We start from the raw sequence: 144,179 nt of genomic DNA, 5'->3' as shown, positions 1-144,179 counted from the left end.
GTATATGGTTTACTCTCATGTATATGGTTTGCTATCCTGTATATGGTTTACTCTCCTGTATATGGTTTTATCTCCTGTATATGGTTTTATCTCCTGTATATGGTTTACTCTCCTGTATATGGTTTTACTCTCCTGTACATGGTTTACTCTCCTGTATATGGTTTTATCTCCTGTATATGGTTTACTCTCTTGTATATGGTTTTGATATCCTGTATATGGTTATATCTCCTGTATATGGTTTACTCTCATGTATATGGTTTACTCTCCTGTATATGATTTTACTCTCATGTATATGGTTTTACTTTCTTGTATATGGTTTACTCTCCTGTATATGGTTTACTCTTCTGTATATGGTTTACTCTTCTGTAAATGGTTTTATCTCCTGTATCTGGTTTACCCTCCTGTATATGGTTTTACTCTCCTGTATATGGTATATATGGTTTACTCTCCTGTATATGGTTTTATGGTTTACTCTGTATATGGTTTACCTGTATATGGTTTACTCTCCTGTATATGGTTTTACTCTCCTGTATATGGTTTTACTCTCTGTATATATGGTTTTACTCTACTGTATATGGTTTTACTCTCCTGTATATGGTTTACTCTCCTGTAAATGGTTTTATCTCCTGTATATGGTTTACCCTCCTGTATATGGTTTTATCCCCGGTATATGGTTTACTCTCCTGTATATGATTTTACTCTCCTGTATATGGTTTACTCTCTTGTATATGGTTAAATCTCCTGTATATGGTTTACTCTCCTGTATATGGTTTACTCTCCTGTAAATGGTTTTATCTCCTGTATATGGTTTACTATATGGGTTTACTCTCTTGTATATGGTTTGCTATCCTGTATATGGTTTACTCTCCTGTATATGGTTTAATCTACTGTATATGGTTTTACCTTCCTGTATATGGTTTAATCTACTGTATATGGTTTTACTCTCCTGTATATGGTTTACTCTCCTGTATATGGTTTTATCTCCTGTATATGGTTTACTCTCTTGTATATGGTTTGCTATCCTGTATATGATTTACTCTCCTGTATATGGTTTAATCTACTGTATATGGTTTTACTCTCCTGTACATGGTTTACTCTCCTGTATATGGTTTACTCTCCTGTATATGGTTTTATCTCCTGTATATGGTTTTACTCTCTTGTATATGGTTAAATCTCCTGTATATGGTTTACTCTCCTGTAAATGGTTTTATCTCCTGTATATGGTTTACCCTCCTGTATATGATTTTACTCTCCTGTATATAGTTTACTCTCCTGTATATGGTTTACTCTCCTGTATATGGTTTTATCTCCTGTATATGGTTTTAATATCCTACATATGGTTTTACTTTCCTGTATATGGTTTACTCTCCTGTATATGGTTTACTCTCCTGTAAATGGTTTTATCTCCTGTATATGGTTTACCCTCCTGTATATGGTTTTACTTTCCTGTATATGGTTTACTCTCCTGTATATGGTTTTACTTTCCTGTATATGGTTTACTCTCCTGTATATGATTTTACTCTCCTGTATATGGTTTACTCTCCTGTATATGGTTTACTCTCCTGTATATGGTTTTATCTCCTGTATATGGTTTACCCTCCTGTATATGGTTTTACTCTCCTGTATATGGTTTTACTTTCTTGTATATGGTTTACTCTCCTGTATATGGTTTTACTTTCCTGTATATGGTTTACTCTCCTGTATATGGTTTTACTTTCCTGTATATGGTTTACTCTCCTGTATATGGTTTACTCTCCTGTAAATGGTTTTATCTCCTGTATATGGTTTACCCTCCTGTATATGGTTTACTCTCCTGTATATGGTTTTACTTTCCTGTATATGGTTTACTCTCCTGTATATGGTTTACTCTCCTGTAAATGGTTTTATCTCCTGTACATGGTTTACCCTCCTGTATATGGTTTTACTCTCCTGTATATGGTTTGTATCTCCTGTATATGATTTTATCTCCTGTATATGGTTTTGATATCCTATATATGGTTTTATCTTCTCCGGTTTATTCTGTATACATCCTGTATTATTTTACACCTCCCTGTTTCTTCAGTCGCCTCCTAGTTGTTTAAATCATTGGTCCGTAGCATTACTGACAAGTCCTAGATAGACAAAACAACAGTATGGTGCAGTTTAATTCTTTGTTTGGCTCTCACTGTATCTAACTCCAAAGATGTATTAATAGATGCTATTCATTTGCGTGTATCTTGCACAGTCTTCCATATTACAAACGGAAGACGCTGCTGGTGGACTTTTAGCTCCCAATGGCCTATAGCCCATTATATCCTTGTTGTCAGTGTAAGATGGCCTATAGCCCATTAGATCACTGTTGTCAGTGTAAGATGGCCTATTACCCATTAGATCACTGTTGTCGGTATAAGATGGCCTATTGCCCATTAGATCACTGTGTTGTCAGTGTAAGATGGCCTATTGCCCATTAGATCACTGTTGTCTGTGTATGGTGGCCTATTGCCCATTAGATCACTGTTGTCAGTGTAAGATGGCCTATTGCCCATTAGATCATTGTTGTCAGTATAAGATGGCCTATTGCCCATTAGGTTACTGTTGTCAGTGTAAGATGGCCTATTGCCCATTAGATCATTGTTGTCAGTATAAGATGGCCTATTGCCCATTAGATCACTGTTGTCTGTGTAAGGTGGCCTATTGCCCATTAGATCACTGTTGTCTGTGTACGGTGGTCTATTGCCCATTAGATCACTGTTGTCTGTGTACGGTGGTCTATTGCCCATTAGATTACTGTTGTCGGTGTAAGATGACCTATTACCCATTAGTCGAGATACTTCCACTCCACATGGTCATTTACCGGACTTTTCATGATGTGTTACGCTTGCACAATATATCATATATCCAAATTGTTCCTGAAAGTAGCAGCACGTTACTATTGTTGGTTTAAACTAACAAGTAACATAATGAGTAAAGCATTACACATATCGTATGAAATCTTTCCCGTACTTAATGGTGTTCGATAGCTAGTTTGATATCTAAAAACAACAATTAGACGACATCATAAATCTTACACATATGTCGGTGTTGAAACTATTTCGAATGAGATTTCCTTCATGTCTTCAAACTTAACTATGAAATACTCGTTATAGTGTTATAACCATATCTTTACCCACACTGTCCTTTTGATATAAATCTTTGGGGGAACAAAGTACTTAAAGAGGTATGTGATTATCAATCCATTAGGAAAGAGTACAAACTGTTAATAACTTCCGCCGTCTATTAGACAAAATGTGGTCGTCTTTTACTGAGAACGAATAATAACTACCCTGAACATCATGGTTTATTGTCATAGATTTTAGACGTTCGCTTATTAGCGAGATTCAATGTCGAAGTTTTAAATGAAATACAGAGATTCGCCATTATTCTAGTGACAAAATCTCATTACCATTATTATTTCAGGAAACGAACAAGATTCGGTCGCCAAATTTAAAACAGAAAAACATTTTTGCTAAAATGAAAAGACAAATTTAATGAGAAACAGAATGACTATTGAAGCAGCATTTTAGAGCGGTGTAATATTGTTTGTAAGAAATTCGTATATATCCTTAAAATTAAACGTAATCGTATATAGATGTCATAATCAGTTCGTACTTAGGTCAATTCTAAGAAGGAGATTTTTTTCTGATGGCAAATTCGGTTCTAATTCTAAAAATTTCGTCGCGACTGTAACAACGCCACATAGTTTCTGTCTTCATATGAGATTTTGTACCATTATTTCTGCCGGAATTGAAGTCGCCATTTGAGTATTGAAAGGAATGGCACGAAATAACGAAACGAAACGAAAAACTGATAGTTACAAGCAAATATAGTTCTTATAGCACCTATGTAAAGTTTGTTTCTTTAACATATACAACTTTAACAAAATATCCGCTTTGTAGAACTGACTTTATTTTGTTTTCTTTCATATTGAGAGTTCTTGTTTCTACTTGAGTCTCTAAAAATCGTAACAATAGGTTTACCATCTGAAAAGACGCTTTTTGTATCGATTTCAAGTACATTGTTACATTTAAGCTCATTACAAGACATATTTACGTAACATGTCTCACATTATGTTTATTATTTCATATTTCGGCTACAGATTTCAAATAGTATAGAGCCGTTTTATACCACATTCTTTACTTTAACATGTAAATTTCAATAGAACAAGCATTTCTAACTAGAGACCTTAATACATCGGTTAAGCATACTGATGTTAAAGCTACTGATAATACACTCGTTTATCATAGTCTTACAACATCATCTAGGCTTAATAATTGCTGGCTTCGTCGGAACTAATGATCTGTGGGGATTTTTGATGGCCTTTCGGCGATGATCGAGTTATTTTTGTATCTTTTTGATATGTTATATTGGGTCCCTTTGTTTCTCTATCAGGTGTTTTTTTTTTCCGCGGATACAAAAGACACGGGACTGACAGGAACGTAATAGTTTGTCGTTCACATCTAAATGTCAAGATAGGATATGGTTATAGAAGTTCCGGAATATTCAGCATTTCACTGATTAGCGAGAGCGTGTGACCCAGTATCATTATTTTTAAAGAGATATCCTAGAGGGATCTTGGCACAAACAACTGTTCAATCTTCATTTGTGCTTTAAATGTTGAATCATCCCCCTCCCTCTTTTAATTATTTGCTCTTAGTTGTTTGTAATTTCAGAAATCCTTTGAAGAAATAACAATAAAAAAACTACAACTGTTAAATGAAATATGCTCGCCTGTTAGTATATTGTTTTCTCTGCTCAGTAAGGCATCGCCACTACTGTATGATATAGTTCCGGATGTAATTCCCGATTCCGTGTTCTATGTCATAATATTAGTTTGTGTTCAGGCCATGCAAAGCCGTGTGTCAACTACATCAAGTGCGTTTATGGATAGCTTTAATCACAACTAGACACCATCGGAATCTACATTTGAAATTTGAGAAAGATCCATCTAGTCTTTCTCAAGAAATAGAGATGATAAATTTTCATTGTCACATTTCAAGACGGCTGCCATTTTGCTTTTTTCTGATCGGTTTAAAAACAGATATAACTAGTGATCAAAAATCATTTTTTATTTGATTTGATTTTTTACAGCGGGGGTCATTGAAAACCTTTATGATATATCTTACTTTTATATCTAACAGAAGAGAAAACTCAGAGGTCGTACCATTGTTTTCCTCCTCTTTCTCCTTGTGCCAAGGGGAATTTCCTGACTATGATGGATTCTTGGGTCTTTGTGACTTTTCTCTGCATCATTCCCAAGACACCTATGCATCAAGCCATCAAGTCATATGTGTCTGAGGTTGATACAGAAGCATTATATACACGTTATATAACGTGGTGACAGAGGAGTATGAGACAACTTCCACACGTATATCACATGGTCTGGTCACCTTTAGAGTCATGTCTATAACTAGGATCTAGTGGCGCTGACGTCATTACAGATTGGATTCTCGTTTGAAACCATAAAATGGCTTTTAGCAATGATTCGTCCCATCCTGCAGTGTCGAAATAATACGGATCCTTGACATATGTTTTTATTCAAACCAGTTTTATTGCTCAATTTTCGAAGTTGATTGCTCGCCCAAGGCTTTCAATTACGACGGTTTCCAGATACGTCAGACCAAGTCTTAAAATCTCCCTCATGGACAATGGAGAACTGAATTTATTGAAGTGAAGGGGATGTAAGACGAACTCGGAGTGATACTCCTCTGAGATTTACGCGATACCTACTGACAAATATGGCAGTGTATTTAAACACCAGTAATAGACATAGCAGAGTAAATGTGACAAATATTTGGATTTCTATTTCACGTTGATTTTTTTATGAGGAAAAGTATGGTGGCTGATTCGTTTAATGGGAAGTGAGATTGCGATATTACGATAGCACGATGCGATGCTACGATAGCATCGCGCTATCGTGGTATCGTATCGTGATATCGTGGTATCGCATTATGGTATCGTGATATCGCAATATCGCTTCCCATTAAACGAAGCGATATTAGCCACCCACCATAGAAAAGTGATGAATGGTTATATATATATATATATATATATATAAATGATTTTTGACAAAAGAAGAAAGATGTTACATTTTGCACTAGCGCTTTCACTGTATTAGATCTTCAGGTGCATAGTAACTGTACATAATGGTGTGGCGTCACAACATGTTATCTGTTGTATATATATATATATATATATCATTGAAAGATTACTGTAGCTGCGCCAGAGGACATTACGTTTTTTTTCTTTAACAAACATAGCATATTGAAAAAGATTCAAAATATTATACTTCAAATGTAATTACTTAATCAGGTGCCGGTTGGTAGACGTTGGATTGCAAAATCTGTAGTAAAGTCGGCGCTGAAATACGCAGCATCTGCCGTTAGAAGAAGTGCTAAATGTAGACGTCTTATAATGTTAATTTCGACATAGTGTTGGATGACTACCTCAGATTTCTGACCCAGGTTGTTCAAAGGTTAGTGGAGTTAACGAGTGGTTAGTGGATTTAATGATTGGTTAGTGGAGTTAACTTGTGGTTAGTGGAGTTTACCAGTTGTTAGTGGAGTTAACGAGTGGTTAGTGGAGTTAACGAGTGGTTAGTGGAGTTAACGAGTGGTTAGTGGAGTTTACCAGTTGTTAGTGGAGTTAAAAAGTGGTTAGTGGAGTTAACCAGCGATTAGTTGAGTTAACCAATGGTTAGTGGAGATAACCAATGGTTAATGGAGTTTACTAGTTGTTAGTGGAGTTAACGAGTGGTTAGTGGAGTTAACCAGCAGTTAGTGGAGTTCAATTATGGTTAGTTGATTTAACCAATGGTTAGTGGAGTTAAACAATGGTTAGTGGAGTTAACTAGTGGTTAGTGAAGTTAACCAGTGGTTAGTGATAATTTACATTTTTACAACTTGAAAACAGGAGTGTTGAAGAAAAAATTAAAACACACAAATAAATCAATCAAACCGATGCCGACGAATCTGATATGAAATGATAAACAATGATTCAAACTTCGTTTAAATCATGATTGAAATTTTTCACCAGCCTCTAGTTATACCTTACATCTCCATCTCTAATGAAACAATCAGGTACGTTGTCTCGGTATATAGGAAGGTGAGTTGGCAGATTGATGGGTGGGTAGGTCGCTATGGTGATCACAACACAGACTTTAATAATCATGGTACTTAAAATAACCAATGGAAGGTGTCGAAACATTAACCTTCTACTCCGTCCTGTACAGATAAAACCTCTAACCGAATTAGCAGGCCATGTTGTTCACCGTAGTATGAATATTTCAGGAAAGAGGACACACTGTCCCATCACATCACCAAGTCGTCAAATGTCAATTATCTGTGACACCCAGCAGAGCGGAAGTAGAACATAAAACTGTTTCCTGAACTGAAACACATCTTATCGACAGATCCAAATATATGTAAATCCTGTTGGTGAGGTCAGTGTTGGAAGAAGACACATACATATTTGAAAACTTGCCCATTACATATAATGATTCTGATAATGTTTGTGAACTATAACTTTCACACACAGCGATCGTGATCACTGCCTTAAACAGTATTATACACGATAATGATAGAAACCTTATTGTAATACCGAAGTAAAAAAAAACGTCTGATTGTGGTTCAGATTCCTGAATAGGAAATTTGTTCGTTTCCAAGAAGTTTAAGAACAGATCGTCACCGCCGCTAATTTGACATTACTAGAGTTGTCATGTAAAAGTGGTTTAACTATCTGTAACAGGTAGGAAATAAGAACAACTACGACACTTCCCGCCGGACACTCTACCGCTTGACCATAGGGGAATTCCCACTAGCCGAGGTTAGAAAGGCGACCTGTACTCTTCATGGAAGTTTTTCTCTCGTTTATGTTTTGCCCTAGTTTTATGGAAATTTGATTTTAGATAATGATTATGTTGCCATTTTGGTATTTTCTAGATGTTTTTTCTTCACTTCTCCTTCCTTTAAAAAGTCTTCGACACCGCAAGGAAGACACCATAGATTAAACGTCTCCAAGGAAACATCTCGATCTTCTATAGCTTCTATCCATGGAGTGGTCAACGGTATTAAACCTGTAACAGAAAGGAGAAATGGAAAATGTTCTGCCACCGCTGGGGTCGGAACTAGCGACACTTCGGTCTTTTGCCTGTACAACATTAAAAATTGAGTTTGGTAGGATTTTGTGAGGCGTCCAAGGTGTGCTGGAATGATGTAGAGTGTCCACAGTTTGGTAGGATTTTGTGACGCGTCCAAGGTGTGCTAGAATGATGTAGAGTGTCCACAGTTTGGTAGGATTTTGTGACGCGTCCAAGGTGTGCTGGAATGATGTAGAACGTCAATAGTTTGGTAGGATTTTGTGACGCGTCCAAGGTGTGCTAGAATGATGTAGAGCGTCCACAGTTTGGTAGGATTTTGTGACGCGTCCAAGGTGTGCTGGAATGATGTAGAACGTCAATAGTTTGGTAGGATTTTGTGACGCGTCCAAAGTGTGCTGGAATAATGTAGAGTGTCTATAGTTTTGTGGTTCCATAGTGTGGTGGGGATTCATTGCCTCTGAATATGAACTAATTTAAGCTCTATCACCATCCTCATAGTAAATAACCCATTTTGAAATAAAAGCTACGTTTATCTCACTATTTCTACGAAAATAATCGCTCGCTGTTATGATTTGACTTTTATGTAATTAATTCACCAAAAGGTATGTAATGGAAAATGTGCCACAGAACATAATATATATATTATATATATATATATAACTGTGTAGTTTACACCCGAAACAAAGGCAAGCTGACAAGTCTTGTTATTTACATGCCTTTATGAGCAACGCCGACGGTTTTTCAGTTCAATAAACGAATATCAAATCGAGAAAATGGAAACTTGGTAAGAAAATCGGCTATGGAGCAGCACTTGGTGGTCCCTCAGAGCCAAAACATTGGGAAGCTTTTAGCTTATTAACCGCGAGCATAGTTACTGATACATGATATGTGTGAATATGAATTACACGCTGACCGGAAAGGTCAATGTAAATAACGGCATAGATCTTTTTACAATCCGGACTATTGCGCCACTTGTTGGCTACAGAATGCAGCTTAACTCATTCGATGATCTTCTGCCCGTTACAGAGTTTTGCTTAATTGGCTAGGGAATATGAAAGTAAATACGGGCTGTGCCAGTAAACGGTCAGATGTGTGGTCAGCGAGCACCACACATGTCACCATTATCCTATATACTCAGATCACGTGCTCGTCGACTACGCTCGCGTCTGGGAGCTTCATTATGATAACCAGGCCGGATACACTTCCGACATTTTACTCTCTAATTCCGTCATAAATCATTTGATGTAATGGCGTATTTTTAATTGATGCTGCATGGCTCCATGTCCCTTACCACTGAATGACATGTCCACTTCCGGTTTCCCGTTCATTTTTTCGAAACCTTGTTGTAATGCAGAGATCGAGTGAGATTAAGTGCTCAGCAGAACTTGTGTCGTGGCGATATGTCCTTCGGAAGTGAGCGGGATGTGGTCTTTAGTTGGCCATATAGGAAAATGTGAAATGCGCCTGATTCAAAATGGTCGCCACTTCAACCATATAACAACTCAAAAAGTGACACCGGTAGTTACTTTGTGAGGCTTCATTCTTTTCCCATTTTAATTCAGTTTCGCCACAAGTTTTTTCGTACTGTTATACACCTAGGTAAATGTCTCAAGAATATGAACATGTAAGAAAATTGCAGCGGCGGTACATAATCCGATAATGATCATTTCTCAAAAAATCTCTGACCATTATATATATACAAGGACTCGCCTTCGTTACTTGTTACAATGTGGTAAGCATTCTGCTATCTTGAAGTGTAAACTGCTCATCTCGTGACGTTATATGTCACAGTCTGACGGCACACCCATAATGTATAAATAAACAATTTTATGTAAAATTACGACAATATCCATAAGTAAATTGAATCCAAAAATAACTTTACGGTGGTAACCATGGTTATTTAGGATTGCATTTTAGCATTACCTCTGTCTTCATACGTAGACGTTGATCTAAATCCATTATTCGATTTCAATCATTAAAGTTATCCTCACGTTCCATAAAACGTTGCTATTTTTGTATAATTACTACATTACCATGTCGAATATCAAACGTGTCGATGTAATATGAAATCTATTTAACGCGTTCATTAACTTAATTAGAAAGGCGAGTGCATATCAAATTATTGAACGACTATAAGAAATTCCATATTACATTGTCACGAGTATAAGATTCTTTTTTTTTACTTGTGCTTTACCACAAATTACCACAAGAGAACGAACTGATGATTATGCTCTCTACGTATTTTCTTATACGTCCAAACTAAATACACATTTACACATGGACAACAACATTTTGACCGATGGTAGCGTAATAATGACTGGAATCGCAGTGATCAGAGCATTATTCTCTAGATTTCGCCTTCACATTCATCATTATCAGACACAAGACTTAAAACATTGAAAAAAAAGTCAAGACTTGACTAAAAACATTGAAAAAAAATAAAGGCTCGACTGAAAACAATGAAAAAAGTCAAGGCTTGACTAAAAACGTTGAAAAAAATGAAGGCTTGACTAAAATACATTGAAAAAAAATAAAGGCTCGACTGAAAACAATGAAAAAAGTCAAGACTTGACTAAAAACGTTGAAAAAAATGTAGGCTTGGATAAAACCTTGAAAAAGATCAAGGCTTATAGAACATAATTTATTGCTTCGTGTTAGCAAGTGCTTTCTCAATAATTCTTGTGTTTACTGTTTAAAACACAGTCAGCGAAAAAGACGGTAATCGGAGCGATGCCAAATATAAACGTGCATTACAGTTATTTTTTTCTTGCTGGTTTAAGAAAGTGCCATGATGTAATTTTCGAATAGGGACCAAAAATTAGTTTTCTCTGAGTAGTAATAATAGCGATACAAATTGCATTTTACCAATTGTTGAAAATATTTCAGTTCTATTTCTGATTTTTATATTAGATTAACTAAATAATTGTATCTTCTAAATTTGATTGTATTGTGACAATACTGTGAAAGAAGAAATAACGACAACAGACATTCAGATAACGATAGTGCCACAGGCGCCGGAACTGCTAAACGGAGCCTATACCACTTACCCATCATGTAGATGTGTAATGCCTGTTTATAACCATCCAATATCATTTTGCCATTTGGAATGAAAGTCACCATTGTGGTTTTGATTTATTTTAGAAAATGTTTACCTTCAAAACTAACAGCGATAAGAAACTATGTTTTGTGTGTTTTCGTGTTTCCTTTATCAAACAAAGAGTCTTATCGACAGTTCGCTATTCAGAAAATGGACGAAAGTGTAAAATCAGGTGTCAAATTGTCACGACACATTTTCGTCCAAACAGCGCTCTCATGCTGCAGGCAGTCATATACACAGTTGATGCTTCGTCTGAAAATACGGGAGGCAAGAATACAGTGTTGTGAAGTCAAATAATTCACATCGCAAATAATTCTCTAATACTTGACAGAAGTGTAACTAACGATACATATCTCTAATACTTTACTGAAGTGTAACTAACGATACATATCTCTAATACTTGACAGAAGTTTAACTAACGGTACATATCTCTAATACTTGACAGAAGTGTAACTAACGATACATATCTCTAATACTTGACAGAAGTGTAACTAACGATACATATCTCTAATACTTGACAGAAGTGTAACTAACGATACATATCTCTAATACTTGACAGAAGTTTAACTAACGATACATATCTCTAATACTCGACAGAAGTGTAACTAACGATACATATCTCTAATACTTTACTGAAGTGTAACTAACGGTACATATCTCTAATACTCGACAGAAGTGTAACTAACGGTACATATCTCTAATACTGTAACTAACGACATATCTCTAATACTTGACAGTGTAACTAACGGTACATATCTCTAATACTTGACTGAAGTGTAACTAACGGTACATATCTCTAATACTTGACTGAAGTGTAACTAACGGTACATATCTCTAATACTTGACTGAAGTGTAACTAACGGTACATATCTCTAATACTTGACAGAAGTGTAACTAACGGTACATATCTCTAATACTTGACTGAAGTGTAACTAACGATACATATCTCTAATACTCGACTGACGTGTAACTAACGGTACATATCTCTAATATATAACAGAAGTGTAACTAACGGTATATATCTCTAATACTTGACAGAAGTGTAACTAACGATACATATCTCTAATACTTGACAGAAGTGTAACTAACGATACATATCTCTAATACTTGACAGAAGTGTAACTAACGGTACATATCTCTAATACTTGACTGTAACTAACGGTACATATCTCTAATACTAGACAGAAGTGTAACTAACGGTACATATCTCTAATACTCTCTAATACTTGACAGAAGTGTAACTAACGATACATATCTCTAATACTTTACTGAAGTGTAACTAACGGTACATATCTCTAATACTTGACTGAAGTGTAACTAACGGTACATATCTCTAATACTTGACAGAAGTGTAACTAACGATACATATCTCTAATACTTTACAGAAGTGTAACTAACGGTACATATCTCTAATACTCGACTGAAGTGTAACTAACGGTACATATCTCTAATACTTGACAGAAGTGTAACTAACGGTACATATCTCTAATACTTGACAGAAGTGTAACTAACGATACATATCTCTAATACTTGACAGAAGTGTAACTAACGGTACATATCTCTAATACTTGACAGAAGTGTAACTAACGGTACATATCTCTAATACTTGACAGAAGTGTAACTAACGGTACATATCTCTAATACTTGACAGAAGTGTAACTAACGATACATATCTCTAATACTTGACTGAAGTGTAACTAACGATACATATCTCTAATACTTGACAGAAGTGTAACTAACGGTACATATCTCTAATACTTGACAGAAGTTTAACTAACGGTACATATCTCTAATACTTGACTGACGTGTAACTAACGGTACATATCTCTAATACTTGACAGAAGTGTAACTAACGATACATATCTCTAATACATGACAGAAGTGTAACTAACGGTACATACATATCTCTAATACTTTACTTTACTGAAGTGTAACTAACGATACATATCTCTAATACTTGACAGAAGTGTAACTAACGCATACATACATATAACTAACGGTACTTGACAGAAGTGTAACTAACGGTAATACTTGACAGAAGTGTAACTAACGATACATATCTCTAATACTTTACTGAAGTGTAACTAACGGTACATATATCTCTAATACTTGACTAACGACATATCTCTAATACTTGTGTAACTAACGGTACATATCTCTAATACTTGACAGTGTAACTAACGTGTAACTAACGATACATATCTCTAATACTTTACTGAAGTGTAACTAACGGTACATATCTCTAATACTTTACTGAAGTGTAACTAACGATACATATCTCTAATACTTTACTGAAGTGTAACTAACGGTACATATCTCTAATACTTTACTGAAGTGTAACTAACGATACATATCTCTAATACTTGACAGAAGTGTAACTAACGATACATACTTGACAGAAGTGTAACTAACGTTACATATCTCTAATACTTTACTGAAGTGTAACTAACGGTACATATCTCTAATACTTGACAGAAGTGTAACTAACGGTACATATCTCTAATACTTGACAGAAGTGTAACTAACGGTACATATCTCTAATACTCGACAGAAGTGTAACTAACGGTACATATCTCTAATACTTGAACTAACGATACATATCTCTAATACTCTAACGGTACATATCTCTAATACTTGACAGAAGTGTAACTAACGATACATATCTCTAATACTCGACTGACGTGTAACTAACGGTACATATCTCTAATACTTGACAGTGTAACTAACGAACATATCTCTAATACTTTACTGTAACTAACGGTACATATCTCTAATACTTGTGTAACTAACGAAGTGTAACTAACGGTACATATCTCTAATACTCTACTAACGATACATATCTCTAATACTTGTAACTAATGGTACATATCTCTAAGTACATATCTCTAATACTTGACAGAAGTGTAACTAACGATACATATCTCTAATACTTGACAGAAGTGTAACTAACGATACATATCTCTAATACTTGACAGAAGTGTAACTAACGATACATATCTCTAATACTCGACTGAAGTGTAACTAACGGTACATATCTCTAATACTTGACAGAAGTGTAACTAACGATACATATCTCTCTAATACTATCTCTAATACTTGACAGAAGTGTAACTAACGATACATATCTCTAATACTTGACAGAAGTGTAACTAACGGTACATATCTCTAATACTTTACAGAAGTGTAACTAACGGTACATATCTCTAATACTTGACAGAAGTGTAACTAACGGTACATATCTCTAATACTTGACAGAAGTGTAACTAACGATACATATCTCTAATACTTTACTGAAGTGTAACTAACGGTACATATCTCTAATACTTGACAGAAGTGTAACTAACGGTACATATCTCTAATACTTTACTGAAGTGTAACTAACGGTACATATCTCTAATACTTACATATCTCTAATACTAGAAGTGTAACTAACGGTACATATCTCTAATACTTGACAGAAGTGTAACTAACGGTACATATCTCTAATACTTGACAGAAGTGTAACTAACGGTACATATCTCTAATACTTGACAGAAGTGTAACTAACGGTACATATCTCTAATACTTGACAGAAGTGTAACTAACGATACATATCTCTAATACTTGACAGAAGTGTAACTAACGATACATATCTCTAATACTTTACTCTAATACTTGACAGAAGTGTAACTAACGGTACATATCTCTAATACTTGACAGAAGTGTAACTAACGGTACATATCTCTAATACTTGACTGAAGTGTAACTAACGATACATATCTCTAATACTTTACAGAAGTGTAACTAACGATACATATCTCTAATACTTGACAGAAGTGTAACTAACGATACATATCTCTAATACTTGACAGAAGTGTAACTAACGATACATATCTCTAATACTTGACAGAAGTGTAACTAACGATACATATCTCTAATACTTGACAGAAGTGTAACTAACGATACATATCTCTAATACTTGACTGAAGTGTAACTAACGATACATATCTCTAATACTTTACTGAAGTGTAACTAACGATACATATCTCTAATACTTGACAGAAGTGTAACTAACGATACATATCTCTAATACTGTAACTAACGGTACATATCTCTAATACTCGACAGAAGTGTAACTAACGGTACATATCTCTAATACTTGACAGAAGTGTAACTAACGATACATATCTCTAATACTTGACAGAAGTGTAACTAACGATACATATCTCTAATACTTGACAGAAGTGTAACTAACGATACATATCTCTAATACTTGACAGAAGTGTAACTAACGATACATATCTCTAATACTTTACTGAAGTGTAACTAACGATACATATCTCTAATACTTTACTGAAGTGTAACTAACGATACATATCTCTAATACTTTACAGAAGTGTAACTAACGGTACATATCTCTAATACTTTACTGAAGTGTAACTAACGGTACATATCTCTAATACTTTACTGAAGTGTAACTAACGGTACATATCTCTAATACTTTACTGACGTGTAACTAACGATACATATCTCTAATACTTGACTGAAGTGTAACTAACGATACATATCTCTAATACTTGACTGACGTGTAACTAACGGTACATATCTCTAATACTTGGCTGACGTGTAACTAACGGTACATATCTCTAATACTTGACTGAAGTTTAACTAACGGTACATGTCTCTTATTCTGATTCTTATTTTTATATTGATTGATAGAAATGAAATATTATTGACTTTTTATATCATTAAAAACGAAATGTACATATTTTGATTTTGACATTTAGAATTTCTCACTATATAATGTGCACACAAAGAGGAGTCACAAGGTAATTGCCACCAAAAATTATCTGATGAGGATTGCACATTCTCTTGAATCACAACCGGATTCAGAAAGCGGTTAATATTAAAAATAAGATATTTACCAGCAACAAAGAAACACTGTGTTTTTGTATTTCAACACTGTTTTAGAGGGAGAATAAAGTTCTAGCAATATTTCTTAATCATTTGTGTATTTGTTCGAATGACCCGACTTGAAACAGCTAACAGGTCAGGGTCACAATGTCTTAATCTGCTAAGTTAGGTCAAGGTCAAAATAACTATTTACCATTAAGTAATGTCATCATGTCACAGATCTACAGCTAAGTAGGTCAAGGTCATGATGTCTTTTTATGATTTTTGTTTATTTTTCCAATGTATCTCGTACATTACATAAAGATTAGACACCATACACACTCGCTTTCACAATATGATATACATACATAAGGATATGTAACATACATCATCATCATCATCATCATCATCATCATCATCATCATCATCATCATCATCATCATCATCATCTTATTCTTCTTCTTCATTGTCGTCATTACATGAATACAAAAATTCCTGTCATAATGTCTTAATCTACCAACAGAGGCAGGCGATTTCCTATTGTAAAATTCCTCTTAAAACATTGCGGGGCCAAAAATAAAATTAATATCTTAAATGAACTCGGAATCTATCAATGGCAACATAATGATAATGTACTCTGTCTAAATACCTGGTTTATTTAATCAAAATAAATTTTAAATTGCCAATTTCCAAATAAACTTTTCGTCTTAAAGCACTAGATGGACAAAAAAAGTGTGTGTGTTTTTTTAACTCTGATTGTGTATAATTTTTTTTGACGGACAAAACAGCTATTTCATTATGAGTATCAACTTTCTATAATTTTAAATCGTTTTGTATATGATACAGTTGTTTTGAGATGAAGTGGCGTCTCTATAAGACGATCTTGTGGGAATGAGGTGTACTTGTATAACATAAACATAAGCTGGAGTTTATATAGATTCCGATGGTAGCTATGTTCCACTACTTCTTGAGGCATGTTTCGATAAATTGCATAAAAAACATCAACTTACTTACCAACAATTAAGCATATTGATAATTATCATATCTGGTCAGTATTTGATATTTGAAAACAATTTTCTTCTGAATTAGCAATTCTACCGTCGCCGGTAGTTTTTGATTATGTGTATGAAGGGAAGCAACTTCTGAAATGTTAGCTGCAATCACGTATTCTTTCGGCAAGTAATGTTTTCCTTACTCGGCCATTTTTATTCTGGCGTAAACCATCCCAGTGAGGCTCGTAGTGGATAATTCATATTGTGCTTACAGGGACTTGACACGGATTCCCCACCCACGGACCATATATATGTATTATATACTGACATGAGACTTGACACGGATTCCCCACCCACGGACCATATATATGTATTATATAGTGACATGAGACTTGACACGGATTCCCCACCCACGGACCATATATATGTATTATATAGTGACATGAGACTTGACACGGATTCCCCACCCACGGACCATACATATGTATTATATAATGACATGAGACTTGACACGAATTCCCCACCCACGGACCATATATATGTATTATATAGTGACATGAGACTTGACACGGATTCCCCTCCCTCGGACCATATATATGTATTATATAGTGACATTTGACTTGACACGGATTCCCCACCCACGGACCATACATATGTATTATATAATGACATGAGACTTGACACGAATTCCCCATCCACGGACCATATATATGTATTATACAGGGACATGAGACTTGACACGAATTCCCCACCCACGGACCATATATATGTATTATATAGTGACATGAGACTTGACACGAATTCCCCTCCCTCGGACCATATATATGTATTGTATAGTGACATGAGACTTGACACGAATTCCCCACCCACGGACTATATATATGTATTATACAGGGACATGAGACTTGACACGAATTCCCCACCCACGGACCATAGATATGTATTGTATAGTGACATGAGACTTGACACGAATTCCCCACCCACGGACCATACACATGTATTATATAATGACATGAGACTTGACACGAATTCCCCATCCACGGACCATATATATGTATTATATAGTGACATGAGACTTGACACGGATTCCCCACCCACGGACCATATATATGTATTATATAGTGACATGAGACTTGACACGAATTCCCCACCCACGGACCATACATATGTATTATATAATGACATGAGACTTGACACGAATTCCCCATCCACGGACCATATACATGTATTATATAGTGACATGGGACTTGACACGAATTCCCCACCCACAGACCATATATATGTATTGTATAGTGACATGGGACTTGACACGGATTCCCCACCCACGGACCATATATATGTATTATATAGTGACATGAGACTTGACACGGATTCCCCACCCACGGACCATATATATGTATTATACATGGACATGAGACTTGACACGAATTCCCCACCCACGGACCATATATATGTATTATACAAGGACATGAGACTTGACACGAATTCCCCACCCACGGACTATATATATGTATTATATAGTGACATGAGACTTGACACGAATTCCCCTCCCTCGGACCATATGTATGTATTGTATAGTGACACGAGACTTGACACGAATTCCCCACCCACGGACCATATATATGTTTTGTATAGTGTCATGAGACTTGACACGAATTCCCCACCCACGGACCATATATATGTATTGTATAATGACATGGGACTTGACACGACTTCCCCACCCACGGACCATATATATGTATTATATAGTGACATGGGACTTGACACGAATTCCCCACCCACAGACCATATATATGTATTATATAGTGACATGAGACTTGACACGGATTCCCCACCCACGGACCATATATATGTATTATATAGTGACATGAGACTTGACACGGATTCCCCACCCACGGACCATATATATGTATTATACAGGGACATGAGACTTGACACGAATTCCCCACCCACGGACCATATATATGTTTTGTATAGTGACATGAGACTTGACACGAATTCCCTACCCATGGACCATATATATGTATTATATAGTGACATGGGACTTGACATGGATTCCCCACCCACGGACCATATATATGTATTATATAGTGACATGAGACTTGACACGGATTCCCCACCCACGGACCATATATATGTATTATATAGTGACATGGGACTTGACATGGATTCCCCACCCACGGACCATATATATGTATTATACAGGGACATGAGACTTGACACGGATTCCCCACCCACGGACCATATATATGTATTATATAGTGACATGAGACTTGACACGGATTCCCCACCCACGGACCATATATATGTATTATATAGTGACATGGGTCTTGACACGGATTCCCCACCCACGGACCATATATATGTATTATACAGGGACATGAGACTTGACACGGATTCCCCACCCACGGACCATATATATGTATTATATAGTGACATGGGACTTGACACGGATTCCCCACCCACGGACCATATATATGTATTATATAGTGACATGAGACTTGACACGGATTCCCCACCCACGGACCATATATATGTATTATACAGGGACATGAGACTTGACACGGATTCCCCACCCACGGACCATATATATGTATTGTATAGTGACATGGGACTTGACACGAATTCCCCACCCACGGACCATATATATGTATTATATAGTGACATGGGACTTGACACGAATTCCCCACCCACGGACCATATATATGTATTGTATAGCGACAGGGGACTTGACACGAATTCCCCACCCCACGGACCATATATATGTATTATATAGTGACATGGGACTTGACACGAATTCCCCACCCACAGACCATATATATGTATTGTATAGTGACATGAGACTTGACACGAATTCCCCACCCACGGACCATATATATGTATTATACAGGGACATGAGACTTGACACGAATTCCCCACCCACGGACCATATATATGTATTGTATAGCGACAGGGGACTTGACACGAATTCCCCACGCACGGACCGTATATATGTATCAAACACTCACTGGAAAGATGTCCTACACTGTTAAGTTAGGTCAAGGTCAAGATAACTATTTACCATTAATTAAGGTCATCGTGTCACAGATCTACAGCTAAGTAGGTCAAGGTCGTGATGTCTTTTTTATGTGATAAAACATTTCTGTTAAAGGTAATGTAAGCGTTATTAAGAAATATGGCCCCTAGAATTAAAAATAAATAAATAAAATATGTTCAGTTTTCACTTCTCGTGAGTTGCTATCCTTGTCACAATACAATACATATATATAGACCATGGGTTGGAACCCGGGCCAAATCCGTGTGTTACTATATAATACATATATATGGTCCGTGCCACGTCCATGTGTTATTATACAATGATATTAGGAATTCTTGTCAAGACCCTGTGATTGTACTCACTGAAAAAGGAGTGTGAATGACAAATCTTCCCCATTTTATTCACGACACATTGTCATTCAGAAGAAAAAATAAGTATTGCTTTTACACGTGCTCATGTCATCTTCCTAGATCAGAGACGTGAACTTGGCCTTCTATCTTTATTAATTTATATAGAAAATGGGTAGATCCAGGGACGTATAATACAGATATATTGTTACATACGTCCCTGGTACATCAAACCGTCGATAGTATGGCGATATATCATTGTTATGATACATTTCTCAACTTCTTTTTATGAATTGGTTGATTTTGGTAGGTATCATATAAAATTACAAGTCCGTGGTTTTGGGAGGGGTATAGTGAATAGAGTAATCCCTTAATGGTACGTGTGCGTGTGTGTGTTCGTGTGTAAAGATCTCGTGAAACCCACGACTATTACACCAAGTTCTAGACCTAATTGCATATTGGCGCTCATTGATCAAGGGGGCAAGGTCAGAGGCAAAAAAGAAGGTCATGTTTGCGTGCATGACATTCTCTCCCCACGATGACCATCCAGCTATTTTTGGTCTCACGGCTTTCTGAAATGGTTATTGTTCATCACGGGTCGTACGAAGAGAGACAACTCCCTTTAAATTGATGTCCTGCCAAACGCTGCGAAAGAGCCGAGTTTGGTAAAAATAACAATAAATAAATAAGGGTGTTGTAATATTAGTGTGTGTTTTCCACTCAATCCTATGTTGAAATCATGACCAAATATAGATAGAGATAGAGAGCTACATATGTTTATTTCCTTAAGCATGAAGATTACAAACGTGTAAAATGCCACAAAAGTGGTGAACAATTTCCGTCGAAATATGGTGGTGGTTGGACAGGTTTATGCAAAGTACATTTAGTTGGGTAGGACGTGACGGAATGACATTTCAGTGAGATAGCACTATAAATGCGTATATTTATTGAGTATTCCTTCATCTGTGAACAACGTACGTCGTAAAACATTACTACGACATGACATCCACACTGATCTGCATAAATGATGCTTTCCCGAGTTAGCTTATAATCCGATTTGAATGATGTTTATCCTCTCTACAAATTTATCATTTCTCTCGAGTCACATCCACAAATCATCGATAACCTTCACGATTCGTCTCCCCTTAACACTTTTATTATCCTTTATTCCGAGTGCAGAGAGATACAAAAGAATACCTTTGATATATGTAGTAACCTATCTAATTGCTTCATAAACGCACTAGTTTGTTGCTCCGCTTAATTACGAGTCTGTTTTTCCGCGAAGACCTACATATCTTTTCTACGAAGCAATTAACAAGGTGCTCGTGCGAAATGTCACCACCAGGCGTCGCTGCGACTGTTTAATGGAGGAAGTATATTTCGTAGACGATCACCTGTGGAGTTTACATCATCATAACACAATCAGGCAAGTCTCTGAGTCTATGGTCGCTTTATGGCATGTGACTCCAATATTTAGTAAGCGACCTCGCTTGTTGTCAAAGACAGTAGCACACGCAAAATGCCAAAACTTATCTGTTCCTAATGTGGGTCAGACGTTCAGCATTTGTATACTACTGAACCAGTAATGCTTGCTACTATGTATGGAAGCATACTTCTGTGACGTTACTGTCTTCTTGTTTTTTACCCAGTGGTTTGAATCACGCGTTAATACATCTACTCAGGGGACCTACATCTGCTTTCAAGAGAACAAAATGTAATTTAGAGAGGTATAGTTGTCAAGGCTAATATTGTTCTGTTTTAATGGTCATGAATAACAAATATTGTACATTGCCCAGCACCTGTTTGACATGTTTTTGATGTTAAAAAACAGCCTCACAGTGAAATTGTTTAGTAATTTCAAAAGTAGTGCTAAATGTGTATTTATATATTCACAGTGGATGTTTTAGATGAAATCAGCTATTATACAACTGAAATAGCAGGAGTTACATGTAAGAAATGAGGATGTTAACAACATGAGAGGATCAGGCCAGGTAAGGAACCTCCTCTTTCTCATCCTGTTTTTATTTTTTTGGTAATCATTGCATCTTGGTAAATCTACATCACACATGTCAATCTCTTCAATCGAAACATGACATGTTTTACTTGCCTGTATATCACCTGTAATGTAGTCTCATGACACAGACACAAGGACTTGGCACTTTAAATTCCCAACCCACGGTCCATATCGGTACCTCAATGACTATACCAATATTACGAAATCTATGCATGTGGCGGTAAATGCTGGACTTATGACCAAGTCCATAAAGGATGTCCTTTGACCGTGTTATGTCTCGAACGCTGTAGAAATTCTATATTAACATCAAGGTTAACACTTTCTTCTTAAACAAGATGCCCATATTGCTCACTTGGCTTTGCTTGGCTGAAATTACTTCATGAAAACTATTGGAAAAGGCATTCTAGAGACAAGCACACGACATACACCATATCTCTTTTCCCATCGGGCCACTACCCTCTGTGCCTAGGTGTTCAGCCAGACCATTGATCCTTCAGATCAAATTGAGACAGAATCTTGCTTTTCCTAAAGAAGAGTTATTTTAAAGATTTTGTTCTATTTTCCCTATAATGGTTCCAGTACTATGGAGCCAATGCCAACTGTTTATACAAAATTGATTCCCCTGTACACAGGAATGCCTCAGCTGAACTTTGGGCAAAATTTAACCTTCTCTACAAAAGGGGTAGGGTTTTATTGAATTTGCTCTGTTTCCACTATTGGTCATGCCCCTCCTACTCCAGGGCAGGGCAGGAAGGGCAGGCCCCAATATGGGAAAAAGTCTTTAAAAGCCTTCTTTCGTGTGAATGCCAGGATTTTGTCCCAATTTGGTCTTAAGCATTCTTGGGTGAAGGAGAATCAATGGGGTATACAAGAGGAGTGAAGTCCAATATGGAATATAAAAATTCTTCTGCTGTAAAAATTAAATTATTTTTGCCCTATGAGCATCTAATTAGTATTAATGAGGAAAATGTATTTACCTGTAAATTGTGTGATGTCTGAAGATGGTGAGAAATAGCAAATGACAGTGTCATGCAAATTGCAATACATGTGCTATGTTTGCCAGTGAAAGACATTGTCATCATAAGTTTTAATGTTGCAAAAAATAATGCTAGCTGAACATGTATGTTGTACTTTTACTGAAATACAATTATTGATTCACAAAAAACAGACAAGTAAAGGTGGTATCCTGCTCCTCTGACATTTATAAAATTCCTGCTGTTTTAGAAAATAAAGATTCCTGTAATCATTTCAATAAAGATTTTAACTTACTTTGAAATCAATTTTAAAAAGCATATATTAGTATCTGCATGGCATTTTAAAATTGATCTAGTGAAGACATACAATAGATTAATGTTTGAAGTATGTTAATTTGAGCCTCAGAGCTGTGCTTCTGAAACTTTAAAGAGAATACATCTTAGTGTAAGTGTACTCTCTAAAACCACATTGTGAGCAACAAAATCCTGTAATTTTTATTTGTCAGTTTTTAACCAGGTGTATATATACATCACATGTTAACGATGCTTAAAATGTGATGACATATGAATATTTATAACAAACACCTGATTTAAACTTGGTAAGTTTACACGCACTTGTTTCTGGTATTAACATGTGAAAATACATTATCAATGAAAAGTTTCTACATTGAGTACATTATGGACTTATCAGATACAAGTACCTTATAGTCTGTCCTATGTACATTTTGAATTTTACATCAATGATTTTATGATCAAAATATACTTATTTTCATGTTGACATAGTGAATCAATTCCTCAAATTCTTCAAACATGATTTTTATTAAATCTGAGATATTGGAATACAATTCAGTATTTTTGGTACCCAGATATTTCAGTCCTGGACTCTTTTTTTTTGAGAGTCGCCCAAAATTTTTGAGAATCCTCTCTATTAATAATGGGACTCATAAAGATTCGGAAATGGCGCTTTGGATTCATACGGATAAATCTTACAAAAATTACATCATCATCATCATGACACAATGCATCATAATTTCCTCTTCATTCTCAAACTAAATGCGCCTGATATAACTGTACAGTGTGCAGTCAAACCTGTAGGCATTATATTTCATTGAAAACCACATACTGTATAATTTAATTTTTGGGTCACAGTTATTAAATTTTATGCATGTCTGTGAATTTGTGTCTTTGTATACAGGCATAACAGATAATTTCAAAGATTTTCATTCACTGATGAAATGTTCGCTGGTTATATTTAACTCATGCTATCTTTATTGTAAGTATATATATTGAAATTAGATTCCCCTGAATTACTACCAACTATCCAGTAGTCAATTTGATGCCCTTGAACAATTCAGAGTTTTCCTGTCTTTTATAAGGTTGTTCATATTTGTATACTTTCCTTAGTTAGTATCAATCCAGTAGAGATATAATTGCTGTAAAATATAAGGTTAAATCTCCTACAAAACTCATGGAATTATCTCCCTTTGCGAATTATGCTGAAATATATGTTAATATCATAATTATGATGCAAGGCATCAAATTCTTTATGAGAAATTTTAATTTTGAACTCTCTTCCATTGAAAAATTTTAAACAATGATACATTATGCTTATAGATTCCACGATCGATTTGAAATAACTATAGATTGAGATAAACATACATGTATCAGTGCTTTTTGGGACTCTGATATTTGAGTCTAGGCCTACCTCTGAGTTTGAGGACCCAATGTATCTGAGTGATTGGATGAGAAAGGGAACTTGTCAAAATTTTGGAAATGGTGTTTGGGACTCACCTAAAAAACATACACAGTATTACTGACATATGCAGTCAGAGAGTCCCATACCACTTAAATATTACCCTGGTACCAGGTATGTAAAAGTTATGTTCTTATTTAATAAAGAAATGTCATAACACCACTGGAAGTCCAGATTGGATAAAAAATGTAAGAAAGTGTAGCAGATAGATAAACATTATGAGCTCACCTGGATGGTATGGCTAAATGAGCTTATACTGTGGTGTGACGTCCTTCGTCTGTCTGTTGTACCGCATCATCTTTTTCCTTTAAACAACTTCTTAAATAACTAATCAACCAAATGTTTTGATATTTGTCTGGTATGTTCATAGGATGAAGCTCGACAAAGTTTACTAAAAGAAATGACCTTGACAGATATTCAAGGTCATAGGGGTCAACATATTTAATCAACTTCTTCTCATGAACTAAAAGGCTGAGAGGCATGATATTTGACTGGTATGTTTCTATGATGAAGCTGGACCAAGTTTATGAAAAGGAATTACCTTGAAGAATGTTCAAGGTCACAGGAGTCAAACTTGATAAAACCTTTAAACAACTTTTTTCTCATGAACTAAAAGGTTTAGAGGCATGATATTTGACTGGTATGTTCTTATGAAATGTCTTGCGTGTTGAAGCATACATTGTGATGACAATATGCCAATACAATGTACACAGTATTTGACATTAAGTTGCCAGGTGGGGAATCCATCCTACTCACTCCTGGTGTCCATGTTCTGATTCATACTGAGTTAACCCATCTTATCAGCAGTTTGTCAGTGTGTAAACATTAGAAAAAGCTTGTCTGCTGAAAGATCAAACGGCTGTAATTATGAACATTGAGCTGTTCAGTAGGTAAGAAAATAGAATGTCCATAAGGATGACTAATCATTGATCTCAATCCAGAGATCAACCAAAAGTAAAAACTTTTTTATCTAAGTAAAGTGAAGTCTTTATGATACTGTCTCTTAACTACAATGATAAATAAACACTGAACTCAATTAAAATGTACTAGATTTACTACCAACTTCCACCCACAGTGTTGACTGTTATCAGTACCAACTTCCACAAAACTCTGAAGGCTTACACCCACAGTGTTGACTGTTATCAGTACCAACTTCCACAAAACTCTGAAGGCTTACACCCACAGTGTTGACTGTTATCAGTACCAACTTCCACAAAACTCTGAAGGCTTACACCCACAGTGTTGACTGTTATCAGTACCAACTTCCACAAAACTCAGAAGGCTTACACCCACAGTGTTGACTGTTAAGGCTTACACCCACAGTGTTGACTGTTATCAGTACCAACTTCCACAAAACTCTGAAGGCTTACACCTACAGTGTTGACTGTTACCATTACCAACTTCCACAAAACTCTGAAGGCTTACACCCACAGTGTTGACTGTTATCATTACCAACTTCCACAAAACTCTGAAGGCTTACACCCACAGTGTTGACTGTTATCATTACCAACTTCCACAAAACTCTGAAGGCTTACACCCACAGTGTTGACTATTATCAGTACCAACTTCCACAAAACTCTGAAGGCTTACACCCACAGTGTTGACTGTTATCAGTACCAACTTCCACAAAACTCTGAAGGCTTACACCCACAGTGTTGACTGTTATCAGTACCAACTTCCACAAAACTCTGAAGGCTTACACCCACAGTGTTGACTGTTATCATTACCAACTTCCACAAAACTCTGAAGGCTTACACCCACAGTGTTGACTGTTATCAGTACCAACTTCCACAAAACTCTGAAGGCTTACACCCACAGTGTTGACTGTTACCATTACCAACTTCCACAAAACTCTGAAGGCTTACACCCACAGTGTTGACTGTTACCATTACCAACTTCCACAATACTCTGAAGGCTTACACCCACAGTGTTGACTGTTATCAGTACCAACTTCCACAAAACTCTGAAGGCTTACACCCACAGTGTTGACTGTTATCATTACCAACTTCCACAAAACTCTGAAGGCTTACACCCACAGTGTTGACTGTTATCAGTACCAACTTCCACAAAACTCTGAAGGCTTACACCCACAGTGTTGACTATTATCATTACCAACTTCCACAAAACTCTGAAGGCTTACACCCACAGTGTTGACTGTTATCAGTACCAACTTCCACAAAACTCTGAAGGCTTACACCCACAGTGTTGACTATTATCAGTACCAACTTCCACAAAACTCTGAAGGCTTACACCCACAGTGTTGACTGTTATCAGTACCAACTTCCACAAAACTCTGAAGGCTTACACCCACAGTGTTGACTGTTATCAGTACCAACTTCCACAAAACTCTGAAGGCTTACACCCACAGTGTTGACTGTTACCATTACCAACTTCCACAAAACTCTGAAGGCTTACACCCACAGTGTTGACTATTATCAGTACCAACTTCCACAAAACTCTGAAGGCTTACACCCACAGTGTTGACTATTATCAGTACCAACTTCCACAAAACTCTGAAGGCTTACACCCACAGTGTTGACTGTTATCAGTACCAACTTCCACAAAACTCTGAAGGCTTACACCCACAGTGTTGACTATTATCAGTACCAACTTCCACAAAACTCTGAAGGCTTACACCCACAGTGTTGACTATTATCAGTACCAACTTCCACAAAACTCTGAAGGCTTACACTAACAGTGTTGACTGTTATCAGTACCAACTTCTACAAAACTCTGAAGGCTTACACCCACAGTGTTGACTATTATCATTACCAACTTCCACAAAACTCTGAAGGCTAACACCCACAGTGTTGACTATTATCAGTACCAACTTCCACAAACCTCTGAAGGCTTACACCCACAGTGTTGACTATTATTCAAGTTATCATTCTATGTAAGAAAATAATTATCTTAGCACCAATCCTTAGGTTATATTTGGAATTCCAATTTTACAATTTGCTTAATATTTACCAAACACCAAACTGTGAAAACAGGATGAGTGAGATACACCTTTGTGTGAAATCTGACTTCTGACAATTAGCACATTTTGATAGGTAGAAACAATATGTACACACATTGTTAATGCCATTTGCATCCATTAGTAACAATTTAATTGAGGGATATCAAAGAATTTTGGATATTTGTTTGGTTGGTTGGTATAAGAAAAATGATACCTCAATATTCATGTTAGATATTAACCTGTGGAAGATCATGAAATTCATTTGTTCTGGCTGGACAGATAGTCTTAATTTTGTTCAGATTAGTATTTTTTCAACTGAAGCATCAAGATGTGTTGAAATGTTTTTTGCCTACACATCATGACACAAATTAGTCTACCACCACAAGGCCTGCAGTCACCTTTATCCATGTCGGTTTCATGCCTCATTTATGTGAAATAACAAAAATCAAAGCTGAACTGGTAACATTATCTGAACTTTGGTCTTCTATAGTTACAGCATTGTCATTGTCCTGAACTTTAATCAACGTTTGATGAGGTTGTTTTTGTGGAATGTTTATGGACAGTAATTATAAAGTACAGGCGATATAAATATCTGAAGGTATCTACCTGCAGACCTTTTAAATCAGTTTTATTTCACATTTTTCTGGGCCTTATTCATGTAGCACAGTCTATCATTGTATCAGATGTGGATTTAGCATTTAGTGATATAAATATACAACAATATTGAAGCAATTTATTATTTTATTAAAAAAGTATCTATACATTTCAATACCATTTCTGTTTTTCCAAGTTTTGAAATCCTCACATCTTATACAATTTCCAGTGACATATTTTCTTGATATTTTTAAAAGCAAGTTCATAACTTCAGACAATTAGGCTTAGAAATTGATCTTATCAATTACATATCTTTTGCAGTTGAACTAATTAGGAGCTGCATGCATCAAATTGAAAAAAAAATGTTCTGTATTGGTAGAACAAGTGTAACCTAATGACTGTCCTTTGAAAGGGATTGTTGCATACCAAATGAAATTGACATGAGTACAAATATTCAAATGTAAAATTTCCTTGTCTGTCAGCAAAATGTAGTTGTCTTGAGGAGCAAATGAGATGATCCATCTGTGTACTCCACAGTTATCTCCCTTGAGTGTCAAAAATTTACTTTTTGATAAATGATTATTTTCTCACAATAAAATTATGGTGCTGCAAAACAAATATCAATATTAGACTGTTAGATGTGACATATGAATGCATGTAGTATTTAATACAAATGTAAAATAAAGAATAAACAAGTCAATGTAGTTAAAAGTTGTTACCAGCTTCAAATTTTTTCTCACTTCGAAATCATTTGTAAATGTAATTTTTTTCAATGTTCATATTTTCATAGTTATGTTGAATGTTTAAAGCCCATAAACAGGATGTATTTTTAGCATAAATCATGAAACAGACTATGGTTCTCTCTATTAACTTTTAGCATAAATCATGAAACAGACCATGGTTCTCTCTATCTTTTGTAAATCATGAAACAGACTATGGTTCTCTCTATTAACTTTTAGCATAAATCATCAAACAGACCATGGTTCTCTCTACTCTCTATTAACTTTTAGCATAAATCATCAAACAGACTATGGTTCTCTCTATTAACTTTTAGCATAAATCATAAACAGGATGGTTCTCTCTATTTTTTAGCATAAATCATGAAACAGACTGGTTCTCTCTATTAACTTTTAGCATAAATCATGAAACAGACCATGGTTCTCTCTATTAACTTTTAGCATAAATCATGAAACAGACTATGGTTCTCTCTATTAACTTTTAGCATAAATTTTAGCATAAATCATGAAACAGACTATGGTTCTCTCTATTAACTTTTAGCATAAATCATGAAACAGACTATGGTTCTCTCTATTAACTTTTAGCATAAATCATGAAACAGACCATGGTTCTCTCTATTAACTTTTAGCATAAATCATGAAACAGACTATGGTTCTCTCTATTAACTTTTAGCATAAATCATGAAACAGACTATGGTTCTCTCTATTAACTTTTAGCATAAATAATGAAACAGACTATGGTTCTCTCTATTAACTTTTAGCATAAATAATGAAACAGACCATGGTTCTCTCTATTAACTTTTAGCATAAATAATGAAACAGACCATGGTTCTCTCTATTAACTTTTAGCATAAATAATGAAACAGACTATGGTTCTCTCTATTAACTTTTAGCATTGAAACTTTTGCATAAATCATGAAACAGACTGTTCTCTCTATTAACTTTTAGCATAAATAATGATATGGTTCTCTCTATTAACTTTTAGCATAAATCATGAAACAGACTATGGTTCTCTCTATTAACTTTTAGCATAAATAATGAAACAGACTATGGTTTTCTTTATCATTTTCAGGTTATGATGATCTGCTTTCCTTGCTTTTGTATAAGTGTAGAAGATAAAATGACTGATTGAAGAAAGATCATATTTCTGATTACCTACCAGTACCTTACACTGTCTTCTCAGGGCTTTTTCTGAGAGTTTCTGTAGCACTGAATATGAGCCCCATTTCCTGAGAGCTCTGTGAACTGAATATAAGCCCCATTTTCTGAGAGCTCTGTGAACCGAATACAAGCCCTATTTCCTGAGAGCGCTGTGAACCGAATATAAGCCCCATTTTCTGAGAACTGAATATGAGCCATCAACCCCCACCCCCCCAAAAAAAATAAAAGATTAACAAACAAAAACAGCTTCTTAAAATGCATAACATTTACAAGATGATTGATTCCTAATTTCAATAATCTTTAGCAAAAATTTAACAAAAATGTTGAGAATATTCTTGTTGATTTCCAGATTTGTTAAGCACAACTGCTTTGTCAGTATCAAACTTAGAGTGATAATAAAATAAGTGATATCGTAAGATGACCTAATGTCTTATAAGAATTAGATAAAACTGATAAGTGTTATGCCTTTACTGTATAACTGAAGGTGTACAGGCTAGAGGCAGTTTCTATATATAGACTTCATTAATAATCCTAATATACTTATTTACTCTTTTTCCCATTGTGACCTCAGGTGATAAAATAATGATGTACACCTGACAGGATCGTGGAACAGTGACTTGATATTCGTGACATACAATGAATTTATCACCTATCATGTATTAATACTATCAGTGTGACTTACAAAAGAGTCATGATAAACCTTTGGAAGGATGGGAAAGTTTTATCATGCTTGATCCATTTCATTTTTATTTTAACATAGAACAATAGCAACAGATCTACAAATTCTTAGGAATGAAAAAAGCTAATGTTCTAACATGCATTTTGTTGAAATGTTTTCTTTTTGATATAATTATGTATGAAAGAGAGGTGTACATTGTGTATTAAAGACCTGATTTGTGTTCAGGTTTTTGTTCAAAAGGCAAGTGAGTTTATGCTATGTGCTATAGTACTTTATCTATCATCCATCTAGCATCAACTGTTTCCATAAACAACTTCTTCTCTAAAACCAAGAGGCTGAGAGTATTCATACTTTACCTATATCATGCTGTAGTGAAGTGTTTCCAAGTTTGTTCATATGAAAGACTTTGACCCATTCAGATGTGTTAAGAAAACAACTGCTTAGTATTAAAGAGTCTGAGGCTATACATATTGATATTGAGTCTATAGTATGTTTAGATAAAGAGCAGTTAAGTATACTCAAATGAATGACCTTGACCCACTTGAAGATCACAGGGATCAATGAGATCAAATTCTTCAACATCCTCTTCTCAGTCACTAATCGGCTCACTTAGGTCTGCATGAAGGCCTACCAATTTTGACCAAGAATGACCTTGACCTATGTTAATGTCACAGACATTGATTACTAAACATTTTCTACATATCAGAACAGACTTAACAATATAGTGACAGATTTCCTTGGAAGAAGTCCAGTAATCAAAGAAAAATAAATCTATTTCTGAAACATAGTTGTTATATTGATTTGCATTTTCGCCTCAGAAAAAGATATCAGGTATGTGCTTTGATGGTGATTTGTGTTCCTCTGGAAACTCAGAAATGGACCGGTCTGTGTTGTTGTATCCTTGGGCAAAACATTTTACCCCCAATTACTCATAATGGCGTGCAATTGGCCTCCTGTATACTCTTCATTAAGGTAGCCACCATCTACTTCAAGGAGACCTGCCCTAAAAATGGCCATACAGTGTTCCCCAAAACGAGGGTAGGTCTATCCATTTCTGTACATCTGACCTTCATGTCCTTCCATTACTGTACATCTGACCTTCATGTCCTTCCATTTCTGTACATCTGACCTTCATGTCCTTCCATTTCTGTACATCTGACCTTCCTATCTATTATTTTCTGTACATTTGACCTTCCTATCTATTATTTTCTGTACATCTGACCTTCCTATCTATTATTTTCTGTACATCTGACCTTCCTATCTATTATTTTATGTACATCTGACCTTCCTATCTATTGATTTATCTATCTTTTCCTCCAACCATCTTGTTTTTGAAGTAGACAATTTAGTAGACATTTAAATGATGTTTACTATAATAAGCTTAGACAATGTAATATGTTGTTTCATATTTCAATGAAAAAATAATCTAGTTTTTGAAATATTAAATAACAAAGGTGAGTCAACAGCTGTATATGTTAGACTAGACTCTGTTGAAAGAATTCACTGTAATCTTCAGTTGGTTCAAATACTGCCCATCATTTATCAAATTTCTTCTTTTTTTTCAGAAAATGGAGATGAGAGAAATAATTGTGCTGTTTTGCCACCATCATCAGTGGGCATAAGAGCAACCTTGGTCAAATTAGATACTGATCTAGACTTTTAGAAGATTGAAATTGTCAGGGATTCTGCTTTAAATTCGGTAGAATTGAGTACCAGAGGTTTGGTGATTAGAGGGTCAACTGATCAGAAGTTTGGAGCCATCAAGGCTAGTTTACAAAAGTAGTTGACCATTTTGTATTAGACCAAATTTTATCACCATGATGGAAGGAATCCCCTTCAAGTATGTCAGCCAGGACACCTGGATACAGCTGGCTAACAAACTTGACTTTGATACAATGATGGGCAACAACTGGAAGATGCTGGCAGAGAAACTGGGATATGAAGTGGAAGACATCTTGGTAAATTTGCATTTAGTTACTTGTTTGATACTGATAAAGAAACATTATACACATGATGTTATGAGAAACCTAATTTCAAAATGTGTCTTTTATGAGTTGTCCCAGCCCCTTTAACAAATTATTAAAGTTTAGTGTACAATGTATACAGTGTATGAAATAGATATGGTATGTAAATATGACATTAACTGATTGATCTTATTATTATGGATAGTACATCATTAAAAGTGATTTTGGATTAGCACAGACAAAAAGCAATTTCAATATGATTTTTGTTTTACCCGCCTGCTAAAGGCGACATATAGGTATTACTATGTCAGCAGCGATGCTGTCATCTGCACAAACGTTGTTTTGTGATAACTTAAGTTCCCTTTGGCCGATCAACACCAAACTTTTTACAATGCTTCCTTACCAAAAGTGCTTGCTCAGATTAGATTTTCAGGTTTGGAGGTCAAGGTCATTGTTTCTATAAAACTACTGCATTTAGACCCATGCAAAACCTGGTTTTTACTGTTGCTCTGTATGCTTGTTGTTACAGATATGGCGACACTATCACTTATGATAAATAAGACACAGTCCATAATTGGTCGTAAAGTAAATTCCAAATGCTGTCACTTTCAAAATAGTTGTCATAGTAACATCATCATGAAAATCTTCAACCTCATACTCTTCTCACGAACAGGATATTGTATTAAGATCAGAATTTTTATAAATAAAAACCACTTTGATGTGTTTTAAATATATATTACACTTATTTTGATAATTAATATGATATTTAACCTACGATTCAGTATAGGATGAATCTTATTGTCTGGTTTTTCTCATTTTATAATCAAGATAATACCCAAACTTAATTGAAAATGATTGACAATTTAACAGAATTATTTAAAGCAGTTCTTTCCTGTTTAATCAGAACATTTGAGTGCCTTTTAGCTGAAGAGCAAGCAAGCTTATAATGTAGCGCAGCACCAGTCATCATTTCCCTTCAAACAACTTCTCAATAACCTAGGGTCAGGATGTTGGGATAATGAGAAAAATATTTGTTGTATGTTCATAAGAATGATCTTGACCCAATTTCAAGTTCATAGGGATCAAATTAGTTCAAAGATTTTGAAAAATTTTTCACAATTACAAGTTAAAGAAGGTCAAGGTTCATGACATTGGGAAAGTTGCATACTTTAAAGGTCACAGGAGTCAGATATTTGGGAAATTAGCTTACTTAACCCACAAAATCTTTGATTCCCTCCTTTTGCTGAACAGATGAGAAACACATGCCCATTGGGCCTCTTGCTTGCCCAGTTTGTCCAGGCTAATATGTGCATTATTTTTCGAAATGAAGAAACAAAAATCAAGAAACACCAATATATAAAGGCACTTGTCATTTGAAAATTGTAGTAAAAAACACATTAGATTAATAAGTGTCACACATTTTATCATTGTATCTATTGTAAAGTTGCCTGAAGTAATAATTCAGTGGGATCTTCAGAAATAAGTCCTTTGATGCCTGTATGGTATTGCCTCAGGCTAAGGTACATTACCTGGACATGTTCAGTGGAAACTGTTTCAGGCAATCAACAGGTAAATATTTAAATCAGATAAAAAAAAGGACAGCCCGAGGTTAATTTTCTCTATATCATATCTAAGACTTAATGTCAGATTTAATGGATTATTATATGGAAGGTTGTTGTTGTGACACGTAGTTCTTTGGATGTGTTTAGTATATTGTGGAGAATAGAGGGGGTAAACATTCTGTCTCTGGATTAACAGTGGTAAGTAAAATCTATTCTGACAGAAAATGGAAGATATCTGTTAACATTAAGATAACAGTATGCATATTTCAGTATAACACATTGTGATATAATCAACTTGAATAATCCTAAACAAACTGTGTATTGAGAGTGAATGACAGCTGTGTCAGAAATCTATACTGCAAATTCATTGTCTTTCCTTAATATAGAATTTTCCTGTAACGCCATTGGCTAAAATTACCATTTAAAGGGAACTGAATACTTCTGATCACTGGACAAATTTGATGCTGTTTGATTAATCATATTTGATTTTTGAAGTATAATATTTGAATGATCAGAATTGTGTTTGAAAGAAATAAATTTTAAAAATTGGGGTATTTTTTAATGACATTCAGCCTTGACTTATAACAAGTGTTTGAGTGTTAGCTTATTTAAATTCATGTCTTCGTTTTCGGAGTACATTGTACATATATACTCTATACAAGGACAAACAACTGGAATATTGAATAAAAAATATTGTTAAAACTAAGCAACTGACAATTCTACAGGCCAAAAGTTAAATTTTTTATGTGATTATGTTACAACAGATTAAGTCCAATGATTTCTGAAAAAAAATTCATAGTGTTGATTATAATATGATTACAGCAATACATGTCAGTACATTGACTGTTAAAAAGTTCACTCTTAAAGTAATTTTCATCTTCCATAGATCAAAGATATTGACTCTGGATATGCCTCATAAAGGAAATAAGTTTTTGTAGACAAGATATTTCAAATTTCATTGTCAGAATTGCAGTTTAGATTAATTTAATTACAAACATTTTTACCCATATATCTGAATACAGAGATGAAGTGATATAAACTAGGCTATTCAAAGCAGACATTCCTTTATACTGATGAATTGTTCCAACTACATGAATTTCCATTTCATATAAGCTTTATGAAAGTTGAAAGCCTTACTAATTCTCTGCCATAATTAAATGTGAAGTTTCAATATATGTGTATTGATTGTTGCAGTAAAAACATATCTTATAGCCAATCTCGGCTCTGCTGGTTGTTGATCCAAGTATGTATAACCAAAACAATTTACTGTATCTACACTGGACTAAGCCTAGGAGGACAACACAAAACTTCTTATACTCAAGTTGTTGTTGTTTGGGGATGAGGCCCAAGCTTTTTTCATACAGAAGTTGGTGTTATTGAGGGGAGAGGGTTGATGGAGGGGGGGGGATGGAAGGCAGGGGAGGGGACTTGGCTGGTAAATATACTCAACAACACTAGTGTATATATGGGTGAGCTGATATATCTATCCATCATAGTTTTTTTGTTATTACTTTACTTTTACATTCTAGGATTCTTGTCTTAAGAGGAAAAGTCTTATTTCTCACTTTTGAAATTCATAGTTGATATATAACTTAGACATTTTATAAAGTAAGGAACATATCCCCACTCCCTTTCTACCCCAACCCTTCTTCTCCCTTTCCTAGCTATCAACTCTTATCACAACATTCCAGCAGTGACCAGTGGCTGATGCAGACAGGAAACCACCACTTTTTATTTCAACCCACAAGACTAACACATGTATCTGTATCCAGACCAGGAAGTGTCTGCAGATGGGGATTCCCCAACATCGTTGTAGCCAATCACAAGTCCTGATGTTAATTAATTGTGTGGGAGTGTTTTATCATTAGGACCTACTTGTGAATCACCCATCACTCAGCCTTTGATTTAGTTTACAAACTACACAAAATTGTACTGGTGATATCAACATATCCCTCCAGTGGCAAAAAAAGTGAGAATGAAAAACTTAAGAAACTGGATCCTAGTTGCTATAGCAAAAGAAAAAATCAATAAATTAATTGTTTTTACCACACACGGATATTCTTTAATCTTGTTGTTGAGTTTTATTCTGCATTGAGGGTTATAACAGTGGCAGCAAACAAAAAGATTGTCAAGGCTTTCTTGGTCATAACAAGTGATGAAGGAGTGTCAGTATAATTAAGAATATCTTTTTTATAAATTTGAATACCAGATTATTAGTATGAAATGAACCAATTAAGATTAAGTACTTCTCTATTACCTGTGTTTAGCTCTCAGCTATGGTGCAACTCCAGACCAATACAGGCCCAATGTAAAATCAAAGTACTGAAAGGCTAAACGTATTGAAAAATGTTCACAAATAACCGCTAAGCTATATTACTTTCCCCATACTCTTACACTTTGGAATGCAAAATTACTAAAATAAGAGAACCATGGGCTATTTTTCTTAATTTTAAGCGATTTTATATCTTCTTTAATTCTTATTTCAAATTTGACGACAATAATGTGAACAAATCAAAATAGGTAAAGAAAAAAAAAATAACAAAATACACACAACCATATATTTATCGCCAACAAGCCAAATGATAAATAGCTCTATGATGAAGTTGACTAAATAAAACGTTTGAAATACCCAAGATGTTGCAATTACTATCCTATCAATATGAGGATTTAGACAAATCGAAAGGACTTTATACCTACTTCTTTATTTTGAATGTATTGCAAAGTAATAGTCCTTACTTATTATAACTATATTTGTAGTTGAGGAAAGTAGATAGGTGTACAGAGCATTTCAGATAGATAAAAGTGTAAGTAATTACATTAAATGTATTTACATGCCTATCTTCCTTGAAGTATCATGGTTAGACTTTTCTTCCAGCAATTATGACTATAAAGACATGGTTCTTTGAGATTAAACCTGACTTTCGTATATATACAAAATTTACAATATTTTCACTATAGCTACTACTATTTCTGGTCTCCAATGAATTAGATAATGTCACCATGACACGCTAAATTAATAAATATGTTATGGAAATATTTCGTTCTAGTTAATTGATAATTATAAACATGAATATTTTGGGGGTTTTTTTTATACGTGCTTTGTTTGAAGGAATATTTTCATTTCAAGGAACTTTGATACACATAAACCTTGAGAAATCAGCACAATCAACCTTCATCAAATAAAACTAAAAGACAAAAAATGTAAGTTATAACAGAGTCAACATCATGATCAGTACAGTATTAAAAATATATTATTCATAAATCATGAGCACCAAATGTACCTTGCCTACGAAGTGCAAACTTTTTATCTTCAAAAACTTTAAAAAGTGTCATGGCAATAGGTGTGAAAAACTTGAAAAAGTGTCATATCGGCGGGTGTGCGCGCGGGACGAACAGTCCAATTTTGTGACATCTAATCAGGTAAAGTGATGTTATATATTAAGATGATCTTGCCACAACGACAAGGATTAAAGCAAAATTGATGTTCTGTTTGTAAGTTTTGTTTGTTTATAAGTGCTGTTAGTTGATAATTCAAACCAAGCCCCAAGCCTAGCTTTTTATCATGGCGCCAACTCGCACGTACAGTATTCATGTCTTGAATTCCGTAAAATATATTGTTCAAAATTTATCAATAGTTCAACCACACTGAAATATATAGTAATCGTATTGTTATTAAAAAAAATAAACTAATTTTGGATGTTTTTAAAATAGCGATTTGAAAGATCGCTGCATTATTTATGCAGAAAATTGCCACTAGAGGGCGCTAACAGTTTTCGATATTTTAGCCAATGAGAAGGCCAGGATCGGTAAATTTTGTCTGAATGGCCGTCACAATAGGCTATGCGTACTGAGTATGTTTAGCCTAAAAAGAAAAGAGAACACAATACTTTATTTATTTCTAATTATTACTATTGACTACTTAGTGGCATGAGTGTATAATACTGATATTCATGTTTCTGGGTGTGTTGAGTGACCCTAGTGTTTCTCTACCCTTTTTTGATATTTCGATCTTATAAAATAATTTTGTTTTCACTAAATTCTCCAGCCTTACTTTAGGCTTCGTCTTGTTATTGAAGAAAAATACATCCCAAAATGTAAATTTGAAAACCAGATGAAGACAGCACATTCTGTAAAACAAACAGATAACCAGACTCATTGCAGAAGGGTAGAACAATATTAATTTGAACATAATTCTTTAGATTTTGTTGAACCAGTTTGATGATGGGAAATTTTGTCACCTAAATAATGTAAGTGTGTTTCAATATAAGCTCTACAAAGATTATTTCATTTCAGTTATAATTACCAGAATTTTAGTATGAATATCTTCCACTAAGAAGGACATATTTCTGGTCATGAGTTGGTACGATGGGTAGGTAAGAGGGGCTCCCTACAAGGGGTTTATTCGGTTTTCTAACGTTTATATTATATACTAATGAATGGGAATTAGTGGAAGATATGCATACTAAAGTTATGGTAATTATTACATCATAAAAATTTGATTTTACAAACTTGTTGTGAAGGCTTGTGTACTTGAATGATTGATCTATTTTTGACTGTCAGTAGACTAGAAGTTGTTATGGTACCAATGGTAGACAATTTAAGTGTGACAAAATGGTAAGGAATCAACCACTGTACTATACTATGATGTACTGTAATATTTTGACACTTAGGTAGGAAATAGTGTGACAAGATCATAAACAGATTAGGTATAGAGATAAAGTAAACAAAATAGTAACAATGCATGGAAGTCAATTTGGCTCCTGTTTGTATGATACTTCGTTATACATGTAGATGTGTGACTATTCTATTGACATTACCAACCTTAAGAAAATGTTTTGAAATGAAAAGATTCACTGTCTGTCCATGTTCAAATTGTATCACTATATTCCTTCTGTAAAATCTGCTTTGCCAGCTCACCTTTTAGGTACCAATTGTGATTGTGATCATATTAAGTCTTGGACTTAATGTGACTTCAGATTTTATTTAAAATATGTGCAATTTTTCACATTTTTCTTATGGAGGCTAAAAGTTCTTCACACCTTTTGTGTCCACAAAATTTGTTAAGGAAAGGTATTTTGCTTGTAGAAAGGATGGTGTTCTTAATTTAATTATGACAACAGGAATATGGAAAAATTAAAGTTATAAATTGGCTTCAAAATACAAATATTGTATGGTGTATCGATATTCAACAATCGTGTACAATTATCAATAATGGCCTAGCCATCCAAAACATGTCAACTTCTAAAATGTACAAAGTCCCAGAATCCTGGTGCTCCATCATTTATCTAATTGGCAGTAATGTTATCAGGTAGACAGCTTAGAGGACATATGATTGGCTATACCCTGACTATTGTGTTCTCACATGATTATGTTTCAAGCAGATAACATAGAAATTACAAAATGTTGAAGATTTTCTTTGGATTCTGATAAACTTTTTCAGTATTCATGGAATTCCATGGGAAATTAACAAACAATCAGATTATTTTTTGGAATCTAGATCAACAGCTGAATGTATGTTATTTTGATAAAATCTGTTATGATGCACTGTTTGCCTATGCATCTTTTGATGATATATAGCATACCAAAACAGTGCCCATTCATCATCATTTTCAGAGTTATTGCCCTTGATCAGGTTGGTCCAATCACCTCAGAGAAATAGATGTGACTGCTGACTGATGTTAAATGCAGGAAAGAATTTTTTTGTTACCTGAATAATTCAAAGTAATCAGTTTTAGGTCAGTTAAAAAGTGTCCTTATTTACATGGACAATGACATGTTTACATCACCGATCATGATCAGGAAGATGCTTCATCACATATGTATTATAATTGTTTGAATGCTTGGATGGGTTCAGATGTTCTTTGCTGCTTAAATTGCTTATTAAGCATTTAGTATTTTAAACTTATATTTACCTAGAGAGTCATGATTTGTGCAACATATCTACCGTTTGAACAGATTTGATTGTTGCGATTTCCTTGAGCACTTAGACAGGCATATTTATACATCTCAAAGCTGCTGTTTTTATGGTAATACAAAATATCCAGATTTATTATGATTAACATGACAATTGTCACAAGGAAGCTTTGTTGTATAATTAATCAGTTCTATTCTTGTCCATTTGAATCTTGGAGAGAAAAGTGGTTAGCTGACATAACCACAGCTGCATTCTCTTACACAGGAACATGTACATGGTTTAGGTAAAAACAATGGAGTGCCTTAGGCTACTACACAGTGATCAAGATATAATACTCACTGGACATACTGTACTGACGTCATTGTTCTAATGGACCGGATATACAAACTGTAGGATTGTATACATGAACAGTGGAATGATTAACAACAGCTATAGGTTTTCTAGCTAAAACTTGGGTTAATATTCTAATAAGGACTTTACGTTTTATAACTAGAATTAAGGTAAGGATTGTGATGTCTACAAATGTTATCTAGCTAGAACTTAGGTAAAGATTGTGATGTCTACATAAGTTATCTAGCTAGAACTTAGGTAAAGATTGTGATGTCTACATAAGTTATCTAGCTATTACTTAGATAAAGATTGTGATGTCTATAAGTTATCTAGCAAGAACTTAGATAAAGATTGTGATGTCTATAAGTTATCTAGCAAGAACTTCGATAAAGATTGTGATGTCTATAAGTTATCTAGCAAGAACTTAGATAAAGATTGTGATGTCTATAAGTTATCTAGCAAGAACTTAGATAAAGATTGTGATGTCTATAAGTTATCTAGCAAGAACTTAGATAAAGATTGTGATGTCTATAAGTTATGTAGCTAGAACTAAGTTAAGGATTGTGATGTCTACATAAATTTTCAAGCTAGAACTTAGGTAAAGGTTGTGATGTCTACAGAAGTTTTCTAGGTAAGAACGTACGTAAGAATTGTGATGTCTATAAGTTATCTAGCTAAAACTTAGTTTTAGGACGACGTCAGTTTGTTGGAACATTTGTGTTATTGTGTGTAATTGTTTCTGTATATGGAAACAAAATTTTCTGTTTCATGCCTGTTAAGATTCATCGCTCAGTAATTATGACACTTAATTGTTTTAAGGTTTTCTTTTTAAAGCTGTTCCTTTGAAGATTCTTGTCTCAGTTGGTGACATTTTATCTACTGTGGCTTGTTATTTAGCATTTATCTTTGTCATTTTGTGGGTTTTTTCTGAGGGCTCTATGGGCCTGAATTTTGGCTCCATTCCCATCTAAATTTTTTTTTGTAAGATAGTTGAATTCTCAGAAGATAAAATTTATTCCTTAAAATTTCATTCCCAAAATAAGATAAAGTCTTTAAAATAAGTGGAAAAATTCCGGGATTGTCTTCATTACTCTGTCCCTTTGTTTGGGTCATGTCACATCCTGTCTTCATTAGTTTGTCCCTTTGTTTGGGTCATGTCACATCCTGTCGTATTCGGGATCCATGTAATTGATATCTTGAGAATCTCTCAAGAGATTGGTTCATATTTACCCCATAGTGTCATAACATTATGTTCTACACCTTATTTATTAAGGTGATCATCAGTCACTGTTTGGCTGTCATTAATCTAATTCATAACTTATATTGAAAGGTACTATTCATTTATGTGTCTTTAGTACAATTATGTACATGAATGACTTGAGAAATTCATATGCAGGTGTATATATAGCTTCACAAAATCTGATGACTAACACATAGAACTGCATCATGCAGGTGATTTTTTTATCCTTCAGTTCATGTGACTTGGAGTAGAAGTGTTGATATGGAAAAGGATGAACATTGAATGGTCATCGTATTGAATTTACTGTTAAGTGTGAATTCAATCTGAATGATAGTTAAACAGTCAAACAGATGACAACCGTTCAGTGTAGCAATATATACATTAGATATAATTGCAAATATAATCTTGTCTGTTTTATCAAAAATCTTAAGAATTTTCCCTGTATGTTCATTTACCTGAAGAGCTTCCTGGCATTCATAGATTTCTAAATTACAAATCTTTAAGTCTCTAATGTACACATGTATGTTATAGAGGCAATGTGCAATGCTTTCACATAACGTTGGTCAATGTGGTGTCAGTGACATCATATAAAGGTCTGATGATCTATACTCCTTTAAATACATTCCTGATCGCCACAGAATGAATGGGAGACTGTTATAAAAAAATGTATATAAAATTAAACTCAAATAACAGTTAAATTATCCATGCATACTCACTTTAATTGGACAAGTGTAACACAAACTGACATTGTTGTCTCAAAACACTTTCCCCGAAAACTGTGATGAAACCTGTTGTGCTTGGAATGGATATTGTCAAAGATGAATACTATAGAAAACAGCTTTAAAAACAAAAATTTTGTGTGGAAAAAAAAAATGGCCAATACAGCTATATTTAATGATAAATCATCTTTTTAAAATTGATCATGATTCTGAAATTCCCAAAATGTCAGGATTTATAGATACAGCACTGACAGCTGAAAAATAGCACAATGTTTATATGTTGGGGAGCACTTCCTTGTCTTTGTTATGCAGTGGTCTGTTTGAAAAAGTTGTATCATAAGAGGCATCGTAGAAAGAGTTTACAGTCAACAAAGTGGATTTAACAGGTCATCTTGATATAGAACATTATGAATTATCATAGCCTGCTCATTCTGAATTCATCTGGTATTTTACTATTTATAGATAGCATAGAATAAGTTTTAGGGAGAATGACATATTACAGGCTTTCAAGGATTCTGTAAAACATTCTCTAGCATTAAATAGGAAGACTGATGATAAGTTCATAATGCTTGTAAGTCACATGAAAAGTCACCAACAGAACAGGTTATGGAGTTGGGTTTTTTGAAAGTAATATATTTGTATAAAAGTCACCAGGTCTTGTTTGACTCTGTGTAAGTAATACATTTGTATTAAAAGTCTTTAGTTCTTGTTTGACTCTGTGTAAGTAATACATTTGTATTAAAAGTCACTAGGTCTTGTTTGACTCTGTGTAAGTAATACATTTGTATTAAAAGTCACCAGGTCTTGTTTGACTCTGTAAGTAATACATTTGTATTAAAAGTCACTAGGTCTTGTTTGACTCTGTGTAAGTAATACATTTGTATTAAAAGTCACCAGGTCTTGTTTGACTCTGTGTAAGTAATACATTTGTATTAAAAGTCTTTAGTTCTTGTTTGACTCTGTGTAAGTAATACATTTGTATTAAAAGTCACTAGGTCTTGTTTGACTCTGTGTAAGTAATACATTTGTATTAAAAGTCACCAGGTCTTGTTTGACTCTGTGTAAGTAATACATTTGTATTAAAAGTCACTAGGTCTTGTTTGACTCTGTGTAAGTAAAACATTTGTTTTAAAAGTCACTAGGTCTTGTTTGATTCTGTGGAAGTATAACATTTGTATTAAAAGTCACTAGGTCTTGTTTGACTCTGTAAGTAAAACATTTGTATTAAAAGTCACTAGGTCTTGTTTGACTCTGTAAGTAAAACATTTGTATTAAAAGTCACTAGGTCTTGTTTGACTCTGTGTAAGTAATACATTTGTATTAAAAGTCACCAGGTCTTGTTTGACTCTGTGTAAGTAATACATTTGTATTAAAAGTCACCAGGTCTTGTTTGATTCTGTGGAAGTATAACATTTGTATTAAAAGTCACCAGGTCTTGTTTGACTCTGTAAGTAAAACATTTGTATTAAAAGTCACCAGGTCTTGTTTGACTCTGTGTAAGTAAAACATTTGTATTAAAAGTCACTAGGTCTTGTTTGACTCTGTAAGTAAAACATTTGTATTAAAAGTCACTAGGTCTTGTTTGACTCTGTGGAAGTAGAACATTTGTATTAAAAGTCACTAGGTCTTGTTTGACTCTGTGTAAGTAATACATTTGTATTAAAAGTCACTAGGTCTTGTTTGACTCTGTGTAAGTAAAACATTTGTATTAAAAGTCACCAGGTCTTGTTTGACTCTGTGTAAGTAAAACATTTGTATTAAAAGTCACTAGGTCTTGTTTGATTCTGTGGAAGTATAACATTTGTATTAAAAGTCACTAGGTCTTGTTTGACTCTGTGTAAGTAAAACATTTGTTTTAAAAGTCACCAGGTCTTGTTTGACTCTGTGTAAGTAATACATTTGTATTAAAAGTCACCAGGTCTTGTTTGATTCTGTGGAAGTATAACATTTGTATTAAAAGTCACCAGGTCTTGTTTGACTCTGTGTAAGTAATACATTTGTATTAAAAGTCACTAGGTCTTGTTTGATTCTGTGGAAGTATAACATTTGTATTAAAAGTCACCAGGTCTTGTTTGACTCTGTAAGTAAAACATTTGTATTAAAAGTCTCTAGGTCTTGTTTGACTCTGTAAGTAAGACATTTGTATTAAAAGTCACTAGGTCTTGTTTAATAACTTCCTAAAATAAAAAGACAATTTGTTGGGTTATGGCCAGATGTTTAGGAACTGCAGGTTGATAATACATTGTACTTGGTTATTCAAAAACATTATCTGTTTTTTAGGTTAGTAAGATTTGATTTCCTTGATTTTTATCACAGAAATTTTTTCAGTTTTTTTAGTGAAGCTGCTGGCTTCAATTATGAAAGACATACAGAAATTACCACTGTAATTTTTTTCTCTTTTGCAGAATATTGAGTGTCGCCAAACACGGCATGGTCGCAACACTGTGAAACTGTTTGAGGACTATGTTAAGAGATCTGGAAATTCTGTAACAAAGTTAAGGAAGGCCCTAGAAAGCATGGATCGTCCTGATGCATTGGATGTTCTGCTGGACGCAATACCAGGTAAAATGGGATTTTGTTTTGTGGGTTTTTTATTGTTGAAATATAGTACTGCCATGGTAATATATTTACTACTGTAGAAATAAGTGCTATTCGCAAAAAGAAAATCAACAAAAGATGTAGATACATGATTTTGTAAAGAAAGATACTTATTTGTTTGTCTTTCCTATGCATTAAAGAACATAATTTGTGTAAAGAATCATTAACGATAGTAAGAGTATTTCAAGGCAGCAGTAATAGTTTTATTATCATTCACCAGAAATTGAACGGAAATACACCGCTGCTATGAGAAACAACAACAGGAGGGTGAAGATTGAACCTGGTGAGAATTCCTACAACTTTCCCTCAGGTTGCTGCTCTGGAAGTTGTGTCAGCTCTTCGGTGGCTAATTCTGGGATATCCCAACACCACAACATGAATGTATGTCCCAATCAGTTCAGTGTCTATAATCTGCAGCATTGTCCAGACATGTCTTCACACTCATTGCATGTCACCAAGGAACTGAACACTATGCCCCACAACTATCAGTCATACAGCTCACCGGCCAGCGTACAACACACCGGGGTCCACACACCTCGTAACTCCTCTCAATATATGTCTACTTACACAAGTTCAAGTATGAATGATGAGAGTATGGAGGTAAACATTGATGTAGCTGACCACTACCTCCAAGAAAATATCCAAATGGACAATGAATCTGAATCGGTTTCGAGGCTTTGGCCCAAAGATGAAAAGGCTGCCTTGCCTAGAACCATATTCAAGGCCACAAACTACCTACCGTCCCTTAATCGAGTGCCACCTTTGATCAATTATAATGACATGCAAGTTGGGAATGAGGAGGTGGTGGAGACCACAGAACGCATGTCTGGACATGCTACAGCTCAATTCGGTCGACAATTGTCAGAAGAAATGAATGCTAATCAGCCTTTAGTAGATCCACAGGGAATGCCAGCAGCTTCTAATGCCAACTTAGGACTGAATTTACAAGTACGACCAAAGAAAGGGCAACAAACTCCAGTCGACAAAAAGAAATTCTGTAGTCCAAGTCCAACAACACCTGGTAATCCTTTGGCTAAACTACAACAGTTCACAAACTCTGAATCTTACATGCCTAATGAGGAATATAATTCTATTATGGCTGCTAAAAACCGTGAAGAGATGCTGTATAATCGTAGTAATTTAGAGGATGTGCAATGTCGCTTACGTGGTGGAGGTGATCAGGGTATCGTTCATAGGGAACCACAGACAGAGGAGGATTTCCAAATGATATTTAATTTTAATGCAGGATTCAGAAATCATCGAGGTGTACATGAACAACAGCTGCAGATTCAAAATCAACGCGTTATGAAAGATAAAGGTCCCGCAAATAAAGAACCTCCAAAAACATTTCCCCGAGCCAAATCTATGATGCATTGTACGTCGACTGTTGGAGGAGCACAGGGAAACCAATCAGCAGAATGTATGTCAGGACTCACCAAGTCGAAGTCCATGCCAGATGATATGAAACCTGTGGAGTACCAGAGAAAAAGTAGGTCGCTGTAATATTAAGTATTCATTACCAGGGAGAAGATGTATCATAAGCTACATGTCGTGAGGCATTAATATTCACCATAAAGTTAAAATAAAGGTTACTTTCAAGTTAAGTTAAGGGTTACCATCTCATTAAGTTTAAGGATACCATAACATTAAGGTAAAGGTCACCATACCATTAAGGTAAAGGTCACCATATCATTAAGGGAAAGGTCACCATCTCATTGAGGGAAAGGTTACCTGATCAAGTTAAGGTTAAGTTTATCATCTCCTGTAGACAAAGGTTTCCAATTTCAGATAAAAGTTACCAACATGTTAAGGTTAAAAGAAAGATAATGTTACCAAAAAGTTATGATCAAATTAACCATCAAGTTAAGATTAGTAAAAAGTTAAGATAAAGGTTACCATCAAGTTAAGGTTACCAAAAATAAAGATTAGATTTGCCATCAAGTTAAGATTTGTAAAAAGTTAAGATAAAGGTTACCATCAAGTTAAGGTTACCAAAAATAAAGATTAGATTTGCCATCAAGTTAAGATTTGTAAAAAGTTAAGATAAAGGTTACCATCAAGTTAAGGTTACCAAAAATAAAGATTAGATTTGCCATCAAGTTAAGATTAGTAAAAAGCTAAAGTAAAGGTTACTCGAAAGTTAAGGTTAGTAAAAAGTTAAGATATAGGTTACCATCACATTAAGGTTACCAGCAAGTTAAGATAAAGGTGTACTTTATATAATTGAAGTAAATGATGAGGTGCAGTTAGGTTGAGGTACATAATATCAAGCTTGTGTAAAGGGTACAATATATCTAAAGTAAAGATGAAATCTCTGTCTTCATTCTCCCTTAAAACTTGATCATCCATCTCTCCCGTATTCTCAGCTGATTTTTCTTCCAAATGTGATCTCCATGCTCTATTTTGCAGACTTCTGGCATATCAAAGTTTTTGTAACGTATTCCAACGACTGCAAGCGCCACATCCAAAGAGTGCTCAACCTGTGTCGCTGTCTGGAGAAGAATGGCTTCACTTGTTGTATGGATGTTAATGATCGCAAGATGGTGGACAGCCATAATAAATTAGAATGGTGTAACCAGCGTTTTTCTGAGGTCAGTACCAGTATCTGTTTAAATCTCTTAGTAATGCATTGTGACACCTGTCTATACGGACCATTTTAATCAATATTGTATTATAACAACTATGATAAGTATAAATTGTGAGACGTGTCTATACTGACCATTCTGTAGTAATCACTATTCAACAGTTGACACCTGTCTGTACTGACCATGCTCTCTGCTAGTAATCAGTATCCAACAGTTTAACTAATTAACTGTTAATATACAGACTGACACCTGTCTACAGACCATGCTACCTACCTGTAATCAATACTCAACAGTTTAACTAACTAACTGTTAATATACAGACTGACACCTGTCTACAGACCATGCTACCTACCTGTAATCAATACTCAACAGTTTAACTAACTAACTGTTAATATACAGACTGACACCTGTCTACAGACCATGCTACCTACCTGTAATCAATACTCAACAGTTTAACTAACTAACTGTTAATATACAGACTGACACCTGTCTACAGACCATGCTACCTACCTGTAATCAATAATCAGCAGTTTAACTAACTGTTAATATACAGACTGACACCTGTCTACAGACCATGCTACCTACCTGTAATCAATACTCAACAGTTTAACTAACTAACTGTTAATATACAGACTGACACCTGTCTACAGACCATGCTACCTACCTGTAATCAATAATCAACAGTTTAACTAACTGTTAATATACAGACTGACACCTGTCTACAGACCATGCTACCTACCTGTAATCAATACTCAACAGTTTAACTAATTAACTGTTAATATACAGACTGACACCTGTCTACAGACCATGCTACCTACCTGTAATCAATACTCAACAGTTTAACTAATTAACTGTTAATATACAGACTGACACCTGTCTACAGACCATGCTACCTACCTGTAATCAATAATCAACAGTTTAACTAATTAACTGTTAATATACAGACTGACACCTGTCTACAGACCATGCTACCTACCTGTAATCAATACTCAACAGTTTAACTAACTGTTAATATACAGTGTGACACCTGTCTACAGACCATGCTACCTACCTGTAATCAATAATCAACAGTTTAACTAACTAACTGTTAATATACAGACTGACACCTGTCTACAGACCATGCTACCTACCTGTAATCAATAATCAACAATTTAACTAACTGTTAATATACAGTGTGACACCTGTCTACAGACCATGCTACCTACCTGTAATCAATACTCAACAGTTTAACTAACTAACTGTTAATATACAGACTGACACCTGTCTACAGACCATGCTACCTACCTGTAATCAATAATCAACAATTTAACTAACTGTTAATATACAGACTGACACCTGTCTACAGACCATGCTACCTACCTGTAATCAATACTCAACAGTTTAACTAATTAACTGTTAATATACAGTGTGACACCTGTCTACAGACCATGCTACCTACCTGTAATCAATAATCAACAGTTTAACTAATTAACTGTTAATGTACAGTGTGACACCTGTCTACAGACCATGCTACCTACCTGTAATCAATAATCAACAGTTTAACTAATTAACTGTTAATGTACAGACTGACACCTGTCTACAGACCATGCTACCTACCTGTAATCAATACTCAACAGTTTAACTAACTGTTAATATACAGTGTGACACCTGTCTACAGACCATGCTACCTACCTGTAATCAATACTCAACAGTTTAACTAACTAACTGTTAATATACAGACTGACACCTGTCTACAGACCATGCTACCTACCTGTAATCAATAATCAACAATTTAACTAACTGTTAATATACAGTGTGACACCTGTCTACAGACCATGCTACCTACCTGTAATCAATACTCAACAGTTTAACTAACTAACTGTTAATATACAGACTGACACCTGTCTACAGACCATGCTACCTACCTGTAATCAATAATCAACAATTTAACTAACTGTTAATATACAGACTGACACCTGTCTACAGACCATGCTACCTACCTGTGATCAATAATCAACAATTTAACTAACTGTTAATATACAGACTGACACCTGTCTACAGACCATGCTACCTACCTGTGATCAATAATCAACAATTTAACTAACTGTTAATATACAGACTGACACCTGTCTACAGACCATGCTACCTACCTGTGATCAATAATCAACAATTTAACTAACTGTTAATATACAGACTGACACCTGTCTACAGACCATGCTACCTACCTGTGATCAATAATCAACAATTTAACTAACTGTTAATATACAGACTGACACCTGTCTACAGACCATGCTACCTACCTGTGATCAATAATCAACAATTTAACTAACTGTTAATATACAGACTGACACCTGTCTACAGACCATGCTACCTACCTGTGATCAATAATCAACAATTTAACTAACTGTTAATATACAGACTGACACCTGTCTACAGACCATGCTACCTACCTGTGATCAATAATCAACAATTTAACTAACTGTTAATATACAGACTGACACCTGTCTACAGACCATGCTACCTACCTGTGATCAATAATCAACAATTTAACTAACTGTTAATATACAGACTGACACCTGTCTACAGACCATGCTACCTACCTGTGATCAATAATCAACAATTTAACTAACTGTTAATATACAGACTGACACCTGTCTACAGACCATGCTACCTACCTGTAATCAATACTCAACAGTTTAACTAATTAACTGTTAATATACAGACTGACACCTGTCTACAGACCATGCTACCTACCTGTAATCAATACTCAACAGTTTAACTAATTAACTGTTAATATACAGACTGACACCTGTCTACAGACCATGCTACCTACCTGTAATCAATACTCAACAGTTTAACTAATTAACTGTTAATATACAGACTGACACCTGTCTACAGACCATGCTACCTACCTGTAATCAATACTCAACAGTTTAACTAATTAACTGTTAATATACAGACTGACACCTGTCTACAGACCATGCTACCTACCTGTAATCAATACTCAACAGTTTAACTAATTAACTGTTAATATACAGACTGACACCTGTCTACAGACCATGCTACCTACCTGTAATCAATAATCAACAGTTTAACTAATTAACTGTTAATATACAGACTGACACCTGTCTACAGACCATGCTACCTACCTGTAATCAATACTCAACAGTTTAACTAACTGTTAATATACAGTGTGACACCTGTCTACAGACCATGCTACCTACCTGTAATCAATAATCAACAGTTTAACTAACTAACTGTTAATATACAGACTGACACCTGTCTACAGACCATGCTACCTACCTGTAATCAATAATCAACAATTTAACTAACTGTTAATATACAGTGTGACACCTGTCTACAGACCATGCTACCTACCTGTAATCAATACTCAACAGTTTAACTAACTAACTGTTAATATACAGACTGACACCTGTCTACAGACCATGCTACCTACCTGTAATCAATACTCAACAGTTTAACTAACTAACTGTTAATATACAGACTGACACCTGTCTACAGACCATGCTACCTACCTGTAATCAATACTCAACAGTTTAACTAACTAACTGTTAATATACAGACTGACACCTGTCTACAGACCATGCTACCTACCTGTAATCAATACTCAACAGTTTAACTAACTAACTGTTAATATACAGACTGACACCTGTCTACAGACCATGCTACCTACCTGTAATCAATACTCAACAGTTTAACTAATTAAATGTTAATATACAGACTGACACCTGTCTACAGACCATGCTACCTACCTGTAATCAATAATCAACAGTTTAACTAACTGTTAATATACAGACAGACCATGCTACCTACCTGTAATCAATACTCAACAGTTTAACTAATTAACTGTTAATGTACAGTGTGACACCTGTCTACAGACCATGCTACCTACCTGTAATCAATAATCAACAGTTTAACTAACTGTAAATGTACAGTGTGACACCTGTCTACAGACCATGCTACCTACCTGTAATCAATAATCAACAATTTAACTAACTGTTAATATACAGACTGACACCTGTTAATAATCAACAATTTAACTAACTGTGACACCTGTCTACAGACCATGCTACCTACCTGTGATCAATAATCAACAATTTAACTAACTGTTAATATACAGACTGACACCTGTCTACAGACCATGCTACCTACCTGTGATCAATAATCAACAATTTAACTAACTGTTAATATACAGACTGACACCTGTCTACAGACCATGCTACCTACCTGTGATCAATAATCAACAATTTAACTAACTGTTAATATACAGATACACCTCAACATGCTACCTACCTGTTAATCAACAATTTAACTAACTGTTAATATACAGACTGACACCTGTCTACAGACCATGCTACCTACCTGTGATCAATAATCAACAATTTAACTAACTGTTAATATACAGACTGACACCTGTCTACAGACCATGCTACCTACCTGTGATCAATAATCAACAATTTAACTAACTGTTAATATACAGACTGACACCTGTCTACAGACCATGCTACCTACCTGTATCATCAACAATTTAACTAACTGTTAATATACAGTTTAACTAACCTGTGATCAATAATCAACAATTTAACTAACTGTTAATATACAGACTGACACCTGTCTACAGACCATGCTACCTACCTGTAATCAATACTCAACAGTTTAACTAATTAACTGTTAATATACAGACTGACACCTGTCTACAGACCATGCTACCTACCTGTAATCAATACTCAACAGTTTAACTAATTAACTGTTAATATACAGACTGACACCTGTCTACAGACCATGCTACCTACCTGTAATCAATACTCAACAGTTTAACTAATTAACTGTTAATATACAGACTGACACCTGTCTACAGACCATGCTACCTACCTGTAATCAATACTCAACAGTTTAACTAATTAACTGTTAATATACAGACTGACACCTGTCTACAGACCATGCTACCTACCTGTAATCAATACTCAACAGTTTAACTAATTAACTGTTAATATACAGACTGACACCTGTCTACAGACCATGCTACCTACAACAGTTTAACTAATTAACTGTTAATATACAGACTGACACCTGTCTACAGACCATGCTACCTACCTGTAATCAATACTCAACAGTTTAACTAACTGTTAATATACAGTGTGACACCTGTCTACAGACCATGCTACCTACCTGTAATCAATAATCAACAGTTTAACTAACTAACTGTTAATATACAGACTGACACCTGTCTACAGACCATGCTACCTACCTGTAATCAATAATCAACAATTTAACTAACTGTTAATATACAGTGTGACACCTGTCTACAGACCATGCTACCTACCTGTAATCAATACTCAACAGTTTAACTAACTAACTGTTAATATACAGACTGACACCTGTCTACAGACCATGCTACCTACCTGTAATCAATACTCAACAGTTTAACTAACTAACTGTTAATATACAGACTGACACCTGTCTACAGACCATGCTACCTACCTGTAATCAATACTCAACAGTTTAACTAACTAACTGTTAATATACAGACTGACACCTGTCTACAGACCATGCTACCTACCTGTGATCAATAATCAACAATTTAACTAACTGTTAATATACAGACTGACACCTGTCTACAGACCATGCTACCTACCTGTGATCAATAATCAACAATTTAACTAACTGTTAATATACAGACTGACACCTGTCTACAGACCATGCTACCTACCTGTGATCAATAATCAACAATTTAACTAACTGTTAATATACAGACTGACACCTGTCTACAGACCATGCTACCTACCTGTGATCAATAATCAACAATTTAACTAACTGTTAATATACAGACTGACACCTGTCTACAGACCATGCTACCTACCTGTGATCAATAATCAACAATTTAACTAACTGTTAATATACAGACTGACACCTGTCTACAGACCATGCTACCTACCTGTTAATCAATAATCAACAATTTAACTAATCAACAATTTAACTGTTAATATACAGACTGACACCTGTCTACAGACCATGCTACCTACCTGTAATCAATACTCAACAGTTTAACTAATTAACTGTTAATATACAGACTGACACCTGTCTACAGACCATGCTACCTACCTGTAATCAATACTCAACAGTTTAACTAATTAACTGTTAATATACAGACTGACACCTGTCTACAGACCATGCTACCTACCTGTAATCAATACTCAACAGTTTAACTAATTAACTGTTAATATACAGACTGACACCTGTCTACAGACCATGCTACCTACCTGTAATCAATACTCAACTGTTTAACTAATTAACTGTTAATATACAGACTGACACCTGTCTACAGACCATGCTACCTACCTGTAATCAATACTCAACAGTTCAACTAATTAACTGTAAATATACAGACTGACACCTGTCTACAGACCATGCTACCTACCTGTAATCAATACTCAACAGTTTAACTAATTAACTGTTAATGTACAGTGTGACACCTGTCTACAGACCATGCTACCTACCTGTGATCAATAATCAACAGTGTAACTAACTGTAAGTTATAATGTATTTTCATATTTCAGGCTGACTTTGTACTGGTGTGTGTGTCTCCTAATTATCTGACCGAGGCAACTTGTATTGTGGAAAACAATGACAGTGCACTTCATACTGCATATATCTACCAGTTGATGGAGAGTGAGATTCAAAGTGGTGGTGGGGACCTAGAAACAAGGTTTATTCCGATCATGTTTGACGAGTCACGGCCAGAAGACATTCCAAAGATAATGCAACATAGACTTAGCTATCAATGGCCTAAACAGTACAGAGACCTACTATGGTACCTAACTAAGCCTGAAACTCGCACCAAGACCAAAGCCAGTAATTATGTGGAGCAGTGTCCTAGATCTCCCAAGTCTCCGAACATCCCCACGTAATCCTTACATCAGATCTGATCTGACACTTTGTGTGGATTCAATGCCATTACTCTTGAGACAATATTTGCATTGTGTGGAAAACACACTTGATATCGTGAACACGGGACTCTTACAAGAAACAGTGCCATAATGTATGGGACATTATATTTTTAACTGAAATATGTAAACAGAAGTAGGTGGGATTGTGGTTTTAATACTAGATAGTGTGTGACAGTATGAAGGTACATTCTAGAACAGTACTGATATAGTCTTCATGTGGAACTGAAACAGTCCACAACTGAAAGTCTACATCGTCACATATCACACTCGATGATCTAATATTTAGATTCATACGTGTTACACACCATAATAAGGAATCTGTTTTTGAACATTTTAGTACACATCGAGACAAACAGTGGATGTGAGGTGGAAGATACAAAGTTATTGGAGATATGTATTAATTGGTGAGAGTGTATTTTTAACTGGGCAAACATTTTTCAGCATACAGGATGTTGTGCAGTACCATGTGCAATGAGATAGAAGTATAATTAGGGTGTAGTCATATGAAACAATGATGTCATTATGATACAGAGTGACTTTAAACAGTTTTAGTGTGAGGAGCAAATTGAAATCAGTGTGTAGAATGATGGCCAAAGAATGAATGGAGGAAATCATGTTACTGTAAAGAGTTATATGAAGGGTTATGAACACCTGCAAGATCAAATTGTGGTAATCAATTTTGCTATAACAGTATATAGAGTCAAGTTGTTCACAAACTTCTGGCATTCTGAAAATGGGGTCATTGAATGTCCAAGGTGCATATACTTGTGTTACTCAGTGATCAATCTACAATTTATTTTCATGAGTCCTTTTTAACTTTATTGTTAAAAACAATTGGTCCTGCAGTGTAAAATTTAAGAATTTCCAAAAACTTGATGAGTAAAAGACTTGTATGTAGATGTATCACTGCGGTTACTTTCAGACACAGTATCATTTCACAGAAGTTCTGCAGTACGAAATTTTTTTCTTTGTTACATTCTATGTCCATAATGAATATATATAAACGATGCTCAATCATTATGTATTGAAATGTAGTGTTTTATTATTTTTGGCTCGAGCCAGTTGTTGGTGACCCTGCTGATGTGGTTCAGTGAGACTGGACGCTTCAGGAAGGTCAAGAATATTTAATTCTTCTTATGGTGTTATTGTTTTCTTAAATATCTCATGTACAGAAGAAACATGTTTGTCAGTCAGCATGGTATACAATACCTTTGAAGATCAAATCGTCAAAGTGACTGAAAGAGAATACACGTGTAAGAAATAGATGTTTTACGATACACAGATTGTTGATATTTTAAGTGGATCTATGTTGTTATATTGATGATGTAGTCTGTATAGTAGAATAGTTTTATTATTGTTGATATTTTAATGGATTTTATTGTTATATTATGTGATATGTCAGTGACATTGTCATACAGGGCAACATTGCGATGAATCATTGATTAAACATCACCAAGTGATGTATCTTAGATTTGTGTATTTTCTGTTACCTGTATTCATTTTGGATAGTGTATGTTTCTTACTTCTTAACTTATTTCATTGTTAATGACGGTAAATCAGTTAAGGAGATTGTTACTGACGGTAAATCAGTTAAGGAGATTGTTACTGACGGTAAATCAGTTAAGGAGATTGTTACTGACGGTAAATCAGTTAAGGAGATTGTTACTGACGGTAAATCAGTTAAGGAGATTGTTACTGACGGTAAATCAGTTAAGGAGATTGTTACTGATGGTAAATCAGTTAAGGAGATTGTTACTGACGGTAAATCAGTTAAGGAGATTGTTACTGACGGTAAATCAGTTACAAGATTGTTACTGACGGTAAATCAGTTAAGGACATTGTTACTGACGGTAAATCAGTTTACGAGATTGTTACTGACGGTAAATCAGTTAAGGACATTGTTACTGATGGTAAATCAGTTAAGGACAGTAGTTCATTTCTGTAAGCACAATGACGTAAAAATCTGACAAAGACAGATCAACGTTTGTTTTAGGGTTTATTACTGTGTGAACAGACAAGGTCATTAAGAAGCATGATCTTCATGTAGAATGTGGTGGGTACCTAACTGAGCATCATACAGAAGGCCCATCACACAATGTCCAGAGTAATAGGGGTAAACTATCTTTCTTCCAGAAATAACCATGAATTTCAAGACAGCCGTGATCTTCCTAAAAACATTCTTGGGAAGGAATCAAACTGCACAACTCAGATTTTGACCAGTAAATAGTTGTTAATGGTTTGAGAGTTCAGATATGTAATTTCAGACCAAACTTAACACCTGAGATTTTGACCAGTAAATAGTTGTAAATGGTATGAGATTTCAGATAAGTAACTAAAGATAAAACTAAACACCTGAGATTTTGACCAGTAAATAGTTGTAAATGGTATGAGATTTCAGATAAGTAACTTAAGATGAAACTAAACACCTGAGATTTTGACCAGTATATAGTTGTAAATGGTATGAGATTTCAGATAAGTAACTTAAGATAAAACTAAATACATGAGATTTTAACAGGTATATAATAGGAAATGGTACCTCTATTTGGTGCCTATGTAACTTTAAACAGTACACCTGTTCTAGTGTTTTCACTTCATACCCCACCCATCAGATTTATTGTTTCAAGCAGTATAGTGTGTCAAAATAGAATTTTACAAATAGTTGTACATATATAAAGTGGAGACCATTTCAAATTACATTAGTTAATTCACTATAAACTAGAGTAGATTTTATAGATAAATTCAAATTTGTGGACCTTAACAATTTTAACTTGCCACTGTCTTCACTTAAAGAAGGAACTAAAAATACTTTTGAATGAGTGAAAATAAGAATAGCATGGAGAAGGGGTATTATGTGCAATGTAATTAAATATACACAAGTGCCATCGATAAACCTATGTAGACTATCGGTCTCGCCATCGATAAACCTATGTAGGCCATCGGTCTTGCCATCGATAAACCTATGTAGACTATCGGTCTCGCCATCGATAAACCTATGTAGGCCATCGGTCTTGCCATCGATAAACCTATGTAGGCTATCGGTCTCTATCAATAAACCTATGTAGGCTATCGGTCTCGCCATCGATAAACCTATGTAGGCTATCGGTCTCTATCAATAAACCTATGTAGGCTATCGGTCTCGCCATCGATAAACCTATGTAGGCTATCGGTCTCTATCAATAAACCTATGTAGGCTATCGGTCTCGCCATCGATAAACCTATGTAGGCTATCGGTATCAATAAACCTATGTAGGCTATCGGTCTCGCCATCGATAAACCTATTAAGACTATCTGTCTCACCATCGATAAACTTATGTAGACTATCGGTCTTGCCATCGATAAACCTATGTAGACTATCGGTCTCGCCATCGATAAACCTATGTAGGCCATCGGTCTTGCCATCGATAAACCTATGTAGGCTATCGGTCTCTATCAATAAACCTATGTAGGCTATCGGTCTCGCCATCGATAAACCTATGTAGGCTATCGGTCTCTATCAATAAACCTATGTAGGCTATCGGTCTCGCCATCGATAAACCTATGTAGGCTATCGGTCTCTATCAATAAACCTATGTAGGCTATCGGTCTCGCCATCGATAAACCTATGTAGGCTATCGGTCTCTATCAATAAACCTATGTAGGCTATCGGTCTCGCCATCGATAAACCTATTAAGACTATCTGTCTCACCATCGATAAACTTATGTAGACTATCGGTCTCGCCGTCGATAAACCTATGTAAACTTTCGGTCTCGCCATCGATAAAACTATGTAGACTATCGGTCTCACCATCAATAAACCTATGTAGACTATCGGTCTCGCCATCGATAAACCTATGTAGACTTTCGGTCTCTAACCTTAAAGTGATATCAATAGTATATATATCATATTTCCTGAAAATGAAGGGTTTTTTTTGTCTTCAATGGAAAAGTTATGTTGAACATACATAATGCAGTCTTACAACAATAATAAAAATGGTTTACAATATAGAAAAGTGACTATTTATTCTTTAAGGAAACACCATTCCACTTACATGATGTTGACACCTGTTAACATTTGTAACTTATTTAAAACGTTTCTTCAACACTCACAGAAATAACTTGTACAAAAATAAACTTGTTGTGGAATCAGGATGTACTTGTTTTTCTTAAGTCTACATGTAATTCATTGTTTTAACCATCCATCATCAAATCACTTTCCATCTGTCCTTAAGCAATTCTTCTTTCTGTTATTTCTGGAGAAGTACAGAGGGATTCTTTTTAAATTTCATGTGAAGGTTTCCGTTGGTCCCTAGTTGTGCCATTTTGATTTTGATATCTAAAAAACAATATTGCTGACAAGCGACTGCCTTTGATTTGACAATTAAAGATCTTAAAAGGAATTCTCAAATTTCATCTAATGAGGAGGAAATATGTAGATATTTAAGAACAAATGGAGATTAGACAACGGTGGGTGCCATGGTGCCCTTGGGATCTTTGGTTCTGACTATATGGTGGTACGTGTTTTTGTTGATGTTTTATGTTACTTTGTTAGTACTCAGCACTCCCTATGGAATGTTTGTTGTTGCCTGTATATGTAGTATTTAATGTGAATTTAAGCTGAACACTTATTTCTTAAGCATGTTAACGTTTCTATACAAGAAATTTGATGGAGATGTTTGTTGTAAAGTGACAGATCTAGTCTTTATAATAGTTATGTGTGAGGAATTATTTGAAAGTTTCATATTTTTGCTGCACTAGTAATTTTTATTACATTCTAAGTGTATTGAAAAGGAATGATTGTTTTTAATTTCATAATAACTTGTCATTTCTATTCAAATAAAAGTGATGTTTTACATCATTTAATTTACAGTGATCGAATGAATGTAATGATGTAAATGATGTCCCAAAGAAAATACCGACTTAGATGAAAAAAATGATTAAAAAAACAATCATTTAGACAATGACCCAATGAAAAAGATTATTTAAATGATACGAAATTAATTATGTAAATGATGACCCAACAAAAATAATGATTTTGATGATCACCCACAAAAATTAATGATTTTGATGATCGCCCACAAAAATTAATGATTTTGATGATCGCCCACAAAAATTAATGATTTTGATGATCGCCCACAAAAATTAATGATTTTGATGATCGCCCACAAAAATTAATGATTTAGATGATAAAAAATAATGATTTAGATGATAAAAAATAATGATTTAGATGATAAAAAATAATGATTTAGATAGATGATAAAAAATGATGATTTAAATGATGGTCCACAAAAAATAATGATTAAGCTGATGGTCAACAGAAATAGTTATTTAGATGATATAAAAATAATGATGGCCCAAGGAAAATAATAATTTAGATGATGGCCTAATGAAAATTAAAGCTAAAGGTAGCTAAAAGAAAAGAAGATATAAATGACATATTGGTGTTATTTGATAAATGGAATTGTTCAGATATATCGTACCCATTGCAGATGAAGTGAAAATGACCATTTCTAATCAGGGACCATAAAGCACTTATCTAAGTGCTCATTTTATGTTCTTTGTTGAATGGAAATGTTATTCAACATATTTTGACCATCAATGTTTTACATATTTTTGTACAGCAATAAATAAGAAATACATACTTCTGAAGTAAAATTGCTCAAGGAAAGAAAATGTATACCGTGCTGATTTCATTTCTAATGTAGCCTACGATTGTGGGAAGATTAAGCCTAGCTTACATATCCTGTAAAAGTTACAATAACATAAATATACAGAAGAAATAGCTATGTAACAATTTTTTACTTCTTTGGAATTGTATGTATAAATATCATTACAATTTACTTGTATCATAAAATCATATTTTTCACACTGGAAAAAATGCAATGTGATTCCAGTAACCACTGTGCAAATATGCTGGTTAAAAAGCTAATTGACTGGTCATTTCTAGATATAGATGGATTCTAAGTGACAGGGTTATAATCCTGACAACGCCTGACAACAACAGTGAAAAATGAAGTCCTCATGTTGGCTTTGGTTACAGAGAGGAATCTTCATATGGTACTTCAGAAAGATCCATCCAGTACTTTTCAGAAATGGCAGTAACAAGGATAAGACTGGTGTATGCAGAGCCCGTTATTGGATAATAGTGAGCTAGAAAATGAACAAAACTGAATAGCTTGATGTCAAACAATGCCAAGCACAACACCATGCCTGCTGTGAAAAGTTATAGTGGATACATCAAATACAAAAATCCCAGATTTTAAGAACTTAGAAAATGTTAGACGAGTCAATATTTTAATTTTCATATGCGATTTAGATTCAAAAATATCTTTTTGAAATAAAACTGTCAATAATTTTTGACATTTTAGAAAGAATTTGACTAATTCAAAAAGGCTATATGGTAATTTGTATATCATTTGTTGTATTTTGAATTTTAAAATTGTTTTGAATATATGTGGTGATGCGACCGATTGTTGTAACTATACTACCAGAAGGGTGCATACAGCTCTTTGAAAGATGAAGGGAACAAAGTACAAATATTTACTGGTTGTTGTGAATAGTTCACTGAGCAATTGTTACAGGGTATGTTTTAGTGGCTGGTTGTTGTTGCTACATATGGTTCACTGACAAGTTGCCATGCAATATTGTTGTTGCTATGTACATGTATGGTTCACTGAACAGTTGTCATTTCAGTAGCTGGTTTAGTTGACTGTTATCTGGTCCAGTGGCTGATTGTTATGTTATATGGTAGAGGATATTAATAGTTCCTTGTTTGGGCTCTTTATATTAATACAATCAGAGCCTTGTGTTTTGTCCTATGTTTGATGCATTACAATGATGTTTAAACAACAACCATTAAAGGCTATATGGAGCATGTTTTTCTTTTGTCATTTATGATCATGATGCAGACAGCTTTCTAAATACATTTACACATTTATGCCACTATATTACCTCATTAGAAATGAGGTCCAATTGGCCTGCATCACTCACCTGCTATTCTGTGTTCATCAAAAACAGAATCAGTGTTTATTACAAATACATAACACATACACTATTGGCATTCAATGCTGGCACATCCAATCAATTTTAACTAATTTTTGCAACAAACAGCTAATACTCAACTCCGAACAGTTATGACCTCGATTATTAGAAATGTTATTTCTTTTTATTTTCTCAAAATTAGTTGGACTTTGACCTTGAAACCGTGTATCCTGCTTCTCAAACTTTTGGTTTACCCGAGAAAGTTGTTTAAAACGTTTCAAAAATTTGACTCCTGTGACTTTGAATAAGGGACTAAGGTCTTTTCTTTTCAAAAATTTTGTCAGGATTCATCCTAGGAAACTGTCAGCCAAATACTATGCTTCTGTGCTTTTCGTTTGTAATCAGAAGTTGTTTTAAGGTTTGAACCAATTTGAATCCTGTGACCTTGAATGAGAGTCAATGTCATTTCTGTTGCAAACTTTGTCAGGCTTTGCCAGGTGAGTTAACAAGAGGCCTAGTGGCCTTGATAGTCACCTTAGATATCAAATATAAAGGTTAAAGGATAGCTATCAAATGTCGTGAAACAGAAATTGTGACTCTGAATATAGTGAGCTAGTGTCAATACATGCATACCATCAAAACTGTCATCCTATACTAATAATTCTTATAAAGTTTATTTCCAGTGGGAAATAACCAATGTTGTGCTGAAAATGCAATTTTTCTTTGAAAATTACAGTAAAGTTCAAAAACAATTTCCTCATTAGGAAGAAATGTGAGACTCATTTTGGTAATTAAAGCACCCTTCCATGCTTCTATTCATCAGAGCATTTGATTCTACCATATCTTGATGTTGAGAGATATTTGAAATTTAATTCAATTTGACCCCTTTTGCCCCGCCCATCAGCCCCAGGGGGTCAGTCAGGATCAATATGGGTATACCATCAAGCCGTCATCCTTCACCTATAACCCTAACAAAGTTTAAAATATTTCTAGCCGAAATTAAAGAAATTTTGCTTTAAATTCTTTTTATCCAATAAAAACTAGAGTAAACTTTACCCCCTCACCACAGGGAAATGTGACAACTTGGGGCCATGAAATTCACAACTTTGATTAAGCAACTTCAGATGCTTCCATCCATGAAAAACATTTGATTCTACTATATCTGGGTATCGAGAAGATTTTTGAAATCTGAGTCAATTTGACCCCTTTTGGCCTCGCCTCTCAGGCCCCTGTGAGGTGGGGGACTTAATAATTCACAATTTTGGTTCATCTTAGGCCAAGGAAGTTTTCTGCAAAATTTCATTCAAATCGTATCAGGAGTTTTTCAGAAGTTTGAAATGTTAAATTGTTTACAGACGCATGACGCCAGATGAAGGTGATGGCAATAGGTCACCTTGAGACTGTCTCAGGCGACTTAAACAGTGTAATGTTAAGAACTGTACATGGCATCCATGCAGTGTTCATGAATAAAACATTTCAGTTAATATTGATTTAGATTGGCATAAGCAGGGAATAGATATAGGATATGCAAATAGGAGTATTGAATTGTGTCGCTATTGTATTCATGATCAATTCAGAAAAAAAATTCTTTACAAGCTAACTAAATATAACCCCAACATTACGTCCAATGTTATGTGTGCCTGGAAACCTTATATTGAATGTAATTACTCAAAGAAGACAGTTCAGTATTTAAATTCAACCATATACACATATAAATAACAAAAGCCACAATGTAGGTTTTTTTTGTGCTTTATTAAATTTCAATATCAGGGATACATTTCCTGCTGATAAATATCAAAAAGCCCATAGGGCCTGTATCGCACATCAGGTTTTGCTATATCCAAACTAAAGGAAAATTTTGAAGATTTTCTATTTTTCCGTCTTTGGGCATTGCCCTTACCGTCCTCCCAAATTAGGACAAAATATCGCCATTTCTACAACATACCACCTATCAAGCCCCACGTCCCCCACCCCAGGGAAATGAAACCTACCATTTATACAAAATCAATACCCCTTCACTGAATGATGCATCAGGCTAAATTTGGACAGAATCCAAGCGTTCCTGCAAAGGAAGGATTTGAAAGGATCTGCCCTTTTTTCCCATTACTGGGCCCTGCCCCTCCTGCATTGTGGGTTTGAGACTCACCATTTATATAAAATTGAGTCCTTTCACACCAATTTGGACAAAATCAAATCCTTCCTACAGAAGAAGGATGTGAAAGTTCTCATTTTCCCGTTCTTCTTTCCCAAGTTTGCTTCTGATCAAATTTTGTCCATTCAGTCATTTATGCATGACCAGTTGCGATTTTTAATGAAAAGTTGACAAATGGCAGATGACTTAGGATGTGGCATGGCATCAGTTCATCGGTCCTTCCAACCAGGTGACATAAAATAATTAGGCTATCAGCTTTGGTGTTATCAGTATTCATATACTGTTTCCATAAGAAATATCTTTCCTGTTGCCATAGTGATAATGGTAAGTTCAGAACTTGACAAATTTTGTATATAGATACAAATAGATTAGTATAATAGATTATATTTGCTAATCATCCTTTGTTTTTTTTATTTATTTTTCTATTTCCTTGATATAATTTAATATATTTCCAACACTTTATAAAGAAATGAATACATAATTGATTGAGTCTTAAACTCTAAAACAACAATATATTTGGGTTTCATTTGGAGTTTTTCTGGACGTGATAAAAAGTGAAGTTACCTCCCTTACACTGCAAACTTTAGACAACAGCTTAATACAGAACGTCACATGGTAAATGGAATGTATCGCAGCTATCCTTACATTATCTTGTAACTTTTACAAACTTAACTTTGCAGTGTGAAGGACACCCAGACAAATGATGAATGATCTGCAGGTAAATGATACACAAAAAACATGTTCAAACACAAAATTTCTTCTAATAAGTATATAGCCATTTTTGTATGGATGGTTTCAAAATTCAGGGTTTGGCGTATTTTTTGTGAAATGGACTGTTGGTTCCATCATAAATTTTATTTTCAAAGTAAATGTATCTTTTTCCAGATATCTATTTTTAGGTGTCTATTTTTTGCAATTTTATTCCATCCATGAGAATCGTGCAAACCAGGATCACTCCAGAAAATAACAACCTTCCCAGTAAACAATAAGATAAAGGTGTATATCGTCTGTACGTTATCATACAGTGAAATGAAGATATCCAATCTCTCTATACAATTTCACAGTATATTGGATTAAATGGGATCCACATACAAAACATAAGTTAACATGCATACTTTCTATCAAAATTAGCACTTTCGTAATCTTTCTTTTTTGACACAAATCTTCAACTTATGTCAAACTGTTCCAGAGCACCTTAAATGTAACATTCACAATTCCGGATGGACCTGTAAACAGGAATACAGGCCTTGATGGACTTATACTTAAAATAAGGTTAGTAGGTCCATCCTTATTTTCTAAACAAATACTAGTCCAACTGGTCACACCAATAAATAGAGTTAGCCATGGATAGTTACTAGTCCATTGGCAAATAACGACAAGGCTGTGTCACCGTTTAGCCACTGACGACAATTGGTCACGGATTTTTGATAGTCCATCCAACATGGTGTCCAAAGTTTCCTTGGAGAGTTCCACATTAACATGTTCTACGTCGGGGGTTTGATCCACTTCTGTAGCATTTTCTTGAACCTAGTAGAAGAAACAATGAAGTACAATCAAATGAAATAAAGAAATGATTTCTGGGTCAAAAATATTTTCAGGAAGCAATGGATTTCTGCCAACTTGAACTAACTGTCCACAGAAAAATGAAAAACTTTAGACAAGCTTGTCATTTGAAGTAACCCTACATATTTTATGATACCAAGAACATAAGACCAACATATCTGTTCTTATTTCATAAACGAACAACTCTCAAAAGAATTAACAAAAACAGTTGGTGTTTCGAAAATGGCAGTAACTCACATGAAAACTACAGATGATGATTATATTTTGATGTGATTGTATCTATATTATATGTAGGATATTTTTATAAATGACTTTGACAGGTATTCTTAAGTGGTAAGTAGTTAAGATCTAAACAAATAATACAGAAAAGTCAAGCCTTTCTTTCAATGCTGAGTTCCAATTAACAACTAGACACAATCTGACCATAGGTTTATTTCCACATTTGGAAAATTCTTCACATTTTAGTTCACAACCTTAAACTTCATAACAAGATCCAATGTCAAATGAACCATTAGGTCAACACAAAACTCAGAAATACTTTTCTTTTCAATCAATATGTATGTGCATTTCTTCTATTCTATTTCTATTCTTATTTTATACAAACCAGAAACTGATTTTGTTTAAATTGTTCTGTATATTTATGAATAACCCTTAGTTATATCTTTGCCTGTTGCAGATGCTATCTGAAGACATCCTAGAATAAGTTTCAAATGACATTTAACCTTTATCTACATAAAGTCCTGTTACCTGGGATAGGCTGTCCGATTTATGAACAGAACGACATTCGCCCAAAAACTTCCGGACTCATTGAATTCCAGAGATTCAGACACTACTATAGCCCCGACCAATAGTAAGACAGTGACTATTCGGACAACGGGAAACGAAAAAAAAATTAGATTCACCGTAATGCCAGCATGTAGGGCCAATGATTGAAACATTCAAATTTTATTTATTTATTTGTTGTTTTTATCTCCAAACTATCATACATGAACGACAACTATTACATATAACTATGTGAAGGGAGGTAATCCAATATGGCGGACGCAGAACTTGGGAATGATAACCCAAAGAATGGCATGTTCCTGCGTATAATGCGTATCCCCTTTTTGACACGATAGTTTTAGCTTGAAAAAGTGTGCACTATACGCAGAAATTTACGGTAATTAAGTATGAGGACACTATTGTGGCTGAATTTCATGGGACTAAAATTTCACAGATGTCCTTGTCCAGGTATTAAATTTCATAAAAGCCTATAACATTGGTATCCATGTATATAGGCATGACATACACTCCTCAGATTAACTGTAGATCTAATTTCACACTGAAACTAGACCAATGTCGAGGAAGGGCCCCGCATAATACCTACCCCTTATGATTGAGTTTCTTAATATTAAGAAATATTGAAAAATGGTAATAGCAGTATGTAAATAATTGAAAATGGTATGAATTTCATGGCAAGAATTGAAAACAAAAAACATCGAACTTGAGCGAGGGACTTATGTACCAAGTATCATAAGCATGTTTCATCGAAATCCCATCATTCCTTCTCAAGATATCACGCGGAAAGCGAAACCGACAGACATGTAAAACATTCAGCCAATCAGATTGCAGCAGCCTCATTAAATATGCGCGGAATTTGGCGAACATCGAACTTGAGCGAGGGACTTATGTACCAAGTATCATAAGCAAGTTTCATCGAAATCTCATCATTCCTTCTCAAGATATCGTGCGGAAAGCGAAACGGACAGACAGACAGACGGACGGACAGACGGACAGACGGACAGACGGACAAGGTGATTACTATAGGGCACCCGCATCGCGATGCGGGGCCCTAATGACTGTGGATAGAGTGCTATTAAAGAGTTTTTTAAATATTACCAAATTTACAATACCTTCCTCTGTAGAACACAGGTAGGGACAGACATTCTAGTAATCCTGTCTGACAGCTTACCTTCATCTGTAGAATACAGGTAGGGACATACATTCTAGTAACCCTGCCTGAGAGTTATCCTCCTCTGTAGAACACAAGTAGGGACAGACATTCTAGTAATCCTGTCTGAGAGCTTACCTTTATCTGTAGAATACAGGTAGAGACATACATTCTAGTAACCCTGTCTGTGTCTGATAGCTTACCTTCATCTGTAGAACACAGATAGAGACAGACATTCTAGTAACCCTGTCTGAGAGTTATCCTCCTCTGTAGAACACTGGTAGGGACAGACATTCTAGTAATCCTGTCTGATAGCTTACCTTTATCTGTAGAACACTGGTAGGGACAGACATTCTAGTAATCCTGTCTGATAGCTTACCTTCATCTGTAGAACACAGGTAGGGACAGACATTCTAGTAATCCTGTCTGATAGCTTACCTTCATCTGTAGAACACAGGTAGGGACAGACATTCTAGTAATCCTGTCTGACAGCTTACCTTCATCTGTAGAACACAGGTAGGGACAGACATTCTAGTAATCCTGTCTGATAGCTTACCTTCATCTGTAGAACACAGGTAGAGACATACATTCTAGTAACCCTGTCTGTGTCTGATAGCTTACCTTCATCTGTAGAACACAGATAGAGACAGACATTCTAGTAATCCTGTCTGATAGCTTACCTTCATCTGTAGAACACAGGTAGGGACAGTAATTCTGTCTGATAGCTTACCTTCATCTGTAGTCTGATAGCTTACCTTCATCTGTAGAACACAGGTAGGGACAGACATTCTAGTAACCCTGTCTGATAGCTTACCTTCATCTGTAGAACACAGGTAGGGACAGACATTCTAGTAATCCTGTCTGATAGCTTACCTTCATCTGTAGAACACAGGTAGGGACAGACATTCTAGTAACCCTGTCTGATAGCTTACCTTCATCTGTAGAACACAGGTAGGGACAGACATTCTAGTAATCCTGTCTGATAGCTTACCTTCATCTGTAGAACACAGGTAGGGACAGACATTCTAGTAATCCTGTCTGATAGCTTACCTTCATCTGTAGAACACAGGTAGGGACAGACATTCTAGTAATCCTGTCTGATAGCTTACCTTCATCTGTAGAACACAGGTAGGGACAGACATTCTAGTAATCCTGTCTGATAGCTTACCTTCATCTGTAGAACACAGGTAGGGACAGACATTCTAGTAATCCTGTCTGATAGCTTACCTTCATCTGTAGAACACAGGTAGGGACAGACATTCTAGTAATCCTGTCTGATAGCTTACCTTCATCTGTAGAACACAGGTAGGGACAGACATTCTAGTAATCCTGTCTGATAGCTTACCTTCATCTGTAGAACACAGGTAGGGACAGACATTCTAGTAATCCTGTCTGATAGCTTACCTTCATCTGTAGAACACAGGTAGGGACAGACATTCTAGTAATCCTGTCTGATAGCTTACCTTCATCTGTAGAACACAGGTAGGGACATACATTCTAGTAATCCTGTCTGATAGCTTACCTTCATCTGTAGAACACAGGTAGGGACAGACATTCTAGTAATCCTGTCTGATAGCTTACCTTCATCTGTAGAACACAGGTAGGGACATACATTCTAGTAATCCTGTCTGATAGCTTACCTTCATCTGTAGAACACAGGTAGGGACAGACATTCTAGTAATCCTGTCTGATAGCTTACCTTCATCTGTAGAACACAGGTAGGGACAGACATTCTAGTAATCCTGTCTGATAGCTTACCTTCATCTGTAGAACACAGGTAGGGACAGACATTCTAGTAATCCTGTCTGATAGCTTACCTTCATCTGTAGAACACAGGTAGGGACAGACATTCTAGTAATCCTGTCTGATAGCTTACCTTCATCTGTAGAACACAGGTAGGGACAGACATTCTAGTAATCCTGTCTGATAGCTTACCTTCATCTGTAGAACACAGGTAGGGACAGACATTCTAGTAATCCTGTCTGATAGCTTACCTTCATCTGTAGAACACAGGTAGGGACAGACATTCTAGTAATCCTGTCTGATAGCTTACCTTCATCTGTAGAACACAGGTAGGGACAGACATTCTAGTAATCCTGTCTGATAGCTTACCTTCATCTGTAGAACACAGGTAGGGACAGACATTCTAGTAATCCTGTCTGATAGCTTACCTTCATCTGTAGAACACAGGTAACACATTCTAGTAATCCTGTCTGATAGCTTACCTTCATCTGTAGAACACAGGTAGGGACAGACATTCTAGTAACCCTGTCTGTGTCTGATAGCTTACCTTCATCTGTAGAACACAGGTAGGGACAGACATTCTAGTAATCCTGTCTGATAGCTTACCTTCATCTGTAGAACACAGGTAGGGACAGACATTCTAGTAATCCTGTCTGATAGCTTACCTTCATCTGTAGAACACAGGTAGGGACAGACATTCTAGTAATCCTGTCTGATAGCTTACCTTCATCTGTAGAACACAGGTAGGGACAGACATTCTAGTAATCCTGTCTGATAGCTTACCTTCATCTGTAGAACACAGGTAGGGACAGACATTCTAGTAATCCTGTCTGATAGCTTACCTTCATCTGTAGAACACAGGTAGGGACAGACATTCTAGTAATCCTGTCTGATAGCTTACCTTCATCTGTAGAACACAGGTAGGGACAGACATTCTAGTAATCCTGTCTGATAGCTTACCTTCATCTGTAGAACACAGGTAGGGACAGACATTCTAGTAATCCTGTCTGATAGCTTACCTTCATCTGTAGAACACAGGTAGGGACAGACATTCTAGTAATCCTGTCTGATAGCTTACCTTCATCTGTAGAACACAGGTAGGGACAGACATTCTAGTAATCCTGTCTGATAGCTTACCTTCATCTGTAGAACACAGGTAGGGACATACATTCTAGTAACCCTGTCTGTGTCTGATAGCTTACCTTCATCTGTAGAATACAGGTAGGGACAGACATTCTAGTAACCCTGTCTGATAGCTTACCTTCATCTGTAGAACACAGGTAGGGACAGACATTCTAGTAATCCTGTCTGATAGCTTACCTTCATCTGTAGAACACAGGTAGGGACAGACATTCTAGTAACCCTGTCTGATAGCTTACCTTCATCTGTAGAATACAGGTAGGGACAGACATTCTAGTAATTGTGTCAGAAGATGTCTTGATATCTACCCTCCAATCAAAGTCTACTAGGCGAGGCAAGGACACTAAAACAAACAAATATACTTTCTTATACATTTGTATAAACAGAATGAAGCAATTCACACCATCTGTAATTAAATATGAGGCATAGCTATAGTCAGTTTCAATATTTGACATAATGATATTTAGTTTCAATATCAGACATGATTTAGTTAAGAATCAATGTAAGAAAAATAGATGTGTTGTAGTGAATTACTACTGGCAACCAAGGAAAAAAAGGTATTTTAGGGTTTTTTTAGTGTTAATTGCATTGTTTTACTCATGACTTCTGATATAAAATGGAAGTTCTGTCCGCAGAGTTCATGATTAAGAATCTGGAATAAAACTGAATTTCTGTCCATATATCTTTCTTTTATTCTTATTCCCAATTGAGTAAGGTTCTTCATAATTGGTCTGACTGTCAGAGAACCATAACTTAAATTAATGAATTGATAACACAGGAAACTCAGTCTGACCTGCATATCATTATCAAACTACATAATAAATTACAGTTCTATACAACTACATGTTTATATCCAAGTAATGGTGTGGAAACGAAGTTATGACAGATTGACGTTCAAGGGTTACACTCAAAGGTGTAATTAAAGTAAGTTTCAACAAAGCACATAACTATAGTCAGTATCAATATATCACATAACTATAGTCAGTATCAATATATCACATAACTATAGTCAGTATCAATATATCACATAACTATAGTCAGTATCTCCTCGGCGTTGAATAGTATTTGTGTGTGTCCATTTTGTTTGACTTTGTCACATGAATAAAGTTAGAGTTATTCCCCTTTCCCCATTTTGATTATGGATCGTTTATCAGAAAGTCTTAATACATAGCAGGCCGGTTTAATAGCGTTTCTCGAAACCCCAGAAGTCGTCGTCGTCACTGTGGCTCCTCGGCGTTGAAGTTGTCTTCCTCTGTCTGGTCGTTGTAATAAATGGCGTTCTCGTCGTCTGATGGTGTGTCAGTAGGGTCAGTGGCGCCGTGGGTCATGGGCGGGTCATGTTACTGTATAGTTATCGTTAATTGGCTATATCACATAACTATAGTCAGTATCAATATATCACATAACTATAGTCAGTATCAATATATCACATAACTATAGTCAGTATCAATATATCACATAACAAATCTGAAGATTTAAAATACAGGATACCTAAGAAATCTTGCAGAATCCATCCAATTTATTCTGCAAATTACAACAATAGGAAATCTTAACCATGAGAAATGATAATCTTTTAACTCTAATTAAGAATTTTATGTTACTTCAAAGTCTTTCAGTAATTTCAATTTAGACTTTAGATACTGGAGGAACAAAGACATTTAATTGATCACCTAGCTACATGATGTTTGAAGGAGAAGTTTTTATTTTAGAACGAGATTTAAATCTGTGAGGTTTCTTTTAATAAAAAGTAAACCACAGAAGGTGAATCTATTTGTCCTACATCAGCTGCTGGGGGGTCAGCCATTTTATTAGTTATTTTGATATGAAGTAAGGTCCAAAGCATTATAATTTATCAATGCCTACCAGGTACTTAGACAGGAACTGTCCTTCAATTCAAATGCTGATGGAGGACATCAATTTTTCATGGGACCCTGCTGGCTTTGTTCTCATTTTGTCTCTAATGAAAGGATAAACTGTACACTGGGAAATAATTTCATCCTTCCATTCATGAACAGGGAGGGCAAATTAAAAGTGGAGGTGAAAATTAGTAACATTGATTTAATCATCAGAGTAAAAAATGAACATGAGACAAAATCATGTATAATGGTACACCGACAACAGTAACCTTGGCTACAATATCATAGTTTGATAAATATCATAAGTTGTCAATGTGACCTTTGGCTCTTTAACCTTGACCAATGACCATCTTTATATGACTAGGTATAAAACTTAATGTTATGATACTATTGGGTTTGTATGAATCAAATCTGTTCAGAGGTTCTCAAAGTAAAACATCAATTTGGAATAAGACAGACAGGACGTGATGGATAAACAGGGGACACACTGTATGCTCTCCCACAAACTTTTGAAAATATTAAAAGAGAAGTTCATTTATTACATACATACCCTGATTATCTATTACATACATACCCTGATTATCTATTACATACATACCCTGATTGTCTATTACATACATACCCTCATTATCTATTACATACATACCCTGATTATCTATTACATACATACCCTTACATACATACCCTGATTGTCTATTACATACATACCCTCATTATCTATTACATACATACCCTCATTATCTATTACATACATACCCTGATTATCTATTACATACATACCCTGATTGTCTATTACATACATACCCTCATTATTTATTACATACCCTGATTATCTATTACATACATACCCTCATTATCTATTACATACGTACCCTGATTATCTATTACATACATACCCTATTGTCTATTACATACATACCCTGATTATTTATTACATATATACCCTGATATTTATTACATACATACCCTGATTGTCTATTACATACATACCCTGATTGTCTATTACATACATACCCTCATTATTTATTACATACATACCCTATTGTCTATTACATACATACCCTGATAATCTATTACATACATACCCAGATTATCTATTACATATATACCCTGATTATCTATTACATACATACCCTGATTATCTATTACATACATACCCTCATTATTTATTACATACATACCCTCATAATTTTATACATACCCTGATTATCTATTACATACATACCCTCATTATCTATTACATACGTACCCTGATTATCTATTACATACATACCCTATTGTCTATTACATACATAACCTATTGTCTATTACATACATACCCTGATTATCTATTACATACATACCCTCATTATTTATTACATACATACCCTCATTATTTTATACATACCCTGATTATCTATTACATACATACCCTGATTATCTATTACATACATACCCTCATTATTTATTACATACATACCCTGATTGTCTATTACATACATACCCTGATTGTCTATTACAAACATACCCTGATTATCTACTACATACATACCCTGATTGTCTATTACATACATACCCTGATTATCTATTACATACATACCCTATTGTCTATTACATACATACCCTGATTATCTATTACATACATACCCTGATTATCTATTACATACATACCCAGATTATCTATTACATACCCTGATTATCTATTACATACATACCCTGATTATCTATTACATACATACCCTGATTATCTATTACATACATACCCTATTGTCTATTACATACATACCCTGATTATCTATTACATACATACCCTGATTATCTACTACATACATACCCTGATTGTCTATTACATACATACCCTGATTGTCTATTACATACATACCCTGATTGTCTATTACATACATACCCTGATTGTCTATTACATACATACCCTCATTATTTATTACATACATACCCTATTGTCTATTACATACATACCCTGATAATCTATTACATACATACCCAGATTATCTATTACATATATACCCTAATTATCTATTACATACATACCCTGATTATCTATTACATACATACCCTCATTATTTATTACATACATACCCTCATAATTTTATACATACCCTGATTATCTATTACATACATACCCTCATTATCTATTACATACGTACCCTGATTATCTATTACATACATACCCTATTGTCTATTACATACATAACCTATTGTCTATTACATACATACCCTGATTATCTATTACATACATACCCTCATTATTTATTACATACATACCCTCATTATTTTATACATACCCTGATTATCTATTACATACATACCCTCATTATTTATTACATACATACCCTGATTGTCTATTACATACATACCCTGATTGTCTATTACAAACATACCCTGATTATCTACTACATACATACCCTGATTGTCTATTACATACATACCCTGATTATCTATTACATACATACCCTATTGTCTATTACATACATACCCTGATTACATACATAACCCTATTGTCTATTACATACATACCCAGATTATCTATTACATACCCTGATTATCTATTACATACATACCCTGATTATCTATTACATACATACCCTATTGTCTATTACATACATACCCTGATTGTCTATTACATACATACCCTGATTATCTATTACATACATACCCTATTGTCTATTACATACATACCCTGATTATCTATTACATACATACCCTATTGTCTGTTACATACATACCCAGATTATCTATTACATACATACCCTGATTATCTATTACATACATACCCTATTGTCTGTTACATACATACCCAGATTATCTATTACATACCCTGATTATCTATTACATACCCTGATTATTTAATGCGCTGTTCCTCCAGTTGTTCATGTTTTCCATCATTGTCTTGACCAACAGATCTCTCAGATTTTTATGAAAATTACCTGAAAAAGGATATACAACATTGACTGGGATGGAATATAGTAAGAGAATAAGGATCTTATTGTGAAATTTCACTTTCATTTGAATTTGATAATACATACCACTTACTAAGCAAACGTGTGACCAAGTCAGATTGTTAAAGCTGAAGGAGCACTATAAACTGCTTTATACCTCAACAATAGATCCCAAAGGGATCTTGGCGCCCACCGTTTGAGGATCTGTTTTCAGTTCTTGAAGATTTGTTTATTTTTTTTGTTTGTTACAGGTGTTGTAAATGTTCATGAACTGGTCTTCATTGAATGTACTCAATGATGGCACAAGATATTTTTATTAAGCACCTATTAGCAAATATCATTTGAAAAAGATACCAAAGTATTATTAGATAGCAGTCAGTTACAGGTGGATAATGGACAATATGCTTGTGCTGTATTACTGTCGACATCCAAGATGGCTGCCTGTGGGCCACCTTGATTTCAAATCAGTCCAAAAAGGTACAATGCACAACTAGGGACCAAGGGAAACCAATATCTATGAAATATCAGAAGGATCCATCCAGTACTTCCTCAGATATAGCAGTAACAAGATTTTACTCTCAAAATCCAAGATGGCTGCCTGTCAGCCATCTTGATTTCGGATCAGTCCAAAAAGGTATAATGCACAACTTGGAACCAAAGAGAACCTGCATATGAAATTTGAGAAAGATCCATCCAGTACTTTCCAAGAAATAGCAGTAACAAACTTTTACATTCAAAATCCAAGATGGCCACCTGTCTGCCATCTTGAATTCAAATCAGTCCAAAAAAGGTACAAGGCACAACAAGGGACCAAGGGGAAACTGCATATGAAATTTGAGAAAGATCCATCCAGTACTTTCTCAGAAAGAGCAGTAACAAACTTTTACATTCAAAATCCAAGATGGCTGCCTGTCGGCCATCTTGAATTCGAATCAGTCCAAAAAAGGTACAATGCACAACTAGGGACCAAGGGAAAACTGCATGTGGAATTTGAGAAAGATCCATCCAGTACTTTCCAAGAAATAGCAGTAACAAACTTTTACTTCCAAAATCCAAGATGGCTGCCTGTCGGCCATCTTGAATGTGAATCAGTCCAAAAAAGGTACAATGCACAACTAGGGACCAAGGGGAAACTGCATATGAAATTTGAGGACGATCCATCCAGTACTTTCTCAGAAATAGCAGTAACAAACTTTTACTTCCAAAATCCAAGATGGCTGCCTGTCGGCCATCTTGAATTCGAATCAGTCCAAAAAAGGTACAATGCACAACTAGGGACCAAGGGGAAACTGCATATGAAATTTGAGGAAGATCCATCCAGTACTTTCTCAGAAATAGCAGTAACAAACTTTTACTTCCAAAATCCAAGATGGCCACCTGTCGGCCATCTTGAATGTGAATCAGTTCAAAAAAGGTACAATGCACAACTAGGGACCAAGGGGAACCTGCATATGAAATTTGAGAAAGATCCATCCAGTACTTTTCCAGAAATAGCGATAACAAGACGAACGGACGGACCACGGACGCAGGGCGATTTGAATAACCCACCATCTATTAGATGGTGGGCTAAAAAAGGTCACAATTAATGGCTAACTCTTTTCACCACTGTACGATTTACAATAAAATAGAGATCACTATTAATATCAATGGGCACCAATATAACAGACATCACTTATATCAATGGGCTAGCTGCAACCTTTAGCTGTAAGTCAGAACTTACTTGGAAAAAGAGACTGAAGACTAGACGGTGTTGCGTCCCCATGGAAAACTGCTGTCTTCAATAGAACACCAAGTGACTGAACCAACTGCAAAAAGAAATTTTTAATAAGAACTATACATTTCATTGATACATGATGTTTGGACCTAACAAAATATATACCAGGGTACAATAAAGCATGAAAATTTCCTACAAGGTTATACATACAGTATACTTTAACATTTGTCCTGGGGTTTTTTCCTCTCACATAATACTGTTTAGTTTCATCCAGTGTTACGTTCACCCTAGAATACAGTTGAAATTTGATGTCTTGAAATAGCCAGAGAAAAAATTCTTTTTTAGTCGAAATCATTTCCAAGTCTAAATCCTTTTCCTCTTTCATCTTTGTAAGTTTAGTTCAAATGACTCTAAATTCCTTGAGTCAAAATTTTGTTTGAGTTGAAGTGATTTTTTGATCCTTTCAATTGTAAAGAAAGGAAAGTCATTTCTTGTCTAAGAATTAACTATTGTCAAATCATCTGCGTGTCTTCTGAAGAAATTGGTCAAAACATACACAGAGTCAAATGTCACCTGTGATTAACACAAGGCTTACTATTATAGTGTATTTGTTCATTGTATGCACACAATTTGGTCTCTGGCAATTAATTAACAATTTAATTATCCTATTAAATGTTGGCTTTTTAATTAATGTCACTATCCTGCAGCAATAATTAACCTGTATATCAAACAAGTAGCACATTTACACAAGACATGAATACAGTTAGCTTGGTTGCATGCATCTTTAGGAAGGATAAAAGCGAAACACCATCCATCCAATGTAAACTTTTCAACTAAATCTGACCCCAACAATTCTGAAAGAAACTAATTTTCGTGCTTGTTTATCAAAGGACTTTGACTGGGTACTTTTCTAGATTTAGTGCTGGGACAATACAGTGCTGAAAGTATTTTCAATTGATAGAATCTATATCTGTGCTTGATTTGTTAAATCTAGTGTTTGTATAATGTTTGTTTTCTATAGCACTTGTATAATGTTTGTTTTCTATAGCACTTGTAAAATGTTTGTTTTCTATAGCAGGTAAAAACATTCCTGTGTCACCTTTTACATATGTTTATTCATTCATAGTAAAGCTATGTTAATACGATCTTGTAGCTTCATACATCATTTCTAGTATCATATCAAATGCAAATTTTAGTTTCCTTTAATTGACATGTGTTATTTGTATTGTTATTACATGTTTTGTTATTTGGAAATATGAGAACATACAAACCTATTACTTGTTGTTTATTTACTGTCATTTCAAATAAGAGATTAAATTATGCTGGAGCACCGTGCAATCGTAGCTCGTACCGTAATCCACATCAGAAAACGATTCCATTTATCTGCAGCTGTTCATTCCACTTCTTTGACCCTCAAAAAGAGTTTAAACTTATCTAAACAGATTAAATTCCATCACCATTCCTGCCATGGATTTACAAGTTTAATAAATGCAACCACTGTCACCTGAGGAGGTATCTAAATTACCTGTTTACTTTTTTTTTTGCGTTAGAAGAGAGACAATTGTCATCTGACTTTGTCTAATTGCCTTTGCATGTTGGTCAAGGGAGAGAACCCTACCAATGTCTACACTAGTGTGGGTCGAAGGACATGGCATTTCTTCACCCTAATTTTTATTTGTATGGAGAAGGAGGAGGTTCCTACGCCTTACCTGTCTACTCTTGTTTGAGTCCAAAGAGAGAGCTTCCCCAACACTTGTCAACACACCATCTGAATATTGCTGTTTGTCTCTGTATATAAAAGACTCATTACAGATCCGTAACACCACATCCTTAGAAGATGCCTGTAAATCAAAGAAAACATTATCAACATTTGTTTCCATTTTCATCATCTGAGATCATATATTTTTGATATCAGAAAATGACCTAATGGCCCTCCAGCACAATGACGACAGTTATGATGCCCCTGTACCAAAGGTCATTTAAGCTTACAGTGTTCACCAAAATGATGGTCAGTGTTTTCTTTCTAAGCAATTTGACAAAATCTTTCTAAAAACTTTGAATGTTGATTATGTAAACTCTGTTGAACCATTATCAAGTGTAACAAGATTATATCTTAATTCACAAATTATTTTCCAGTAGTTGACAAACAACTTTGAAGTCTTCAATTGTATTGCTTAGAGACAGTTAATGGAAGACCGCTGTCTGTAAGAAAAACAGGTCGGTGTGGTTTGTACATAGTGTTACAGTCTGAATATCAGCTGAGTGGGCATGCTTTCTTGGCTCAGATGCACAGTTGTGGATTATCATAACAGAGACCTTAACAGAGAGTTTAATAGCTATCTGGGTATTCAACAGGAATGTGCATTTCCCTATTCTTTTCCCCAAAATCCCACTGGAAGTGGAATTAAAGAATCCAAGGTTTAAATCTGGAAAAAATCTCAGTCCTCAAGAAAATAATAAGGAGCATAGTAAAACAAACTGACACAAGGCACCATAAATGATGCATATCTCGTGTGGTTCCATCCTGACTTAAGTGCAATACAAAATTGTCTGAAGTTTGATCCAAATTCCTCCAGGAATGAAGCCATCAGAAAGCTGACAAAACTTTTCATAAAATAGTAATGGTGACCTTAAACTAGACCCTGCAACACTGAAACCCAGATATTATAGTCCTTCAAAGTGTGTCAAGTTTTATCTAAACTTTTCCAGAAATAATCCTGTTTGAAAACTAAGGATTTTCTGAAAAATGTAACGGTTATACTGACCTAGAACACACAAACCTGAAACTTCTAACTTTTCTTTTGTATTATACACTTCCATAAGTGTGTGAAGTTTGATAAAAATCCTTTCAAAAACATCAAGCTGCTGATACCTATCATAGAAGTCTTTAAGTATGCCTGTGGCATCTCTGAGCACGGGCAAGATTTTTCTAAATACAACAACAGTGACCATCATCTTGAACCTAAGACCCTGAAACTCAAATTCTTCTGAGATATAGTTGTTCTGTACAAACATGTTAATTTTGATTGAAACACCTCAAAAATTGAAGCCACTGACAAGAATGTTTTAAAAATAGTAATGGTGAACCTTGAACTTGACCCCAAAGCTCTGAAATGTTAACACCTTTGAGATAAAATTGTCATGTATACTGTGTTTTGTTGATAAAAATCCTTGATGAAAAATTACATACATATGTACCAACCATTATCAGGAAAAACTGGATAGACTTTTCAATGAAGTTAAACAATTACATCATCCGCTGACTGTTTGTTTGATATTTATTGAAGGTAATGCACTCTCTATTGCAACAATATTTACTGTTTTAACTTTAACCTTAAATACCTCAATTACCTAGAATTTGAAATATGATTGGAGATTGGAACCTTTATTAAGCATAACATAAATTTTGTTTTTGTTTTTTTTTTAATACTAAGGCACTGATATAATGACTGATAATGAAAAATTACAATCAATCATCGCATCTGATAAAAGAATTAGATAATCAACTTCATCTGATCATCGTCCCATCACTTGTCATATGTAAACCTGGTAAAATACTAGCTGCACTACAGAACTCAGCTGGAAAGACCTTCTCTTTAGTTTGATCAGTTGAGCATCAGATTAGTATACCAGGGGTCTTACATATCAATCCTCACAGTGGCATTGAAATAAATAATGACCTCTATGTCCTAAGAGTAGAGCCAACACTGTAGTACCATAAATGGAGACGTCAAGGTTGTTCGCCTTTAGCCTGTTTACCCGAAGGTATGCAGGGGATTGATGAGAAGGGGTAAGCTTAAATATATCAGAATCAATCCAACAGACTAGAGGCGGGTTCTTTCAGAATTTATTTGGTCCCATATTTGAGTGTGCTCTGATTAATATCCGTTCTAATAAGAATGTCTCTGATAGATTTTGGTTTCTTGAAAGCCATGATCACACGGTAATTAAGAATTTTTTCAGTTGGCGAGCTCTGTCTTAGGATGTATGCGTATTTCCCGAGATACTGGGCTATCCTGGTATAGATGTAAAATGTGTAATGAGAACATCCGGAAGACAGGGTGATTACAAAAGACACATAAACAATTTTCACCCCAGCTATCATGAGGAAGCCAAAGTCTTTGAGGATAAAGTAAAGGAAAATGCCAAAAAATAACAGGCCATTTGAATCATTAACAAGGAAGCTTCTGGAGTTGGTAAAGTTTAGGATGAGGCCAGCCACAAATGTCATCTCTGGCAGACCTCCATCAAGACCCATTTTTAGAGAAGACCATGAAACTTTTGAAAGAGGACCTAGCTTTAAGCGATTCCGACATTATAGCATCTACCCACAATTCATTGGAGGAAGATGTTTTTGTGGACTAACACAGGTTACAGTACATATCAGAGTCGTCTTCAACTGTGTGCTTAGATGAACATCAACTGTTTTATCTATTGATTTTTACATAAATTGTATATTTTTTATTGATTGCTTAAGCATGAAGGATTTTGAATATCATATTAATTAGTACTGCTCGAATGGACACCAACTAGCAGGGAAGTTATCATATTTAGCACTGGAGAGTTATCGCTCTTCACTCTAAATGTCACAAGCCACAATGTAAATCTGCCTGCCCTAAGAGTACTTTAGATATAGAGTTGAAGGTAATATTGTCCTGATGAAGCCTGCTATTTCCTGGAAAGGGAGTATGTAAAATGTTACTGTAAAATAGACCAATTTTAAGAGTAGCTCTGCACAGACCTATTCTTCTACCACCTTGGTAGCCTTTGGCCTGGAGTGAAGTAATATGTGCAAGTAAGTCAGATAGTCAGAGCTTCACAGTGTTTCCCATTACCCCCAAATGAGGGTAAAAAAGACCCGGTATTGATGAAATTCAAGACGTGAACACCAATTTTTCAAGCACTCTCCTATATAAATACATTGTCAGTGGTACACTGGTCCTGTACTTTCAGTTTCAAAAGGTAAAGGGAACACTGGCTTCAGATCACATTCTCCTTGAACACGAGTTTGACTGGCAGTGTGGGAATGATGTTGGTTGGGTTAGTTGTTTCCCCACTAATGGCACCATGTTTTCCATCCAACATCTGAAACAACATTTGTTCCCCTAGTTGCAGCAGCATAAAAGCTCTGCACAACATATGTTGAATATGTAAGTAATATAAAATAAAGGTTAATTTTGAAAATCTCAGAAAATATGTTAGGTATATTCATATCGTTTTCCTTGTTTCCTCAACGCTCTGAACAAGTTAAAAACTATTCTGAAAATATATATATTCAGAATGAACAGTCAAAACGTGGCTATATTTTATTTGAGTTTGTAAAATATACTTTTGAACTGTTGACGATGAATCGGTTACATTATAATTCTGTTTTCATTGTATCGTAGTTGTATATAGCAAAACTATTATTATTTAACGATCAAGATATCTTAAATCTGTGTATTTTAACGGCCGTGGCATCACGATCCTGGTTTGCAAGAATACCTACTTTCGCGAGTGGAAAATAATGACAAGTATCATAATAAAATCAACAGCTAAACATTGTAAACAGGTTATATAAAAACGAACAGTCTCCTTCTTTCATTAAATTCCATTCGCTCCTACAACACAACAAATTCCGTCTTGATTGTAAGGAACAACGCCTCTGTTCACAAAAGATTACCTGAAGTAAGACAGAAAGGGCGTCAAAATCACAGTGTGTCGCCATTTTGTTAATCACGTGACATCTGTTTATATCTCGATCGATATACTTTAATTTTGACCAATCAGATGTCAGAAATTAGGTCAGGTGACAGTTGTGCAAATTTCCCTTTTAGCCAATCATGTCTCGCTATTTATCACGTGCAAAGTAGTACCGATTGCCCATCGGCGGGAAGTTCAGTCGTCTGCGTACCGGTGACAAAGAAGGAATCTCTGTGACTAAGAATCTCCCACCTAATTTATCAATATGCCTGGTGAAAAGTAAGTACAAAATTATTGTAAATATATATGAAAATATTACCGACTTGGTATGTTACATTTTTACGGTGATATTAAAGTGTTTTATAGCAATTCTAACTAGGATCATGTCCATTAACTGTTTCCGTTTACACAAAGTGAAAAGGGTCTTTGTTCTGTATTGGGGAAAGTACGGGAAAACCACTTGTTAATTTTCTGCGTTAAGGGAAGTGATATGGTTTCATGTATTTATTCCATTCAAATTTTACAATTTATAGTGGTAAAATCCTAGTTGTGCGTAGTTTTCATCAATTGTGCCAATCATATAATGCTCACTTACGATAATTTATGAATCTCCTCGCAAAAGATGGCGCCATCATGGCTTGCGGCCATGCCGGTTGATGGAGAGTCCGGTTTCGTTTTACTTTGTCCGTATGGCTATAGTATTGACAACGATGATATATATTGGTTAATTTGTTTAAGATTTGACTATGTTCTTTGTTGATTGTTTTCAATTTTTAAAAATCGTGTTCATTAAAATAATTTAACTTTCAAAAATAGAAACGGAATTTTAAATTGAATAAAGAAACTTATAATCTATGAAGGGAAGTGAAGTTCGTTGACTTTGGCAGACAAAAAACACAAAGAAAATAATTGTTTTAATTTGTGTTACAACTGTTTTTCATTAATGCTTAATACCGGACAGTAAAATAATTTAAAATTTCCACTTGTCTCGAGATAACGACAAAGAATTTTTTCAAAACGTTAAAATGGAGGATCGTTAAGATTTTTTTTAACAAAGATGACTATACCTATGTATATTATGGACATCGATACTTTCAGGGAAACCGCAGTTGAAACCGTAGAAACCCCAGAGGTTGCTGAAAAGAAAGACGAAGAGGCAACAAAGGAACAACCAGAGACCACAACCGAGTCCCAGGTAAGAAGTTGTTCAAACAATTAAGTGAAATTAAACAGAATACGACAAAAAAAGTTAACAAAGGATGGAAATTCATTAAACCATAACGTTACCACACAAAGAATTTTGAATGTGCATTCAACCATGAACTACACACGATTGTATAGTCCACAAGATCAAGTTCTTTAAAAAAAAATCTTTTTTCGTTTAAATGGTTTATTTGAGGTTGTGGTTGTTATTATATCCCAAGTTGGAATGAGTTTTTGAACCAGGATACACATGATTGACTTTCAAAAACTTGTATGTAGGAAACGAAAGAGACTGAGAATGGAGATGGAGCAGAGGAGAAAGAGGAATCTGCAGATTCAACGGAAAACACCAACGAGAATGCCAATACAGAAGAAACAAAAGGTATGGTATTTGAAATACAAGATGACGTGTACTAATTCAGTGTACTGGATAAAGAATATTTTGAAGGCCATTGATTAGAGAAATTGTAGCCAAGTGTGGTAGTGTATATGAATTTTGGAAAATGTTTAGTGCCATTTGAACACATTTTCTTTCGATTCTAAATGAAAAGACAAAGCTATTTTCTCTAGTGAGAAAGTTAAGTACTTTGTATTTTATTTTATTTAATTAACAGAAGCAGAGGTAGATGAGAACACGGCAGAGAAGAGGTCTACTGAAGAAGAGTCTGAAGACGCTAGTCCGACCAAGAAAGTCAAAGTTGATGAAACAACAAAAATAGAATCAAATGACAATCAAGCACAGCAAGTGGAAGCTGCATCAGCATAGAATTGTGCAAATCATTAGAAACATTCATTCATTGTATAGATCACTACATCATGTCATGTGACAAATCTATTGTAGCATAGTGAACTCAATCATACAAAAGCACTATGTTTATTTAAATTAAGAATCAGGAGGAGAAATTGTTTCAGGTGATTATTGTTGGTGTTTATATTGTAATAAATATCGTCTCTTATTTTCATTAATATTTTGGTTGTTATTTATCATTTATTCATTGTGTGTACTTGATACCTTGGATTGAATTTTTAGGACACTCGTGTTGGTCTATTTTGTCAGCCTGTTGGGGTGAATTACCTTAAGAGCGCAATGTGATGAAGTCTTTTTAAGTGACTATATTATAAAGAATAAAATGGCCAAGGGTCATAATTGGCTAGTAGCATGCTGGGCCAATCATGTTTGTTCAAATGAATGACCTTCATTCAAGGTCACAGGAGTCTAATGTGCTCAACTTAAACAGATTGTGTTATCTGTTCCGTTAATTGAAAACTATACATTTTAAACATTATAGACTTTAATATGCATATATCTGCTCGGTCTGTCCCATTTCTGGGACTGCTTGGCAGCTTCTAAAACTCCCAATACCTTGAGTGACCATTAAGGTCAGTGGGTCTCTCTAATTCAGTTCAAAAGGGTGCATACTAAGAAAAGGAACTGAAGATTATTGTGGCAAAGCTGGACTGCATTGATTTTGCAAATATTAGGACTACAGTGGTCAGTTTGATCAATTTTCTGAACATTAACACTGCTGTCAACTATCGATCTACAATTTATTTTCATGAATCATTTTCAACTTTATTGCTAAAAATCAATGGGTTATCAATACAAATCTGTGAAGTATTTCCAGAAATTCTACAAGTACAGAACTTTAATGTATTGATCACTTGCTGTCATCTTTGCCAGTTAAAATTCAACATTTCAATGAAGACTTTTGGACAGTGTTTCCCATTATCCCTGGATTGGAGTACAAAACGATAAGTTTTCAAGTACTCGCTATAAAATTGCATTATTAGGGTTATAACTGCTGTCTTAAGTTGACTGGTTCTCATGTTAATCCTAGGACATTTTAGCCCATCATCAGAATGGCTGTCAAGTCGCACTACTTTAAATAGTTTCTTCAGAAGTAATGGAGACATTGCTCTCATCCTGGACAGTATGCAGTTTTTACCATCGTGAAATTACCCTTGGGTTATGAGGATGAGGGATTCTGTCAGGACAATAATGTGTAGTATAGTCACGAGTACATAATAATGCTTGCAAGGCAAGAACTCAGCCCATAGGATTAAGATGTTTAAGTTGCAAACATTCTGAATGCCTCATGTTTGTTGATATGGTCTTCTTTCCCATCTGTCTAGATCAACCTATCCCACTGAAAAGCTAGGTGAACGATTCCATTATTCTAAACCCAATTGGTAGGATCCTCTCCGTTCTAAGTTGTGCCCATTCATTTTGTGTGTACTAAAGGAAACCAATAAAGACCATATACCATATTTGTAGGTACGTCTTAGATTTCATATGTAGGATTCTTTTGTCTTAAAATGATAAATGGGAAAGAGTTGTCAATTGTCTGATGTTTCTTTTCCAAATTTGACTAAATGTTCCTTTCAACAGTCACATATAAAAACTTCAGTATTATGATAGAAGAAAAAAAGCATTACATAAGAATTTAAACTTCACAATTTACACGTAAGATCTTTATTAACCAAATATTGCAAGAGAAAAAACATTATAAGATCGAACATTTTAAATACAGGTCATTAATACATTTCAATGTAGAAATAGTATCTGCTTCTATTTTGAAAAATGTGTCAAAAAGTAGAGGTTCGGTCCAATATCTACATATTAAACAAGCTTTACCATAGATGGATTCACTATTCGGAATTTGACTTGTCCCTAATAAAGCCTATATCGCTATATTTCATACTGTATTTCTAAATTAACGACAGGCCTAACGTATCTTGCTTTAAGACGTTCGAGGCAGAATCTCAAGGAAATGCACTTGATTATTCTATGTAAAACGCGGAAACAGCAGTTGAATCCATTACCGAATTCTTCAATAACACACGGAGAGGCCTCGGGCATCATACGTCACACAGAGTGACTTCCCTTGGTAGATTTTTGTAAGTCGTTTCATCATTGGCCCGTATTGTTACACTGCAACCAATGAAAACGAAGGTTTCACACAGGGATATGAAAGAGCAACATCCTGTGAAGAATAATACACGTCTCACTTAAAGTTGACAACACTCTTGAAACCGTATGGAGATCTGTAAATTGTGAACATTTACATTCAAGATCAGAAGTGTATCTAAGGATTGAAAAGAAAATCAGAAGTTGGCATATAGACAGGTAAATTAAAGACAGTTTAGGTTATTCTGAACTTTTTGTATGTCAAACACTGAAACAGCTGTCCAGTTGAAAATCAACATTGACAGTCCTGACATGTCTGTCACATGTCTGATCCCCTTATCACAACTGACAACATTACTACTCAATCGATACTACATAAAATGTTTCTAAACGACGGCTTTCCAATTCTTCATAGTCGCTGTAAGGAAATAACTGACAAGTTTAATGTGTTATGATGAGAATAGTCGTATGTTTATTGCTATCGAAAGTTCGATCTAACATATGTCGATTCCAATGAAAATGTTCTGGATGTATAGCTTTTGACTTGTCTATATGAGCCAATTGCCTGTATAATGATTGTGAGAGGGAATACACACATAATCATAATATCTATGCTTTTATATCTACCATCTTCGTTACCCAAGGAGTTGCTATCACTTTCACACTGTAAACAGTTCCTTGCAAACTTGAATGCACAGGCATGGTAAATTGATTGGTCTAGAGGAAGTTTCAGCGGGGAAGTCTTATCACAGACTCTGAAGATTACGAAAGGAAAGATACCCAAATTTCTAATCTAGTACAATGTATGGTTATGCGACCTCAAGATTTGTTCGATATGCATCAAATGATCAAACTAATCCTATGTCTTACCCACAAGTTGTGGCATATGAAACATTCAATTTTGAAGTGTTGGAAGTGTAGAGAGAACAATATTGGTATAACTCCATATCTAGGGTAATATATAATAGAGGTCTTAATCCATCTTATTGTCAAAAGTGGCAGTGTTGAAAATCAAACAGTGCTCGAGTAGACAAGCCAATGTGTCAACACATTGTCTGCTGATTGAATTAACTATTTACATGTTATTCTTCTTTGATATTAAGGTCCAACTCGTATTTGAGTGCATTAGGTTATGATCCTCCTACAAGTTTCCACTGACTGTTGCCCGGTCTGTGATGGAAAATCTGATGACATAACTTTGCAAAAAGATAGAAATCACACATAAAGAGAATAGAAACCCTTTGGACTTTGTACCAAGTAAAAAGAAAAACTCGAATTCAGTTATTGAAGATATAAGCTCAAGCACTCTTCACCTAACTGATAAGCTTCTAATTGGAAATTTGAAACAGAAAAAAATACAGAAAAGTTATTGTGTTATTGTTATTGCCGTTTTATTAGTTATATTACACAAGACAGAGTGTATAACTCATTGTTCTTTGTTGTTAGTACCCTGAGTCAAAATACAAGTATAAGAAATCACAATCATTGCAATTGCATATTAATATGTCTTGCAAGTGAGATGAATGTCTTATCTTTAGTGGCTGAAAATAGGATATCAGGTGTGTTGAATTGGTTTACTCCCCTAGTGAGAATGTTGAACGGTACTCTTTAATGACTGGTTTCACACAAAAACTTACCAGTATTTGATAACAATTGTTCTTGTCAGGAACATTACTAGAGTTTTCAACTAAATCATTTGTATTTACAAATAATGACCAAGAAGTAAAGAGAGAGGAAAAACAAAGGATTGTGAAATAACACCACTGAGCAAATATGTTTTTAGTTAACTGCTTCAATGCATGTATCACATATAAGAAAAAAATCTGAAATATTGAAAGAACATTGAATTGATCAAATATCCAGTATATATAGAATTTGAAAATGAATGAATAAATTGGGTCAAGATATTTGTAACACCAAACTCATATCATTTAAGTATTATAATTAGCTGACAATTTTTCTTTTCTGAATTAACCAGGATTTTTGCTTTGCAGACTTTACTGCCAAAATGAGAAGACTGTTATTTCTGGTATTTCTGGGACTTAGCTGCTTATCTGGAATTATTTGTCCACCTGTGCAAACACAGCCAGAGGAAGGAGGAAGTGAAAATGATGATGAAGTAAGTCATGTTAAGCTTTTTTTACAGAGGGCTACATCACATGTAGTTGATGAAGAATGTTTGTATGCTAGATGGTTTTGTTGTTATAAAAATTGAACCTTGCTCTCATTAGAGATTATGAAATTACTTTCTTGGTTTGATGGCATTTTTTGGTGAAGAAGATACCTACCTTTAAATATCACATGGTCTGACACGTAACCTCCAGTAATGGAACCCTTTCAAGACTCTTTGTGCGTTTTTTTCAGTTTTATTCCTATTTTGCCCTCATTTCTTCATGTCAATATTTTCTTCTTGTACATTTATATTAGATGGTTAGTCATTACTTACAAATTTAACTTGAATGACCCAAATATTGAACCCAGTTTTTTCTGAGTCTCAGCCACATCTAATTTGAAATGCAACTTTGTCTGTCTTTTAAATTTTAATGAAATTTTAACTGACGTTTCAGCACACAGGTTTAGAATATGATCGTTACCTGAAGGAGATCATTATGGCACTAGAGGAAGATCCCAATTTTAGAAAAAAGTTGGAGGAGGCAAATGTTACTGAAATAAAGGTAAGTGTTCCTCTGACCAGCAAAGATAAAGCTGATTATTTTCATGTTGAAATAAGGGTCAAGTTCTCAATCATTTGAAGTGCTTTTAGCTTATTTTTAAAAGATAATTTAAAGTGATTGGATGTTATAAGTGAAAGAAAAAAAAACTTGTAGAAAAAAAATGCACGAAGCTTGTGTATATGATGAAACTCTAGCCAGTTCAAATTGTTGGATAGAAGAAACACATGATTTCCACAACTTGAGACCCAGTATCGGTACAACAAGCGGCTGGTTACAAAGCCCAAAATGTTTTGTATGAAATGGAATGTTTAATGTCACAATGAAACTATGCTAAGATATTCAGTTTGATAGCAATTATGCTCAAACTTTCCTTGGAATATGATTCGCAAAAAACACCAGCAGGACTATATGATACATTGAACTACAGTCATGAGTCTTAATCCAAACTCAGAATACTGATGTGTCATAATACAAACTTCTTCCTATACATGAGCGGACATGTTTTTTCAGGCTTGCTTGGTTTCTTCATTGCAATATCTAACACGATGAAGCTCAAAATGAAACCTATATTTTCTGAACATTTGCTTAAAATGTAAGGTATAAACACATTTGTCCATATTCGGAACAGACCATTTATCTTTATTGTCTTTATCAATTGGTAGATTTATGCCTTGTTACCTCGTTTCTAAACATTACAAATTGATTTTGGGTAATGTCCACTGTGATAGTCTGATAATTTCATTATGCACAACAATATGTAGAAGGTTACCATAATCAAGTTTCATAGATATATAAATTATATTTTGAACAGGACAAATAACCTTGGTCTTTCTGCCAAAAGTAAAAGTAGCTTACATTTCAAGATACTTATTAGGTTTTCTATTCATCTTGCAACAATTACAGAAAAAAAATCCCTCCTTTTTGGGTAAACTTAAATTGACCATTTATTTATTCTTATAGAGTGATTTTGGTTGGTTTTCTAGGAAAAGATGTTGAATTTGATTATTAAAATTAACTCTTTTTAGAAATTCAGATGGTAGTTTCAGCAAATTGATGCAGACCTGTATTTCTTTACTAAATTTATACGATTTTTCCATCACTGTCATAATATTACAGCAAAAATTGTTATGGCAGGTGTATTAAACTGTGACTGTGCTAATTGATGTGCAATATACAAAAGGAGACCTGAAATAGATCAATATTCAGGTAGTATTTACTGTTGTATAGAAAGTTAGACCTCCATGTTCAGACATAATCTCTCAACATGCAGGTCTGGTGTTGTGGATTACAGTTGGAAGTCCACTCTCTGTGAAAAGTTTGTTGGTATAACATTCATCATTTGACTTCAGCAGTCTCATGATGTACCATTATTTGGTACTGAAAAAATCAGTTTATAAAAGATAATATTTAAGTGCAGCATACAATCATTTGCTGTTGATGATTAATCGGATATGTTGCCATTCAGTTTCAGTTTTTCGCATTTGTTCTGATTAGCTGAAAACCTTTTAATGCAAGCCTTTGATGGCTTAAAATGAAACGCAGAAGGATGGCAAAATAGTCTTTTGACTACCCTTTAATAATTAATATGCATTTTTCGCAAAATGATGATGATGATGAGACATGTAACTGGCTCTTCATCTTCAAAATTGGAAAATAATCTGACAGTATACTGCTTTCTACAGTTAGAAGGATTTTTATTATTTCATGTGCTTAATTAAATGATACTTGCTTAATTTTATTGCATCATTTAATTTAGGATACAGAAACAGATAAGACAGCCTTGTTTATAATTTTAAAATTGGAATCTGTATTTTATTTGAGAAACATGGATGTGTTAATTAACATTGATATAACAGAAGAATGAAAATTGAAGCTTAACTGAAGTATTTAATTAATTTTTTTCATCAAAAGCATATTAATTAGATAAGAAAACAGATTTATTTCTGAGTGCTCTGTGGGGCCAAAAATGGGCCCTATTCCTATTTGGATTTATTTTGTAAAATTGCCAATTTTTCTTCCCAAAATGAGATAAAATAAGGCCTTTTCAAAACAGAGTGAAAAAAGTCCTGGAATATACTGACAGAGAGGTTATGAGACAATATGTTAGGGAGAGAGATAGTTGTAAACTGACATTCAGGCCAACATAGAGGTATTTAAACACTTTAGAGGTTGAATATTTGTCATGTTTTAATAGTACACTTACCACATTACGATGTAGAACATGTCTTCTCTGCCCTTGTGTACTCACATACACTTGAGCATGTACACATATCTTAAGTGGACAGAATTCTACTTATATAATATATACATAGAAAACGTGATTTTCTTAATTCTTTTTTCATCAGAACACAAGTGGCATGTAAATAACTCTTATGTATTAGAAATATGAACATGTTTAATTAGATAGGGTATCATTATATACATTCTCAAAATTTATCATTACTAGTACTTATTGACTTAATAAAGAAGGCTACATTGAGATATAAACAGGGAAGGGTAGGTGGATATTATTCAAATTCAAATTCATTTATTCCTTTGTTAGGGAATGTAGACATTAGCTGGGTAGAGATGTTACCTGTAGGTAGAGAGTGTAGATATTAGCAGGGTAGAGATGTTACCTGTAGGTAGAGACTAGACATTAGCTGGGTAAAGATGTTACCTGTAGGTAGAGGGTGGGACATTAGCTGGGTAGAGATGTTACCTGTAGGTAGAGAGTGTAGACATTAGCAAGGTAGAGATGTTACCTGTAGGTAGAGAGTGTAGACATTAGGGGTAGAGATGTTACCTGTAGGTAGAGGGTGTAGACATTAGCTGGGTAGAGATGTTACCTGTAGGTAGAGATATTACCTGTAGGTAGAGAGTGGAGACATTAGCAGGGTAGAGATGTTACCTGTAGGTAGAGAGTGTAGATATTAGCAGGGTAGAGATGTTACCTGTAGGTAGAGACTAGACATTAGCTGGGTAAAGATGTTACCTGTAGGTAGAGGGTGGGACATTAGCTGGGTAGAGATGTTACCTGTAGGTAGAGAGTGTAGACATTAGCAAGGTAGAGATGTTACCTGTAGGTAGAGAGTGTAGACATTAGCTGGGTAGAGATGTTACCTGTAGGTAGAGGGTGTAGACATTAGCTGGGTAGAGATGTTACCTGTAGGTAGAGATATTACCTGTAGGTAGAGAGTGGAGACATTAGCAGGGTAGAGATGTTACAAGTTTGTTGAGAGATATGAAATTTGAGCAAGGTAAGGATGTCTTATGTAGTGATGTGTTTGTTACCTGCTTTCCCTCAGACCTTCCCTCTATTAGGTAGGTTCTTGTGTACGGTCATTCAGTCTTCACAAGCTAAACTCTTGTTAACTGACTTTGATGTGGTAATGAAAGTATACAAAAATGTTTCCATATTTATTTCTATTGTCAGTGTTTAAATCCCAGGCATCAATCTGTTCAAGCATTCATTGATCCAGAAGCTACTTTTGTATTTATTGGTTTTAATTCTCTTGTTTGTGATATTAATGTACAGACAAATTCATATATGAAGCTGACAAAATTGATGTCTGATAGGTTAAAACCATTAGATGTGTCTCTGCATTTACTGCCTATTTTTCACTGATGTGGCCTATCTGGAGTCCCAACTCCCTACAACTGCCCATTTGTTTCTGATGTGGCCTAGCTGGTGTCCAACTCCCTACAACTGACTAGTTGTTTCTGATGTAGCCAATCTGGAGTCCCAACTCCCTACAACTGCCCATTTGTTTCTGGTGTGGCCTAGCTGGAGTACCAACTCCCTACAATTGCCCATATGTTTCTGATGTGGCCTAGCTGGAGTACCAACTCCCTACAATTGCCCATATGTTTCTGATGTGGCCTAGCTGGTGTCCAACTCCCTACAATTGCCCATATGTTTCTGATGTGGCCTATCTGGTGTCCCAACTCCCTACAACTGATGTGGCTAGTTGCCCATTTGTTTCTGATGTGGCCTAGCTGGAGTACCAACTCCCTACAATTGCCCATTTGTTTCTGATGTGGCCTAGCTGGTGTCCAACTCCCTACAACTGCCCATTTGTTTCTGGTGTGGCCTATCTGGAGTCCCAACTCCCTACAACTGCCCATTTGTTTCTGATATGGCCTGTCTGGAGTACCAACTCCCTACAATTGCCCATATGTTTCTGATGTGGCCTATGTGTCCAGACTCCCTACAACTGCCCATTTGTTTCTGGTGTGGCCTAGCTGGAGTACCAACTCCCTACAATTGCCCATATGTTTCTGATGTGGCCTAGCTGGTGTCCAACTCCCTACAACTGACTAGTTGTTTCTGATGTGGCCTATCTGGAGTCCCAACTCCCTACAACTGCCCATTTGTTTCTGGTGTGGCCTAGCTGGAGTACCAACTCCCTACAATTGCCCATATGTTTCCAACTCCATACAACTGCCCATTTGTCTCTGATGTGGCCTTGCTGGTGTCCAACTCCCTACAACTGACAAATTGTTTCTGATGTGGCCTAGCTGGAGTACCAACTCCCTACAATTGCCCATTTGTTTCTGATGTGGCCTAGCTGGTGTCCAGACTAGTTGTTTCTGATGTAGCCTATCTGGAGTCCCAACTCCCTACAACTGCCCATTTGTTTCTGGTGTGGCCTAGCTGGAGTACCAACTCCCTACAATTGCCCATATGTTTCTGATGTGGCCTAGCTGGAGTACCAACTCCCTACAATTGCCCATATGTTTCTGATGTGGTCTAGCTGGTGTCCAACTCCCTACAACTGACTAGTTGTTTCTGATGTAGCCTATCTGGAGTCCCAACTCCCTACAACTGCCCATTTGTTTCTGGTGTGGCCTAGCTGGAGTACCAACTCCCTACAATTGCCCATATGTTTCTGATGTGGCCTAGCTGGTGTCCAACTCCCTACAACTGACTAGTTGTTTCTGATGTAGCCAATCTGGAGTCCCAACTCCCTACAACTGCCCATTTGTTTCTGGTGTGGCCTAGCTGGAGTACCAACTCCCTACAATTGCCCATATGTTTCTGATGTGGCCTAGCTGGAGTACCAACTGTTTCTGATGTGGTCTAGCTGGTGTCCAACTCCATACAACTGCCCATTTGTCTCTGATGTGGCCTTGCTGGTGTCCAACTCCCTACAACTGACTAGTTGTTTCTGATGTGGCCTATCTGGAGTCCCAACTCCCTACAACTGCCCATTTGTTTCTGGTGTGGCCTAGCTGGAGTACCAACTCCCTACAATTGCCCATATGTTTCTGATGTGGCCTAGCTGGAGTACCAACTCCCTACAATTGTTTTTCTGATGTGGCCTAGCCCATTTGTTTCTGTGTGGCCTAGCCCAACAATTGCCCATATGTTTCCCTACAAATGTTTCTGATGTGGTCTAGCTGGTGTCCAACTCCCTACAACTGCCCAATTATCTCTGATGTGACCTATCTGGAGTCCCAACTCCCTACAACTGCCCATTTGTTTCTGATGTGGCCTAGCTGGTGTCCAACTCCCTACAACTGCCTATTTGTTTCTGGTGTGGCCTATCTGGAGTCCCAACTCCCTACAACTGCCCATTTGTTTCTGATGAGTACCAACTCCCTACAATTGCCCATATGTTTCTGATAGTTGTTTCTGATGTTTCAGCCAATCTGGAGTCCCAACTCCCTACAACTGCCCATTTGTTTCTGATGTGGCCTAGCTGGAGTACCAACTCCCTACAATTGCCCATATGTTTCTGATGTGGCCTAGCTGGAGTACCAACTCCCTACAATTGCCCATATGTTTCTGATGTGGTCTAGCTGGTGTCCAACTCCCTACAACTGACTAGTTGTTTCTGATGTAGCCAATCTGGAGTCCCAACTCCCTACAACTGCCCATTTGTTTCTGATGTGGCCTAGCTGGTGTCCATACCCATTTGTTTCTGGTGTGGCCTAATTGCCCATATGTTTCTGATGTGGCCTAGCTGGAGTACTGGTTTCTGTACCAACTCCCTACAATTGCCCATATGTTTCTGATGTGGCTGGTGTCCAACTACAACTGACTAGTTGTTTCTCTGGAGTCCCAACTCCCTACAACTGCCCATTTGTTTCTGATGTGGCATATCTGGAGTCCAAACTCCCTACAACTGCCCATTTGTCTCTGATGTGACCTATCTGGTGTCCAACTCCCTACAACTGACTAGTTGTTTCTGATGTGGCCTATCTGGAATCCCAACTCCCTACAACTGCCCATTTGTTTCTGATGTGGCCTAGCTGGAGTACCAACTCCCTACAATTGCCCATATGTTTCTGATGTGGTCTAGCTGGTGTCCAACTCCCTACAACTGCCCAATTATCTCTGATGTGACCTATCTGGAGTCCCAACTCCCTACAACTGACTTTTTGTTTCTGGTGTGGCCTATCTGGAGTCCCAACTCCCTACAACTGCCCATTTGTTTCTGATATGGCCTATCTGGAGTACCAACTCCACTCTCTACAGCTACCCATTTGTCTCTAATATGACCTATCTGGAGTACCAACTCCCTACAACTGCCCATTTGTTTCTGATATGGCCTATCTGGTGTCCAACTCCCTACAACTGCCCAATTATCTCTGATGTGGCCTAGCTGGTGTCCAACTCCCTACAACTGCCCAATTGTTTCTGATATGGCCTATCTGGAGTCCCAACTCCTTGTAACTGACTGTTTGTTCCTGATGGGGCCAGTAATTAACTTGACTGCTCTTATGTCTGGCTGGAAATTTGGAATTGATTTTGTCTTAATAAAGATAACTCTGCTGATTAGAAAATAGATATAATAATTTACAAATAGCAAATCTACAAAAACTCTACAAAGATGGTTTAGACAATCTTATATGTATCTGGTTCTTTTATGTTTGACCAATTGTTGAGAAATTTTAGGCCACCTGAGACGAAGTCTCAAATGACCTATTGCAATCACCTTTGGTCAGGCTTCATCTGCTGTGCGTCGTCCATTATGCATCAAAAACAATTGACATTTTCGACTTCTTCTTACTAACAACAGACCCTGGCTCAGGGTTCTGATATCTGGCCAGTAGCATGCTGGGATGAAGAGATATCATGTTTGTTCAAATGAATGACCTGGACGTTCAAACTGAAGGTTATAGTGGAAAAATACACTAAACTACAACAAAAGAGAGTGTTATCACTTCCACCTGCCCAAATGCTGGGACTGATGGACAGGTTCTAAAACTGTCCAAAGACCTGAAGACCTCAGGTGACCTTTTAGGCCCATGGGCCTCTTATTATATATGTTATAACTCACTGTTACACTAGCTGTGTAAATAAAGTGTTTTGAAAGGAAACAAGCTGCACTGTTTAACCCTTCAACAGTACAAGGCCTTTGATCACATCTTAGGGGGTCATGTGTGAAGACCAATATCAATATTATTGAATAAGAGACTGGATGAAAATATGGATTAACTGTTCTCACATTGACACAGTGTGAAAATATAGCACAGTGTTGATATAGCAGACAGCGTTGTATGTCACAATCATCACCAGACTAACCAATCACATAACAGAAAAAATTAGGACATATTTTAAATTTTATTTTCAATAACTAGAGCACCTGCTAGTAATGTCATATAAGAGTACCATGATGATGTAGATCAATATTGTAACCTGTGATAGGAGGGTTGTATGCTTACAGTTAGTCAGATGGTATAGTCAGATTTAGACATTGTGGATGTTCCTAGGTCCATTAATTATGGAGTCATTCATCATTTGTTATTATAAGACCTGAGGCATTTGTAACATGCTATGATTATCAACTTCACAGGGAAATATAACTGTCACATTACATAGTGTTTGATGGCCAGAGGCTTTCTACGTGATGGGATACTGAATAGTATTTATAAATACATGTATTGTTGTACACATCAATTGTATGGGCTACACATATAATTTAAACAGTAATACATGGAATTAATAACTGTCAAATTTTATGTTAATGTATTAAATCTATATAGGTGTACATATCTGTTGTCTTTGTTAGGCTATTGGTCTAGATAATTGAGCTTAAAGTTTCATCAAGGAAAGTATTGGAAATTGGTTAAATATACTGATAATTACACCTCACCATTTTCTCCAAAAATTAATTATGGACATTGAATTGCACATGATGGTCCTGTTGGTGTTGATTTGACCTCCATGATTTTAGATGTCCAGCTATACATAGTGTGTGTTAGTGTCTTTGTTAGCTTGAGAGTGTCCACACTTATATCAAAATATACCTAAGCTGTAATACGATACCAAAACAAATAGAAATTAACAAAAGTGGGTCTCATCATAAATACAAAAAGATATTTTACAAAATTCCAGTGGCAACCCCTGAAAACCATGTTACCAATATGCATATTTTGCATAAGAGTTTTTACAGGTAATAAGCAAGGTCAGGTGCGTTTACTGGTTAAGTGCAAGGTCAGGAGTATTTACAGGTAAAGTGCAAGATAACACATGCTGCACACTTTTCATCATGCCATATAACAGGTAGAATTTTAACTACTTTAACATCAATACCAACCTACAATATTTTCTGGAGTGTGCTTCAGATAAGTTAATATTTACTATAGCTATGTAAATAGATTAATTTTTCTCTTCAGTTTTTTTAGTGAAAGTTGCATACTTTAAGGTATTCATTTTAGACCTGTATAGCAGTAGGTGCCTGTAGGTTTGTACTGTTTCCCTCATGAATAGAACATATCTTCTTATATAATGACCAAAAACTTAACGTGAAAGTACCTTTTCAGTTGTGACTGGTGGTTCCACTATATTTAGAGTTATGACCCTTTGTCCAGAGGAAGCATTGCGATTAGCTAAAGAATAAATTACTTCTGATATTTTACCTTGTTACACTAGAGTCGGTGTATAGAACATGGAATTTATTTTGTCAAGAAATTTGCAGTAATGAAACACACTGCCTTAATAAACTTTCACCAATATTGTATGCTATATGTATTGATTACTGGCTATCTTCTTTTATGTCTCAGAAATATGTAAGTATATATTTATCAGATAACTGTCCATGATTTTTAAAGGACTTTTTTGTGTCCTTTCCACTGCAATCTTGTTTTGTTTTAATCATGACCTGTTGGTACTGGGAAACCTCCACCATTTCTATACAGTAGTTTTAGGTATTGAACTCGGATACATACTTTTGTGTTCTAGTTTGTGAATTAGGTGTTTGGAAAGACATTATTCTTGATGAAGACGACTTGTATTGTACAGATCTATTTCAAGTCTCATCATGTAGCATATGGTTAGAAGCCATCTTTTTCATTTAAACATATTTTTTTGTGAGTTAGTGTTTGGAAGTACATTATTCTTGTTAAAGATAACTAGCATTGTAAAGGTCTATTACAAGTAGAGATGTAGCAAATGGTTAAAAGCCACTTTGACAGTTTAAACTTTTTTTCCAGCTTTAAATATTTCTCTATGTGTTATTGACATACTGATTAATGTTTTGTATTTAGTAACCATCAAAACTTTATTCAGGAAAAGATTTCCTTAAAAAAAAACAATCAGAAACCACTCTGAGGAGGTCACTTTCTTGTCAGTGCTGACTTTTGTTGATTTAGATCAATATCTGTTCAGTTCTGCCACTGAGAGGTTTGTTAGTTTGTAAGAAGAATTCTGGTGTGTGATGTTATACTGATGTCTTATCATAACGACTATCATTGGCTCATCACAGGTGTGCTCAGACATAATAATGCACCACCTTGTTAACTCGTGGTCTTCTTGACATGTTGATGCAAGCAACACCTACAGAGAAATGATATCTAAAAGTTTCAAATTTTGACCTCTGGTTTTATATTATTGTGTACAGATCAAGCCTTTTACCTGATTTAGATTGCATGCTTGGTGATGGGTTTATATTTAAAGTTCCAAATCAGTTACTCCCTTTTGTAAAATTTCATTCAATTTCAACCTTAATAGTCCAAAAGAAAACATTCACAAAATGTCACCAGCAAGAAATAAGTTCCATTAAAATGTGATTTTCAGCATGTTTGAAATCAAGGTAATTTCAATTCTTGTCATGCTTTCCAGGTGAAGAACATTGTATAAGATTCAAGAGTAGATTAGACATGAAAATGGCTATTGACTGTCTTCAAAGGGATTTTAAATGTAGCTACAGCCCTGGTTAAGAGTCATTTTATAAATTCATTGTGAACTGACAATGAACCGACAGTCATTGTCTGTCAGGTATTATGATTTTCAATAAGATTAATGAGATAAGTTTAAATTTGAAAAAAAAGGATGCACTATTTTCCTTACACTATACTTTATGTTTGAATGAGGTATTTTGGAGCAGTCTTCTTTTTGAAAAGGTAATTAAGATTTATACAGGTGACACCACAGGTAGTTTAGTATGTTTTCAAATATTCAACAAATAGTCTTTGCTTTTGTATGGTAACTTTATTAATAACTTTGAGCTTATCATGTTCCTAGCTTCCAACCTTTGTTTCACACTCAAACCTTTTTAAAGTTTATTTTGAAGGGTAAGGTTTTGAAGTCCAAAAGTGTACATTCCAAACCCCTCTTTATTATCTACGTTCATATAATCAGAAGACATCAAAGGTTGATTTTACATCAATTTAATAGTGATGTTTTCTTGTATTTTTTTGTGAAATTTTTCATGACTTTGATACATTTCTCACATCAAACTCTCTCTCAAGTTAAGTGTGTGAAAGGCATCTGAAATTCCATATCCACACACACGTTTTGTCATTATTTGGCAGCTACAGATGAGACTCACTGAATGCAGTTCCTAAGTTGTGGAGACTTATGTATCTATAAGACAATAAATTCAGCAAAGGAGACTATAAATCACAATCTCGGTTTTTAAAATTAATTTTTTGTTGAAACATTTTATTTTGAATTTACATGTGCTTATGATTCAGAAGATCTCTTGTATTCATACCTTTGATTACAACTCCTATTTTTTCTTTCTTTTTTCAGAATGGAAAAATTGCGACTCATCTCAACATGGTGGCACACAACATAAGAGAAAGACTCGATGAAATAAAGAGAAGGGAAATCAGCCGATTAAAAACATTGGCTCGCGAAAAGATGAAGACTATGCATGGTACGCAAATATTGAAATATATTGCTCAATTCGGAGGTATGATATCAATGTTTGTCATCTTTCTGCAGTTTGTAGTGGTGTTAATACCTGTCCACTACACCAATACTCAGAGCTTGACCAGTACAATTAGACTGCTAACTTCCAGGTTCAGTTCAAAGCTTTGTCAGGCTATTACAAATATTAACTTCTTTTCAAGCAATTTTTACTTAAACAAGAAAAATAATTTTCAGGGTTTGAATTGTTTGAGAATTATTTTGATTCCCATGCTTGATAAGTTTTCATATAAAAAGTTCTGTTTTGAAATACAGGGGTTAGCTTGGATAAAAAAAAAAAATTTTGGGGGGTGGGGGGTGGGGGGGGGGAGAAAGAACGAACAAGCTTTGAACTAACAGGCCTTTTTTCTTCTATTTATATCCAGTTTTACCTCTGTGTTTTTTTTGCAAAAGTATCCATACTGTGGAACAACTTGTTGATGTTGTAACATATTAGTTTCATGGTGAGACTTTGGTATATGACTCTTCATTGTGATTGTTATTATACAATGAAATGTGGGATTTAGCAGTAGCATGTGTGGTGCTGCACAAGAACTATGTTACCTGTACTGTATGGCTACTTTTGCATGAGTTTGATGGTATACCTTTAGCTTATATATTTGTGATTAATTCTGTTGACTCGGCTATCTCTCTCAGTAACCTGATATCTCATACAGAATAGTGTTACAATAGATTTACAGCACATATACACATCTCTAAAACATTAGTTTTAGTTTTCTAAGCATGCTAACACTGAAAATTCTTTGTTTAATTAGTATATTGACCATTTTTTCTAAACTGAAAGTTCCTTTTGTGTTTCTCTGTGTGTGGTATTAACTTCTGACAGTTGTCCTTGATCTGATGTCAGGTAGGCACAATTATGGTCTGATGGCAGACAAGATTATAGCTACTGTATTAGATTATTAATCCAGTCATGATAAAGGTGTAATCCCTTCCTGTGTAATGTTTACATGACCAATACCAGGTTGCTAGGATACAAGTTAAATGTATATATATAATAATACCAGGAATTTGGCTGTAATAGGTCTATATACATGTAGTACTGGAATGTACTGAAATCATCAAACAGCAGTGTTTGGTTTAAGGAAGATATTTCCTCAGGCCATTTCCTTTTTAAGGAAGTAAGAAAATTAATAAAAAAACAAGAATTATCTCATTGAAAAGTTGATGAAGTAGCCTACCAATGAGATCAATTTTTTTTTATCCCCCACAAACGTTAGCAGGGGATATTATTTTAGGCTCTGTCCATCCATCCCTCCATCTAAGGGATTTTCTGGGCTATGATTTCAAAACCATTCAACTCAACTTCACAAAACTTTCTATATATATCAGGTTGGTGCCTTAGTTGTGACTTTTGCTATTGACAATATTTTGTCTGTGACCATGGAAACAGTAAAAAAAACACATAATTAGGGTTAACTTCCCTTTCTGGTCTACAACTTAGAAATCATTCTACTCTGCTCCACAAAACTTTCTGTATATATTAAGTTAGTGCCCTAGTTGAAAAAAAATTCTGTTACCATGGAAACAGATAATCCTCATCACAAATGTTAGTTTTTCTGGCCCAGTGCTCTGAAACCGTTTAAGACAATTTTACACTTATAAAGCTATGGGGAAGTTCTCCATTTACCGGTAAATGCTTTTTCTGTTACCATGGACACAGATAGGCCAAATCACAATATTCTTATTTTTGAAACCAGTTCTCTTAAACTGTTCAAGGTAATTACTCGGTACTCGAAACTTTGTAGAGGCATCAAGCTAGTACAATCGTAGAAATTCTCCATTTCAATACTTGGTATGGAACAATTAGAAATAACAAATAGAAAACAAACTTGTTATAATATTAACATATATATAAAAGATTGTGTCTTTCTTTTAAATAGCAGGGCCAGGGGATAATGTCACGCAATGCGTTATCTTGTTGAAAATTAGCTTTGTTATTCCTGGAAGTAAATGACCATTATTTTTAATCCCATCAATGTCACTACTTTAAGTTCACATTACTTCCTTGATTTGAAGATAAAGCTTGATAGTAATCATTAATAACTGTCCTCAATTCATCCTGTAAGTCGACCATACATTTCTCGTATTATATCCATTTGTTGATATGATACTTGCCTCAATTCATTCTGTAAGTTGACAATGCGTTTCTCATATTATTTACATTGGTTAATACGATACTTGTCTCAATTCATTCTTTGTTGATATTATCTTACATTGGTTAATACGATACTTGTCTCAATTCATTCTGTACTTGCCTCAATTCATTCTGTAAGTTGACAATGCGTTTCTCATATTATTTACATTGGTTGATATGATACTTGTCTCAATTCAATCTGTAAGTTGACAATGCGTTTCTCATATTATTTACATAGGTTGATATGGTACTTGTCTCAATTCATTCTGTAAGTTGACAATGCGTTTCTCATATTATTTACATTGGTTGATATGATACTTGTCTCAATTCATTCTGTAAGTTGACAATGCGTTTCTCATATTATTTACATTGGTTGATATGGTACTTGTCTCAATTCATTCTGTAAGTTGACAATGTGTTTCTCATATTATTTACATTGGTTGATATGGTACTTGTCTCTATTCATCATGTAAGTTGACCATACTTTCCTTGTATTATTTCCATTGGTTGATGTGGTACTCGTCTCTATTCACCCTGTAAGTTGACCATACTTTCCTCGTATTATTTTCTTTGGTTGATGTGGTACTTGTCTCTGTTCACCCTGTAAGTTGACAATACTTTCCTTGTATAACTTCCATGGCTGATGGTACTTTTTTTTCAGTTAATTCTATAAGTTGAACATACCTTCTCACTTTGTCATTCAGTGTATTAGTTTATGGTTTAATGATTTTGTGCCAGGTTGACTCCCTTACACTGATAATACTGACTAGATGTAGGAGGGAAAAATGTTTTTTTCTTCTTTTTTTTTTAACTCCAAACCACTCCCTAAATTACTAAGTTCTGAAAGAAGAAAATTAAATGTGAGTATGTGAGACAAGGTTTCTCCTGATGAACCATACACCCCCAGAAGCCAATGATGTGAATAACATTTGAAAACATCTGCCCTTTACTCATACACAATGGAGCCAGGTGTAAAGTCAAGAAACAATAATGAAGGAATGACCACAGGTGGTCACCTCATTCTTTTGTGGGAAATCTGTTTCCTTACACTGGAGACACTGAAGTATATGTACACATACCTATCACCGAGCTGAAATCTCACCTAGAAAAATGATCCTGGTCTGTATAGTCATTCTGTGGTCTGGCCAGACTGACATTAATGTCTATATACCGTCACAGTCAATATCTGTATTCATCTGTTGTCCAGAACAACTCACATTCATCCTAATCCCTGTCCTTCCTGTTACAATCATTTTAACAGGGCCATTGAGTTAGAAAAATGTTAAAATTTAACTCTGGAGGTCTTTGTGAATGAGTGTTGACTGTACATAGTAGATCTGGTTACAAAGTAGTTCTGAAACTGTATAACATATAACCAGGTGGATTTTTGAGAGAACATTTTGGAAAATGTACACATGTTGGTAATACTATCAGTCATAGTGTTCTTTGAAACCTAATTTCTACTTCTTCAGGGGTCACATCAGTTTGGCAATAGTTTTCAGTAACAAACCACAAAACATCAAAGTTGATATATTTGTAAATGGTTTGCATTAAGAAAAAAGAACATTCAACATTAAAGTCATATTTTATAACAAATTCCTTTTTTAAAAAAATTGATTTTTTTTTTTTTTAATCTGTTGTAATCATCCCAAGCTAATTCTTGTGAAGTGATGATGACGTTCCAAGTTCAGGTTGGTATATAATTTTCACATCTCAAACTAGTAACATGTTTACCACAAAATAACACCAAGATAAGTAAGTAGCTCAACATGCTTAACATAATCCATGTTAAATGACATTTTACTTCAAAAGATTTTTCATGAAAACAAAATTATGTTTATTGTGAAGAGATAAGAATAAAATAAAACACATGTATCATATAGATTTTAGAAACAATGAGCTTTTGTACAGATTTCCAGTTGAAATATTGAGCTAGAATTCATAAAATTAAAAGTCCAAATCAGTCTTAAAAATTGCGCTGTAAGTCATTGACAATATATCTGTCCAGTATAAAAATGAATCTAATTAATTCAATTATCTGTGCTATCGGTACTGATCTCTACCACTAAGTCAATTGTCTGTAGATTTCAATTATTGTTGATGCCGTGCTGAGGTGTACAAGCACTGGTACTCACACCTCTTGGTAAAACCAGTGTGGTCTAAAACATTGCAGTCCTGTAATACACCACCTGTATATTGACTATTAAGTGATATTTTACTCACACTTACAAATACATAATTCTGTATGACAGTATACACTACACTGTTGATGGGACTTATAGTATCACAGACTTGATATCCTCCCAACATCTACGCCACTATTTTTAGCTGGTGATTGATTTTTTTTGTGTGGCTGTGTTGGAGAACAGCCTCCATGCTAGGCTTGACTGTACACACAAGACAAATAAATCTCTGGTTCTCACCAATTCACACAGAATCACATTGCCGGATGGAATGAGTCTAGTTATTGATCATGATGATGGAGATGCATTTGTTTGAATATCTTCCAAAGACAGCACTGTCTAAATTTTTACCGTTCACAATTATAAATATGTTAACACAATTGTATGTGGGGACATTTTATATCAATATTCAGTTAAACAGCCAATACAAAGATGATAAAAAATAACTAAGTTTAAAAAATGTTTGTTATCAAGGTGTGTTTAATTGCTGTTTAAATTTCCGTATGGAGTTAAGAATTACGTGTGTGTTAGCCAGTTTTGTGTGTGTAAGATTCTGGCGGTAGTTGACTTGGTACACAAAGACCTGCACGTTAGCCATCTGCCCTTGACACTGTTAAAGCAGGAAGTTTTTGTTTGCTTCTTCTTTACAAAATGTTTATAGCTGTGGCTTGATTAGCACTGTAACTAGGAGTTGTGATTGCCATGGTAACCATGTTACCACCGTAATTATTTAACAGTGTTTCTCATTTTCATGTTTTATTTGGACTCGCATATTCTACCTGTGAGTTTTAAATACTGTAGAATGATTCAAATAAAAGTGTGGTAAATGACGGTGTGATTAAATACAATGGAGTTTGTGTTTTATTAGTAATGATATGACTGTTCGCAAGGCGGTAACAAACAGTATCGTTTACAGTTCGTACACAGGATCCAGATTTAAATTCCAACCTTTTTTTTTCTTTAAAGTATTTATGAGATGAGTAAGTTTTGATGATGGCAGGTGATTCATACAGGTTCACAATGCACTGTGGTCATCGTACATGAATCTATATACTTCTTTGATAACCCCTTGTTTGGCCTCCTCCTACTCCCAATGATAAGGCATGTCTGTGGAAAAGATGGAGGTCTGACCCAGATTAGCTGGAGTAGAGGGAGCTGCGGAGGTTCAACACAGGGACTAGGGGGATATTGGTGGGTGTTTTAATTGCTGTGGTGTTTTATGGAGATACGTTTATCAATAGTGCATATACAAATAATGCAGGCATTGTGCACTGTCATCTTTAAACAGATACATGAATATAGTAAAATGCCATTTGAAATCTATTAATGGACTTGTTATCTCATTTGTACTGTGTCGATCAGGATAACTTTCCATAAATATTTACAATGAAAATATTCCTACAGCTTGACATTTGAATTTGACCTTTAACCTCTTACCTAGTAAAAGCATATCTAATTGCATGTAGTATAACTGTTAACACTGGAGAGTTTGATTATACTAACATCAGTTTATATTCCTTTCTTAAGGTTTAATACTTTCTCAAAAAAAAAGAATTTCTCCACATACAAAACTTTGGAACAATAATTCATTGTGTTGATTAATGACACATAAAAACATATTCCTAAGAACTGAATTACAAAACTTAAGGATACCATATGACAGAGAATAAACCCTAACACAAAACATGTGACCTGTCACTAAAATGGATGAAATGATTTTTACTAGAAAAACAAAAAGATAAAAAGAAAACAAATAAGGAAAAATGAGATAGTAAAATACCATTTGATATTGATAATTTACATTTCTCTCTTTTGTCGTTAATTTAAAGAAAAACATTCTTTTATGTGATGATTTTATCATAGAGCAGTACTATATAACCTTTTCATGTTGAATATCAAACTGTTTTTTGTTGATAAATTTTGTGTCTGATTATAGATATGCATTAACTTTCTCATCATATATTGGTTCTTTATGATATACAAAATGTAAAATTTGAGAAAGATTAAAAAAGAAATCCTCAGAATTTGGTCAGGACATTGCATTGTTTGTTTATCTTGATAAGTTAATGATTAAAAAAAGACCAAATCGATTTCATTTTCAAATGATTGGATTACAGGTTGTTGTGATACTCCTGACATTTTGCATGATTTAATATACTAGACAGCCATCTAATTTGATTCTATTTAATGTCGTTTAGCTTTGATCTCAATACCTGAAACATATAAGAAGTAGATGTAGCTCTTATTGGTTGTTTCCATGACAATTGATTTTTGTAGGAATCCAAAAGATGGATGCTTCAGCTCACCATGTTGATACAGATAACCAGCATTCTTTTGAAGTGTCTGATCTAGAAAAACTTATATTAAAGGTAATGTGCATATTGAAAATGTTTCTAGATTTTTTGAGACATTTATTCCTGTCAAAATAAAGTGTGATGTTATATTAATTCACCCAAAAGCATGGGCCTTAATTTCTGTGTGTTTTTTTTTTTTTTTTTTGAAAAAAATACAGTTTCATGAAAACTGATTTTGTGGACAAATAAGGCTTAATAGATATACTTATGTTCATTCCAACAAATTGTGGATGTACAAATTCATGGATTTAGAGTACCCACAATGTCCCGGAAAATAAATGCCCCACAAAAAGCAATGATGCTACAGTAATCTTGTTGACAAGAGGTTTGTTCTTCAGAAAGCAAGAAAGTAATCATTAGAATCTTTAAGCTGTAAGTTAATTGTACATTAGTTCTGTTAGAATGTGTTAGTCTTCCACAGTATTTAAAGTCTATGATTAACTTTATCATGCCTACCGTCATCTCAGAAAAAATGGGTGTGTTACATGGTGGAATTGGTAAGCTATGTGTTGAATGTCTGTGTGTTTAGTTTGAAATAAATATATATCCAAGATATGATAAGATGATTTTGTTGATTTGAAGTTTCTCATTTCTATTTCAACTGATCAGTCATTATAATGCTATTTCTGATCCCAGGCTACCAAAGACTTGGAAGCCATTGATAAACAGCGAAGAGAAGAGTTCAAAACTTATGAAATGGCAAAAGAACATGAGCGACAAGAAAAATTACATAATATGACGGAAGAGGAACGGAAAAAGGAAGAAGAACACTATGAAGAAATGCAGAAAAAGCATAAAGACCACCCAAAACTTCACCACCCTGTGAGTATGATGGTAGTATCTCAGGAACTGAGAAACTACATGGTAGACATGATGTCATTGAATTGTTGTTGTAAGTTCATTCCATTGTTATGACAGGGGACTTCCTCTCATATCAGTATCATTATGGATACACATGTAAAAGAATAAGAGAAATAATTGCTGCCTATTCTAGTGATCACTCCAAGTCTCATCAACATACCACATCAGAATCTACTAAAACTTCATATAATTCTTTTCAACCAGAAGAGCTGGCTTAGGAATGCATGTAAGATCTGTAGTTCAAAAGTCAAGAACAGCTTAAGATATTAGATTTAAGGTAAATTCAGCCAATCAGAATCAATATATATTTTACCTCTTAACCTTAAAATGCTGATTTGTGGCTGATTTGCAAGTAAAGGTCATTGTTACTTTATCAATAAAAAGGTGAATTGGTTGCATTGCTGTGACTGCCTGGCCAACCATTTTCACAGCTTTCCGGAATAAGCTTCAGTTCTTAAGGTCAAAAGTTTACATTTCTATCAATCCAGCAAAACTATATCAGTATCAGTAAACAAGTCCTGTTAATGTTTTTATCTGGTATTTCATCAGTGACTAAGGACTAATTGTATTGTTTTATTTTTACCATTCTGATCTTATATCTTGGAATTCATTTACACTGAACAAAAATATACATTTATAAAGAACATAACTTGGATTTGGACCCAAGACGCCTGATCTCTGAACTCTAACTACCTGAGTAATCTAATTACTAGTTGTCAGGTAGCAAGTATGTGCCTCATTCTGTTATCTCTTTTCTTTTTGAGTCCTTATATGGGCTTGAAATAAGGGCTTGGAACAGATGCTTCCCTTGACATTACAGCTGGAGAGATAAGTGACATAACAGTAGATGTAAATAGACTCTGTTAAATTAGTGAACAAAATATTAGTACCACAGTATCAGAAGAGATGGAAAAAACAGGAATAAGCTAGGATTCAAACTTGAAACCTCTGAATTCTGAAAATGATCTTTATAGTATTCATTTAGACAAGTTCCATTACAATAATACCACATCTTAATTTTTGTTTTTCAACTCATCTTTTCAGGGAAGTAAAAAACAACTGGAGGATGTATGGGAGAATACTGACCATCTCGACCCTGACTCATTTGAACCAAGGACTTTCTTTAAATTCCACGGTAAGCACCAGTCTCGTATGATGTCACGTATCGTTAATGATAATTTCTGGCGAGACAATGATTGAAGAACATTGTTGGCAAATAGCAGGTTATGGTTAATATTCACAGTCAGACGAGTCTAACAAATTCCTGAGGTTGTGTTGTAAAGGGTGTGGCAGAATCAAAAATTAATTTAATTAAGATACTCTTGTTTATATTTTGTTTTTGTGATGTACATTTACATTATTGTAGGTTACTGGTCTTCTGGATTGATGTACATTTGTACATTTACATTATTGTAGGTTACTGGTCTTCTGGATTGATGTACATTTGTATTTACATTATTGTAGGTTACTGGTCTTCTGGATTGATGTACATTTGTACATTTACATTATTGTAGGTTACTGGTCTTCTGGATTGATGTACAATTGTACATTTACATTATTGTAGGTTACTTGTCTTCTGGAGTGATGTACATTTGTACATTTACATTATTGTAGGGGACTGGTCTTATGGATTGATGTACATTTACATTATTGTAGGTTACTGGTCTTCTGGATTGATGTACATTTGTACATTTACATTATTGTAGGTTACTGGTCTTCTGGATTGATGTACATTTACATTATTGTAGGTTACTGGTCTTCTGGATTGATGTACATTTGTACATTTACATTATTGTAGGTTACTTGTCTTCTGGATTGATGTACAATTGTACATTTACATTATTGTAGGGGACTGGTCTTATGGATTGATGTACATTTACATTATTGTAGGTTACTGGTCTTCTGGATTGATGTACATTTGTACATTTACATTATTGTAGGTTACTGGTCTTCTGGATTGATGTACATTTGTACATTTACATTATTGTAGGTTACTGGTCTTCTGGATTGATGTACATTTGTACATTTATTGTAGGTTACTGGTCTTCTGGATTGATGTACATTTACTGGTCTTCTGGATTGATGTACATTTACATTATTGTAGGGGACTGGTCTTCTGGATTGATGTACATTTACATTATTGTAGGTTACTGGTCTTCTGGATTGATGTACATTTACATTATTGTAGGTTACTGGTCTTCTGGATTGATGTACATTTACATTATTGTAGGTTACTTGTCTTCTGGAGTGATGTACATTTACATTTACATTATTGTAGGTTACTGGTCTTCTGGATTTTGTACATTTACATTATTGTAGGTTACTGGTCTTCTGGATTGATGTACATTTACATTATTGTAGGTTACTGGTCTTCTGGATTGATGTACATTTGTACATTTACATTGTAGGTTACTGGTCTTCTGGATTGATGTACATTTACATTATTGTAGGTTACTGGTCTTCTGGATTGATGTACATTTACATTATTGTAGGTTACTGGTCTTCTGGATTGATGTACATTTGTACATTTACATTATTGTAGGTTACTGGTCTTCTGGATTGATGTACATTTGTACATTTACATTATTGTAGGTTACTGGTCTTCTGGATTGATGTACATTTGTACATTTACATTATTGTAGGTTACTGGTCTTCTGGATTGATGTACATTTGTACATTTACATTATTGTAGGTTACTGGTCTTCTGGATTGATGTACAATTGTACATTTACATTATTGTAGGTTACTTGTCTTCTGGATTGATGTACATTTACATTATTGTAGGTTACTGGTCTTATGGATTGATGTACATTTACATTATTGTAGGTTACTGGTTTTCTGGATTGATGTACATTTACATTATTGTAGGTTACTGGTCTTATGGATTGATGTACATTTACATTATTGTAGGTTACTGGTCTTCTGGATTGATGTACATTTACATTATTGTAGGTTACTGGTCTTCTGGATTGATGTACATTTACATTATTGTAGGTTACTGGTCTTCTGGATTGATGTACATTTACGTTATTGAAGGTTAACGGTCCTCTTGTCTCTTTGTGATGAGGCAGCTGTACTGTATACTGCTATAGTATCATTTATCTCCCCAGTTACACCTACATGTGTCAGTTCCATGTGTATTCCCAGAATGCCCTGTACAGGAAGTCATAATGTTACATGAGGGATTAGCATGCCATTACCAGGACAATGCAGTGTACATATGAAACATTTGTTATATGACCTCGCTATCACCCTATTCAAGATTCAAATGCCTGCGTCATTACCAGAACAATTATTGATTGGATTTTGTTTGGAGGCCTAGGAGGATGTAGAGCAGTTAATTTGTATATCATATTGTCAGCATCAAATTTAACATTTGTATCATTAGTATTCAACTGTAAACTCATTTTCATCTGACCACGGAATATATAAACCCCATTGATAAATATGGTAACACTTAGAAATTTTATTTTCATCACACAATGATTAATGTGAATAATGCATAGTACTTATACAGAAGGGTATAATTCTTTGTGGTAACCTGAACAAAGAAAAGTGAAAGTCTCAAAATTGATGTCTTTTGCTCATTACTAGTAAACATAGCAGTCTTAAACTAACACCTTTAATGAACAACTGTGTATATGATAATACTAAAGAATGAAATAAGCAAGAGCATGTTTGATGTTGGAAAATAAAAAGGAGATATCTATTAATATACCCTCTACTCTGGTGCTTGTAAGATTTCCATGGAAGTACTATCTACATGGGAGGTGCCTATAAATATACTATCTCACTGATTCAGATTGGATCTTCTTTTTTTAAGACAAAAGGCCTAGATACCTTATTTGTCTTAAGGCCATTATGTCCTATAAGGTACTTGGGAGGTGTCTATTACCTTAGTGTGGTAATTGGGAAATATCTATTACCTTAGTGTGGTACTTGGGATATATCTATTACCTTAGTGTGGTACTTGGGAGATGTCTATTACCTTAGTGTGGTACTTGGGAGATGTCTATTACCTTAGTGTGGTACTTGGGAGATGTCTATTACCTTAGTGTGGTACTTGGGATATATCTATTACCTTAGTGTGGTACTTGGGAGGTGTCTATTACCTTAGTGTGGTACTTGGGAGATGTCTATTACCTTAGTGTGGTACTTGGGAGATGTCTATTACCTTAGTGTGGTACTTGGGAGATATCTATTACCTTAGTGTGGTACTTGGGAGATGTCTATTACCTTAGTGTGGTACTTGGGATATATCTATTACCTTAGTGTGGTACTTGGGAGATATCTATTACCTTAGTGTGGTACTTGGGATATATCTATTACCTTAGTGTGGTACTTGGGAGATGTCTATTACCTTAGTGTGGTACTTGGGATATATCTATTACCTTAGTGTGGTACTTGGGATATATCTATTACCTTTGTGTGGTAATTGGGAAATATCTATTACCTTAGTGTGGTACTTGGGATATATCTATTACCTTAGTGTGGTACTTGGGAGATGTCTATTACCTTAGTGTGGTACTTGGGATATATCTATTACCTTAGTGTGGTACTTGGGAGATATCTATTACCTTAGTGTGGTACTTGGGATATATCTATTACCTTAGTGTGGTACTTGGGATATATCTATTACCTTAGTGTGGTACTTGGGAGATATCTATTACCTTAGTGTGGTACTTGGGATATATCTATTACCTTAGTGTGGTACTTGGGAGATATCTATTACCTTAGTGTGGTAATTGGGATATATCTATTACCTTAGTGTGGTACTTGGGAGATATCTATTACCTTATATTACCTTAGTGTTGTACTTGGGATATATCTATTACCTTAGTGTGGTAATTGGGATATATCTATTACCTTAGTGTGGTACTTGGGAGATATCTATTACCTTAGTGTGGTACTTGGGATATATCTATTACCTTAGTGTGGTACTTGGGAGATATCTATTACCTTAGTGTGGTACTTGGGAGATATCTATTACCATAGTGTGGTACTTGGGAGATATCTATTACCTTAGTGTGGTACTTGGGAGATATCTATTACCTTAGTGTGGTACTTGGGAGGTGTCTATTACCTTAGTGTGGTACTTGGGAGATGTCTATTACCTTAGTGTGGTACTTGGGAGATGTCTATTACCTTAGTGTGGTACTTGGGAGATGTCTATTACCTTAGTGTGGTACTTGGGAGATGTCTATTACCTTAGTGTGGTACTTGGGAGATATCTATTACCTTAGTGTGGTACTTGGGAGATATCTATTACCTTAGTGTGGTACTTGGGAGATATCTATTACCTTAGTGTGGTACTTGGGAGATATATCTATTACCTTAGTGTGGTACTTGGGAGGTGTCTATTACCTTAGTGTGGTATTTGGGATATATCTATTACCTTAGTGTGGTACTTGGGAGATGTCTATTACCTTAGTGTGGTACTTGGGAGATATCTATTACCTTAGTGTGGTACTTGGAAGATATCTATTACCTTAGTGTGGTACTTGGGAGATATCTATTACCTTAGTGTGGTACTTGGGATATATATGAAAATTTACTGGCTAATGAGGTATATTTTATTTGAATGGTCAGGCAATCTGCCCATGATAAGCAATTGAAAATTTATTTTTCTGATCTGATATATTTTTCCATTCCTAGATATTGATGGAAACGGTTTCTTGGATGAAGATGAGGTGGAAGCGCTCTTCCAGAAGGAGGTAAACTATATATCACATTGTCTTACGTTGGTTGATGGTTCAGTGTAATGTCAGTAAATATTGCTGAGCAGATTGTCATTGTGTTACTCCCAATGATATATTTAAGGATTTGTTTTCACCATTCATGTGAGGTCATAAAAACATTTGGTTTCTGGAATTAGTCTATGAATCATGCTACAGCAGGAAATATGATAACTGCTAATGGACATTTGTGAAGTTGCCTTTCTAGAATTATATGAATTTAAAATAAAACATTATGTGGACTATTAATATATCCCACTCAAAAAGCATCTACCTATCAATTTGACTCAGGTTTTGATTCAGTTCCCTTTTAACACCAGGGAGTTAAAAAGCTGAAATTAAATGTTTAATTATTTTACGTTGTAGCTTGATCGTGTGTATGATGAAAATGCACCCGAGGATGACATGAACGAAAGGTTTGAGGAGATGGCACGAATGCGGGAACATGTTGTCAATGAAATTGATTCTAACAAGGACAAGTTGGTGTCCCTTGACGAGTTCCTGACTTACACCCATGGCGAGGACTTCAAAAAGGATGAGGGATGGGAGGTAAAGAGAACACACTAAAACTAGATTTACTGATATGATGAGTGGTATATTGATAACAAGGGGTAAGGGAACAAAGGAGAGGTCAGAGGTAGAAATGATGGACAGTGTTGGGGAGGTAAGGAGATCACACTAAAACTAGATCAATGGATGAATGGTATATTGATAGTAAGGGATAATGGATTTGAAAGCATTTATTTTGTAAAGTATTTTTTCACTTACATTGGTTATTTTTCAAAACCGAAGATCAAAACAAAATAAATAGGAGCTTTAGTGAATTTTTTTTTTTTTTTTTGTAACTTTTGAAAAATATCAAGCAAGAATGGATGAAATACCATATATAACAATCATGAATTGTTTGACCAATTTGTACCACAATAAAACATCGAATTGACCTGTTCTGCACCAAGGTGTGTTATTGATACCAGTTAAGGCAAAGTAATAGGACCTGTAGTGAAATGCTGCTAATCAATTTTGAAAACTGTCAATTTCATAAATATTTGAAAATATTAAAATTTATTATAAATTATAAAAAGATTAAAAAATTGATTATCTTAAAATCAATAAATTAATAGAAATCCATGTTAAAATAAAATTATTACAAAAGCAATTGTGAATTACTCATAACTTGTTATACACCTGATTGACATAGATAAAATTTGTTTACTTGTTTGTTGTAGACGTTAGATGAACAAGACCCATATACTGATGAAGAATTCCAGGAGTATGAGAAGATGCTTAGAGAAGAGGAGGAGTTGAGGAGGAGACAGGGATCCTTTGATGGACATGCTCAGCCTGGAGTTGTGGTAAGTTAAGGTAGTGGGAAAATAGACACCTTGCATTGAAAGTAATCCTTACGAAAACATAAAAATAAAACTATCAAAATATTTTATTTGTGGTACTATGTTATGTAAAACATCAGAATTTTGCAAACATTTCTATATATGACATGTTTTGTGTTACAATGTTACATTTATATAACTATGACATTGGTGTATTGTGTTGCTATGTTACAGTTGTATATCTATGACATTGGTGTATTGTGTTGCTATGTTACAGTTGTATATCTATGACATTGGTGTATTATGTTGCTATGGTACAGTTATATAACTATGATATTGGTGTATTGTGTTGCTATGTTACAGTTGTATATCTATGACATTAGTGTTGCTATGTTACAGTTATATAACTATGACATTGGTGTATTATGTTGCTATGGTACAGTTATATAACTTTGACATTGGTGTATTGTGTTGCTATGTTACAGTTGTATATCTATCACATTAGTGTTGCTATGTTACAGTTGTATATCTATCACATTAGTGTTGCTATGTTACAGTTGTATAACTATGCCATTGGTGTATTATGTTGCTATGTTACAGTTATATAACTATGACATTAGTATATTGTGTTGCTATAGTAAAGTTGTATAACTATGACATTGGTGTATTGTGTTGCTATGTTACAGTTGTATATCTATCACATTAGTGTTGCTATGTTACAGTTGTATAACTATGCCATTGGTGTATTATGTTGCTATGGTACAGTTATATAACTATGACATTAGTATATTGTGTTGCTATAGTAAAGTTGTATAACTATGACATTGGTGTATTGTGTTGCTATGTTACAGTTGTATATCTATGGCATTAGTGTTGCTATGTTACAGTTGTATAACTATGACATTGGTATATTGTGTTGCTATGGTATAGTTGAGTAACTATGACATTAGTGTATTATGTTGCTATGGTCCAGTTGTATAACCATGACATTGGTATATTGCTTTGCTATAGTAAAGTTGTATAAATATGACATTGGTATATTGTGTTGCTATGGTATAATTGTGTAACTATGACATTAGTGTATTGTGTTGCTATGGTACAGTTGTATAACCATGACATTGGTATATTATGTTGCTATGTTGCAGTTGTATATCTATGACATAAGTGTTGCTATGTTACAGTTATATAACTATGACATTGGTGTATTGTGTTGCTATGTTACAGTTGTATATCTATGACATTAGTGTTGCTATGTTACAGTTATATAACTATGACATTGGTATATTGTGTTGCTATGGTACAATTGTGTATCTATGACATTGGTGTTGCTATGTTACAGTTGTATATCTATAACATTGTTGTATTGTGTTGCTATGTTACAGTTGTATAAATATGACATGGTGTATTGTGTTGCTATGTTACAGTTATACATCTATGACATTAGTGTTGCTATGGTACAAACGTTTGTAACTATAAAGTGTTATATGTTCATTTAGATGCATCCACCACAACACCCCAATGTTCAGGAAATGGAGATGCCACAACAGGTTCAGCATCTACAACAACAGCAACACATTCAAGGAATGCCACAACAGGGTATACCACAACAACATATTCAAGGAATGCCACAACAGGGTATACCACAACAACACATTCAAGGGATGCCACAACAGGGAATGCCACAGCAACACATTCAAGGAATGCCACAGCAGGTTCAGCATCTACAACAACAACAACACATTCAAGGAATGCCACAGCAGGGAATGCCACAGCAGGGAATGCCACAGCAGGTTGAGCATCTACAACAACAGCAACACATGCAAGGAATGCCACAGCAGGGAATGCCACAGCAACAACAACAACAGCAGCAGCAACAACCAGTCCAGGGATTGCCACAGCAGGTAGCTGCACATATGGAGGCATCAAAACAAGCACAACAGGGTTTACCAGCTGATGTAGGTAAAGCCATTGATAATTTTCAACAACAAGCCAACATAATGATGAACCAAGCACAACAACAGGCAAACCAGTTTCAGGGAAAGAAGGAACATGAACAGCAAGCACAAGCAGCTGCTGGTGGACAACCTGTAGTGGGGGCAGGTCAGGCACCTGTACAGGTAAGATAGTGTAACAAATCATTCAACACAGAATAAAAGATAGGAGAGCTGTTTACATTCAGGAAAAATAGTTTAAATGGTTTGACAGGGTTTGGGACTGTACGTAATCAGATGTAGGACAGATCTTCTGACACTATGATGAGGTTCAGGGACATAGTTCCTAGTGATAACAAATTGTGTAACAGGCGCAACAATTTTTGATGACATTTGTAGAACTGTAGGACATCTAATGCTAATTCATAAGACATAGGGGACTTAGGTTGGTTGGTTGACAAGTTTTCTGTCTCCCCGACTCCTCCCGTGTCTGGGGCAACCTGCATCCCTTTCAAAAGAGTGGAACTATCTGTAGCGGAGAACATTGTGATTATGCTGGTTTTAGAAGACAGCTCCAGGACCTGATAATGCCTTATCCTAACTCGAGCAGTTTGAAAAATGCTCAGAAGCTGAAAGGAAGAATTCGGGGCCTACATAGATTTGGTTAAGATTAAGGAAATTTTGAAGTCCGTCAAATGCCTTAAAAAATAATTGTATAGGCTACACTATCCCTAAACTCCTGGACCAGTGTTATCATGCCGTTTCTTCTTTGAAAAGTCACAGAGGGAACTTTTAGCATGCAGGAGTGGACAGTCCTCACACAGGACAATGGGGACAAAACATTTAGCAGTTATAGGACATGAGGGCAAATTTAAGACAAGGGAGATAACTCTTTGATACATGCAACATAAGGATAACATTGCATAGGAAATTATCTTTGAAGTTATATGTAATTCTTTGAGAAATTCTGATTTGTTGGAACTTGCAAGTATTCTTTTTGATTGAATGACCCATATTATGTTTGTTTGTTCTTCAAGACTCACCAGGCTGGACAGCAAGCTCAAGCAGGACAGCAAGCTCAAGCAGGACAGCAAGCACAAGCAGGACAGCAAGCACAAGCAGGACAACCTGTTCAGGCCCAGCCCAAACACTGATCAGTGTTAAGGGAGTACGCAGATGACTGATCTATTCTCTCTCATCCTTTTTTTTTTTTTTCTGCATTTGACTCCTTTTTTTTTTCTTTTTTACTTAGATGTAAAATAACTTTTTTTTTTAAATGTCAAATTGCATGACTTATTTTTCTTTAAAAGGAAATGTCCATTCTAACAAGATTGGTGGATTTAAGTGTTAATTTTAAGAATATTAGTGTTTGGATATATATGACTTGTACTAGCAGACCTAGGATCATGAGACAATTAGACAAAAAAAGTGGACAAAGCTATTTGTTTTGAGATTTATCAAGATACAATGGAATGATTGAAGTGTGCCATCATATGGACATACGTCACATCAGAGCTGATCATACGAGTCTTTAATAAACACTGATCAAGAGTACAGGTCATGAAAGCCCTTAATATTTCATGTGATTTCATGAAAAGACCTGCTTTGATGTTAGTGTACTGATTACAATATATTGCAATACAGAATGATGAAAGATTTCTAAATATGGTATCAAGTGCATGTGTGCTAGATGATGATGTCACAAACCCATTCTAGTTGTATTCAACTTTGTAAATGGTGTCAAGACCTAATTAGTAGTTTAAAGACTTCTAAGTCCAGTGTTCTAGTTTGATATATCGTGAAACAATTATTGTTGTATTACTTTTGTAGATGTTTTTCATAAATAGTCGAACATCAGTGAAGGGCCAAAGACAAACTGATCTAGCAAACAAAATCACATCTGTATACCTATGGTTTCTTATGTGTTAATAGGAACAATAGATCTTAGGGTTACAGTTTGCTGTGGAGTATGTAGGTTTTAAGTATTACTAAACTAGAGAATATAGGGTTTAAGTATTACTTAACTAGAGAATATAGGATTTAAATATTACTTTACTTGAGAATGTAAGGTTTAAGTATTACTTTACTTGAGAGTGTAGAGTTTAAATATTACTTTACTTGAGAATGTAGGATTTAAATATTACTTTACTTGAGAATGTAAGGTTTAAGTATTACTTTACTCGAGAATGTAAGGTTTAAGTATTACTTTACTTGAGAATGTAAGATTTAAATATTACTTTACTTGAGAATGTAAGGTTTAAGTGTTACTTTACTTGAGAATGTAAGATTTAAGTGTTACTTTACTTGAGAATGTAAGATTTAAGTGTTACTTTACTTGAGAATGTAAGGTTTAAGTATTACTTTACTTGAGAATGTAAGATTTAAATATTACTTTACTTGAGAATGTAAGGTTTAAGTATTACTTTACTTGAGAATGTAAGGTTTAAGTATTACTTTACTTGAGAATGTAAGATTTAAATATTACTTTACTTGAGAATGTAAGGTTTAAATATTACTTTACTTGAGAATGTAAGATTTAAGTGTTACTTTACTTGAGAATGTAAGGTTTAAGTGTTACTTTACTTATGAATGTAAGGTTTAAGTATTACTTTACTTGAGAATTTACGATTTAAATATTACTTCACTTCAGAATGTAATTTAAGTATTAGGTTTAAGTATTACTTTACTCGAGAATGTAAGGTTTAAGTATTACTTTAGTGAGAATGTAGAGTTTAAATATTACTTCACTTGAGAATGTATTGTTAAAGTATAACTTAATACAAAAATATAGGGTTTAAGAATCACTTTTCAAAAGAACTTCGAATATAATGACTTTCATCACTGGAAATGTTTGCTTTAGCTTTGAACTCTTCAGAAACAGACCTATAGACAGTATGAGAGACCTCTTATCAAATATTGATTCATAAGATTACAGTAATTATCCTAATGTGCCTTCAGTTGCTAACAGGCTTGAATCACAGGTTCCTTAACAGATTACCAAAAATATTCAGAAATATTCCTTATGCTGTGTACTTCAGACAGATAACATAGAGCTGTGGATATGTGAAAAAAGACTTTTATGCTGCAAAAAAAAGTTATTGAATGATGGGGTAACATAAATGACCTCTATTTCTCTCAATTTATATTCAAAGTTATTATACTTAAATGATGATATATTTGAATTATTATAGTTCAACAACTCATTCAGAAGATCCTGTATGTTGGAGAGCTGTTATGATTTTGTTACGCTCTAGTCATTCACAGAAGGACTTGTATGGAGACATTTACGGTAACACATCTACTAGAGACATATCCTGTTGTTATATGGTAGCTTCAGAGTGAGGGAGTGTGACGGTGATCTATACGAGAGAGAGAGAGAGATGCTGTAAAATTTATTAAATATATTTATATGATATTTCTATACATATTTATATTACATTATTACACAGTTTGTGTTTCTCTCTAGCAGGATTTTTATTGAGTTATGAGGCTGATATCAGATAGATTTTTTAAATAATTGAATTAAGTATTTTATGAAATGTTTCATGTAGTACAGAAAATATTACCGTTATCATACATTGTAGAATATCAGAAAATTGTAGAACAAAATATCTCCGTTGACATTGACATCACATAATAAGATATGGAGAGAAATGATATTGTGAAGGATACATGTGTTATGAACACAGATAATAGAAAAGTATATTGATTTACCTGTGAAAAATGTTTTAAATGCAGTTATTGAGATTGATAGAGTAGGTTTGAAGTGGGTGTTTTATAGTTTTGAAGTTTATTTTTTCCAGTGACCGGGTTACTGGGCATTAATGAAGTCCGATAATTTACAATTAGTGGAGTGATCTTTTACAGAAGTCTTTGTAACAGAGGTTATTATTTCTTTCAATGCCTTTGCCCCGATTCCAACCCAGAACTTGCAGTTCACTTACCTTACGCTAAACCTATTGAGCTGAAGAGAACATTTCATCAGTCAAGGAGTCTATTGTAACTAGCATTTACCAGAGTTAACATAATTAATTTCTAAAATAGAAAATTTAATACCTGATTTTATTTTTATTTTTTTATAATCGAGTAAAATAATTTTGTTGTAACTTATTGGAAGTTTCTTTATCAGTATTTTTGGATTGGTTTTAGTATTTATACCATAATTGTAATTCATGGTTCACATTTTGCAGTATTTTTGATATCGTCTGATCTCGGAGGTAACTGCATCAGTTCTTAACATAGTTTTCTATTTTGAACAAATCTAACCTACCTTCACTAGTCATAGTTACTGATGGATTATTAAAATGTAAGTTAATTTGAAAGAGTTTTACATAAACAACAATGAATTTATTATGTTAAGTAAGTGTTGTGTCTTTAGCAGCAGCCTCTGTACAGGTATGACTTATATTCAGCATGTAAGTACAGCCGTTTTAATTTTATTGATAAATTATTGGAGTATAATTTTTTTTCGTGTACATTAGTTTTTCAAATGATTCCAGTGATTCTTGAAATTGTTGTAAATTGATTTTAAATTCAATCATTTGAGAAATGTGTGATGGGATGTGCGTTGTTCAAACTGATGATACTACAGCATAGACGGTGGTGTACAATTCTTTAAAGTTTCATTCTCATATAAAGAGCTTTTGAAAAGGCTAGCTTACTCTGAGATTATAAGATAGAATAAAAAGATGTCCCAAAATCTCACGGGTAAGGCAATTAAAACTGCTTTAGGGTTGACTGGATAGAACAAATATTAACAATGTTCCACAGTACAGGGTAGTTTGTGTGTGCATGAAAATTACCTTGTATTAAAATGTTTTGTGAACGGTACATCACCATGTTGTAATAGTGTCCTTAATATACAGGTTTTTTTTTTTTTTTTTTTTTTGCAAAAACCACTTGAATAACACTGCCATAAGAATAACCTGTACTGTGTTATGTCAATCGTGTTAGTAAGAGTGAGTACATGACCCCAATTTTTGTTCTTGCCCCAGTATAAAGTGCCTAATTTGATGTTGTGTGTACTTGCTCTGGTTCTTGTCAGTAAGTGAAGATGTCAACATTTTTAGTTTAGAACTGTTAAGTGAATTCTACTTTAGATCTGCAAATTATTTTACAATTAATAATTTTAATTTGAAATATGATTAATACTACCAATGTGATAATGTTGAAATATCTAGAAAAAAAATCATGCGACTAGTTGGGAGTTAAAATCTGAGAGAAATAAGCAGTAATCACTGTTGTTGTATGTTGGTGAGGTTGACATAAATATATGTTTACCTTCTTTTGAGAATATTACCCTTATCCTTTTTAAACGTAATTAAACTGGGTGTGAATATTTACAGTTTCTCCATATTTACCTCAGAACAACATTGTATAGAAATCTCCCATCCACTAATCAATCTGATAGTAAATAGTGAAAAAGTTATGTATCACAGTTGTAATGTTAATTGTTTTATGTGAGAAATCATTTGTCATCCCTGGGCAGGTGATTGATTAAATGTTATTTTGCCAAATATAGAAGTAGCCTTTACTGAGAATAGTCTGTAGTCATAACACTTGGAATAAGACGGTACATATATATCACTACTTTACCAAAATTTTTGTAGGAGACATGTATTTTGTCTGCTGCTAACTATTTACAGTATTACACTAAAATTACATGTGTTCATTTTGTTAAGCCAAGAAATAGTGAGTGAATTTTTAATAACCTGGTTTTATCTTTCTGTTATTAATAAGCATGATTGTTTTTGAACATAATAATTTGTAAATGGGAAACATACTCTGTGTATTTCAATTCTAAATGCTATGCCTATTTGTGGAAGTTTCAATATTTTTTTTTTTTAGAAATTATTCCTTCCAGAAGAAGGAATGGCTTACTGGTTTGGTATTGTAAACGAAGTTGGCAAATACTTTACAGATATGATGAAGTATCACTGATCATTTGTGATAACAAATTATTGTTTGTATTGTATATGCAGGTACATATTATGTAATGCAGTGCTGCAAAATAATGTTTTGCTTCGGCTAATTTTTGTGTTGATACAGTTGAATTGATGGGGATATCTTAATGATAATATCTTTTCTCTCAGATTACACATTCAAAGGGATTTGTAGATAACCTTGACCTTCAATGATATCTTTTGCTTTAATATTTTCTTTGTATTTCGGAATTTTCATCATGGGGAAAGGTACATTCCATAAAGCATTATCTCCCCTTGTTTAATTTACAAGTGTCATGTTTTTCCGTTTGCTTAGGTAACGGAATGTAACAAAATAAAATTTAATAAAATAATATTTTCATGTTGTTGTCTTTTATGAATTGTTGTCTTGAAGTCAAGATGAAAGATTGATTTAACCAATTTATGTTTATGATCCTAAAGTTTATTTTATTAGCTAGCCTTGCCTGAAGTGGATATCGTCCAAAACTGATATGATGTATGCTTGAGTGACGGGAAATCAGTTTTTGTATTAACGGTGAGTCTCCGGTCCATGGGGCTACAGGAGTGGGCTAGTTATCAAATTGTTTGTCATATTTGAATTTTTTTATTAAATGGCTGAAAAGCTGAATTAGCCAGGTGAGCGATGCAGACCCATTGGGCCTCTTGCATTTTTTTTTAGGTTTATCCGATGATATATTCATGCTTCATCCGTCGTCGTCCGCCGTGCGCCGTCCGTAAACTTTTCATTCAAACGACTTCTTCTCAATAATTGGAAGGCCCAGGCAACTAATATTTGGCCTGTAGCTTGCTTTGATGAAGCCCTACCAAGTTTGTTAAAAAGAATGACCTTGACCTTCATTCAAGGTCACAGGGGTCAATTGTCTTAAAATCTTCAAACGACTTCTTCTCAATAACTGGAGGGCCCAGGCAACTAATATTTAGCCTGTAGCTTGCTTTGATGAAACCCTACCAAGTTTGTTCAAATGAATGACCTTGACCTTCATTCAAGGTCACAGGGGTTAAATGTCTTTAAATCTTCAAAGGACTTCTTCTCAGTAATCAAAAGGCCCAGGCAACTAAAATAAGGCCTGTAGCATGCTGGGATGAAGGACTACCAAGTTTGTTCAAATGAATGACCTTGACCCACTTTAAAGGTCACAGGGGTCAAATATGTTAAAATCTTTAAACAACTTCTTCTCAATAACCAAAAGGCTCAGATTGCTGATATTGTGCCTGTGGCATGCTGGGATGAAGGGCTAACAAGTTTGTTTAAATGAATGACCTTGAACAACTTTCAAGGTCACAGGGGTCAAATATGTCAAAATATACAAAGGACTTCATCTCAATAAGCAAAAGTCTATGAGTGCCGATATTGGGTCTGTAGCATGCTGGGAGGAAAGGCTACCAAGTTTATTTAAATGAATGACCTTGAACAACTTTCAAGGTCGCAGGGGTCAAGTATGTCAAAATCTTTAAATAACTTCTTCTCAAATACTAGAAGGCCTAGGGGGCTAATACTTGGCCCATAGCATGCTGGCATGGAGCCCTACAAAGTTTGTTCAAATGAATGACCTTGGCCCACTTTCAAGGTCACAGGGGTCAAATATGTTAAAATATACAAAGGACTTCATCTCAATAAGCAAAAGTCTATGAGTGCCGATATTGGGTCTGTAGCATGCTGGGAGGAAAGGCTACCAAGTTTATTCAAATGAATGACCTCAACCCACTTTCAAGGTCACAGGGGTCAAATATGTTAAAATATACAAACGACTTCTTCTCAACAAGCAAAAGTCCATGAGTGCTGATATTGGGCCTGTAAGATGCTTGGAGGAGAGGCTACCAAGTTTGTTCAAATGAATGACCTCAACCCACTTTCTAGGTTTGGCTTGCTTTTTGTCAGATGACCGTTAAGGCCCATGGGCCTCTTGTTATTAATTTAAGTGCATACAAACTAAATCATCTGAATTTCTTAATACAATTTAAATTTTTGAACTATACAAGTTAAGGTATCACCCTAATGAAAACTCACCGGACTATGTGATGCTTTTGGTCTTTCATCCGGCACAAAAGATGGTCACTATGCTAATGCAGGTGCTCCGATAAATTCATACAGTAAGCATGAAGCTATATAATGACTATGGAATATTTTGGACCTGAAGTGAAAATGATGGTAGCCTGATGGCTGCATGGACTCAAATGTGTTAAAACCTTATGTATGGGAAGAGGTAGTAAAAAACGAAAACACGACAAGGTAACGACTGTTTAGTCTGGCCAGTCACCCGTGACGACTATGAATAGTGTGCACGTACCCACTCAGCCCAGCCAAGTCTCTGGTTACACCAGCACGGTCATACGGAATGCTCATGGAGAGTTATATTATCCTCCTGTCAAGCCATTACATGTTCAATCATCCTGTTCTCCATCATCTCCTGAGACATACATGTGTGTGTCGCAACCGAATGACTAGATACTGCACGCCCCCTCGACTCTGGAGAGTACAGTACGACCGGCAGGCTCTATTAGTGCAAAGTTCGTGAGTAGAAAAGACTGTGACAGGGTCTTGAAAGCAGCTCTGGAGAAACATTCCAGTAAACCACAGTGTAGTGTCGGTGTCCTCAAGAAATAAATGAACGACGTTGACATCTTGTCCTAATATACAAAGCGACGGGTCAAAATGTAGGCTTAACGGTAACAAGCTTTTCATCGATGGGGTGTGCCAATATCCCCTGCCACTGCAGCACCTTCCTCCACAGCACGCGCCTACGCCACTGTATACACCATCACATCTAACAAACAGCAATCCTCCGATGCAGCCAAGATCAATGTCCAACATGCGCCAGCAGTCATTTATTCATTGACACCTCACATCAATATAGAATATACCACCTCCCTCCAACACAGGTTTCACCTAGGGACATGCTACGTGAGGTTCTCAATTCAATAACAATTTCAAAATATCCGTGCTTAATGTATGTGGAATGAAATCTTAATTGATTCATACAGAATTTATCGGCATGGTTAAATCTAATGAGATTATTGTATTTGTTGAAAGTAAAACAGATAATTTGGATATAATGGAAGTTCCTGAGTGTTATATGCACCATGCTAAACATAGGTAATGTAGAGAAAATCGGGTGGTATTATAATAATATACAAAGAAAAATCTAAATCTTTATTGAAATATCTTAATACTGAATCTGAATATATTCAATGGTTTACACCGAAGAAAATGTTACTGCAGATTGATTTTCATCTATTAATTGGTGCAATTTGTATAACCCCCTCCCCCACCCCTCCAGAAAACTCAAAGTATGATAATGTTGATGGTTTTGATCTAGTAAATGGTGTTATTTATACACCCGAAGACAGCTCAAAGTATGCTAATGTTGATGTTTTTGATATATTACTTGGTGTTGTTTATATAACCAACCTATCCCCCTTCCCCCCTCCCCCCCCCCCCAAAAAAAAAAAAAAAAAAAAATTAAAAAGCTGACGTTGATGGTTATGATCAAATTGAAAGTGAAATGATTCAAGTGGTGAAGGCAGACTTAATGGGTGACTTAAATGCAGAGAACAAATTTCGTCCTGATTTTATAATCCCTGGCCCTAATTTTGTTGACAAAATTCATATTGTTGAATCTGTTATACGTTTGACTTTAAAAAACTCCACATTTAATGTTCCACTAGAAAGACACATTGAAGATAAATCTAAACCAAATACAAATGAATTGAACTTTGTAAAAAAAACTAAATCTGCAGATAAATATGTTAGTATGAAAACTTGTAGTGATACAAGCTTAATTAACATTTTGTCAGCAGATGTGTTTTCAATCATCAGTATCCTTTGTGTCGCTGATTTTGATACTGTTCTATCCGATGTTAACTCTAGAATTGCTCAATATATAATTACGCATCAAAATACATGTACTGAAGTGCCCATCCTAAACACTATCCATACTGATAATACAAAAATAACTGCTAAACATGTTAAATGGAGATGTAATCTTAAACAAGACCTTACAAAATCTCTTGAAATGAACTTACTAATTAAAAAGTTGAATCAGTTAAGTGAATCCCAACAGTCTGTTAGTGCACAAACTTAAATTAATAATGTTGTTGCTGAAATAAACAAAATATTTACAGATTCTTGTGAATCAGTTTTTGGACTTTTAAAATGAAAACCATATTTTTTGCCCAGATGCCAGTGATAACAAACCATGGTACACACTGGAATGTATGATACAATGGGGAAAATTCCACACTGCAAAATGCAATTATAAGTTAATGTTTCAGTCACAGGAAAGGGTTGAAATGGCTTTTAAATAGATCAGTTATGTCAAATAAATAGATAATGATACTGCTTTAAAGTAGATTTGGTCCTATCAGAATGTAACAGGCTGAATAAAAAGTGCTTGAAACATTAAGAACAACAGAGACTTCAAGTCAATTCGATACTAAAATGGTATGATGATATTGAAAATAGTAGCTGTTGTCAAGTGGACTCCATTTTTAATGTTTACTTTGGAATGGAAAAGTATCTTTTGAAACTGAACCGTAAAAACAGAAATATTATGTTCATCCAATCTTCATTTACCAGTAGAAACATGTAGATGGACAGAAATTCCAGGAGAATATAGAATTTGTGATTTTATCTGAGGAAGTAGATGATGAATTTCTATTTAAATATAATAATCCAAGTGTTTTTCAATTAAGACAAAAATTCATTCCGGAATACTACTTTACATACCAAAATTTACATAAAATGTGAAGGGTATGTTTACTGTATATAATGTTCAATTACTCAATAATGTTAGCTCATTTATTGGGAAAATAGATTAATTACAGTAAGGCCATTCTGTGATATAAATTCTTTTCTTTTTTTATATATATACACAATGTAACTGCATTGTTGTACCTGCGTTTTTACTACCAGTGTAGATTTGACCATCCTGTATTGTCTGGATGATCTCTTGTAGCACATATATATGTGCATGGGTGAAATAAAGACACTTGAAACTAAATCAACTTGTCTTTCCTCATGAAAATTCTTTTGAGAATTTGCCGACTTGAGTTTGGCTACTAATTAAACCCCGGTGGTCAATTGCAGCACATGTGATATGATCACAGAAATTAACGACCGAAATGATGACGAAGAATCAAAGTTTCTTGCTAAATGATGTAATTTCAGTACACAAAACAGACCAAACGAAACAATATGAAACATCACAATATTCTTTAAAACCATTTTATTAATCCAGTTTTACGTCCCTGATCATACTGAAACAAATACCACAACTAGACAACAAGTAGAAAGTGTTAGCGATGCATTAACTGTTAGGTTAGTTAAATAACTTCCTCTTTCATACAATCTTGTTACATGCCAAGTCAAGGTAATCGACCAGAACTTTAAGAAAACACGCTCGATCTTTCCTGATCTAGTCCAATCCGTCAAATTTAGTCAGTGACTGTAAATAGTTCCACCCATACAGATGTTTCTGTCTGACGACACTCCCTGGTCATCAATTGTAACGAGGACCTTGGGTATTTGATAATAGGTATACTTTTAGTAAGTCTGAACACTTTAGGGTTCGTTTCACACAACATTTTACACTTTATTTCACGGCTCCATGAAGAATTTAAATGTCCTCATCATCGTCACTGGAGTCTGCCAATGCGGCGCGCACCCCTCTTGTCATTATTTTCCACTTTCTTTTTCTCTGAGCGTCCGTCAGTTCAAAATTTGCGTTTTCCAATTTCAAATCTTCACACTTTTTACAAAATTCACTCATTCTATCTTTAATTGGGCGCTTTTTCGCTTTTGTCATATTACCAACCATTTTGCCGACACTGTGAAAAGATGGCAACTGTCTGACACCAGGTGACAGGGAAGACATACCGTTGCTACTACCCAGGTTCTGTGGCACGAGCAACTGACTCATGGTACCAAGACCGTCCGAATCTAATAAATGGGAATATTTTTGTTCACTTCGTTCTCTCTTTTCCTTTCGATCTGCTAACCACTGACGGAATTCATTTCTTCTTCGTACAAGAGGATCTACTCGTTTGAACTGAATTCGCGCCAGAGCGATTTTGTCCTTGTCGCTTTTCTGATCTTGCATCCACGCCATGAAAGATTTTTCTTTGCCATCTGTATTGAAAAGATCGCTGTCTGAGTCGTGCTCTGACTGTGAATCACTACTAGCACAGGTGTTTTCCTCAGTTTTACTTGTCACAGCTGCGATCTGGAGATATATTGACTTCTTCCTCTCCAAAGAAGGGAGACTTTCTTTCTTGATGTTACCCTTCTGCTCCGGCACGGCAGCAGGTTCCACCTCCTTATTTTGTATGTCTGTTATCACTATTTGCGTGGTTTGTGGTACCATTAGAGATTTTCGAGATTGGTTATAATTTGGTGTCCGTACTGGTACAGGTGAGGGCTGTTGCTCGCCATCAGTCTCCTGGTCAGACTCTCCAGGGGCAGTGCGATGACGTCTTAGGCCTTGGCGGGCCGATTTCTTTGGGTCCCTCCCGAGATACCTGTGTGGGGGACGACAAGATATTTCATCGTGCACTGACTTAAGATTTTACACAAATAAAAACAACTTTTCTTTAATATTCTTTATAAATTAAGTGGTATAAATTACGAAAACGATGAAGATGCCAACGTTGGCAGGAGTTGTTGTGAACCGCGGACAGTGGACAGATTCTGTTTCCAGGTACAGATCCTTTTGTTTTTACTAGAGGAAACATTACTTTTGAAATAAATTTTGCGTACTGAAACTGCAATACTTGTTTTCAGCTATATGATACGTGATATGCCTTTTTAGATTGATGTCGTTAAACATTCGCTGGTATCTTTTATGTCTTTAATTCGTTTCGAAACCTTGGCATAAACCTTTGCGATCACCTGTTGCTTTGAAATACTAAATTTCTAATGTTTAAAGAATCGGTTTAGCTGAAAACCAGGTAAGTTGATACAACAGGAATTATTCACAAGTTGGGCAACACTTCCTCATATATGTCGTTTTAAAGAAGGTCCGTTTACGTTCTATTTAATAAAATTATCCAAAATCTGTTTTTGAAAATACTTACTGTATGGCTGCAGGATGCGAGTCGGACTCAATCTGACTGACATGTTTTAGGAAGTCGTGGGTATCAAACTTGTCACGATCCAAGTGTGCGATGCTGTAGGTGTGTTCTCGTTTGTACTGGTCGAGTTTTTTCTTCAGGTATAACTCCTCAAGGTTGTTTTTATTGTTAAGAGTTTTTAGACCACGCCCCGAGGTTCCAACCCCGATCACATTCAGCGTCCTATACTCGGATGCTTCCATGATAACACGAAAAGTCACGCGTCACACCCAAAGTTAAGGACGGCACCAAACCCGGTACACCTTCCCTTGGGTAGATGTACTCTTTGCGCGAGACTACCAGTTACCGACACAACCTTGCAGTTCCAGTTTTTATCTACCACATGTTTTGATACTCCCTTTACGATTACTTTACTGCATATCAAACAGACGAAGACAAAACTTTAAGTCCGCTACCCAAAATTTTTCTTTTTCATTTTCGAGTTCAAGGGGCGATATGATAATGTCCAGGTAAGTGATTCCTTCTGTAACACATAATAATTGCGAATCTACATCCGGACTATATGACAGTGAACTACAGACCCTGGTATTGTTTCTCGTGTATGATCACAAAAACACTGCCCAGTGTAAACAGAATATTTCCACCATTATGTAACTGGCTGATTGAACATGAAAACAAATGTTCACGACTACTTTCTAATCCAGATAACACAGAGGAAAGAGATGTTACATAAATAGCCGAGACAAATGGTAGCGAAGACCCGTACAAATGGTACACGGAAAGGTCAACCAGGGGTATTGTATTATATGGGTATACACAGTACTCAGCCGTTGCCAGATACTCTTGTTAATTTCTACAGATTAAAAAGTATGTGTTGGAGAAGCCATGCATTGTAGTTATGTGAAGTAATGTATGTTGGGGATTATTGGCCCGAGCAACAGACCTGTCGGGTACATGGTCAGTACTCGTTAGAGACTAATTCTTTGATAATCCTTTACCTCGATAATCCGCAATCCGCTAATCTAATTACAGAAACAGATATACACTACTGTACGGCCAGTGAGACTCGAGGGGAGTGTCGGATTAAGACTGTCGTATATATTTTGGACACTTACATTTAAGTGATCCTGTTTTTGCACCCAGACCTTGGTCAACATTTTAAGTTTTACCACTAATTATCGTAAATTCTCAGAGATAGGATGTAAAGGGCCATTTAATGAACACTGTTGACTGACAAGCGTATATAAAAGTATATATTTACAAAACAAACTATACAGGACCACTAATCGTTTTCTGTTCTCTGGTCTCTGACAAAAAGCATGCGTCAGCTATGTCATCCGCTATTTAATCTCTGACGTTGATAAAAAACATTAATATAAACATTTTTGTTTGTCCCAATATTGTTGATTGGTGACCTACTCCCCCATACCATATCCTGCCATCTTTTCTGTCTGTCCAATAAGTCTCTTTTGACATTTCTCTCAAACGTTGTTTAGTACCATGTATATCGGACACAGCGTAAAAAAACCTCTCAATATTGATTGGTTGTACACGCTGAAGGCTTTAATTCCAAAGCATGATAAATGACACGTCCTTGGCGCCAACTGTGACACACTGCACCACATATTCAATACATACTACCACCATCTGTCGCTAGCGGGGGAGGGGGCAAGCTGACGTCATATTGACGAGACAAAGTCGACCACATGTCATTGGACACAATATTACATCATATGCATATTACCTACTCTAAATATGGATTCCTGGAACGTTTATCAGTGTAAGTCGAAAATCAAATTTACGTCACAGCTAAAGTTTATTGAAAACACAGATGACATATGCACAGCGGCGGAAACATCATCGTCGGCTTGAGTGCATACCGGGAACAATTCATACATTACGACATTCAATTCAAATTACAACGAAGCATTTTATTTGCAAGTTAATAAATCGTTGAATATAATACAAGGGAACCACAGAAACCAAAAAGACAACCGGAAGTGAGAAAATAGCAAAGCTAAACTACAGCAGGAACCTATCTGAACGAATTGTCAAGCACGCAGCACGAGAAAAAGTCGTCAGAACTTCCAACAGGAAACGAGGAAACAGCGAGACGGACGATATGAATTCAAAAAACAAAAAGAAATACCAAGCATAACCTAAAAACAAAACGTCAAAATAGGATGACAACAGAAATTAAAGTCTTGAGGGGAGGATGGGGACAGCAACCCCGAACCCGCGCCAACAAGAAATCGAATCATCCTGTTTTATTCGGATATCATTCATAAAAAAGTTAAACCATCCTTTAAATTCAAAAGTCGATTATAGTCAATTTCATTACCATTCACCTCTTGATTATTCAGATGAAGTTTTCAAGATATAAAGCATTTGACCCACGTGGTTTTGAAAGTAAATAAATGTAATTAATTGAGATCTAGGTGATACCCCATACCTTAAACAAGCCCAATGTCATCTCGAATATTTCGGTGCATGCTTTGGCTCTGAAGCAGGGCAATAGATATACACGTTTAATAAGACCAGGTGTTGCGGATGGGTAAGTGTTTTGTGCTTCATCGACTTCACTCGTCAAGTATATATTTCGAAAAAATCCAATTACAAAATATCGCGTTCCCAAATGACATCACGGTAAACAATGATACAGCAGGGATACTAACTAACATCAAACACGTCCGACTTCATGTCACCGACGAAATAGAATATTTCTCAGTGAAATCGTTATAATGACCATGTAACTTCCACATAATTTGTATCTATCTATATTTCTAGTTTATCTGTCAGATGACGACGTCTTCCGCGGATATTATGATAATGTGGACGAATCATTGATTATCGAACTACGAAATGTAACACGATCGTTTGGGGAAGAAGGATACTGCTATCTAGAAATGGAAAAAAATACATCGGGCATTGAAATCATCACGCTAATGATAAAACTTTGTACAAACTATCCCTGTCGGTTCCATAGTAGGAAACACAAGGTAAGTGCTTGATTCTATTTCTGGTGGGTATCTACAATCTATATATGTTTATACTATCCGCTTCTGTATATAATTATTATAATAACAAGTGAAACACTGTAAATGGTTTCCTTCACAACAAACAAGAAGAGTACCTTGTGATCACTGTGATGATCGCCGAAGGAAAACATTTTAATAATTATCAAATCTTGTATCGAAACATACAGAACTTAATTATAAACATTCTGTTATAACAAAATGATAACACGAAATTGATTTTGCTAACTGCAAGTTGTGAACATCAATCGTTTTGATATTCTGCTTTAAACATTTGATGCCTTGTAAATATGTACTACAGAGATATCTTATCATCAATCATTGTCTTTCATATGTACTTTTAAGAAAAACAATGAATGAAGAATTGCGACTACCAATACTCGCCTGGGTATGAATGGCGTGTGTTACACGGCTGCTCTCTCTACATTGGGAGCTATTTCATACTTGTAACATTCTATTTGTAACAGTGTCTAATGAGAAAATCTGATCGATCGAGAAGGGGCATTAGGCACCAGTGGTAGAAATGTTACTGTGTATCACTCCAAATCTTTCCTGTTTTAATGCTAAAGCGTATAAATAAGACTGGTTTACGTGATAAAGGTTATGGTTTAACGTGTTATTTATTTATGTAAGCAAGGTTATATATAAATAGCGTTTGGTATTTAGTTGGATGCATTTTTACCTAGAAATTTCTAGCAAATCTGTATTTTATACACATTTCGCGAAATGAGAATATCTCAACCTATTGACTCTGTTCTTCTAAAATATATCAAACATGTGTTCACTGAAATAGTATGAAGCTTTGATTTTTCAATGGATTCGTGCAACGAAAACCGGGATAGAGAATCAACTGTGACATGAATTATGAGTCTATCATTGGAACATGTTCAGGGGATTGTTCAACAATTTCAGTGTAAAAGACACGTAGGTGATAACTACCTCTCGACACAAAAAATGTACAAAAGACACACAAGTGAATATCACCTTCAGATACAAAGATTGCACAAAAGACACACCGTTGTGTAATAAGAAAAGCAACAAGAAAATACCAATATGTCAAAATAGTCACAATCCAAACTGAAATCCAAGCATCAAACCCAGCTTCGTATCTTCAGATCATTATTCAACTGTAAAAATTCCCCATAATTTTCATTAACCTGTATCTTTTGAAACTATGCGTTGCGAGTTTGTCCGTCAGTCGACGACTTCTTGCTTGCACGAAAATCGTGATAATGGGAAAAGGCCCTTGAGTATAGAATCAACTGCGACATGTAAACAGCATAGGTTGGGGACGCAGGAATGCTGCTATCGGGAAATGAACTCATCACAAAACTTGTATAAAAGACACACAAGTGATTAAGAGCCTTTCAATCCAAACATATTTTCAAAATGAAAATAATATTAAACAAATGGTGACTGGAGGTTTACTAATTTTTTTTTATTATTATTTTTACACATCTAAAAATCTAAGAAGATCGCGTCAAATACTTTTCAAATTCTTTGATAATATTGAACTTTTCAGATCACGATCATCTGTATACAAGTATATAATGCATGGCCATAGTAGTGGGTTGATACATGGCATTACAATCAATGTAATAAAGAGGTAACATTATGATCGTCTCTAATTAGTTTCACGATTTACGAGTTAATCAATTTTAATTCTGACAGTTCTTAACAGTTAAACTACCTTAAATACACTTCAATAGCAAGTATAAGTAAAAGTATTGATAAGACATGGCATGCAGGGTTAGGGCAAAGAATGGTACAACTTAAGGTTAGGGCAATCCTGACGTCCACCCAGGTATTTCAAAGGTTGATACAACTAAAGGTTAGGGCAAACCTGACGTCCACCCAGGTATCTCAAAGGTTGGTACAACTAAAGGTTAGGGAAAACCTGACGTCCATCCAGGTAGCTCAAAGGTTGGTACAACTAAAGGTTAGGGAAAACCTGACGTCCATCCAGGTATCTCAAAGGCTGGTACAACTAAAGGTCAGGACAAACCTTAAGTCCATCAAGGTATCTCAAAGGCTGGTACAACTACTGGTTAGGGAAAACCTGACTTCCACCCAGGTATATAAAGGGAGGGTACAACTAAATGCTAGTGCAAACCTGACTTCCATCCAGGTATCTCAAAGTATGGTACAACTAAAGATTAGGACAAACCTGACTTCCACCCAGGTATATAAAGGGAGGGTACAACTAAAGGCTAGTGCAAACCTGACTTCCATCCAGGTATCTCAAAGTATGGTACAACTAAAGGTTAGGACAAACCTGACTTCCATCCAGGTATCTCAAAGTATGGTTCAACTAAAGTTTAGGACAAACCTGACTTCCACCCAGGTATATAAAGGGAGGGTACAACTAAAGGCTAGTGCAAACCTGACTTCCATCCAGGTATCTCAAAGTATGGTACAACTAAAGGTTAGGACAAACCTGACTTCCATCCAGGTATCTCAAAGTATGGTTCAACTAAAGTTTAGGACAAACCTGACTTCCACCCAGGTATATAAAGGGAGGGTACAACTAAAGGCTAGTGCAAACCTGACTTCCATCCAGGTATCTCAAAGTATGGTACAACTAAAGGTTAGGACAAACCTGACGTCCACCCAGGTATCTCAAAGTATGGTACAACTAAAGGTTAGGACAAACCTGACTTCCATCCAGGTATCTCAAAGTATGGTACAACTAAAGGTTAGGACAAACCTGACTTCCACCCAGGTATATAAAGGGAGGGTACAACTAAAGGTTAGGACAAACCTGACTTCCATCCAGGTATCTCAAAGTATGGTACAACTAAAGGTTAGGACAAACCTGACTTCCACCCAGGTATATAAAGGGAGGATACAACTAAAGGCTAGTGCAAACCTGACTTCCATCCAGGTATCTCAAAGTATGGTACAACTAAAGGTTAGGACAAACCTGACGTCCACCCAGGTATCTCAAAGTATGGTACAACTAAAGGTTAGGACAAACCTGACTTCCATCCAGGTATCTCAAAGTATGGTACAACTAAAGGTTAGGACAAACCTGACTTCCACCCAGGTATATAAAGGGAGGGTACAACTAAAGGCTAGTGCAAACCTGACTTCCATCCAGGTATCTCAAAGTATGGTAAAACTAAAGGTTAGGTCAATCCTGACGTCCACCCAGGTATATCAACGGTGGGTACAAATTTCAGAATATATGTCGTCACGGTTACTATTCCTACTTAACAAACAACAACAGCGATCCCAGAGTTAATGTTTAGATTGCCCAACAGTAAAGTTGTGCGATTTCTAATGAGCAACCGTTGCTAGAGGTAAATATTCATATATGAAGGTTTGAAGTTTCAATTATCCGGTTTAAATTTAAATTTTATAAAAGATTATAAAAAAAAAACACCTTAAAAATATCACCAACGAAAACAAACGATATATTTGATGTTATGTTATACAGTCAAGCGAGACTGACATCACATACGATGTTATGTATTACAATCAAGCGAGACAGATAGCAGATACGATGTTATATATTGCAGTCAAGCGAGACAAATATCACATACGATGTTATATATTGCAGTCAAGCGAGACAAATATCAAATACGATGTTACATAATGCAGTCAAGCGAGACAAATATCACATACGATGTTATATATTGCAGTCAAGCGAGACAAATATCAAATACGTTGTTATATATTGCAGTCAAGCGGGACAGATATCAAATACGATTTTACATACTGCAATCAAGCGAGACATATATATTCATATAAGACACATATCAATAAAACCATAATTCAAACTGAAATTCAAAAGAGCTAGGGCAAAATATGATTAAAAGAAATCATTAAAGTTTGCATTCTTATACAACGTTAGACTATTTCAACTGATGTTTCTAATAGTAATATATAAATCAGACTATGATATTAGATATGGTTTAAGATGGTTACAGGTTACGATGGGTAACATTGAGGGTTTTAGTGCAACTTACTATAGTGTATAATGTTGTTAAATACACAGCAAAATACAAACATTGTACAAAATACAAACATTGTACAAAATACAGACATTGTACAAAATACAAACAATGTATAAAATACAGACATTGTACAAAATACAATGTGTGTTGCTGTATAGTTAATTACACGTTTATTACATACTTAACCGATATACATTTTCAGAAGTAATGTTAAAAGATAATAAATCTAGATTAATTTTAGACAAGAATTGTAGCCCATAGACAGCAATGTCTTTTATAGCTCATCTTCCTATAGTGAACACTAAATAATCTGTGTTATATACTTATGTAATATATATGCACTTTTTACTTATACATAATTATGTCGTTATATCATCAAACTATTTTTAAACCTATCTAAAGAAATTGAAATTATCTCTTTTCAATCACTAGGCAACAGCTATCATAACAATTGGAACCGCAAGCGCCAAAATGTGAAATATTTTCATTCTGTTCTCAACAACAGAATTTGTGAGCACAACAGTCATGTTACATTATTGTCATTCTAATACATAGTAGTGTGTGTTCGTCTACAGTTTGTCAAAAGTTGATCAGGTTAAAGACAGGTTTTATCTAAATATAACATACTCGTTCGAACGTATGAAACAGATAGCAATGAAACCAAAAAAAGTAAGAGAGCTAAATTTAGAGTGATGAAACTTTATTATCTGAGCGTTTTATGACATCAGGAAATAGAGTTCACAGAGGGGATGGGAACCTGACATAATGTTCCGATATTTCTTTCTAATTTGTTTAATTTCTTAAATCAGTAGAACTGAACTATATTGAATAATCAATACTATGCTGTACCAGACAATATAAACAAGACCATTTTTAAGGTTTCAATATGCACGTGTTTGATATCGATTCTATACTTTACTGTTGACGACAGTTACACAAAGCACAATAAGATGAAAATGAACACATCTGCATTGGAACATCTCTATTTGGCTATCGGAATTATTTACGTTTAATGGCCAAACCAAACTATGTCATTTCTTATCTCTGTATTTCTGTTGGTAGAGTTTATGCAGCAAACAAACCTTTGTACTTACGGATGAAGATTTGATGACATAGTTTACTGACTGACTCGATTTGCCACAATGAACTTGGCTTCACTTACATAACTGTGGGTATTGTCATATGTCTTACATTCGCTAGTCATCATGATGATGTACATGTCATCCTCCGGTTTATACACCTGATACAAAACAGATATGAAAGAGGTCATATCGAATATCATTGTAAAGTCATCTTCCATCAATTACACAACAATGACTACGGGGACACGCCGTCACCGTGACTTAGGTAATGCCGGCCGCATGTCGACATATATCTAACCGCAAAGACAAGAAGTCTGTATTTGAAGAGTGAACACTTGACTCGGGTATACTACAGCCACGTGGTGTACCGGAAGGGATACCGTGGAGGCGGGGTGTGGGTGGATAGCGGTTATACTTGTCACATTATTCACTATTCATAAAAATATGTATCACCCAACACAAAAATCGATAGACAGTCCTGTCATATATGCATAATTTATTGTATTAATTATATTGAAAGGGAATGATATATGGAGGAAAGCACACATAAATCGCGCATTTCTTTAAAGTATTGCTATTGATTTTGTTTGATTGGCAAAAGAAGCACAAACAGGAGACATGGAATGTTAAGAAATGATCAGATAACGGAAACTGGTCGCTCGTGCTGGAACAATGTCACATGACCACATTCTCCGGGCGTATCGATCTGTGTCTAAGTCACGTGACTAGCAGAATTGCAGAAGATGCTTTGATAAGAAAGATATTTGATTATAGTTTTACATTTGCTAGATGATACACGATTAAAACGATAATAGTTGTTTCTTCAGCTTGTAATGATAGATTTGAATGGCGTCTTCAGTGATCTATATGCAAAACTACACTTGTAAGATCTGTATATAGAAAATGCTTTTCTTTTTTACAGAAATGTCGTCTAGTCCAATCCTTACATATATTAATGTATTGATGAAAGCAAAATGCCTGCCAAGTTTAGCATATAATGCACCGCCAGATTACTCCAGAAACTGAAAGCTTCTTTGAATAATCCTAATCAAGACGCACTGTCCGTACAAGAAATGCTATTTCAATGTCTTACATTACCAAGGTATTTTTTTTCATGGTTTTATGTCACTGCCAACTCATGCCCATATATGGAATGTCGTTCCCTGCCTCACTTCGAGAGCATCTATTTTAAAACACTTTTGACGTCACTGTCAGAGATCATCTTTTCTATCAATAGAGGGACACTCCCTTAATGCCTTTTATCAAAGAGAAAGCAATTAAAGATTATTGTATGCATTTAATTGACATTTTACTCATCTGGTCTCCAAACTTGACCATCTTACATAGGAAAAACGGCTTGTAAAACAATAGAGGATATTCTAGGGCTTTCCCAGAATGTTGTGACGTTCTGATGACGCAGGATTACGTCGATATAAATAGACAAGAATTCCATTGGTGTATATAAACGAACACATATTGGAATCTCTCTCAGTTTCCTCTGAACACTTGAATAGGAAAGGTATGCAATCTGGAGTGTATGTCCACGTGTTAAGAGCCTGTCTTGTATCGAAGATCAATATCGAACGTGGAGATTATTAATCAACTACGACTTTTTCATTCATCATATTTTCGGATTTAAACTGAATGTCCTATTGCAGCCGCGGTTCTATGCACCATCTTTGTATTTGAAATGTGGTTGTGCGTAGGACAGCGGTTGTCTTAGGATTTAATATCAGCAAAACAAACTACTGGGAAAGAGGAACTAGACTGAGAAAGACAGGAGATACTACAGTCGGCAACATCAGTAACAGACTGGAGGTACATCATTGTCTGTTACAGGAGGAAAGTGTGAGGATAAGTGTCATACCTGTCAAACAGCACACGTGGAAACGATATGCTGACGAAACGAGGGATTTACCACTCCTCAACGTACGGTTAGTTGTATAACTCGTTAACTGCTTATATCTATCAGGAATTTCTGTTAATTTTGTAATTGTTAACTAAAATATTCTGAACCTACACAAAACAATCGCAAACATTTTTATTGGAATACGACTTGAAAAAATTCAATAGACTCATTTTCAAACTATTTCGTGACAGCATGGTGTAGGCGTTTGCTAATGTATAAATGTATCAGGATTTTTATCGTTATGGTGTGGTTGTCGCATAACTGTGTGGTAACCTGTGAATTCTTTAATTTGATTATAGTTGTTGGAATGTACAGGCAGTCTGTACCTATCTATATTAATGTATTGAGACAGAATTTTAGCTTTCCCTGGAGCTTTCGAGTCATACCAGGCGTTTTGCTTTGTTTCTGGTTATTTTGTTACTTTTTTTTACATTTTTTAGTTTGGAGACTGGCCTTGTATTGTGACATTTACAACTTGACTAGTTTTGCTTTACAGTGCAATGGTGGATTGTGGTACCACTGTGAGACTTTACAGTACAAGGAGTGACTGTGGTACAACTGTGAGACATAACACTACAGTGGTTGACTGGTACAACTGTGAGACATAACACTACAATGGGTGACTGTGGTACAACTGTGAGACATAACACTACAATGGTTGACTGTGGTACAACTGTGAGACATAACACTACAATGGGTGGCTGTGGTACAACTGTGAGACATAACACTACAATGGTTGACTGTGGTACAACTGTGAGACATAACACTACAATGGTTGACTGTGGTACAACTGTGAGACATAACACTACAGTGGGTGGCTGCGCTGCAGTACAACTGTGAGACACGACACTACAATGGTGGATTGTGGTACAACTGTGAGACATAACACTACAATGGTTGACTGTGGTACAGCTGTGAGACATAACACTACAATGGTTGACTGTGGTACAACTGTGAGACATAACACTACAATGGTTGACTGTGGTACAACTGTGAGACATAACACTACAATGGGTGGCTGTGGTACAACTGTGAGACACAACACTACAATGTTTGATCATGGTACAACTGTGAGGCATAACACTACAATGGTTGACTGTGGTACAACTGTGAGACATAACACTACAATGGTTGACTGTGGTACAACTGTGAGACATAACAATACAATGGTTGATCATGGTACAACTGTGAGACATAACACTACAATGGTTGACTGTGGTACAACTGTGAGACATAACACTACAATGGGTGGCTGTGGTACAACTGTGAGACATAACACTACAGTGGTTGACTGTGGTACAACTGTGAGACATAACACTACAATGGTTGATCATGGTACAACTGTGAGACACAACACTACAATGTTTGATCATGGTACAACTGTGAGACACAACACTACAATGGTTGACTGTGGTACAACTGTGAGACATAACACTACAATGGGTGGCTGCGCTGCAGTACAACTGTGAGACACAACACTACAATGGTTGACTGTGGTACAGCTGTGAGACATAACACTACAGTGGTTGACTGGTACAACTGTGAGACATAACACTACAATGGTTGACTGTGGTACAACTGTGAGACATAACACTACAATGGTTGACTGTGGTACAACTGTGAGACATAACACTACAATGGTTGACTGTGGTACAACTGTGAGACATAACACTACAATGGGTGGCTATAGTACAACTGTGAGACACAACACTACAATGGTTGACTGTGGTACAGCTGTGAGACATAACACTACAATGGTTGACTGTGGTACAACTGTGAGACATAACACTACAATGGTTGACTGTGGTAAACCTGTAAGAGTTTACAATGGTTGACTGTGACTGTGATTATATAACAGAATTGATTGTTATATGTGGTCAATCAGTGTATGTATTTGCGTTATGAATGTAAGTTGTACCGGTAAGATAATATCTTTTAAGATAATGTTACTTTTCCAACGTAATTGTAAGCTATACTGTGTAATTGTTAGTTATACAGAGTTTTTGTAAGTTAAACAGTGTACCTGTAAGTTATACAGTGTAACTGTAAGTTATACAATGTACTTATTCCTTATACAGTGTACTTATTCCTTATACAGTGTACTTATTCCTTATACAGTGTACTTATTCCTTATTCCTTATACAGTGTACTTATTCCTTATACAGTGTACTTATTCCTTATACAGTGTACTTATTCCTTATACAGTGTAATTGAAAGCTTCGCAGTTATACAGTGTGAGAGTTAGTGTAATTGTAAGTTAAGCAGCGTGAGTGTTAGTTTTATAGTGTAAGTATTAGTTAACATCAGATTTAGTCCTACAATGTGACTGTTAGATATGCGATGTAAATCTTAATCTTACAGTGTAATTGTCAGTTACTTAATGTAAGTGTTGAGAACACGTGCGAGTTGTTGTGTTATCATTGAGTAATTTAAGATACTGGTGAGTCGTGTTATCATTGAGTAATTTAAGATACTGGTGAGTCGTGTTATCATTGAGTAATTTAAGATACTGGTGAGTCGTGTTATCATTGAGTAATTTAAGATACTGGTGAGTCGTGTTATCATTGAGTAATTTAAGATACTGTGTTGTGTTGAGTTGTGTTATTATTGACTAAAACCGGTATACATGGGAGTTGAAATGTTATCTTGTAGTAATTAGTTTGTAAATATTATTAGTATTTTCGTTTTTTTTAAATTGTTTTTGTCAGTTTGCTTGAAGCTAAACGTTAACATGTTATTTCCAATATATACTTTGAAAAATGTTTTGGTTCAGCGACTGATAGGGACTCGATGTAAAGGACGTATTGAGGCTAGCATGTTAACTACTGTTCATAACAATATTAAGTTAAAATTTTACTTACATAACTACATTCAATTCAGCTTTATTCATATACTAATCTATAACTCGTTTACATATTCATTTCTCGCCACTACCTAGTTTTGCCTATTTTTCATTAAAATAAATAGAGAAACAAACCAACACTACTTGAAAAATAGCCATTCTCAAAGGTGGTTTCCCCACTTCACGTTGTCCTCCCTGATTAGTTAGTGTACTTTTCTAAGTGGTTGTGAAACAGTATTACGCGGACATCCGGAGACGGTTTTACTGATTTACAATCAGCGTTTCAATAACACTTAAAATGAACTTGTTGAAGATGTTTTTCATTTGTGATAATGTAAGCAATACCCCTATATCATGTGCCTTGTATGTTATAGTATAACTATATCATACGCCCTCTCTCTATACTATTTTATTGAAATCTTAGTCAGCTATACGCTTCATCACATGTTAAAACTTCGATATTTTCAACAATAGCGTTAATGTTATAACATCCACACAGAAATTTAAATTTAACAAATATGCCATTAAAAATCAAGTACTCAACAAATTAGTCACCATTAATCGAGGTAAATTTCTAAGGACGCCCTTGTTACGTGTTATTGTGAAATGCGTTACGCATATAAAGAATATCACTTGCATTGCGAAACCCACATATGAATTCAAGTCGTGGGTGTATACAGTACAACGCAGTTAGCCTCCCCCTCCCTATATCTATTAGATAACAACTCCTAATTGATTGGAATATGATAAACTGGAATTGACTTAAGCTCCATTTTCTGGGTGGAATTCTCCCGTGGATCTATATTAATATACTTAAAAATCATTTCTAAAAATAATTTTGTTCAAGTACGAGTGCCAATTCATATTTCAGTAAAATTGAAGAGTTTTCAATAGACGTAGGATTTAATGATCGCCATTCCAGATCCCATATGGGATTTGTATAACTGTAAATACTGTGCGTTTATAGGTCAGAGTTGGAATAGTACGGGAATGAGTAGGCCA

General features: G+C 35.2%; 5 protein-coding genes across 6 annotated transcripts; 3 read left to right on the top strand and 2 right to left on the bottom strand.

Moving 5' to 3' along the window:
- The first annotated feature begins 22,362 nt into the window (after positions 1-22,362).
- LOC132552240 (uncharacterized) lies at positions 22,363-57,860 on the top strand. The gene is made up of 6 exons (XM_060216390.1): positions 22,363-22,449; positions 32,895-33,287; positions 45,464-45,620; positions 45,877-47,145; positions 48,066-48,247; positions 54,799-57,860. The coding sequence occupies exons 2-6, from the start codon at positions 33,147-33,149 to the stop codon at positions 55,147-55,149; spliced, it is 2,100 nt and encodes a 699-aa protein (XP_060072373.1). The 5' UTR covers positions 22,363-22,449; positions 32,895-33,146; the 3' UTR covers positions 55,150-57,860.
- Positions 57,861-64,692: 6,832 nt separating this feature from the next.
- LOC132552252 (COMM domain-containing protein 9-like) lies at positions 64,693-82,895 on the bottom strand. Its single transcript, XM_060216407.1, has 6 exons — positions 82,842-82,895; positions 78,889-79,020; positions 77,186-77,270; positions 75,364-75,453; positions 70,913-71,016; positions 64,693-65,824 (listed from the first exon to the last, which is right to left on the bottom strand). Exons 1-6 carry the CDS (start codon positions 82,884-82,886, stop codon positions 65,684-65,686), a joined length of 597 nt encoding a protein of 198 aa, XP_060072390.1. The 5' UTR covers positions 82,887-82,895; the 3' UTR covers positions 64,693-65,683.
- A 156-nt stretch (positions 82,896-83,051) lies between these two features.
- On the top strand, positions 83,052-85,030 carry LOC132552271 (uncharacterized). The gene is made up of 4 exons (XM_060216432.1): positions 83,052-83,140; positions 83,960-84,056; positions 84,344-84,446; positions 84,679-85,030. The coding sequence occupies exons 1-4, from the start codon at positions 83,127-83,129 to the stop codon at positions 84,828-84,830; spliced, it is 366 nt and encodes a 121-aa protein (XP_060072415.1). The 5' UTR covers positions 83,052-83,126; the 3' UTR covers positions 84,831-85,030.
- Positions 85,031-87,077: 2,047 nt separating this feature from the next.
- Positions 87,078-119,959, top strand: LOC132552228 (nucleobindin-2-like). Of its 2 annotated transcripts, none has more exons than XM_060216374.1 (12): positions 87,078-87,191; positions 88,967-89,091; positions 89,540-89,647; positions 100,611-100,737; positions 107,388-107,479; positions 108,101-108,286; positions 109,370-109,460; positions 113,981-114,039; positions 114,427-114,609; positions 115,287-115,412; positions 116,885-117,505; positions 118,357-119,959. In XM_060216374.1, exons 2-12 carry the CDS (start codon positions 88,981-88,983, stop codon positions 118,471-118,473), a joined length of 1,821 nt encoding a protein of 606 aa, XP_060072357.1. In that variant the 5' UTR covers positions 87,078-87,191; positions 88,967-88,980; the 3' UTR covers positions 118,474-119,959. The 2 variants fall into 2 exon arrangements, with proteins under 2 accessions (XP_060072357.1, XP_060072356.1); XM_060216373.1 differs by having other exon boundaries at positions 100,611-100,773.
- An 8,938-nt stretch (positions 119,960-128,897) lies between these two features.
- Positions 128,898-129,644, bottom strand: LOC132552227 (uncharacterized). The gene has a single exon (XM_060216372.1). It carries the CDS (start codon positions 129,642-129,644, stop codon positions 128,898-128,900), a length of 747 nt encoding a protein of 248 aa, XP_060072355.1.
- Positions 129,645-144,179: the final 14,535 nt, after the last annotated feature.

This window comes from Ylistrum balloti, unplaced genomic scaffold, assembly GCF_031769215.1.
Source record: "Ylistrum balloti isolate Yb309-2 unplaced genomic scaffold, AGI_CSIRO_Ybal_v1 Utg370242, whole genome shotgun sequence".
Taxonomy (NCBI): domain Eukaryota; kingdom Metazoa; phylum Mollusca; class Bivalvia; order Pectinida; family Pectinidae; genus Ylistrum; species Ylistrum balloti.
The sequence above is the reverse complement of the archived record's forward strand: the minus strand, read 5'-3'. Positions and strand labels throughout refer to the sequence as shown.

What these genes read in the sequence shown, in the direction of transcription:
- LOC132552252 (XM_060216407.1), bottom strand. Translation starts at nt 82,886, where the DNA reads ATGGCGACACACTGTGATTTTGACGCCCTTTCTGTCTTACTTCAG. An exon ending in CCCTTTCTGTCTTACTTCAG is followed by an intron (nt 79,021 to 82,841) that starts GTAATCTTTTGT and finishes TTTGATTTACAG; the next exon opens with GCATCTTCTAAGGATGTGGT. An exon ending in TCTTCAGTCTCTTTTTCCAA is followed by an intron (nt 75,454 to 77,185) that starts GTAAGTTCTGAC and finishes ATCCTTTTTCAG; the next exon opens with GTAATTTTCATAAAAATCTG.
- LOC132552227 (XM_060216372.1), bottom strand. Translation starts at nt 129,644, where the DNA reads ATGGTACCACAAACCACGCAAATAGTGATAACAGACATACAAAATAAG.
- LOC132552240 (XM_060216390.1), top strand. Translation starts at nt 33,147, where the DNA reads ATGATGGAAGGAATCCCCTTCAAGTATGTCAGCCAGGACACCTGGATA. An exon ending in ATGAAGTGGAAGACATCTTG is followed by an intron (nt 33,288 to 45,463) that starts GTAAATTTGCAT and finishes TCTCTTTTGCAG; the next exon opens with AATATTGAGTGTCGCCAAAC. An exon ending in TGTGGAGTACCAGAGAAAAA is followed by an intron (nt 47,146 to 48,065) that starts GTAGGTCGCTGT and finishes TCTATTTTGCAG; the next exon opens with ACTTCTGGCATATCAAAGTT.
- LOC132552271 (XM_060216432.1), top strand. An exon ending in AGACCACAACCGAGTCCCAG is followed by an intron (nt 84,057 to 84,343) that starts GTAAGAAGTTGT and finishes ACTTGTATGTAG; the next exon opens with GAAACGAAAGAGACTGAGAA. An exon ending in CAATACAGAAGAAACAAAAG is followed by an intron (nt 84,447 to 84,678) that starts GTATGGTATTTG and finishes TTTAATTAACAG; the next exon opens with AAGCAGAGGTAGATGAGAAC.
- LOC132552228 (XM_060216373.1), top strand. Translation starts at nt 88,981, where the DNA reads ATGAGAAGACTGTTATTTCTGGTATTTCTGGGACTTAGCTGCTTATCT. An exon ending in ATATATTGCTCAATTCGGAG is followed by an intron (nt 100,774 to 107,387) that starts GTATGATATCAA and finishes TGATTTTTGTAG; the next exon opens with GAATCCAAAAGATGGATGCT. An exon ending in AAGCGCTCTTCCAGAAGGAG is followed by an intron (nt 114,040 to 114,426) that starts GTAAACTATATA and finishes TTTACGTTGTAG; the next exon opens with CTTGATCGTGTGTATGATGA.